General features: G+C 41.7%; 3 protein-coding genes, 3 long non-coding RNA genes, 1 other non-coding gene and 1 pseudogene across 12 annotated transcripts; 3 read left to right on the top strand and 5 right to left on the bottom strand.

The window, feature by feature from the left end:
* Window positions 1–11,976: 11,976 nt before the first annotated feature.
* LOC109549863 (tubulin alpha-1B chain) lies at window positions 11,977–16,015 on the bottom strand. The gene is made up of 4 exons (XM_019934490.3): window positions 15,858–16,015; window positions 14,020–14,242; window positions 13,729–13,877; window positions 11,977–13,141 (listed from the first exon to the last, which is right to left on the bottom strand). The coding sequence occupies exons 1-4, from the start codon at window positions 15,858–15,860 to the stop codon at window positions 12,161–12,163; spliced, it is 1,356 nt and encodes a 451-aa protein (XP_019790049.1). The 5' UTR covers window positions 15,861–16,015; the 3' UTR covers window positions 11,977–12,160.
* An 18,676-nt stretch (window positions 16,016–34,691) lies between these two features.
* LOC101321258 (kelch-like protein 8 pseudogene) lies at window positions 34,692–36,169 on the bottom strand (annotated as a pseudogene).
* A 17,352-nt stretch (window positions 36,170–53,521) lies between these two features.
* LOC117307516 (tubulin alpha-1A chain) lies at window positions 53,522–57,766 on the bottom strand. The gene is made up of 4 exons (XM_033866797.2): window positions 57,625–57,766; window positions 55,367–55,589; window positions 55,076–55,224; window positions 53,522–54,714 (listed from the first exon to the last, which is right to left on the bottom strand). The coding sequence occupies exons 1-4, from the start codon at window positions 57,625–57,627 to the stop codon at window positions 53,734–53,736; spliced, it is 1,356 nt and encodes a 451-aa protein (XP_033722688.1). The 5' UTR covers window positions 57,628–57,766; the 3' UTR covers window positions 53,522–53,733.
* On the top strand, window positions 57,743–110,120 carry LOC109549864 (uncharacterized). Of its 6 annotated transcripts, XR_012324419.1 has the most exons (7): window positions 57,743–57,874; window positions 62,714–62,767; window positions 66,008–66,106; window positions 66,535–66,654; window positions 79,602–79,697; window positions 97,523–97,676; window positions 107,561–110,120. It is a non-coding gene; the product is annotated as an uncharacterized lncRNA (long non-coding RNA). The 6 variants fall into 6 exon arrangements; XR_012324417.1 differs by lacking the exon at window positions 107,561–110,120 and having other exon boundaries at window positions 97,523–106,684; XR_012324418.1 differs by lacking the exons at window positions 97,523–97,676; window positions 107,561–110,120 and adding an exon at window positions 80,021–81,075 and having other exon boundaries at window positions 66,535–66,650.
* LOC117314261 (uncharacterized) lies at window positions 82,945–85,111 on the bottom strand. Its single transcript, XR_004528982.2, has 3 exons — window positions 84,862–85,111; window positions 84,428–84,625; window positions 82,945–84,166 (listed from the first exon to the last, which is right to left on the bottom strand). It is a non-coding gene; the product is annotated as an uncharacterized lncRNA (long non-coding RNA).
* On the bottom strand, window positions 89,453–120,793 carry LOC109549865 (uncharacterized). Its single transcript, XR_012324422.1, has 3 exons — window positions 120,734–120,793; window positions 94,441–96,565; window positions 89,453–91,514 (listed from the first exon to the last, which is right to left on the bottom strand). It is a non-coding gene; the product is annotated as an uncharacterized lncRNA (long non-coding RNA).
* LOC117314387 (U6 spliceosomal RNA) lies at window positions 120,148–120,254 on the top strand. The gene has a single exon (XR_004529134.1). It is a non-coding gene; the product is annotated as a U6 spliceosomal RNA (small nuclear RNA).
* A 72-nt stretch (window positions 120,794–120,865) lies between the features above and the next one.
* LOC101316459 (tubulin alpha-1C chain-like) lies at window positions 120,866–127,492 on the top strand. The gene is made up of 4 exons (XM_019934493.3): window positions 120,866–121,006; window positions 123,815–124,037; window positions 124,180–124,328; window positions 126,402–127,492. The coding sequence occupies exons 1-4, from the start codon at window positions 121,004–121,006 to the stop codon at window positions 127,374–127,376; spliced, it is 1,350 nt and encodes a 449-aa protein (XP_019790052.1). The 5' UTR covers window positions 120,866–121,003; the 3' UTR covers window positions 127,377–127,492.
* The last annotated feature ends 633 nt before the right edge of the window (window positions 127,493–128,125 follow it).

Here is a 128,125-nt window from a genome sequence, read left to right as displayed (position 1 = left end):
TCCCCTCCCGCTTTCCCCCCTTGGTGTCCATACGTTTGTTCTCTACATCTGTGTCTTTATTTTTGCCCTGAAAACAGGTTCATCTGTACCATTTTTCTAGGTTCCACATATATGCGTTAATACAGGATATTTGTTTTTCTCTTTCTGACTTACTTCACTCTGTATGACAGTCTCTAGATCCATCCACGTCTCTACAAATGACCCAATTTCGTTCCTTTTTATGGCTGAGTAATATTCCATTGCGTAGTAGCATTTTCTGAAAGTGTTTATTGTGGGGTGAGGAACCCACTGCCGCCAAGTTTTCACTCAGTCACTTTTGTGGGAGCCCTAGTGTGTGCTAGAACAAATACCAAAGAAAAGTGGATAAGAAACTACAGAAATATCCATCTGAAACTTTGTGAGGAAATGCCCACAGGGGATCATGGGCTGAGTCAAACATTAGCTGACCACCTACTATGTGCCACTCACTTTATAGATTTTATCTCATTTTACCCAGGGGAAGGTATGATTAGCATTTTAGAGATTAGAAAATGGTGAGATATTGTCACAAGGGATGCAAGTTACCTTCCTATGACCTTGATACATGTACTGTTTGGGAAGTCCCACCTTCATGGAGTTAAACCCTTCCTCTAAAATGGAGGGAGTAGTACAGGGAAACTTAAAAGAAGGGATGAGTTTTGCAAAACCCCCCACTGAAGAATAAGAGCGCAATTCTAAAGGACTAGACTGTGTCCCGTTACTATCTGAGCAAGAGTCAGGGGCCAGAATGAACAAATGAATTCTGTACTCTTGAAACAGGGCATGTACCTTTATCTCTATTCTGTTTCCCCAGTGATTTGAAGTAGAACCTTGAGAAATAAAAAGCATATACTTGTATATACCTACATATTTGTGTGTATGTTATATATAATATACTCCATATGTGTATGTATGTATGTATGTATGTATGTATATATATATGTCTTTGGTAGTAGCAAGATAATGAGAGGACGTGAATAGCTGATTTCCCTTTTAGCAACCAAGCTTGGAGTGAAGAGAATGCAATGAGGAGAGTGGGCAGAGATAGAAAGAGAAGATAGCTGGCTGGGTCCTTGGCTCTGTTGCAGGGAAGGAAAGGAGAGCACAGGGAGGTGGCTTGGGCCTATTGCGTGACCTTGGTGCTTAACTCTTATCTTTATCTCAAGCCAAAGTACTTTAACGATCTTGTTAAAACACAAATAAGATCTGCCCCTGCTCAAAATCCCTCAAAAGCAATCCATTTGCACTTAGAAATTCACCTGCCTTATAGTAAGAATACCAAGCCCTGGGAATTCCCTGGCGGTCCAAGTGGTTAGAACTTTCACTGCCGAGGGCCCAGATTCAATCCCTGGTCTGGAAACTAAGATTCCACAAGCCTCGAGGCGCTGCCAAAAAAAAAAAAAAAAAAAGGCCCTCAGGGGTTACCAAATGGTGGCCTCTGGGCTGCATTAGACATGCTGTGTTTTGTTTGGCTCACAGAATCTTTAATAAATTTGAACAAACATGCCCTTGTCAGCCCAGCTGTGCATTTGAGTTTGTGACCTGTGAGCTAGCACCTCTCTACTGCTTCAACTTGGCATCATCTTCACCCTGACCTTTGGTCAGTTCCTGGTGGACCCTGTGAAGCTCTTTTCTTCCCCAGGGCTCTGCACTTGCTGTTTCCTCTGCCTGGAAGAGCGCTCCCCTTCCCCCTGCTTCTTCCCAATACACTTTTGGTTGGCTCTGGTCTCCTTCAGGTTTGAGCTTAAATGTTACCCCACTGCCTTATCTAAAGCAACCTATTTTTGTAATTTCATTTATCACAAGTTGCCATAATTTAATTTGTTTGCATTTGTTTGTTTCCCCCGTATAGACTCCTAAAGGGAAATAATCATATTTGTTTTGAATGTGGTTATTTCCTTAGCTCTTAGCACCATGCCTAATTCATGTAGGTGCTCAAATATTGGTAAATGTAGTGAGAAAGATGGCAGGCATTGCTAATTATCAGAAGAGCTGGGTTCTGGTTCTAGCACTGTCATCCTGGGCTATGCTTGATCTCATTTGCAAAACTGGAAGACCCTTAAGATTACTTCCAAATCTATGAATCTAATGCTCACAGTCCTTTACAGTTTACAAGGTGCTGTGACATCACCCAAGTCACAGACTATTACAGCTGATTCTTTCAACAGCTGGCTAACATAAACTCTGCTTAGAGACTTATCATCATCCAGAATGTACAACTGAAGTGAACTTTAAGAGGCAAAATATCAATAAACAAATAAACTGGAGACCTCATAGTATACGACAAACTTGAGCTCAGAACTGAGAGAAAGAATCTAGAAGACTTCCCTTGAGAAAGTAGTTTTGAGCCCAGCAGCAATCTGATTTATTTGCCCACAGGTCCTTGAGTCCTTGTTTACAAATCCATGGGAAGCACAATAACTTTTTTCCATTGCCTATGTTTAGAATTGGTGAAAGCTTTTGTTTACTAAATTACCACTCAGAACACTATGCAAAAAGACACTACACATTCTCTTTTTAAACTTACCAAATCTCGTAAAGTTGCAGGATACAAAATTAATGCACAGAAATCTCTTGCATTCCTATACACTAACAATGAAAGATCAGAAAGAGAAATTAAGGAAACAATCCCATTCACCACTGCAACAAAAAGAATAAAATACCTAGGAAAAAACCTACCTAAGGAGGTAAAAGACCTGTACTCAGAAAACTATAAGACCCTGATGAAAGAAATCAAAGATGACACAAACAGATGGAGAGATATACCATGTTCTTGCATTGGAAGAATAGATATTGTGAAAATGACTATACTACCCAAAGCAATCTACAAATTCAATGCAATCCCTATCAAATGGCATTTTTTACAGAACTAGAACAAAAAAATCTTAAAATTTGTATGGAGACACAAAAGACCCCAAATAGCAAAAGCAATCTTGAGGGAAAAAAATGGAGCTGGAGGAATCAGACTCCCTGACTTCAGACTATACTACAAAGCTACAGTAATCAAGACAATATGGTACTGGCACAAAAACAGAAATATAGATCAATGGAACAGGATAGAAAGCCCAGAGATAAACCCACACACCTATGGTCAACTAATCTATGACAAAGGAGGCAAGGATATATGATGGAGAAAAGACAGTCTCTTCAATAAGTGGTGCTGGGAAAACTGGACAGCTACATGCGAAAGAATGAAATTAGAACACTCCCTAACACCATACACAAAAATAAACTCAAAATGGATTAAAGACCTAAGTGTAAGACTGGACACTATAAAACTCTTAGACGAAAACATAGGAAGAACACTCTTTGACATAAGTCACAGCAAGATCTTTTTTGACCCACCTCCTAGAGTAATGGAAATAAAAACAAAAATAAACAAATGGGACCTAATGAAACTTCAAAGCTTTTGCACAGCAAAGGAAACCATAAACAAGATGAAAAGACAACCCGAAGAATGGGAGAAAATATTTGCAAATGAATCAACGGACAAAGGATTAATCTCCAAAATATATAAACAGCTCATGCAGCTCAATATTAAAAAAAACAAACAACCCAATCCAAAAATGGGCAGAAGACCTAAATAGACATTTCTCCAAAGAAGACATACAGATGGCCAAGAGGCACATGAAAAGCTGCTCAACATCACTAATTATTAGAGAAATGCAAATCAAAACTACAATGAGGTATCACCTCACACCAGTTAGAATGGGCATCTTCAGAAAATCTACAAACAAAATGCTGGAGAGGGTGTGGAGAAAAGGGAACCCTCTTGCACTGTTGGTGGGAATGTAAATTGATACAGCCACTATGGAGAAGAGTATGGAGGTTCCTTAAAAAACTAAAAATAGAATTACCATATAATCCAGCAATCCCACTACTGGGCATATATCCAGAGAAAACCATAATTCAAAAAGACACATGCACCCCAATGTTCACTGCAGCACTATTTTCAATAGCCAGGTTATGGAAGCAACCTAAATGCCCATCAACAGATGAATGGATAAAGAAGATGTAGTACATATATATACAATGAAATATTACTCAGCCATAAAAAGGAACAAAATTGGGTCATTTGTAGAGATGTGGATGGACCTAGAGACTGTCATACAGAGTGCAGTAAGTCAGAAATAGAAAAACAAATATTGCATATTAACGCATATATGTGGAATCTAGAAAAACAGTACAGATGAACCGGTTTGCAAGGCAGAAATAGAGACACAGATGTAGAGAACAAACGTATGGACGTTAAGGGGGATGGTGGTGGTGGTGGTGGTAGTGGGATGAATTGGGAGATTGGGATTGACATGTATACACTAATATGTATAAAATAGGTAACTAATAACCTGCTGTATAAAAAATAAATAAAATTAAATTTCAAAAAAAGACAATCTGGTTAACAAAATAGATTGAAATCAATCTGAATAAGTAAATAATAATAATAAGAAACTTACCAAATCTCCCTTTGTCCAAATCCTATCTACTTCCAAGCCTCAACCCAAATACCTTTTCTTCCAACTTTTCTTGAAAGGATTTCCTCCTTATCTAAACTCCCAAAGCAACATCCAGTTGTATAGTTCAGTGACCAGTTAGACATATATGCACTGTCTCGGACCATTCATTACCTTGAGGTGTTATTTAAATCTTTTGTGTTGTTTAACTTTACCTCCATTTATGTGTTTTCTCCTTTCCTCTCCCCTTAGAGAGTTGGAAACCTGTATTTGGCATCTAATTCACCCCTTTCATTCCAACACCAGTTCTTAACCCAGTGCAGTTCTCCCAGTGAACACTTGAAAGAATGTTTGTGGATTTGATCTGTCCAGGAGATAAATTACCTATTCTTAGTAGGAAAGGGGCCATCTTGACTGTAGAGAGTAAATTTCAATGTCCTCAAGCAACACAGGGAAGGGAACTAATCCAGACTGAGCCTCCTCTAAGTGCTAAGCATTAACAGATACTTTACAAAGATTAGTTTATTTGGTGTCACAAGGATCCTACAAAATAGACTTTATTTTTTTTTTAATAGATGAGGAAACAGTTCAAAGAGATTAAGTATCTTGTACAAGGACCTACAATAGTAAGTGGTGTAACTGGGATTTGAACTTGGTCTCTCTGACTCCAAAGCCTCCTTTTTTCCCAGTATTCTGCAGTTGCCTCTTAGTAGATATACCCCCCTAGTTCTGTATTCCCTTCATTACTCTACTGCTTAGATATTTAGTGTAATAGAAGGCTAAAACTTGAACTTCAGTATCCTCAATAACCCTGGTACCTTCCATTTGTATCTAGAGGGCTCACTGTTCTGCTCCTTCCTGTGGGGCTACCTTTGAGCTTCCAAATGATGAAGACTTATTGCTGAACAGCACTTTGAGAGGAGCAGACAGAAGGCCCAGGGCCACCCATCCCACAGGTGACTGGGATGGGAGAGGGACAGAAAGGGGCATTAGGAAAAGTTGCTCTTTTCTTTAAATGAAAACTTCAAAAACTTTTCATTCAGATTATAGGTTATTTTCATTTTCTCTTTGCTTACCTACATGTCCTAATTTTCACACAGAAAACACAATAAATACGGAAAAATTCCTGCTCACTCTAAGAATACCATGGACTGAATATGTCCCCCCAAAATTTATATGTTAAAACTGTAACCCTCAATGTGATGTATTAGGAGGTGAGGCCTTTGGGAGGTAATCAGGTTTAGATGAGGTCAAGAGGTACAGCCCTCATGATGGGATTATCTTTTTTTGGGGGGGGCAGCCACTGCTGCAAGATCTCCCACCAGGGCTTGAACCCATGCCCCCTGCATTGGGAGTGTGGAGTCTTAACCACTGGATCATGAGGGAAGTCCTGGGATTATCATCTTTATAAGAAGAGGAAGGGAGTAAAGTTTTTTCTCTTCTCCACATGAGGACGCAGCAAGAAGACCGCCAGCCATCTGCAAGCCAGGAAGAGGGCTCTCACTTGACACTGAATCTGCTAGCACCTTGATCTTGGATTTACCAGTCTCCAAATCTTTGAGAAATAAATGTTTGTTGTTTACACTAGCTGATCTATGGTGTTTTGTTATAGCAGTCCAAACTAAGACAGGCTATAAACCTTCTTCCTTATCTCTGATGGAAATTGGACTAATTCCTAGAAATAGACCAGCAACTTTGGAATTGCCCTCTTGTCTAGGTTGCCAGGGAAGCCAGAAAACCAGAGGTTCCCATTGGGCAAGACCTCTCTGGGTCTGAGAACTTTTGCTGTTTTTGTTGTTGGCAGGGGTGAGGGAAAGGGTTTAAGAAACATGTTTTGAGAGATTCTGTTCCTTTGTTCCTACCTATCTCTGACTTCTCCAAAAATACTTGAGAAAATAGTCATAATTAAAGATTGGCTTGAGACACCAGGAAAATTTGTGAAATCTGAGACTCTGGGAATCTTAGAAGGATACTAGAAGTCTTCAGTTCTGCCTGTTTGTCCTTCATGACGTGGATGGCGCTGTGGTCCATTGTTGGGCCTAGCTAATTGTTACAAAGTGAGCTGCAACGTTCTTCCTCATCCTTTACTGTGCTTTCTGGGTTTTAAGGAATGAGTCTGCTGCCATTTCTGGACAACAGCTCTTCATGGGTTTCTCTTATAATCTAAACATCCTCATTTCTCTGAGTTGCTTTACCCAGTACCCCTTGCCATTCTACTTACCCCTTGGAGGAAACTCGCTTGTCTGTCCATATCCTTCTTGAGGTGCCCAGAACCGGGTAACAATTTGCATAGTAGGGTGACCAGTGAAGAGGATAGTGGGAACGCTCACTTGCCTAGCTTTACACAGTGTTGTATGGAAGGAATGTCTAAGGTGACATCAGCCTGTTCTGGCAGCTGGGTCACACCTTCACTCATGGTATACATGCATTTGATCAATGTGAGCCAGTAGCAGTTCCTGCATGCTAGTACCATGAGACATTAGAGCTGAGACCTTAAAGTTGGGCCAGAGACAGGCTGAAGAACTTTTTTTAAAAATATTTATTTGGCTGCCCTGGGTCTAGGTTGCGTCTTGTGGGATCTTTGTTGAAGCATGTGGGGTCTTTTAGTTGCGGCACACAAACTCTTATTTGTGGCATGTGGGATCTACTTCTCTGACCAGGGATCAAACCCGGGCCCCCTGCATTGGGAGCATGCTGTCTTAGCCACTGGACCACCAGGGAAGTCCCTGAAGGATATTATTTATGAAGAATCTTTAGAACAGAACAGCAGCTTTCCCTTCTACCTCCATTTGATATCACTGTCCACCCTATAGTGTCTTCCTGAGGCATCTTAAATCTTTGGGTCTGGGGAAAAAAGGAAGGTAGCATAGGGACAGTCACCTCTAGCTTTCAGAGTTAAAAGTATGAATCTGCTTTTGCTCAAAATTAATTCTTAGACTATGAAAATATATAATCGAGAATCTGACCTAGTCTTACCTAGCGTTCAAGGCCTTGAAGAGGAGACACTTGGGTTTTCATCATCAAAGGAAGAGAGTATGAGTTAGCTGGGCAAAAGTGGTGGGATCAGTTACGGTTGTAAAAGGTATTATAGGCAGAGAGAAGAGAAGAGTGTTCGAAGGCCCCAGGAATGAGGTGATGGGCTTAATTCCATCACTGCTGGACACAGTAACATACAGCAGGCTGTCAGTTGGGAGATGGGTTGGTCAGTTGAGGGATGGATGGGTGGGGTAGGGTATTTATTTTGGCAGAGAGGAAGAAGCTGGCCCCTGAAACACAGTGATATCAGTATCTACATGATGATGTCCACATCATCAGGTGGTTATTAATTTTGTATCAGTATTGAGTTCAGTTTGATCTGGCAACATGCTCCTCCATTATTACATGTTGACCCCAAGGCCATATTTTTAAACTCATTCCACCCTGGGAAGCACCCTAGAGGCAGGAGCTGAAGTCAAGAGCTCCAGCAGTGTGGGGATTCCTGTGGCTGACTGATTCACCGTGACCTAGCAGGAGGCTCAGCTGCCTCCAGGAATGGACAGAACAAAAAAGTGACAAGCCCTTGAATGCCAGGAATGCCAGGTCAGTCACTTCCTGTTTGTGGTGTATCTTTTAGGCTCAGCTCCAAAGTGACAGGGAGAGCAGAGTTCACAAATCTGAGCTTGACTTTTCTGGGCAGAGAACTCCTTGTCGGTGGTGCCATCTGCAGGGCATTAAGGAATTTGCCAGGAATTTGATGGGACTGGGAGGGGAAAATGGCATCTCTCTCCTCCCTCCCTCCAACTCTTAATCTGAGCATGTCCCTAAATCATAGCCCTGGTCCTCCACAGGGCTAAAAGACCCCTATTTCTTGTGACTTTTTGGCAGGCAATATTTAAGGAACCTGGTCCTACAAGGTAGGACCAGGGCTGTGGTATCACTTCCCTTCTTCCCCGCCAACTGAATCTGTCCTCTGTAAAAAACGAAGTGGGCTCCTCCCATTTTAAGGTCACCTCAGTGAGGTTGAGAATGGTGGGTTGCCTCATTATATTATGGTGTTAAAATTTTGTAAAATGTGGACTTCCCTGGTGGCACGGTGGTTAAGAATCTGCCTGCCAGTGCAGGCGACATGGGTTCGAGCCCTGGTCTGGGAAGATCCCACATGCCGTAGAGCAACTAAGCCTGTGCACCACACCTACTGAGCCTGTGCTCTAGAGCCTGCGAGCCACAACTACTGAGCCTGCATGCCACAACTACTGAAGCCCACGCGCCTAGAGCCTGTGCTCCGCAACGAGAAGCCACCGCAATAAGAAGCCCGCGTACCACAACGAAGAGCAGCCCCTGCTCGACACAACTAGGGAAAGCCCACACGTAGCTATGAAGACCCAATGCAACCAAAAATAAATAATTATAAGTTAATTAAAAAAACTTTTTAAATGTGGGTGGGTGTAAATTGAAGGTGTTGATGTTGTTAAGGTTAATAATCTTTATTATCAGTATCATCACCCTCACCACCTCTAAGTAAATCCTTCTTGGGCTTTATTTCTATTTCTTTTCTAAATAAATGGTTCATTCTTCCTTGGCAGTAGCTCTGGTGTCCTGCTGAGCAGAGCTGTCAGGTCCCGAGGTACCCCTGCCCCTCACTTCCCAAGCTTGGACACACAACTCTAAGCTTACAAGTCCTTCCAGACTTGATTGCCCTATTTGCCACCCCTCAACTCCCCACACACCTGGAGAAAGACAGGATGGAACTCTATAGTGCAAAAGGGGAAATAGGCCCAGAAGGTTCAGAGAGCCTGACTAGTGACAGAACAAGGAATCAAGTGTCTCAGTCAATCTGTTTCCAAGGCCTCTCTACCCTGAGGCTCAATTTCTCAGAGGGTGCTAAAAGACTTGGGCCTGGAAAGAAAGTGAATGTGTTTTACAAAACCCCAGTTTGCTGTTTATATTAAAGAGAGCAATAAAGAATCTGGCTTGAGTGAAATAAATAATCATTATTTATTTTTACTTCCATTACTCTGTGAGCCCTAAACCTTACCAGGCACTGCGATTGCTGCTGGGGCGACTCCCAATCCCCCCACCAAAGGAATGCTTGATGGCATTTCCTGGTTGCCTCAGCATTTCAATATAACCATTTCCCACCCCCATGTCCCACACTTAGTATCTCATATTACCAAAGGCTTTGACTACTAGTAACTGCTAGTTATCATCTTGACCTATAAGATTGGCAACAGAGGGGACAGAGGGAAATACTGAATTTGAGCAGCAAGTCAAATCAACAACCAAATAACTAGGGTATAAAGGGGACTGGATAGTTTCAGAGTGTAGGTAGGTGTCTGTTCTAAAAAACAAGCAAAGACACTGAAATTGGAGTTTGAATTGTAGAAAATGGAAAATCCCTTCCCTCTATAGGTTTCCTCTCTTTTAAAAAAATGAAATATTTCAAGCATACAGGAAAAAAGGATAATATAATTGGTATTCTATTTGATAGAAACATTAACCCTTAGGGTTTTGTATATAACTCCCATTGATCCTTGCCTCCTATCATTGTGTAGTTTCCTCCCACACTGAACAGGACTGACGTGTTACAAATAGGATATCGTAGAAATGAGTGTGACTTTCGAGGTCAGGTCATAAGACTTTGTGGTATTCAACTTACCTTCTCTTAGCTCACTCTGGGGGAACACTGCTCCCATGTCATGAGGACACTCAAGCAGTCCTATGGAGAGGTCCATGTGGTGAACTAAGGCGACCTGCCAACAACCAGCACCAACTTGCCCGGCATGTGAACCAAACCTCCAGCTCCAATCAAGCATTCAGATAACTGTACCCTCAGTCAACATCTTTACTGAAACCTTACGAGAAATCCTGAGTCACGACCATCCAGCTAAGCTGCTCCTGAATTCCTGACCCTCAGCAACTGCATGAAGTTTTATATAGTTTTTTCTTTTTTAAACATACATTAAGCCACAAGGTTTTGGGGCAATAGATAACGGCATTGAAAACACCTATGTACCTACCACCCAAGCAGTCATAACGCTTTATTTACTACAGATCTTTTCTTAAAAATACAAACACCCCTCCCCCCAAACAAAAACAAAGAAATAAAAATAAAACATTAGATATAGTTGAAACCCTGGCTTCTTCTCTATCCTGCCCCTGCCTTGCGCCTCAGAACTCCTAAAAAAAAAAAAGCACCATGGCACACTGGATACCTAGTGTGTGCTTTTCCTGAAAAGCTCTTCTCTGTAATTTCATTTCCCAGGCTCCAGCCTAGTTATCTTTCCTTCTTGTATTGCAGAAAAGAACAGAACGACTTCCCAAAGGTTCTCTAGTCATCTCTCAAGATGGTCTGAGAGTTTAACAACAACTCAAAATCCTAACCGCATTTGGTCACTAATTCCGTTAGGATTTCCCTCAGTGCTTTAAAGCCCTGGGATCTGCCGTATCTGGCTATATGGGTGTTGCTGTGCCACCCAACTGAGCTTTCTCTCTGAAATGTCCATAGACTGATTTTTTCAGTTGAGGACAGCTATTTTTAAGTCTATAGGATTTATGGACTAGGGAAAAAACTGATAAAATTTTGGTCTTCTCTACTCTTAAACCAAAACATCAATGTCTTCAGACCTTAATAATCCCTGTGCTTCCTGAATTTGAAATGTACATCTTCTTGGAGGCAAATGAGATGCAGAGGATTTAACCTATCTCTATAGTCAACGTTAGATGTAGCCAAACTATATACTGGAAAGAATGTAAACTATGCCAAGTGCTATAATTTGTAAACTTTTATCCTAACCTTTGCAAATGTTGCCATTTCATCCCTTGTAAAGCCCCCACTCAGCCGCTTTCCCACACGTGCACATAGCTTACTCCCTTTTTTCTACACTAGGATTTTTGATCACCAGCATTCTGATCCTGCAACTTTTCTTCTCCCATCCTCCCTACAGGCGGGAAACAGCTTTTACATCTTCCTGCTCAAATATTCTCCAGCCTGATGTTTACCTGTTCAAGGGTCACTAAGATTTTTTTGTTCCACTGATAGGTTAGCAGGCCTCTTTAAACAGCAGTATTTGTAGCATATTAAAAATTACTTCCCATACCTAACTTGTAATTACCCAGTAACTTCAAGATCTAGATTAGCAAAACCACTCTCATCTGAATTTACATCTTCCCAAGTCCCCTGACCTGGATTTCAACACTGGTTGATCCAAGAGTGGATGTATGTGTAAGTGATTCACTGTGCTATACACCTGAAACACAACATTGTAAATAAACTATACTCCAATAAAAATTTTTTTAAAAATTAGGTGTACATCTGAAAACAAAGAATCTTGGTTAAGGTGGTTAAGATGAAGTTAACAGACCAGTTTCAGAATCCAGCTCTTCTGTTTTTCCAGACCAATGTGCTCCTTCCCCCCATAGAGATTTCTAGAGTGAAATCCTTGATATTAACCACCCTGTTGCAGAGACTTTCAGGTGTAGCAGTGGTAGCACATCTTGAATTGGAGAAACCAATTTAGAAGAACAGAACTTTCTTTCTTAAAGCCTTTACTTTTCACACATGACAGAAAAATCTTACAGGTACACATGGAAAAGCAATACATGATCACAGCTGAAAGTTAAGACAATCTAGTCAGAAAGCTTTTACTTCCGTCAGCTAATGCTGAAGCTGAAGTTCTGCATATGACATGCTGCAGGGCTGAAAGCAACGGTAATTAGTATTCCTCTCCTTCTTCCTCTCCCTCTCCTTCAACAGAATCCACACCAACCTCCTCATAATCCTTCTCAAGGGCAGCCATGTCCTCACGGGCCTCAGAAAACTCTCCTTCCTCCATGCCCTCACCCACGTACCAGTGAACAAAGGCACGCTTGGCATACATCAGGTCAAACTTGTGGTCCAGGCGAGCCCAGGCCTCAGCGATGGCTGTGGTGTTGCTCAGCATGCACACAGCTCGCTGTACTTTGGCCAGGTCTCCACCAGGTACCACAGTGGGAGGCTGGTAATTAATGCCAACCTTGAAGCCAGTGGGGCACCAGTCCACAAACTGGATGCTGCGCTTGGTCTTGATGGTGGCAATGGCAGCATTGACATCTTTGGGAACCACATCGCCACGGTACAACAGGCAGCAAGCCATGTATTTACCATGGCGAGGGTCGCATTTCACCATCTGGTTGGCTGGCTCAAAGCAAGCATTGGTGATCTCTGCTACAGAAAGCTGTTCATGGTAGGCTTTCTCAGCAGAGATGACAGGGGCGTATGTGGCCAGAGGGAAGTGGATGCGAGGATAGGGCACCAGGTTGGTCTGGAATTCTGTCAGATCAACATTCAGGGCTCCATCAAATCGCAGGGAAGCGGTGATGGAGGACACAATCTGGCTAATAAGGCGGTTAAGATTTGTGTAGGTTGGGCGCTCAATATCGAGGTTTCTACGACAGATGTCATAGATGGCCTCGTTGTCTACCATGAAGGCACAATCAGAGTGCTCCAGGGTGGTGTGGGTGGTGAGGATGGAGTTGTAGGGCTCAACTACAGCTGTGGAAACCTGAGGGGCTGGGTAAATGGAGAACTCCAGCTTGGACTTCTTGCCATAATCGACAGAGAGACGTTCCATCAGCAGGGAGGTGAACCCGGAACCAGTTCCCCCGCCAAAGCTGTGGAAAACCAAGAAGCCCTGAAGACCTGTGCACTGGTCAGCCTGTTACAAAAGAAGAATAGAAAAAACGTAGTTATTGCTCTTTGTGATACCCTCACAGTAAACATAATAAGTATGTTCACTTTTCATATTAACTCCAAAGACTTAGGTTGTATTCTGACAAGAAACACTTTTTAAAAAATGTAGACCTTCCTTAAATTACTCAGCATTTCTTTATTAAAATATCTCCATTAATGTTTATAAAATGACATCAATAGTTCATATTTTGGGCTTCCCTGGTGGCGCAGTGGTTGAGAGTCCGCCTGCCGAGGCAGGGGACATGGGTTCGTGCCCCGGTCCGGGAAGATCCCACATGCCGTGGAGCGGCTGGGCCCGTGAGCCATGGCCGCTGAGCCTGCGCGTCCGGAGCCTGTGCTCCGCAATGGGAGAGGCCACACAGCAGTGAGAGGCCCGCGTACCACAAAAAAAAAAAAAAAAAAAAGTTCATATTTTAATTGAACTTAAAAAAAAACTTTAAAGGATTAACCTCACTCTTTCTTACATTTCAACTCTGTATTTGAAAAAAAGAGCACACTTCAAATATCTCCCTTAGATTCATTAATTTACTTTATTCTTGAGAATAAACATACCAATTTCCGAATTCGGTCCAAGACGAGGTCAATGATCTCCTTGCCAATGGTGTAGTGACCTCGGGCATAGTTATTGGCAGCATCTTCCTTGCCTGTGATGAGCTGCTCAGGGTGGAAGAGCTGGCGGTAGGTGCCAGTGCGAACTTCATCTGGAAAAGGAAAACGAAGCAGCCACCCATCACTAACAACCTGCACAAGTCTGCTCGACCCCAGGGCATCAAAGGAGCCCCCAGGACACACCTTCTGTCCCAGACCCCCAAGATCTCATTGGGGTTACTGAGGTTAACTCACCAATGACCGTGGGTTCCAGGTCTACAAACACTGCCCTGGGCACATGTTTGCCAGCGCCTGTCTCACTGAAGAAGGTGTTGAAGGAGTCATCTCCTCCCCCAATAGTCTTGTCACTTGGCATTTGGCCATCAGGCTGGATGCCGTGTTCCAGGCAGTAGAGCTCCCAGCAGGCATTGCCGATCTGGACACCAGCCTGGCCAACGTGGATGGAGATGCACTCACGCTGTGAGAGGGAGAAAAAAGAAACATTAAAAACCAATTTGTGGGGCTTCCCTGGTGGCGCAGTGGTTGAGAGTCCGCCTGCGATGCAGGGTACACGGGTTCGTATCCTGGTCCGGGAAGATCCCACATGCCGCGGAGCGGCTGGGCCCGTGAGCCATGGCCACTGACCCTGCGTGTCCGGAGCCTGTGCTCCGCAACGGGAGAGGCCACAACAGTGAGATCAGCGTACCGCACAAAACAAAACAAAACCCAATTAGTGGTGACTGTGAAGCAGAACAAAATGTTTATGGAAACAATCTTACAAATTTCCTTTCAAAACGAATTACAGTGTAATGCTTTTTTTCTTAATCTAGGGGAGAAGGACTATACTTTTTATCTCCATTAGTTTTAATTAATTTCCTCTTCCCCTCTAAATGGGGAAGGCCTCTTTCCAGACCAAGAACAGACCTTAGTCATTGCTTCCTCCTTTGGAGGATCAAGATACGGAGGAGGTCATCCATCTAGCGCTCAGGCCCCAGAATCCCATTTTAGAGTAGGTGGCCAGATTTCTGGGCAGCTCCCAACACGGGAAGCACGTGGCCAGAAGAGTGCAGAGGAAATGTCTGGCTGCAGAGACGAGGGGTGGGGCTCTGCGGCAAAGGATGAATGAGCAATTCCGGGTGCGCGCGCCCGCGCCCTCCCCCCCTCCCCGCCGCGGTTCCTGGAGCCGCGCAGCTGCAGAGCCTCTCAACAGCCACGTCTGCAGAGGCGCAGCCATGCCCAACCATCCTCTGCTTCCCGTAGGCATTGAGTTCCGTCCAGCACCTCCACATGTGTCAGGACGCAGCAGGGGATTATCGGCAGCCCAGATCTGGACCAAGATCCGATTTCCGTTCCCTCAAAACCCCTCACCGCTACCACCTGCTCCCACACGCATTCCTAACACAGCAGAGGGCAGGGAGGGACAGATGGCCTCTACAGGCTGTTGGGAGCTAGCTGCCCTAATACACTGGCGTAGCGCAGTACACCGATAAGGAGTCCTTCTCCACATTCATCTTACTGATTTTATTTTTTAAAAGAAAGAACTCTGGGTAACAGGAGACACGCCCTCCAGCCATAGACCTGCAGCGCGCGTGCGCACTGCAGTGGCGGGCTCCCGTCCACTCCCTGGCGGGAAGGTAACGGTCGCGCGTGCGCTTTTGTGTCCAGCTCCTTCCCGCCTCCGCTTTTCGCGCTGAGGAGGAAGTGAGGGCGGGGAGAGCCGCGCGCGCGCTCGCCAAAGGCTGGGGGGAAGAGGGGGATGGGAACGCGCGGGAAAAGAATGCAGGCTTCAGGGCACCACGCCCAGGAGTTAAGGGGTAAATGAGAGCCCCAACCACGGTGAAGGAGAGCTAGTGTCCCACCATCCCCTTCCAGAGTCCCAGAAAAAAAGGCGGTGAGCTCCCTCCGTTCCCTCTTCCCGGGCCCCACCCGTTCTCCACAAACGGGATCTATCTACTCTAATCCTCGGCCCTCGCCTTGCTCTTCGCCCTCCAAATGAACAGCGGTGGCGCCAGCCCTCTCTAGCTAGAGGCCCTCCGCGCTCCCCCGGGCTCGCTTTTCCCCGTTTTCCCGAGCGAGGCCGGCGGTCCACTCACCATGGTGGCTACGGGTCAGCAGGCGCAGGCAACAGGAGTAGACACCGGGTCCCGGTTACCGTCCTCGACAAGCTAAGAGTCGAGGTAAGTAACGCACTGAAGTGGGGGCGGTGCGGGAGCCACTTAAGTAACGGTCCGGGGAGGGGCTGGCGGGCACAGGCGGTGCCATGGCCGCAGGCCCCTCCCCTGGTCCGGCATACCCACTCGGCTCCCGGCTCGGCCGCCGCAGAGGCGGGCTCCTGGCCCCGAGCCCTTCCCCGCGCCGGGCGTGCGGGGCGGGGTCCGCCGCGCCTGCGGGCCGTGAGCTCCGGTGCTGCAGTCTTTGGCGCATGACCGCCAGGGCCGGGGCGGGGGCGGGGGTGGGGATGGGGGATGGGGCGCAGGTTCGGAAGAAACCAACATGGGAATGGGGGCTCGATTGCTTTAATTTGGACGAATCCTAAGATTGAAGAAGTCCACACAGTTTTAAAGATGAAGCACCATGAAATGGAGAAACTTCTGGTCCAGATAGCTCAGCTGGTTATTTTCACGTTGTCACCATTTGTCAATGAATTTTGTTTTTCTCTTCCCAGTTCCTTTAAAGGCAGTACAGAAAGCATTTACCTGATAATGTGGAGGAGCAAGGTTTAGAAAAAATAGTTCTATTTGGTTTACTTGTTATTTAAACTAAAGCTACCAAACAGTATTTCAGTCATTCAAAGGGTAAGCACCTAAGCACTGAACATCTAAGCTGTTAAAAGGGTAGGGTAGGCCCCATTTTTAGACCTAAACCAACCAACTTTATGAAACAGCTCTAGGGTCTTTTAGAAAGAGAGATTTAAAGACGCATTTCAAATTTGGTAGCTGAATTGAAGGAGTAAGGACAGAAACTTGGGGAGGGAGGAAACTGATCCTGAAGGATATTTAGGAAGTAGGGATTCCTTGTGCTATTTAGAGTTTTGTAAAACGTTTTTAAATTGAAGCATAATTGACAATGTTACATTACTTTCAAGTGTACAACATAGTGATTTTATATTTATATACATTGTTACCCTCAAAAATAAAGCAACCAGTTATTTTACCAGCAAGGTGGGTTTATTCAGGAATAGCAGAGAATCACAATTCGGGACAAGCAAGCAACGGGGAATCATAGGCAAATCCAGAGAACAAAGGAGAGTGACTTGCTTTTATTAGATTTTAGGAGGAAATTGCGGGGGGGGGGACCGTTTGAAGAAAAGTTCTCTGGAGAAGAATGAGAGTTCAAGATTGTGGCAGTTTCTCTCTGGCTGCAAGTGGTGGTTAGAGTGTTGTTGCTGGAGTGGGGAGGGATCTTCCTTCTTTTAAAAGCAGGAAGTGAAATTCCTATGTGAAAATGTCCTCCCTTGTACCAGAAGAAAAGTAACATTCTTATCTTCCTGCTGATTATGCAGACTGCAACTGGTGCTACCTGTATTGAGAGTCCCCCCTTTAGGGCTTCCTGACTCCATTTAAAATGAAGTTTCCTTTATTTATGTTCACATTTACCCCTTTTGATCAAGACCTTTCCTTAAACGGGGCTTCCCTGGTGGCGCAGTGGTTAAGAATCCGCCTGCCAATGCAGGGGACATAGGTTCAAGCCCTGGTCCAGGAAGATCCCACATGCCGCGGAGCGACTAAGCCCGTGTGCCACAACTACTGAGCCTGCGCTCTGGAGACTGCGATCCACAACTACTGAAGCCTGCGCGCCTAGAGCCCGTGCTCCGCAACAAGAAAAGCCACCGCAAAGAAAAACCCGTGCACCACAATGAAGAGCAGCCCCTGCTCGCCGCAACTAGAGAAAGCCCGCGCACAGCAAGGAAGACCCAACGCAGCCAAAAATAAATAAAATAAAAATTAAAAATAAATAAATTAAAAGAAAACCAACTCTAGGGCTTCCCTGGTGGCGCAGTGGTTGAGAGCCCACCTGCCGATGCAGGGGACACGGGTTCGTGCCCCGGTCCGGGAAGATCCCACATGCCGCGGAGCGGCTAGGCCCGTGAGCCGTGGCCGCTGAGCCTGCGCGTCCGGAGCCTGTGCTCCGCAACGGGAGAGGCCACAACAGTGAGAGGCCCGCGTACCGCAAAAAAACAAAACAAAACAAAAAAACTCTATATCTTACCAAGGTCTTAAGCATTGGAGATCATCTTGAAGTGTTGAGCTAAGTTGGGTAAGTTATTTCTATAAAGATTTAACAGGTAACAGGCACAAGGCTTAAAAATGATTATGTGAAGCATAATTTAAATTAATATAAGTTCAGTTTGTATGATGGTGCGAAGCCAGGAGCCCACACCTGAAGGTAATCAGCTAAATAGGTCAAAAGACCAGGCAAGGGCTGTCAGGTGGAAGTTGTAACCAATGGGCTTGTTCCCTGATTTTGTGTAACTGAGTTTCTGTTTTTCCAGAGGCACTTATCTATGCGCAACAGGTACTATTTGCTGTAGTACAAGTGCCTCCTTGCTCAGCAAGTTGATAATCAAAGGCCATGCAGTTATCCAGAGTTACTTTAGTCAACGAGTCAAGTGGTCATTGTTGGGTTGCTATTTCTTTGGCTGCGGAATCAGCTAGCACTCCTGATGTTCGGGAGAGATCTCTGATCATGCATTTCATTGGCACTTATTCTGACCCAAAGGAGAAAGTTTCTCCCTATGGAGGCATACTTGAAGTCATGTATGCCTCCTTGAAGTTCTTGTTTAAGGTGACCATGGAGGCTTAATGGGGTGGAACAATGGGAAGCTTCAAAAATCTTTATAGCTGTCATCAAGGAACACCAGGTGAAATTAGCAGTAGCACTTGGGAAAAGTGAAAAAAAATTCATTACAGTATGGACTAAAGGTTCACTATTGTGAACAGATCAAGGTTTCTGGTGGCAAACCCAACAATTAGATAAGTTTTCCCCTTTTGTAATAGACTGAGAAATACAGATAAGACCATTTCTTCCCAAGAAAAAGAGGGAAAGGATAAGGTAGGAAGTAACAGTGGGTAATGGTATACAGGCCTGGTCTGGTCATCTTGGGAAAGCTGTCCCCTTCAGCTGTCATTTGCTTCAGTTCCTGGTCGGTTTGATTCAGAGGTCTCCAGTGCTTGTACAGGACTGGATGTCAGTTGGAGCCTTCTTTAGCTGTGAAATGTGTACCCAAAGCTTGGGTCTCAAGTTCGGCCGTTCATCTGTGTAGTGAAGAGGACCTATTATAGTCCCTTCCAAGGAGATTTAAGGGCAATTGTTGTTTTTATTGATTTGAAATCAGAAGGGTGAGAGAAATTGGAAACGTTCATTTGGAGATTTGTAGTCAGATATGTGATGAAACTAGAAGAGTTTAGGATCCAGTCCAGCTCAGGTGTATAACCTTAAAGATAATTAGGAGGACAAGAATCTAGTATCTACAAAGGTGCAAACAATTTCTCTCTTCATAATCATCCTCCTTTTTGTCAAGGTAAGCATAGTAAAACTAATTTGGTTCTATTAAATTTGGCCTGATTATTTACATAAACACAGCGAGAATAGTGATTGATCATATAAGCTCTTTTTAAGCTTATCTTGTTGGAAGCTTGAAAGCAAGGTACTAGGCCAATTTTTACAAGTAGTTCCTTAAAACTGTCTGATTATTTCTGCGTCTATGTATATCTCTCTTGAGTATGATAAGCTAGTCAAAGCCTTGGTAAAATAGCCAATATTTCCAATTGTTTTCTGTTACAAGGAGAGTAGATTCTTACTGAACTTATGCAAATACATATATTGTGATTAACAATAAGAATAATATGAGTCTCTGAATTCTGGAGGGATCAGGAAGGGAAAAAAAAGGTATATATTTGATCTTTGCTTACAAAGATATCTTTTACCAAATTGCTGTAAGTCATAGATGCTTAAGAGAAAAAGTTTCCTTAAATCTGGAAAAATAAAACATTAGAGAAACAGCATAAGAAGTCAAAATTTATAATCATCCTCATAGGTTCATTCAGTCTCCTGTAATTAATTCTTGTTGATCTTGATCTTGGGTTAGCAACTTTATGAATCAATCAGTTTGCCATTAAAGTCTTAGAAATTTTTATCCAGTTCAGTGTTATGATCTTAAAGTTATCAGAAACCTGCATTCCAGGGACTTCCCTGGCGGTCCAGTGGTTAAGACTCGGCACTTCCACTTCAGGGGGCACGGGTTTGATCCCTAGATGGGGGAGCTATGCACGGCCAAAAACAAAACAACAAAACAAGAAACCCTGCATTCTAGAGTACTTGTCAAGTTCTTTCCCATGAATCTCCTTGAAGATGAAATTCCTTCAGGTTGTGGGAACATTTTTGCAAAGCATCAGAGTAAAACAATTACTATCTATAAATGACAAAAGACTTAAAAATAGCAAAAGTTAAAGATCTAAGAGTTCATTATAATGCAGTTGACAAGAGAATTTGGTTATTTCTGTGACATACAACATTTAAAAATAATAGCTGAAATTACAAATGATAATGTTATACCAGGACATATCAGATTCTCAGGAATGTCATATGAAACGTATACCTATACAGATATAATGTAAAGAAGACTTAGTATTATTTCTTTTTTTAAAAAATTTATTTATTTAATTTATTTATTTTTGGCTGAGTTGGATCTTCGCTGCTGCACGCGGGCTTTCTCTAGTTGCAGTGAGCAGGGGCTATTATTTCTTTTTTTAAAAAATTTATTTATTTAATTTATTTATTTTTGGCTGAGTTGGATCTTCGCTGCTGCACGCGGGCTTTCTCTAGTTGCAGTGAGCAGGGGCTACTCTTCGTTGTGGCACACGGGCTTTGTTGTTCTGTGGCATGTGGGATCTTCCTGGACCAGGGATCGAACCCGTGTCCCCTGCATTGGTAGGCGGACTCTCAACCACTGCGCCACCAGGGAAGCCTGCACTGGCTTATTTAAATCGAAACTTTTTGGTGAGATAGCCAGGAGGCGAAATATGAGGAGTATAAAAGAACTAAATTCTCAAATAATATGGTGAAAAGTAAATAGGTAATGTCTAAAATTGATAAATCAAGACATAGCTGCATAGACACATTATTTAGAAATAAGTAGGTTAATTCCAAGGGAAATGGTTAGATGAATTGCGGGTAATTGCCTCTGGTGAACAGGTCTAGAGTAGAGGAGGAATGATACAGGAAGACCATTGTTTTAAAATACCAGTACTAGATTTATGGTTTTCATAAGTTTTTTATTGAAATATATATGTAACAACCTACATACAGAAAAGGGTACAACTCATAAAAGTACAGCTTGATAAATTAACCTAAAGTGAACAAACCTGTGTAAATTAGCGACCAGATCAAGAATGTTTCATTTTTAAACCATGTACATATATTCTTTGACAGATATTTAAAATTAATAATACTAAAGAGTTAAGCTATCAGGAGAGATAAAGATGCTTTTGATAATACAGCTTTTGAAAATACTACTAAAATCTGGAGCAGTGCTGTTCAATGTGGTAACCTCTGACTACATGTGGCTATTGAACACCTGAAATGTGACTAGTCTGACTGAGGAACTGAATATTTTATTTTTGTAAATTTTAATTTATTTAATTTTTTTCAGTGTTCTTTCAATTTTTGTTTTATATTGGAATGTAGTTGATCTACAGTGTAGTGTTAGTTTCAGGTGTACAGCAAAGTGATTCAGTTATACATATACATATGTATTCTTTTTCAGATTCTCTTCCCATATAGGTTATTACAGAGTATTGAGTAGAGTTCCCTGTGCTATACAGTGGGTCCTTGTTGATTATCTATTTTATATATAGTAGTGTGTATACATTAATCCCAGCCTCTTAATTTATCCCTCCCTCCTACCTTTCCCCTTTGGTAACCATAAGTTTGTTTTCTACATCTGTGAGTCTGTTTCTGTTTTGTAAGTAAGTTCATTTGTGTCATTTTTTTAGATTCCACGTGTAAGTGATATCATGATATTTGTCTTTCTCTGTCTGACTTACTTCACTTAGTATGATAATCTCTAGGTCCATCCATGTTGCTGCAAATGGCATTATTTCATTCTTTCTTATGGCTGAGTAATATTCCATTGTATATATGTACCATATCTTCTTTATCCATCCATCTGTTGATGGACATTTAAGTTGCTTCCACGTCTTGGCTATTGTAAATAGTGCTGCAATGAACATTGGCGTGCATGTATCTTTCCGAATTATGGTTTTCCCTGGATATATGCCCAGGGGTGGGATTGCTAGATCATATGACAGCTCTATTTTTAGTTTTTTAAGGAACCTCCGTACTGTTCTCCATAGTGGCTGTACCAATTTACATTCCCACCAACAGTGTAGGAAGTTTCCCTTTTCTCCACACCCTTGCCAGCATTTATTATTGTTTGTAGACTTTTTGATGATGGCCGTTCTGACAGGCGTGAGGTGATACCTCATTGTAGTTTTGTTTTTATTGGGTTTTTTTTTGGGGTACGCGGGCCTCTCACTGTTGTGGCCTCTCCCGTTGCGGAGCACAGGCTCCAGACGCGCAGGCTCAGTGGCCATGGCTCATGGGCCTAGCCGCTCTGTGGCATGTGGGATCTTCCTGGACCGGGGCACGAACCCCTGTCCCCTGCATTGGCAGGTGGACTCTCAACCACTGCGCCACCAGGGAAGCCCCTCATTGTAGTTTTGATTTGAATTTCTCTAATAATTAGCAATGTTGAGCATCTTTTCATGTGCTTTTTGGCTATCTGTATGTCTTCTTTGGAGAAATGTCTATTTAGATCTTCTGCCCATTTTTTGTTGTTTTTTTAAAAATATTTATTTATTTATTTAGACTATGCTGGGTCTTAGTTGCAGCATGCGGGATCTTTGTTGCAGCGTGTTTAGTTGTGGCATATGGGCTTTTTCTTAGTTGCGGCGTGCGGACTTCTTAGTCACAGCATGCAGACTTCTTAGCTGCGGCATGCAGACTCCTAGTTGCTGCATGCATATGGGATCTAGTTCCCTGACCAGGGATTGAACCCAGGCCCCCTGCATTGGGAGCGTGGATTCTTACCCACTCACCCACCAGGGAAGTCCCCCTTTTTTTTTTGATATTGAGCTGCACGAGCTGTTGTATATTTTGGAGATTAATCCCTTGTTGGTCACATTGTTTGCAAATATTTTCTCCCATTCTGTGGGTTGTCTTTCTGTTTTGTTTATGGTTTCCTTTGCTGTGCAAAAGCTTTTAAGTTTAATTAGGTCCTACTTGTTTATTTTTTTTTTATTTTCATTACTCTAGGAGGTAGATCTAAAAAGATATTGCTGCGATTAGTGTCAAAGAGTGTTCTGCCTATGTTTTCCTCTAAGAGTTTTATAGTATCCACCCTTACATTTAGGTCTTTAATCCATTTTGAGTTTACTTTTGTGTGTGGTGTTAGAGAATGTTCTAATTTCATTCTTTTACATGTAGCTGTCCAGTTTTCCCAGAACCACTTATTGAAGAGACTGTCTTTCTCCATTGTATATTCTAATTAATTTAAATTTAAATAGTCACGTGTAGTGGCTACCATATTACACAGTGAACATCTAGAGACTTGAGTATTTAAAGTTTCTATACAGAGAAGAAAGGAAAGCTCAACTTCCTCAGATTAAATGAGAACTGGTGACAAGGCATTTTGAAAGTAATGAAAATAAAATACCAATAACAATTAAAGAGGATTAAGGAGAATAAGTAGAGATTAACCATGATATGAATTTATGTATATGAACTATAGTCTATAAGAAAGGAGTACAGATTCAGAAAATAATTTAAAAATTGAGAAAGCAAATTACTACAGTATTTACAAAGGAAATACTTTTTTTTTTTTTTTTTTGTCTGTGCAGTATGGCATGTGGGATCTTAGTTCCTAACCAGGGATCGAACCCATGCTCCCTGCAGTGGAAGCACGGAGCCCTAACCACTGGACTGCCAGGGAATTACCACAAAGGAAATACCTAATAGGCTGATGTTTACCCTGTGAAAAGAAAACGAAATCTCAATATTGACTGGTAAGATTTGTGGTGATTGAAAAAAACTTCCTTCTGCTTGTCTATATTTAGCAAAATTTCTTTAATCCAAATGCATTACTTTTTAAAATTTTTTTTATAAGTTTATTTATTTTTGGCTGCGTTGGGTCTTTGTTGCTGCGCACGGGCTTTCTCTAGTTCCAGTGAGCGGGGGCTACTCTTCGTTGCGGTGTGCAGGCTTCTCATTGTGGTGGCTTCTCTTGTTGCGGAGCACGGGCCTAGGTGTGTGAGCTTCAGTAGTTGTAGCACGTGGGCTCAGTAGTTGTGGCTAACGGGCTTAGTTGCTCTGTGGCATGTGGGATCTTCCCAGACCAGGGCTCGAACCCACGTCCCCTGCATTAGCACGTGGATTCTTAACCACTGAGCCACCAGGGAAGTCCAGTACAATTGATTTTTATTTATTGATTTTGTACCTAGCAACAACCTTGCTAAATTCTTAAATTCTAATAGCTTACGTGTGTAAGGTCGGATCTTAACAAACGGCACCACAAAACAGAGGAAAGCTTCAAGTGAGCTTTATTAGGGAGCACTCCCGGGCGAGGTTCACTGGTCCGAGAGCAAGGGGGCCAGAGAAGTCGTACCCGGGCGAGGGTTGGGCAAGATTTTATAGGGGAAGAAGGGAAAGGGGTGTGGTGAATCTGGGAGGGCGCAGGGTATCCCTTATTTGGTGGTCTTTTCGGGTATCCTGGGGGACCGTTAGTCCCGCCCCTCGAAAGGCGGGAAGGCTGGGCTGGGTTCAAAGTCCCCAGGTCAGTTCCTGGAACTGGGTGGTCCGGAATGTCTCCAGGGCAGTTTCTGGAACTGGGTGGTCGGGAGAATTTCGGTCTGATGCAACCTGTGAATCTGATTGTGTTCCCCTGCCTCGGGCCAGTTGGCCTTACAACGTGAACATTTTGGGGGGAATTTTTACATTACATAAGCATTCTGTAAGGTTTTTTCTGACACTAAATACATGGTGTTTTCCACATCAATTCTCTCTTTTTTTCTTTCTTTCACTCTTTTTTAGATTCTTTTCCCATACAGTCTATTACAGAGTATTGAGCAGAGTTCCCTGTGCGATACAGTAGGTCCTTATTAGTTATCTATTTTATATATAGTAGTGTATATATCCACATCAGTTCCCTAATTCTTTGACACCAACTGGAAGTTCAACAAGTCATTTCAATTCTGACACCAGCTATATGGAGTTCTTGCAGACTCCATTGGTTAAGGACTCAATCACACAGACTGTCATTACTTCAGGTGTCAGTCACAAGTCCCAGTTTGCCATCTGTACTTCTGACCCACAGGCTATGAATTCAGGGGTTTCCATGACCCTTTCTCTCAGGTTCAATAATTTGATAGAAGGATTCATGGAATTCAGGAAAACACTTTACTTATATTTGCCAGTTTATTATAAAGGATAACTTGGGAAGAGCCAGAGGAAGAGATACCTAGGGCAGGGTGTGGGGGGAGGCATGCCCTTTCCTGGTACACCACTCTCCCAGTACTTTGATGTATTCACCAGCCCAGAAGTTCTCCAAACCCTATCATTTAGTTTTTATGGAGATTTTATTACATAGGCATGATTGATTAAATCATTGTCCATTGGTGACTGACCTCAATAGCCAGTCCTTCTCCTCTCCCTGGAGGTGAGGTGTGACTGAAAGTTTCGGCCTCTAATCTTGGTTTGGTCTTTCAATGGACCAACCCCCATCCTAAAGCTATCTATTACCACCCCCCCGCCCATTATCTTATTAGCATACAAAAGACATTCTTCTTACTCAGGATATTCCAAGGACTTTAGGAGCTCTGTGCCAGGAAATGAGAGACAAAAACCAAATATTATTTTTTATTATACCACAACCATTTAATTTGCATTTACATTTATTCTTTTGCATTCCTTATTCCTCTTATTTGCTTTTCTTGATTTACTCACTGGGACCTTCATTAGAATGATCAAAGAAGTGGTGATAATGAGCATTCTTCCCATGTTCCTGCACTCAGAGGGAATGGTTTTAATGTTTCATCTTTAAGGATGATGTTTGCTGTAGTTTTTCTTATAGATGTCTTTTATCAGATTAAGGTTTCCTTAATTTGGTGAAAGTTTTATCATGAATGAATGTTGAAGTTTAGCGAATGCTTTTTCTGCATCTATTGAGATCCTCTGATTTTTCTCTTTTACTCTGTTACTGTGGCAAGTTATACCAATTTGTTTCCTAAAGTTAAAATGACCTAGAATTGCTGTGATGAGTCAGACTAGGTCACAATGTGTCATATTTCAGAACATATTACTAGATTCAGTTTGCTAATATTTGCATGGATATTTACATCAATGTTTATGTGTGAAATTGGGTGTAATTTTCCTTATATATTTTTATCTTTCAAATTTTGGTGTAAGAGTTTGATAGATTCATAAAGGAATGTGCCGTCTCTATTCTTTGGAAGAGTTGGTATAATATTGGAATATTTTTCCCTTAAAACTTGGTGCAGCTTTCTAGTGGAGCAGTCTGAACCTGGATGGTGCTGGTGGTATTGTTATGGGAAGATTTTTTTTAAACTTCTAATCAGTTTCTTTAGTGGTTATGTGATTATTCAGATTTTTAATTTCTTCTTGAAGTTTTTTTCTCAGTTCATCTTTAAATACAAATCTATTGGATTAAATCTTCATAATATCCTAGTTTATCTTTTTTTTTTTTTTTTTTTTTTTTTGCGGTTTGCGGGCCTCTCACTGTTGTGGCCTCTCCCGTTGCAGAGCACAGGCTCCGGACGCGCAGGCTCAGCGGCCATGGCTCACGGGCCCAGCCGCTCCGCGGCATGTGGGATCTTCCTGGACCGGGGCACGAACCCGTTTCCCCTGCATGGGCAGGCGGACTCTCAACCACTGCACCACCAGGGAAGCCCCTAGTTTATCTTTTTAATGTGTATGACTTCTGTGGTGACAGCTCCTTTTCTTTTTTTTTTTTTTAATTTTTTTTTTTGGCTGCACTGGGTCTTCGTTGCTGTGCGCAGGCTTTCTCCAGTTGCAGCGAGTGGGTGCTACTCTTCCTTGTGGTGCGCGGGCTTCTCATTGTGGTGGCTTCTCATGTTGCAGAGCATGGGCTCTAGGCACGTGGTCTTCAGTAGTTGCAGCACGTGGTCTCAGTAGTTGCCGCACATAGGCCCTAGAAGGCACGGGTTTCAGCAGTGCCGCTCGCGGGCTCTAGAGCACAGGCTCAGTGGTTGTGGCACACAGGCTTAGTTGCCCCGCAGCAGGTGGGATCTTCCCGGACCAGGGCTCAAATCTGTGTCCCCTGCATTGGCAGGTGGATTCTTAACCACTGCGCCACTAGGGAAGTCCCTACAGAAGGTGTCTTTTTTTTTTTTTTCAGAAGGTGTCTTAATGCTGTTCTCTACTGTAGCTGTAGAATAAAATATTCTACTTAATAAACCCAAGTAGGGAAAAATCCCTGCATCTTATCACAGATGTAAAAAGCCATCCCAGTGGAATGATCATATTGGATCCCTGATGAGTATAGAGACTATGTTGTGCAGCACAATAGTGTTCCTTCAGGGAACATTAATTGTAGCTAATACTTCTGTCTAACATTGGGTAATATTGCATTTAACATCATCAAATAACTATAAAACATTGTTGAAAGAAATTAAAGATGATCTAAATAAATGGAAAAATGTTTAAGTATCGGAAGACTTACTATTGTTAAGATGGCAACATTCCCCAAATTGATATACAGATACGATACAATCCCTATCAAAACTCCCAGCTGGCTTCTTTGCAGAAATTAACAAACTGATCCTAAAATGTATATGAAAATTCAAGGGACCAAGAATAGCAAAAAAAACTTGAAGGAAAACAAAGTTAGTGGACTCATATTCCCTGATTTCAAAACTTTCTACAAAGCTACAATAATCAAGACTGTGTGGGACTTCTCTGGTAGCACAGTGGTTAAGAATCTGCCTGCCAATGCAGGGGACACAGGTTCAAGCCCTGGTCCGGGAAGATCCCGCATGCCTCGCAGCAACTAAGCCCGTGTGCCACAGCTACTGAGCCTGTGCTTTAGAGCCCACGAGCCGCAACTACTGAAGCCCGAGTACCACAACTACTGAAGCCCAAGTGCCTAGAGCCCATGCTCTGCAACAAAAGAAGCCACCTCAATGAGAAGCCCATGCACCACAATGAAGAGTAGTCCCACTTGCAGCAACTAGAGAAAGCCCGCATGCAGCAACGAAGACCCAATGCAGCCAAAAATAAGTAAATTAATAATAAAAGACTGTGTGGTGCTGGCATAAGTATAGATATATGGAATAGAATTAAGAGTCCAGGAATAAACTTGCACACTTACAGTCAATTAATTTTTGAAAAGGTTTCAAGATAATTCAATGAGGAAAGAATAGTCTTTTCAACATATATTGCTGGGCTAACTAGATACCTATATGTAAGGGAATAAAGTTAGATCCCTTCCTCACACATACACAAACATGTATACACGCATTAACTCAAATGGCTCATATACCTAGTGTATGTAATAGATCAAACAATAAAGCTCTTAGAAGAAAATATAGATGTAAATCTTAATGACCCTGGATCAAAGCCTTCTTTGATATGACACCGCAAACATAGGCAATTAAAAACTTCTGTGTTTCAAAGGACTGTATCAGGAAATAGTATGGGGACTTCCCCGGTGGGCCAGTGATGAAGACTCTGTGCTCCCACTGCAGGGGTCGCAGGTTCTATCCCTGGTTGGGGAACTAAGATCCTACATGCTGTGTGGCCAAAAAAAAAAAAAATTATGTATATAATATTATCCATTTTATTCATTCTCACATAATGGGAGAAAATATTTGCAAATTATAAGATATTCATAACTAGAACATGTAAAGAATTCTTACAACTCAATATAAAAGACAAATAATCCAATTAAAAAATGGGTAAAGAATCTGAATATACATTTCTCCAAAGAAGATATACAAATGGCCAATGAGTACATGAAAAGGTGCTCAACATCATTAACCATCAGGGAAGTGTAAATCAAAATCCCAGTGAGATACCACTTCACACCCACTAGGATGGCTACAATCAAAAAGAAAGATAATGAGTCTTAGTGAGGGTATAGAAAAATTGGAACTCTCCTACACTACTGGTAGGAATGTAAATGGTGCAACCACTTTGGAAAATAGTTGGGCAGTTCCACAAAATATTAAGCATAGAGTTACCTATAAGCCAGAAATTCCACTTCTAGGATTATATCAAAGAGAAATGAAAACATATGGCCACACAGAAACTCATACACAAATGTTCACAGCAGCTGTAGGGGAGGAAAAAAATATTTTCCTTTTACTCTTCTAAGTTCTTGGCTGGAGTTCTGTAACAAAAGATTAGTAAGAGAAAAACAAATAGAAGTTTATTAACACGTATATCTCATATATACATGGGAGAAACTCAGGAATAGTAATTTAAAGGTTTGTTTAAAACTTGGACTTATATAGCATCTTAGCAAAGGAGCAAATTTTTAGAAAAGTGACAAAGAAAGGATCTTGAGTCTCTAGGGGTGGCAAATTTTGGGAAGGTAAATATGTGAAGAACTAATGGAAGATAAGGGCTCTCAGTAAAGTTTGCTGTAGAGAACCTCTGGTGCTGTCTCTGGGCTGATAAAGGTCTGGAGTTATCAGTGATTAACTTCTGTGCAAATTTATGTCTTGCCTGCTTTTAGGCAAATGGGGGAAAGCAGAGAGCTTTTTTGTATCTGCTTCTTCTTAGTTGCCTTCAGTTCAAAATAATCTTTATGACAAAGTGGCATGTTTTCGGTTGGCAAATTCTGCTATCTTTCACAGAATTATCGTAATAGCCAAAAATCGGAAACACTCCAAACACCCATCAACTGATGAAAGGATAAAGGAAATGTTGTATCTTTATACAATGGAATATTATTTGACAATAAAAAGAAATGAAGTACACACTACAACATAGATGAGCCTTGAAAACATCATGCTAAGTAAAAGAAGCCACATATTATATGATTCTGTTTACAGGAAATGTCCAGAATAAGCAAATCCATAGGTACAGGAAATAGATTAGTGTTTGCCATAGGCTAGGGGGAGGTTTGAATGGGGAGTGACTGCTAAGAGGTACAGAGTTTAGGGGTTTATTTGTAGTATATGAAATTGTTCTGGAATTAAACGGTGGTAATGTTTGCACAACCTGGTGAATATACTAAAAACAAATTGTACACTAAAATTGTACACTAATTAGTGAATTTTATGGTATGTGAAGTATATATTGATTAACAAGACAGAGAAATTGCTATATTTTAAAATTTTCTTGCCCTACTGGTGTTTCCTAACCCTATAACAGTCTGGAGTACTTTAAAAGAAATATTTCAAAAATATGTCTACTTGGGACTTCCCTGGTGGTCTGGTGGGTAAGACTGCATGCTCCCAATGCAGGGGGCTCAGGTTCGATCCCTGGTCAGGGAACTAGATCCCACATGCGTGCCGCAACTTAGAGCCTGCGTACCACAACTAAAGATCCTGAGTGCAGCAACGAAGATCCCACATGCTGCAATTAAGGCCCAGCACAGCCAAAATAAATAAATAAATAAATATTTAAAAGAAAAATGTCTACTTGACTTTTTTTTTAAAAAAGGAAGAAGCCAGTTACACCTACATATTGTGTACTCTATTTATTTCACTTATTTACTTATTTCTTTATTTATTTTCCCCCAGGACTTTATTCTGTGCACGTGGTGGGGAAAGGGAGGTGAGGGAAGGGAGAATGGGGCAAGGGAGACGCCCACCCGTGCTACACTGGTGGGTGGTAGCAAAGATTGTTGCCTTGGAGAGGAACATGGCAGGGGAGAGGACCTGTGGGTTGTTCTCTGCAGCCCCAGACGCCCAGAAGGGTGGAGAGAGGAGGAGGGTTCATGTCCATAAGGAACCGTTGGCTGTCCTGTCAGGTCAGGCACAGCACTGGGGGCTGTGTTTGGAGCTTGGGTCTTCTTTATGAGTTTACTAATGTTTACAGAACTGTGCAGCAGGAAAATGGAAGACTGGGGCAGGTGAAAATCGAAAGCTGGCCAGAAGGGCATGGGGAGCCCGTGATGGGAAGGTGTGCCTGTGGGCTTTCAGGACTCCATTATATGAAATTTCCAGAATAGGAAGCTGTAAAGAGACAGGAAGTGGATTAGTGGTTCTTTAGGGGTGGGGGTTGCCTAGGTTACAGAGTTTCTTTGCGTGGGGGGTGGGATGATGAAAATGCTCTAATATTGATTGTGGTGATGGTCGCACAACACTGAATATACTGAAAATCATTGAATTGTACACTTTAAATTGTATGACGTGAATTATATTTAAATAAAATTGTTATATTAGGGAAAAAAACCTACAAGGGATAAAGTGTGAGGGGCAGGCATTAACCTTGGGGTAGGGAGAATGGATGCTAGTCTACCACTGTGTACTCTGATTTTAATGTCTCAGGATACTTGAAATAGCTACCCAAAATGTCATCTGCTTTGCCTAAGACAGTGCTTAAAATTCTTCTCCTGGTGATTTTTTAAAAGTCAAACCTTTAGTTCCTAAAAATTCCCTGTTTAAATGCCAGTACTTTAGTAAAAGATGGTATTTTAATTAATCAGTTACTATTTTTATAGATACTAGTAGGCTGTTGATAGAAATTAAAGCTTTGGGTAAGAGAAACAGAATGGGGTATTAGAGTATGGGTAAGGGTTGAGTGTGGCCAGTACCAGAAAGTGAGGTGCTGAACAAGGATGTGAGACTCGTCAGAAGAAAACTTCATTTACATCAGAGTATTCCTAAAGTTGGTGCTACTATTTATGACTACATTGCTTAAATCCTATACTCTTTTGATAAAATTAAGATTTTTTGCTCTTTACCAAAAAAACTGAAAGAATGAGAATTGCTCAGGCTCAAGGTTGCAGGTGAGACATTTGCTTAACATCTTTTTAAAAAATATATTTTTAAGATATTTATTTATTTCATTTATTTATTGCTTTTTTGGCTGCATTGGGTCTTAGTTGTGGCGTGTGGGCTTCTCTCTAGTTGTGGCGTGTGGGCTCCAGAGCATATGGGCTCTGTAGTTGTGGCATGCGGGCTTAGCTGCCCTGTGGCAGTTCCCTGACCAGGGTTTGAACCAGCGTCCCCTGCATTGGAAGGCAGATTCTTAACCACTGGACCACCAGGGAAGTCCCATGATTAGCACCTCTAATGTGTTCTTTTAAGAAAATTACTTCCTAGTTCATTGCCACAAAGTGATTTATAAGATAATGATTTGGAGAGGTTTTTAACTGGGAGTGGCATCTAGAGCATGCTAGCCATCAGCTATAAATAGACTTGTAAAACTAAGAGAGTGCATCATTGAGAATACCCTGGATTTTTTTTTGACACCCAGCCTATATAGCCAATATAAACATTTTTTTAAGTTCATATCAGAAAAATTCCTTTCTTTTTAAACATTTCCTTTTTCCTTTGTTCTGTATACTCATTCTAGAAAATTCAGACAACTTAGAAAGTTATGATGAAAGTAAAATTTACGTGAAATCTTGTCATTCGTAAAAATACTGTAAGATTTGATAAAGATCCTTTAGGTATCTCTCTATGTATGTACATATATGTACATAATTTTATATAAATGGATTTATACATACTATATATTGTGGAAAAAGAAGACTTGGAATTGTATTTGGTTATGAATCTGTTAGAGGCATTTCTTTTCTTTATTTATAATTTGCAAGCTTGCCAAGAGAAAACTAGATCCAAGATCTGTGATTTTTCTAACTAGGGAATCTATACAGCATATATGGTTATTGGTTAATTAATATAAAGCTAGTAAGATCATCTTAATAGCTTATTTGATTAATGCTGGTACAATTTATAAACTAACAAAAATCTGTTATAGACATATTTGTGACTCTCTTTAACTCTCTAAATCATATTGTAAAATTTTGCTGTTAGCCCAAGTCTTGGAGTGAAGGGGCTACATTCCAGAATGGTAAAGATAGACTCTGTAGCATAACGGTTTGACATACACACACACACAAAATCCTTGTCTCTTTACATGATCTGTCAAGAAAATTGTTATAACAGAGAAAGTCTGAACACAGACAACAGAACATAGTCAAATTTAATCTTACCTAAGTCCTTCACCTTAGCCTGAATAGCCACATAAGAAGGATCTGTATTTAGCTTTCTGAGTAGTAAATAGTCTTATCCTTCAATTTTCTTACAGAGAAGGCAATTTATAGCATAGTGTCTAAATAAACATAGTGCCTGCATAACTGATATTTACCCAAGCCTTAGAAGGATGAGGAAGTCTGCTCTAGAAGAGCAGACCCCCTGAAAGCACTTTGTCTCATGATGCCACTATTCCCTGTGTTGTATGAAATGGTCCACAGGAACTTTTATTCATTCTGTATTAAAAAAAATCTGGTATGGTGCCATCTATGATATATGCTCTTTGTCAAGTGCATGCTTAGATGACATGTGCAAATGCACACATGGAACCTTTTGTGATTTTGATTGGAATTGCATTGAATCTATAGATTGATTTGAGAAGAACTCACATTTTATTAGGTGACTCTTCCAACTCACAGACTAAGTATATAATTCCATGTATTTAAGTGTGTTTTAGTGTTTTTCAATAAAGTTTTATTAAAATATGCCTTGCATATTTTGGGTAATTTTATCCCTAGGCACTTCATATGTCTTTTGATACTGTTATGAACAATATCCTTTGTAAAGTTAAAATTTCTAATCATTTTTGGTATATAAAAATGTAGTTGATTTTTGTATTTTTTTTGGTTTGTTTTTACAATATCTTTTATTGGTAATGATGGACTTGAGGTAATCAACAGTTCAACTACAGTCTATAAAGGGTTTTTTTAAAAATGCATTCATTTTCTGATAATAAATAAATCCAGATTCTGTACAGTTTAGAAAAACTATGATGGTGGCAAATAGAAAAATAGAAAGATAATAAATCTTGGGTTCAAAATGAAATGATTAAATCAAAGAAGAGAGTTAAACATATTTTTGGAGTCCCCTCTTTGGGGAGTCATGTAACAGACACCGTTCCCTCTCAAGGCTCTCGAGTGGGCACTAGAATAATGTTGACTTTAAAGCCTTCTCCTCTAATATCCCCTCTGGTTCAATTTTTGATTATGAAACAAATCCTTTCGGCATGAGATGAAAAAATAAAAGTGCAGATTCGTTCAGGTGGAATTAGTTCAGTTAGATCTTTTTGTGTCCTAACAATTCAAACTGAAATTAAGGGCTTCCTACAGCATTCCTATAAGCTTCTGAAAACACAGCCAAAGGGCACTCAGAAAGATGAAACATTTTTCCTATTTCTGTAAATATTCAAGGGATTGAAAAATCAACACCTAGAAAAAAACAAGGCAAAAATTCATCAGCACCAAGTAGAAAAGATCTTCAAATGGAGCAGGTCTGTTATGTGTCCTGATATCCTTGTGTTGATGAATAGGTTCACAATATCCCCCTAGGAAAAGTCTACTGCCTAAGGTTAACACCTTTAGGCAAAAGGTAAAGCTCAGCAAATGACTTCATTTTACATTTTGATTCATCCATAGTTTTTTAAAAAAAGGAAATTCAAGGTTTTGGCGGTTAGAGTGTCTTCCTTCCCTACTTCATTATTTGTTAAAGTGGGAAGTATCAACTTTATTACTAGTAGTTTCAGCTACAATTTCAAAAGTTGCACGTAGTCACAATACAACAGTTTACGTTTAAATGAGACTCTAGTAGTAGTTAAAACTGTTCAAAGGTGGCCATTACAAAATCCTGGTAGTCTTTCTTGCCTATCAGATATGACTAAATTGTTGGTGGCTAGAACTCAAGTCACATACAGTCAACCACATTATTGGATCCACGACCTACATCTCGAATTTGCCTAGTTAGGCACACACAGCTACACCTGCTCCAGCTCTGCGGTGAGACACAGATCCAACAAGCTCCCACCTATTCAGCACTGGATCAAATGCATCTACTGTATTTAAGTATGCATTGCCATTATGACCACCAACTGCAAAGATTTTGCCCATCACTGTTGCGATCCCCACTCCACCCCCGGGAGTGGTAAGGGCTGCTACATAATCCCACTTGTTGCTTCGAGGATCATACCGCTCAGCTGAACTCACAGGAGAATTATCATCAAAACCACCAACAACATGTAAACAACCATGGAGCTCACTAACTCCATTGCCTGCTCTTCACTGACCCATTTCTTTAACTTCTATCCATTTATCGAGATGTGGATCACACCTCTCCACACTAGATAGAGAAGCGACTCCATCCTTGCCACCTACTGCATAAACATGGTTCACAAGAGCCACAGAGCCAACTCCTCCACGGGAAGTATTCACTGGTGCCACTGTACTCCACTGATCAGATTCTATGTCATATCTCTCAACATCGTTGACGCAAGTGTTGTCATCTAACCTTCCAATTGCATAAATTGGGCCTCCCAAGGAGGCCAAGGCAATTCCTCGCCTCTTTGTGTTCACTGATGCCTTCATCATCCATTTAATAGTGAGACAATCAAACATCTCCATACTACCTAAATGTTCATTTCCATCATGTCCACCCACTGCATACACTTTACCTTCCACTGAGATTACACCCACACGTCGCCTTCGACTGTTCGTTTCTTGTCCAAAGAACCAGCTGTTTTTGTTGATAGAATAGCATTCGATACAGCAAAAGGGGTCACCTGATCCACCTCGACCACCTACACAAAATAGCACACCAGCAGTATGTTTCCTTGGGGTAGTCCGAAAGGAGTATTCAAAGTCAGGTACTGCCATGCTACTCAAGTGAAGGTGGTAATTTCTTGCTTCATCCAATAAATCTCTACATTTTAGGTTCTGTTTGACAATCTGTTCTTTTGTCACAGCACCCATAAGAAAATCAACTGGCAACAGCGGCAAACGAACAAAGTCTTCACACTCCACCACTTCAGGAAAATGCTCACAGGCATACTGATCTGCCATGTCCATTAAGTCTATACGATTGTGACTTTCTGCAAAGGCTCTTACTGCCAGACAACTGGAGGGATGAAAATGTAACTTCATGTATTCACAGCAAGCTCTAGCCACCAGTTCAACCTTCAATGTGATATCACAGAGTTCTCCATTTTCATAAAACTGAAGAAGAGAACCATGAAAATCTTTCCAAGTTTCATTGGCATCAGAGATAAAGGAGTCTTCTCCATCACCATCACCAAGTGAAGATCTGTTCTTTATTTGCTGGTGCTGTTGCCTTTTCCCCTTTGTGAAGCGATTCCTAGCTTGTTTTGCATTCATAGGTTCTGAAGCCATTTGTAACACTCTTCTTTTAATACAGCTCTCTTCTCAAACATCCCGTTAATCTTTTGTAAAGGATGGGGAAAAGGCAGAATGTAGATGCAGTTCACTAAACTTCAGACATTTTTCAAAACCTACTTAACTGCCATTGTCCAGTTAGCTCAGTCCTCGGCCCGTCCCGCCGCTCGGTTCCTCCCGGCCTCGCCAAGGCTGCAGCCGCGCTACCAGGTTCTCGCAGCCCTGAGCAGTGCCGTACCAGCCCCACGCGAGCACCCGATGGACGCGCGCTCTTTTGAGCCTTTGTATATTTTTGTATACAAAATATTTGCAATCTATAGTATTTTTTAAAGTTTTGCCATCTGTTGTTCTCTTTTCTCTTCTGGAACTGCCAGTATTTGCGTATTAGGTCTCCTGGATCTATCCTCTAAGTCTTGTATTTTCCATCATGATTTCTGTTTGTATTTAAGGTCTTTGCTTTGAGATAGTCCTTCTGCTTAATTTTCCAGCCACAATTCAGATCTGGACAGTAAACATTCTCTCCTTTAATTCATCTGCAAATTGTTCTCCTGGAAGATCATAGCTTTTCATTCCATAAATTCTTTATTTTTACCTGTTCTCACATATCCTTAAATGTCAGCTCAATATTCTTCAGGATTTACCTTCTTATTTACCCTTTTTATTGCTAAATTTCTTCTTGCTTATCTGTGCTTCCACTTAGGATTAGTTTCCTTTTATTTGAAGAATTCCCTTTAGTATTCCTTTAATTCAGGTCTGCCAGTGGCAATTTCTCTCAGTTTTTGTTTGTCTGAAAATGTTTTTAATTTGTCTTCTTCTCTTTTTCTTGTCTTTATTTTTGAAGGACATTTTTTATTGAGTATAGAATTCTAGCTTGGCAGTTATTATCTTGCAACACTTTGAATGTGTCATTCCATTATCTTTGGCTTTCCTCACTTTGTTGAGAAGCCAACTATTAGCCTTACTGTTGTTCCTTTGCGCAGCTTGCAGGATCTTAGTTCCCCAACCAGGTATTGAAGCCAGGCGCCCTGCAGTGGAAGCAAGGAGTCCTAACTGCTGGGCCACCAGGGAATTCCCGTTCTTTTTCTTTTTTATCTCTGTGAGCTTCAGTCTAGATGATTTTTCTGACCTGTCTTCTAGTTCACTAATTATCTTTTTATTTGTGTGCAGTGTGCTGTTAAGCACTGTTGAGTTCTTAAATGTGATTTTTTTTTCAGTTCTAGAATTTCCATTTCATATTTCATACAGTTTCCTCTATGGAATTTCTCCCTCTTGTCATTTAATTTCTCAAACCTATTCATTATGGTTATTTTAAAGTTCAAGTCTGATAATTCCAGTATCTGGTTCTTCTGTGGATCTGTTTCTCTTCTCTGATATCTCTTCAGTTTTTGTCACTTGATCTTGTCTGGAATACTAGTAATTTTTTGTTTAATACTGAAAATGGTTTATGAAAAATTAAAGAGATAATTTGAAGCCCTGAATGGTGTAGTCTTCTTCTTGCAAGGGTTTGTTTTTGCTTCTGACAGTCAGTTAGGGTAAGCTTAGACTCTCTTAATCAAGCCAGGGATTTTGTAATGAGAAGGTGAGCTTTAGTATTTATAGGAGCTGGTCTCTCCTTAGGTGTAGGCCTTTGAGGGTTTCAACTAAAAGTAAGGGGTGATTGCCAGGTTTCCTCTATCTTCTTAGGTCCTGAACCTCCAGGTTTTTTCCCCCCCACAAGTTCTGTAAGACTACAGGAAGACCAGTTTTGTTTTTCAGCCATTTAGCTACTGCTTTTTGCTCAGCTTCTCAAACTTCCGTTACTACTTTTGAATCAGTGATGCCTTAAGGGGAAAAGAAGCACTGAATGTCAGGCTTATCTCTTAGAACTCCTTTTCTGTCTGAGATTTTAGCCCCTCAAGTCCTTGCTGCCTTGGTACCTCTCTGATATCTACAAATAGGTTTTTTTTATTTTAAATTTTGTTCATATTTTCCAGTTGTTTTTTGCTGTAGTCTTGGTCTGCAAGAAACTCCACCATTACTGAGAGCAGAACTCCCTACGGAATAACTTTAAAAATAAGACAATCGAAACAAAGCAGTGATACTCAGCCTACCTTATGTTATCTGCCTTTATGTAAATATTGTGTCAGTGTCAGCAAAGATGATTTTCTATTTACCTTTGAGACGCCTTGACTTTCAAGGACATCAAGTGAATTTTTCTTGAAAAATCTCTCCTTTTATTGGTCTTATTTCTGCTATATCTGTTTTCTTTATTCTCTCCCCCACTACTTCCTTCATAATTCTGAGAGTCTTCTAATTTGACTTAGACAAGATGTGTCTAAATTGTCCCATTAAATTGTCTCTGCAGGTGATAAAATGATGGCTCACTCTCTCCCTTTAGCTCTAGAGAATAAGGCAATCATCAATGAGACTGAGTGAAAACATTCCTTAGCTTGATTTCCCAATACTAAATCTCAAGTAATCTTTTTAGGTTTATATATAGTTGTAATAATAGCTTGATAGTGTATCTTTGTTACAAATTTTCATGTGACTAACAAGCCTACAACAATTTCCTATTCTCTAGAAGTGTCTAAAAATAATAAAATGTATTACATGATCTTGCCCCATCTGGCCAAGGCTAACAGACCCAAAGGAGAAATTCTAACCCCAACTGGGCCAGTCAGATCATCACTGCCAGAAATTTGATATTTGTGACAATTAAATATAGGGATAGAGTTTTTAGATCTGAGTAATATGATACACAGCCTCTAAGATGGGGCCTCCATTGTACCCCTTCTTCTAGTATTCATGTCCTGTGTTCTCCCCTTGACAGTAGGTTGGGCCTAGTGAGTCACTTCTAACAGACTACAGCAAAAGTAATAAGATGTTGTTTCTGAGGTTAGTTTGGAAAAAGACTGTGGGTTCTGTTTTAAGGGCTCTCTTTTTCTCCCTTGCTCCCTTGCTCTGAGGGAAGCCAATTGCCAGGTTGTGCTGCCCTTTGAAGAGGCCCATGTGTCAAGGAACTGCATGCAGGAGGTCTCCAGCTAACAGGCAGCAAGGAACTGAGGCCCTCGATTGAACAGCTGTCCAGATACTAAATTCTGCCAACAACCATGGGAGTGAGCTTGGAATAGAATTCTCCCTCAGTTGAGTCTTCAGATTAGACTGCCGCCCTGGCCAACAGCATGACTGAAACCTCATGAGAGATCTCTTCTGGTAGAACCTATCTTGGCTGCACCCATATTCCTGACCCTCACTTCATCTCTTCAACTGCTTGTTGCTCTAATCTTTCCATCACGGCATTACAACTGATCAGCTTCCTTGGTTCTCACCTTGTTTTCTTGTGTTTCCTTCATCAAGGGTTTCCCCATGAGTTCCAGTATGTAACTCATTTGGTTTGCTTTCTTGTATATTGTCACTGGGCTGGGTCATTCCTTCTGTGATACGCTGCAGCAAGGATTTCTATGAATGCCACCCAGAGTCCTGGGTTTATCCTTCCTCTCTAGGTCAGACCTTGGATATCTTGGCCTTCAACATCCTGGACACTTAAAGGAACATTTAGCTGTTGTTTCCCTAAATAATGCCTAACATAGGAGCCAATCTGCCTAGCAGGCCTTGCCTGGGTCCCTGATGTATTCTCTTTGAACTATCTGGGTACCTCACCTGATCTCTTCAAGCTCCTTTTTCCAGGGTTAGCTTCTCTTTGCCGTACTACCTTGGACCCTTCTGATTCATTATGCCTGTTACTTGATAGGAACTAGTTGTCTACAGTATTATTATCCTTCCAACACTCTTCTCTACCCCACCCCATTTATCAGATGGAAGCCATGCCCTATGTCTCAGTCATTTTTTTTCCAGACTTTACCCAGGTAGATTGTAGCTCAGGTTCAAATCACACTCACTTCCCACCATGGGTGCACTATTTATGATTACAGTTGAATACATTCAGCTGGTTTATGTATGCAACTATATTTTTACGACATTTTATGGTGTAGAACTTTGGGGGTTTTTTTTGTTCATTCCTCTGCATATAATTTTTGTGTGTATACTTTCACATGTTCATATGTATATTTTTTTTGTGAAGAGTTTTGAAGAACCTTCAAATACTACGTAAACTTGCTTCAGAGTAGAGGAGGGATGGTCCAGTAAGTTTTCTCATTTTTCACCTTAGGTTGTCAGTTGCATTAGATTGCTAAAGCATATGACCTTTCATTCAATTGCCAAATTCAGTAGCTATAGTCTACTTACTTAGGGCAAAATATTATAATCTTAAGCACATTGTCGCTAATATCTATCAAAAACACTGAAAAAACAGAATAATTATCAGCTGTTTCCTAAGGAATATTCAGTATTTCATTCCTCTAGTGGTTTTAATTGTTTTGGAGGATCTAATGAAAACTGTAGGGACTTCCCTGGTGGTGCAGTGGTTAAGAATCCACCTGCCATTGCAGGGGACATGGGTTTGAGCCCTGGTCTGGGAAGATCCCACATGCCATGGAGCAGCTAAGCCTATGCACCACAACTACTGAGCCTGTGCTCTAGAGCCCACAAGCCACAACTACTGAGCCCACATGCCACAACTACTGAAGCCCGTGAGCCTAGAGCCCGTGCTCCACAACAAGAGAAGCCACCACAATGAGAAGCCCGTGCACCGCAACGAAGAGTAGGCCCCGCTTGCTGCAACTAAAGAAAGCCTGTGTGCAGCAACGAAGACCCAACACAGCCAAAAAAAATAAAAACAAACAAAAAAACTGTATATTTTCTCTCCAGATGTGTGGGTAAGCCCTGTATCAGATATCTATTGCTGTGTAACAAACTACCCCAAAACTTATTGACTTAAAACAACAATTATTTTTTTTTATGGTTACGTGGGTTATAGACAGTTCTGTACCATATGATGTCATCTGGTTAACTCATGTAATTGCATTCAGCTGGGATTTCAGCTGGTGCTGCAATGCCTAGGACAGTCACATTCCCATGTTTGGGGTCTTTGTGCTCGCTGTTGGATGGGGTGTCCTGGTTTTTTTCCACATGACCTCTCTGAATGAAAACAAGCTGCCAGACTTCTTAAGGGCTTGACCTAGATCTGGTGTAGCTTCTCTTCTGTCACATCCTATTAGTCAAAGCAGTCATAAGGCCAACTGAGTTTTAAGGAGAGAGGAATAGACTCCACCTCTTGATGGGAGACATAGCATGTACCTACAGGGATGAGAGAAACAGTTAGTGGCTATCTTTGGCGATGGTCTACCATGAGTGTATTCACACAGAATTTTGCATACAACATCAGGGAGTTCACCAACCCATGAGAATCCTTTATGAAGTACCTATGTTTTCTTTGTTCTTTTTTTTTTTTTTTTTGTGGTACGTGGGCCTCTCACTGTTGTGGCCTCTCCCATTGAGGAGCACAGGCTCCGGACACGCAGGCTCAGCGACCATGGCTCACAGGCCCAGCCGCTCCGCAGCATGTGGGATCCTCCAGGACCGGGGCACGAACCCGCGTCCCCCGCATCGGCAGGCGGACTCTCAACCACTGCACCACCAGGGAAGCCCCTGTTCGTTTGTTTTTTTGTTTCTAAAATATTTATTTATTTATTTGGCTGCAATGGGTCTTAGTTGTGACACACGGGATCTTCATTGCCGCGTGCAGAATCTTTAGTTGCGGCATGCGAACTCTTAGTTGAGGCATGTGGGATCTAGTTCCTTGACCAGGGATTGAACCCAGGCCCCCTGCATTGGGAGCACGGAGTCTTAGCCACAGGACCGTCAGGCAAGTCCCTAAAATATCTATGTTTTCCAGAGTCCTAGGTTAAGAATCTCAGCTTTAAAATATAAACCAAGGGCTTCCCTGGTGGTGCAGTGGTTGAGAGTCCGCCTGCCGATGCAGGGGACACGGGTTCATGCCCCGGTCCGGGAGGATCCCACATGCCGCGGAGCGGCTGGGCCCGTAAGCCATGGCCGCTGAGCCTGTGCGTCCGGAGCTTCTGCTCCACAGTGGGAGAGGCCATAACGGTGAGAGGCCCAGGTACGGGAAAAAAAAAAAAAAAAAAAAAAATATATATATATATATATATATATATATATATAAACCAAGTATAGTGTATCCCAGAAATGCAAGATTGGTTTCATATTCAAAAGGCAATGAACCCAGTTCACCATATTAGTAGGATAAAGGGAAAAAACCCATGTGATCATTTCAGAAAAAATTTTTGACAAAATCCAATATCTACTTATAAAAATAAAACTTCTCAGCAAATTAGGAATAGAAAGAAACTTTAACCTGATAAAGAGCATATATGAAAAACTGACAGCTAACTTCATGCCTAATAGTAAACATTCTCTAAGATTGGAAACAAGACAAGGATATCTGCTCTCACTACCTGTAGTCATTGAGAATGACCTCCTGCTTTAGATACTCTAAGTTCTAACTCTGAATTAAGCTAGGTTATCAAAGGCCTACTTACCTGGACTGCACAATATAGGCTTCTGGTGGAATTACATTTTTTTTTCCTGGAATGTACTCTAGTGTGATGTACAGTCTATATTGAAAAATACATAATATGACTCATATGGTTTTTTTTCTTCTTAGATTCTACTTTATTTGGCAAAACTCGGAAACTAATAACCAATTCACTTCCCCCTACCTCCTCTTTGAAGAAGGCAATTCTCCAGAGATAAAAATTCTGTGGCTTGGGGATTATCCACCATCTCCAGGCTTTAGACTCAGGCAGCTTATGGCCTGGTGGTCAGGCCTCCAGACCCAAAGCTCTCAGAGGCAATAGAAGAAAGTAAAAGGAAACTCTCATTTCAAAGACAGTGAAGCCTTCCCATTCCTCCTTCCCCCTGCCCACAACCTCCCACACTCCCAACCTAAATAGAAAGATAGTAGAGGACAATGTATGAGTGTGAGAGATACTCACACACAGACCTTCCTTTTAGCTAAAAAGCTGCAAAATCCCTCCCTGGAAGGAGGACAATTAGAAACACCAATCAAGGTTTGGTGGCACAAGGTGATAGTTGGAAACACGTGAGACTGGTAAAAATCCAGGGAGAAAATATTTCACCTTCAGCCCATTCTCAGGAATCTAGTGAACTTATATTAAAAATAATATAAAACTCCAAAACATTGCTGGTGGGAGTGAAAATTCACATCATCAGATAGAATCTGGTAGCACATTAGAAGAATGAATAATCACCATGACCAAGATTTTTGTATTGGAAATGCAGTGATGACTCAGCATTAGAAAAGCTTTTAGAATAATTCATTATAATGTGCTGAAGGAGAAAAATCATGTCAGCCTCCAAATATTACTGGAAACACATTTAATAAAATTCAATATCCATTCTGATAAAAATTCTTAACATTATATAAATAAGATAGAAATTCTTACATTGAGATATATCCTTTCCATACATTTGATTAAAAAAAGTACAAAACATATGTTGTCTCAAGGCCAAGAGTTACATTCCAATTAAAGATAGAGAAAAGGATAGGATGAGCACCATACTTTTTAATATGAAGAAATTGTTACATACAATATAATTATAAAATTTATATAATGGTCTCAAAATATTCTTTTGCTGTCAATTTTTTACATTTTGATTTTCTCAAGTTTATTATAACCTCATAGATTAAATAGCAAGATAAATGTGGTTTTTAAAAAATATTTATTTATCTATTTGGTTGCACTGCATCATGGGGGCTCCTTAGTTGCGGCTTGTGGGCTCCTTAGTTGTGGCATGCGAACTCTTAGTTGAGGCGTGCATGTGGGATCTAGTTCCCTGACCAGGGATCGAACCTGAGCCCCTTGCATTGGGAGCTCAGAGTCTTAACCACTGCACCATCAGGGAAGTCCCAAGATAAATGTGTGGTTTTTTTTTAAATTAATTAATTAATTAATTAATTAATTTTTGACTGTGTTGGGTCTTTGCTGCCGCACCAAGGCTTTCTGCAGTTGCAGTGAGTGGGGGCTACTCTTTGCTGTGGTGCGCGGGCTTCTCATTGCAGTGGCTTCTCTTGCTGTGGAGCACAGGGTCTAGGCATGTGGGCTTCAGTAGCTGTGGCATGCGGGCTCAGTAGTTGTGGCTCATGGGCTCTAGAGTGCAGGCTCAGTAATTGTGGCACACGGGCTTAGTTGCTCCACGACATGTGGGTATCTTCCCAGACTAGGGCTTGAACCTGTGTCCCTTGCATTGGCAGGTGGATTCTTAACCACTCTGCCACCAGGGAAGTCCCAATAAATGTGTTTTAATACTAACAACACAATTTAAGAGTGAGCAAAGGACTTGAATAGACATTTCTCCAAAGAAGATACCAAAATGGCCAATAAGTACATTAAGAGATGCTAAACATCAGTAATCATTTGGGAAATGCAAATCAAAACCACAGTGAGATACCACCTAACACCCACTAGAATGGCTACTGTAAAAAAAAAAAAAGAAAAACAAGGGGAGTTCTCTGGTGGTCTAGTGGTTAGGATTCCATACTTTCACTGCTGTGGCCCAGGTTCAATCCCTGGTCAGGGAACTGAGATTCTGCAAGCCGTGCAGTGCAACCAAAAAAAAAGAAAAGAAAAGAAAACAAAAACAAAATAGAAAATAACAAGTGTTAGCAAGGATACATATAGAAAATGGAAATTTTATACACTGTTGGTGGGAATGTAAAATGGTTTAGTCTCTATGGAAAATAGTGTGGCAATTCCTCAAAAAAAATTAAACATAGAATTACCATATATTATGATCCAGCAAATCCACTTCTGGGTATAAAACTCAAAAAATTGAAATCAGGGTCTGGAAGAGATATTATATACCCATTTCATGACAGCATTATTCACAATAGCCAAAATGTGGAAGCAACCCTAATGTCCATCAATGAATGAATGGATAAACAAAATGTAGTTTATACATATAATGGAATATTATTCAGCCTTAAAAAGGAAGGAAATTTTGAAAAGGAAGGAAATGTTGACTATATTATAACATGGACGAACCCTGAGGTTGTTATGCTAAGTGAAATAAGCTATTCACAAAAAGACAAATACTGTCTTATTCTATTATTTGAGGTACTTAGAATAGAAAAATTAAGAGACAGAAAGTGGAATAAATGGTGTTACTGAGTCTAAGCTTATACTACTTGCCATACCACAGGCCAATAAATCAAGAGACACTTTGGTGCAAGGAATAGCGACTTTATTCAGAAAGCCAGCAGACTGAGAAGATGGTGGACGAGTGTCCCAAAGAACCACTTTCCCCCAGTTAGAATTCAAGCTTCTTTTTTACTAAAAGGGGAGGGGGTGTGGTTGGTTGCTGCAAACTTCTCGGTGCCAGAATCCTTTGTTGTTGCAACTGTCCACATAGGTCTGGTCACAATTTTCCTATAAACCTCTGACAAGACAAATATTATTCCTCTGTTATGCAACTTTTTAATTGAAGTATAGGTGATTTACAATGTTGTGTTAGTTTCTGGTGTACAGCAAGTAATTCAGTTATATGTATATATTCTTTTTCATAATGGTTTATTATGGGATACTGAATATAGTTCCCTGTGCTATATAGAGTAGGACCTCGTTGTTTATCTATTTTATATGTAATAGTTTGTATCTGCCAACCCCAAACTCCTAATTTATCACTCCCCCACCTCCTTTCCCCTTTGGTAACCATCAGTTTGCTTTCTATGTCTGTGAATCTGTTTCTGTTTCATAACTTCATTTGTATCATATTTTAGATTCCACATATAAGTGACATCACATGGTTTTTGTGTTTCTCTTTTTTATTTTTTTTTCGCTTTTTTTTAAAACTGTTTTTATTTTTGGCCATGCCACGTGGCATGTGGGATCTTAGTTCCCTGACCAGGGATCAAACCTGGACCCTCGGCCGTGGAAGCACAGAGTCCTAACCAATGGACGGCCAGGGAATTCCCCTGTCTTTCTCTTTCTGACTTAACATCTCTTAGTATGATAATATCTAGGTCCATCCATGTTGCTGCAAATGACACTATTTCATTCTTTTTTTATGGCTGAGTAGTATTCCACTGTGTGTATATACACCATATCTTCTTTATCCATTCGTCTGTCAATGGACATTTAGCTTGCTTCCATGCCTTGGCTATTGTAAATAGTGTGGCTATGAACATTGCAGTGTGTGTGTCTTTTTGAATTAGAGTTTTCTCCAGATATATGCTCAGGAGTGGGATTGCTGGATTGTATGGCACCTCTATTTTTAGTTTTTTAAGGACCCTCCATACTGTTTTCCATAGTGACTGTACCAATTTACATTCCCACCAACAGCATAGGAGGGTTCCCTTTTCTTCACGCCCTCTCCAGCATTTGTTATTTGTAAACTTTTTTTTTTTTTTATTTGTAAACTTTTTAATGGTGGCCATTCTGACTGGTGTGAGGTGGTACCTCATTGTAGTTTTGACTTACATTTCTCTAATAATTAGTGATGTTGAGCATCTTTTCATGTGCCTATTGACCGTCTGTATGTCTTCTTTGGAGAAATGTCTATTTAGGTCTTCTGCCCATTTTTTGATTCGATTGTTTTTGATTTTTGTTATTGAGTTGTATGAACTATTTGTATATTTTGTTCTGAAACTTTTTATCTCTATAGGAATAGAAAAGATTTATACCTTTGAAAGTAAGAGCATTGAGAATGGGCTATCCTGTATATTTCAGGCTATAGGCAACATTCTTTTTTTTGTTTGTTTGTTTGTGGGATCTTAGTTCTCTGACTAGGGATCGAACCCATGCCCTTGGCAGTGAAAGTGCAGAGTCCTAACCACTGGACAGCCAGGGAAGTCCCGCAATATTTTTTTTTTTTTTGGCTGCGTTGGGTCTTTGTTGCTGCACATGGGCTTTTCTCTAGTTGCGGCGAGTGGGGTCTACTCTTCATTGTGGTGCGCAGGCTTCTCACTGGGTGGCTTCTCTTTTGCAGAGCACAGGCTCTAGGCGCGCGGGCTTCAGTAGTTGTGGCTTGCAGGCTCTACAGTGCAGGCTCAGTAGTTGTGGCACACAGGCTTAGTTGCTCCACGGCATGTGGGATCTTCCCAGACCAGGGATCGAACCCATGTCCCCTGCATTAGCAGGCGGATTCTTAACCACTGCGCCACCAGGGAAGCCCAACATTCTTAACTTATAGAAAAAATAATATAATACAAAGGATAAAGTAAAAGAAACAGATCCAATATGGAGTCAGGTTTGTTCTCTATTACAGTGGTTGCCAGAGGGTAGGGGAGGGTGGAGTGGGGAATTATTGTTCAATGGGTATAGAGTTTTAGTTTTTCAAGGTGAAAAGAATTCAGGAGATTGGTCGCACAACAATGTGAATGCACTTAACACTACTGAACTGTAAACTTAAATAATGGTTAAGATAGTAAATTTTATTCTATGCGTATTTTACCACAATTAAAAATAAAGTAAAACAGGGAATTCCCTGGTGGTTCAATCCTGGTTGGGGAAGTAAGATCCCACAAGCTGTGTGGCAAAAAATAAAATTAAATTAAACTTTTAAAAATAAAGTAAAATAAATGATATATTAAAAAAGTGTTTTACAGTTATTTAAATTCTAATCCTAAAAATATTTCCTTATAAATTTATAAAATTTATTTTAAATTTATTTGTAGCAGTGTATTTTATGTTGAAAGTAGTTTGTAATTGAGAAAATATAAAAGCCAAAAGTTTAAAATCTGGGCTTCCCTGGTGGCGCAGTGATTGAGAGTCCACCTGCCGATGCAGGGGACGCGGGTTTGTGCCCCGGTCCGGGAGGATCCCACATGCCGCAGAGCGGCTGGGCCCGTGAGCCATGGCCGCTGAGCCTGCGCGTCCGGAGCCTGTGCTCCGCAACGGGAGAGGCCACAACAGTGAGAGGCCCGCGTACCGCAAAAAAAAAAAAAAAAAAAAAAAAAAGTTTAAAATCTCATTCTTGAAAGTTTATAAACTGTTTAAAAATGCTGTGTCGGGCTTCCCTGGTGGCACAGTGGTTGAGAGGCCGCCTGCCGATGCAGGGGACATGGGTTCGTGCCCCAGTCTGGGAGGATCCCACATGCCGCGGAGCGGCTAGGCCCCTGAGCCATGGACGCTGAGCCTGCGCGTCCGGAGCCTGTGCTCCGCAACGGGAGGGGCCACAGCAGTGAGAGGCCCGCGTACGCAAAAAAAAAAAAAAAAAAAAAAAAAAAAAAATGCTGTGTCATCATCAATGTGCTCCTGCTTACGTTCTATTTAGTATCCATATATTTGTTCATTTTTTCCTCAGTTTTTGTTGTTCTGTGTTTCATTTTTTTCATTTTGGATACTTTTTTTGTTATGTCTTCAATTCATTAATCTTTTCTTCTGTGGTCTAATCTACTGTTCATCCCTTTTTTTTTCTTGCTTCACTGTGTGGCATGCGGGATCTTAGTTCCCCGACTCCCTGACCAGGGATCAAACCTGTGCCCCCTGCAGTGGAAGCATGGAGTCTTAACCATTGGACCGCCAAGGAAGTCCCCTGTTTATCCCATTGAGTATTTTTTTTTTAAACCTCAGATATATTTTTCATCTCTAGAATTTTGATTTGGATTGTTCCTCATATCTCTATCTTTCTTGAACATATATCATATAATTATAATAACTTTTAAGGTTTTTGTTTACTAATAACATTAATGAATTATTTCATTTATTCTAATATGTAATAGTTTCAAGATAACAATATCAGTATTATTAATAACTATATGATTACCGAAAACAGCTTGGATTTTTGGAGTTTCTTTTCTTCCTTAGGCTATATACTTACTATGGATATATAACCAAATTACTTTCTTTTTTTTTGGCTGCCCCCCCCCCCCACCTCCCACAGCTTGTGGGATTTCAGGTCACCGACTGGGGATCGAACCTGGGCCCTCAGCAGTGAAAGCACAGAGTCCCAACCACTGAACCTCCAGGGAATTCCCAAATTACTATGTTTTTAAGTCACTTGAAATAATTTTCCAGTTTGTAATTAAGCCACCAACTTCATATTTGGTTAGATTCACTGGTTTCATTTTGCTTTTAATTATTAGATATTTTTTCCACCGTGATTTAATTCTTTTGTATGATACATAATACAGTCACATGTTTCTACAGTCAAATGATACAACAAATACCAAAGAAGTCTGGTTAGACCATATTCCCTTCCCCTACAGGTAATTTTTTTTTTTTTTTTTTGCTGTATGCGGGCCTCTCACTGTTGTGACCTCTCCCGTTGCGGAGCACAGGCTCTGGACGCGCAGGCTCAGCGGCCATGGCTCACGGGCCCAACCGCTCCGCGGCATGTGGGATCTTTCACGGACCGGGGCACAAACCCGTGTCCCCTGCATCGGCAGGCGGACTCTCAACCACTGTGCCACCAGGGAAGTCCCTACCTACAGGTAATTAAAAACAATTTTTTTTGATTTATGCTTCCATTGTTTATTTGTTTAATTGTAGTAAGATATGCAAACATAAAATTTACCATTTTAACCTTTTTAAAAAACTGAAGTATAGTTGAATTTACAATATTATACAAGTTTCAAGTGTACAACATAGTGATTCAATATTTTTATAGATTATAATTCATTTAAAGTTATTACTATACTGTAAATTAATTATACTTAAAAAATAAAAATTAAAAAGTTATTACAGGGCTTCCCCGGTGGCACAGTGGTTAAGAATCCACCTGCCAATGCAGGAAACACGGGTTCGAGCCCTGGTCTGGGAAGATGCAACATGCCGCGGAGCAGCTAGGCCTGTGCGCCACAGCTACTGAGCCTGTGCTCTAGAGCCCGCGAGCCACAACTACTGAAGCCCGTGTGCCTAGAGCTCGTGCTCGGCAACAGGAGAAGCCACCACAATGAGCCTGCGCACCGCAGTGAAGACCCAACGCAGCCAAAAATAAAAATAAATAAATAATTTTAAAAAAAGTTATTACAAAATAATGGCTATATTTCCCTGTGCTGTAAAATATATCCCTGTTGCTTCCATTTTAACCCATTTTTTATTATCATCATTTTATTTATTTATTTAACATCTTTATTGGAGTATAATTGCTTTACATTGTTGTGTTAGTTTCTGCTGTATAACAAATTGAATCAGCTATACATATACATATATCCCCATATCCCCTCCCTCTTGTGTCTCCCTCCCACACTCCCTATCCCACCCCTCTAGGTGGTCACAAAGCACCGAGCTGATCTCCCTGTGCTATGCGGCTGCTTCCCACTAGCTATCTATTTTACATTTGGTAGTGTATATATGTCAGTGCCACTCTCTCACTTCATCCCAACTAATCCTTCGCCCTCCCCGTGTCCTCAGGTCCATTCTCTACATTCTGCGTCTTTATTCCTGTCTTGCCCCTAGGTTCAATTCAGTAGCATTAAGTACATTCACATCACTGTGCAACCATCACCACTATTCATCATTCCAAACAGATGAAACACTGTATCCAGTAAACAATAACTTCCCATTACGTGCTTCCCCCCAGCCCCTGGGAACTCCTATTCTATTTTCTGTCTCTATGAATTTGACTATTCTAGTTACCTCATAAGCGGAATGAGACACTATTTGTCCTTTTGTGTCTGGCTTATGAATGATGTCCTCAAAGTTCATCCATGTTATAGCATGTGTCAAAATTTCCTGCTTTAAGGCTGAATAATATTCCATTGTATGTATTACATTTTGTTTATTCATTCATCAATTGATGGACATTAGGGTTGCTTCCACCTTTTGGCTATTGTGAATAATGCTGCTATGAGCATAGGTGTACAAATATCTGAGTCCCTACTTTCAGTTCTTTTGGGTATTTACCCAGAAATGGAATTTCTGGATCATATGGTCATTCTATTTAATGTTTTTAGTAATTTTTACATTCTTTTTTTTTTGCGGTACGCGGGCCTCTCACTGTTGTGGTCTCTCCCGTTGCGGAGCACAGGCTCCGGATGTGCAGGCTCAGCGGCCATGGCTCACGGGCCCAGCCGCTCCGCGGCATGTGGGATCTTCCCAGACCAGGGCACGAACCCGTGTCCTCTGCATCGGCAGGCGGACTGTCAACCACTGCACCACCAGGGAAGCCCTACATTCTTTTTTAAACTAAACAAAGCCATTATGATCTCATGGATTTTAACAAATTTTGTATGGTTCAATATATTGCAGCCAGTATTGTTTTCAATACTTATATTGTACCATCAATGAGAGCCCCTTCAACCTGACTCCTGTGTCCCTTTGATTTGACTTTAGTCTTTTATATCCTCCTTGCTTTCTGGAATGAGAAAATACTTGGGCTGAACTTGTATATTTCCTGCTCCAGGCTTGGAATTAGTCATTTCTCTAAAATGTCCTGCTTCCTTTCAGTGAGAAATGATATTTAGTGACCACCATCTGAGTGCTGGGGATACTACTGTTACATTGGTTCTAGGCATTTTCAGTGGACAAAACTATAAAATGTTTTTTTTTTCTTTCATAATAGAGAATATATAACAAATTCACACTGATATTTACAATTGAGATTAGGATCATAGGACTTTTATTTAACTTCTGGTTTTTATATTTGTATTTCTTTTATCCTACGTTTTACTCATTCAACCAATAACCATTGTACATCTACCGTATCCCTTATATTTTGCTGTGTGCTGGGAATGTACATTAAAAAACTGACATTTTATCTAGTTGCCAAATTTGGGGGGGGACCGTACTGTGCAGCATGTGGAATCTTAGTTCCCCAACCAGGGATTGAACCCGTGCCCTCTGCAGTGCAAGCATGGAGTCTTACCCACTGGACCACCAGGGAAGTCCCTCCACATTGTTTTTTATCTGAATGAGCAAGACCTTTTACTTTTGTGCATCAGATCTGTTTGCATTAGCTTTAGTTAAAACTACTGAGAAATTCTGAATTGGCTTTCAAATTAGTTGATCTTTTTCTTTAAAAAATATTTATTTATTTGGTTGCACCTGGTCTTAGTTGCGGCAGGTGGGCTCCTTAGTTGCGGTTCGCCAGCTCCTTAGTTGTGGCATGTGAACTCTTAGTTGCAGCATGCATGTGGGAATTTAGTTCCCTGACCAGGGATCAAACCCAGGTTCCTGCATTAGGAGCATGGAGTCTTATCCACTGCACCACCAGGCAAGTTCCTCAAATTAGCTGATCTTGGCTTATTTCTTCTTCTTCATTATCTCCATTAATTTACATTAAACTCAGATTCCAGTACTACAATTCTATTACACCCCTTAGTTGGCAGTGCCAAGGAAAAAAAAATTAAATAGGCAGTTAATACCAAAAAAATCTTTTCATCATCACTGGATATTATCCCAGAACAAGGTAATGTGATGGCACAAAACAACTTGCAGTCCTTGGGTTCTTAGCCTTTTGGTCATTTGGACTGGCAGCTGAACTCTATTGTTGACACAACCCCTTGGTCCAAAACTGTTTCATTCACTGTGTTGGTTGTTGATGCCTACTATTACACTGTTAGAGTTTTGTTCTTTGAAGTTATTGGCCCATATTAAAATAAGAATATCCTTGGAGAGTTAAAGTTCAGACATATAACTAACACATTAGAGTGAATAAGTGTATCAGGCTTTTCCAGTGTGATATTCAGCTGAAAATAACTTTGGAGAGAAGAAAGTAAAAAACTAGGTCTAGCATAGTAGGAAATTGCTTGGAGAGAACAGACTACTTTTGAGAACCCAAGGCAGAGGAAGCATGATGGCACTAGACACTTGCCAAGGAGATGAGGGGCATGAAAATAAGCTTATAAGACCTGATGATGCATTTGGAATATTCACCATTTTATGTTAGTTGTATGAGACTCAGCAGTCAACCAGATTTTGGTTGTGCATTAGCCAATATCAATTCTCAAAGTACTAGCAATTTAAGTAACTATTATAATGGAGTCAAAACTTAAGAGTAGCATGGATGTTATGTAATGGTAATCTTTACCGCCTTTTTTTTTTTTTTTTTTCGTGGTACGTGGACCTCTCACTGCTGTGGCCTCTCCTGTTGCGGAGCACAGGCTTCGGACGCACAGGCTCAGCAGCCATGGCCCACGGGCCCAGCCGCTCTGCGGCACGTGGTATCCTCCCGGACCGGGGCACGAACCCGCGTCCCCTGCATCGGCAGGCAGACTCTCAACCACTGCGCCACCAGGGAAGCCCTACCGCCTTTTTTTTAATCGATTTTTAAAATTGAAGTACGGTTGATTTACATCTAATAGTAATCTTTAGATATGCATGTTATATTTTATAAATAAGTTTTATAATATACTAAGACAATTTAAAATTAAAAAATAAATCATTGCATAGAATATGTATAAACCACAGTCAATAGTTATTCTTTCTTCTCAATCTACTGAAGAGATGAAAATTTTCAGACACCCAAATAGAAAGCACAAGACTGAGCTCATTTAAGACAGGGAATACTTTATTCAAACCCATCAGAGAAATGGATAGCTTGGATCTATAACAAAGCGTCGTGTTTTAAAGCATAGGTCAGTAATTGTACATGAGAGTATACACTGCTACATACAAATTAACTGATCAGACCACAACTTTTCAATGTTTAAAACAGAATAAGCTTCCCTGTAAAAGCAGCACCTTTGTGACATTTTAACTTTAGTACTCCTCTCCTTCTTCCTCTCCCTCTCCTTCAACAGAATCCACACCAACCTCCTCATAATCCTTCTCAAGGGCAGCCATGTCCTCACGGGCCTCAGAAAACTCTCCTTCCTCCATGCCCTCACCCACGTACCAGTGAACAAAGGCACGCTTGGCATACATCAGGTCAAACTTGTGGTCCAGGCGAGCCCAGGCCTCAGCGATGGCTGTGGTGTTGCTCAGCATGCACACAGCTCGCTGTACTTTGGCCAGGTCTCCACCAGGTACCACAGTGGGAGGCTGGTAATTAATGCCAACCTTGAAGCCAGTGGGGCACCAGTCCACAAACTGGATGGTACGCTTGGTCTTGATGGTGGCAATGGCAGCATTGACATCTTTGGGAACCACATCGCCACGGTACAACAGGCAGCAAGCCATGTATTTACCATGGCGAGGGTCGCATTTCACCATCTGGTTGGCTGGCTCAAAGCAAGCATTGGTGATCTCTGCTACGGAAAGCTGTTCATGGTAGGCTTTCTCAGCAGAGATGACAGGGGCGTATGTGGCCAGAGGGAAGTGGATGCGGGGATAGGGCACCAGGTTGGTCTGGAATTCTGTCAGATCAACATTCAGGGCTCCATCAAATCGCAGGGAAGCGGTGATGGAGGACACAATTTGACCTATCAACCTATTCAGGTTAGTATATGTTGGGCGCTCAATATCGAGGTTTCTACGACAGATGTCATAGATGGCCTCGTTGTCTACCATGAAGGCACAATCAGAGTGCTCCAGGGTGGTGTGGGTGGTGAGAATGGAGTTGTAGGGCTCAACTACAGCTGTGGAAACCTGAGGGGCTGGGTAAATGGAGAACTCCAGCTTGGACTTCTTGCCATAATCGACAGAGAGACGTTCCATCAGCAGGGAGGTGAACCCGGAACCAGTTCCCCCGCCAAAGCTGTGGAAAACCAAGAAGCCCTGAAGACCTGTGCACTGGTCAGCCTGTTACAAAAGAAGAATAGAAAAAACATAGTTATTGCTCTTTGTGATACCCTCACAGTAAACATAATAAGTATTTTCACTTTTCATATTAACTCCAAAGACTTAGGTTGTATTCTGACAAGAAACACTTTTTAAAAAATGTAGACCTTCCTTAAATTACTCAGCATTACTTTATTAAAAACATCTCCATTAATATTTATAAAATGACATCAATAGTTCATATTTTAATTGAACTTTAAAAAATCTTTAAAGGAATAATTAACCTTACTATTACATTTCAATTCTGTGTGGAAAAAAAGAGCATATTCCAAATATCTCCCTTAGGTTCATTAATTTACTTTATTCTTGAGAATAAACATACCAGTTTCCGAATTCGGTCCAAGACGAGGTCAATGATCTCCTTGCCAATGGTGTAGTGACCTCGGGCATAGTTATTGGCAGCATCTTCCTTGCCTGTGATGAGCTGCTCAGGGTGGAAGAGCTGGCGGTAGGTGCCAGTGCGAACTTCATCTGGAAAAGGAAAATGAAGCAGCCACCCATCACTAACAACCTGCACAAGTCTGCTCGACCCCAGGGCATCAAAGGAGCCCCCAGGACACACCTTCTGTCCCAGACCCCCAAGATCTCATTGGGGTTACTGAGGTTAACTCACCAATGACCGTGGGTTCCAGGTCTACAAACACTGCCCTGGGCACATGTTTGCCAGCGCCTGTCTCACTGAAGAAGGTGTTGAAGGAGTCATCTCCTCCCCCAATAGTCTTGTCACTTGGCATTTGGCCATCAGGCTGGATGCCGTGTTCCAGGCAGTAGAGCTCCCAGCAGGCATTGCCGATCTGGACACCAGCCTGGCCAACGTGGATGGAGATGCACTCACGCTGTGGGAAGGAACAGAGAAAAACTGTAAAATTAGTTATATTAGCATTTTCAGTTTTCAGTAAATTTCTAAAACTAAGAAATATAGAAGTATTCTTCAAATTTATTTGAGGTCATATTCATAACACAATAGAAACAGTTAAGGAAAACCACCTGCTGTAAATGCTGCAGATGCGTGTGATCTGAATAATAATGTTGCACTGTTTAGCACATGGTGCAAGCCCATTGTTCCAAAAGCCGTGCTTGAATAGAAGATTTCTCATATTTAAAAAATATTCAAAGCACAGAATTTGTAAAATGAAGTAAATTCAATCAGTAATTAACTGTCATCAATATTACTGCCTCCTTTCCCTTTAAATAAAGATGAGCATTTCTGCTAAATAGGACTTGGTATTCCAACATGGACATCTGTACTGCAGCTGAGGCTGGAAGCCACACCCTTTTGCAGTCTTTCTGCAGAATCCATCAGTACTAGCGGATTAGAAGCTAAACAAGGAATGCCTTCTGCATTGCTGCATTGCTGCATTTGCTGTGCCTGGTGCCAGCCTGTACTGTCTGCTACATTATTTAACAGAGCAAGCTCTATTTCCAGCAACTGTGCCTACATGATCTCATTGTGCTATTCTGCCAGTTTTCCTCCTCTGACCCAGCCTGGGACCATATGCCTACATTGAAATGAATTAATTAAGATGCACTAGAACAAAAGACAGCTGCACAAGAGTATGTCTTCTTTGTCTGCAGCATTTTCATTTCTTAAAAAAAAAAAAAAAAGTTTTCCCAGAATCTTCTCCACTGCAAAAAAACTGAAAAAATTATTAGTATCTTTAAAACAACGGTTCCTAAATTACAAATAAATAGCACATGAGAAGCTACCAAACAAGGAAAAAAAGCCCAGTGAAAGGATAATGAAATATTATTTAAAACAACAAAATAGTATTTTCATTCTGAGATTCTGTAACCGTCACAGAATACAGAACATTCATACTCATTACATTCAACAGAGAGTGTCTTCTCAATGGCTTCTATGGCTACAGCTTCTTTTGTCTATCCGTTGTCTATTCACTGACAAATGGGGGCGGGGGGGCGGAGGGAAGGGCGTTTCCCTGGGTCCTCCGCAATACAGCACCCTGGCTCACAAAATCGGCTTTCTCTCTCGCTGAACGTGCGGCCAAGACGGACACACACGAGTCAGTCAGGGCTGGGCGGCCCCACACCAGACATTAAAGGGCTTGTCAAGTGAATTGTGATTTTGCTCCTCAAGAAAAAAAAAATTCATCTAAGTTTTAACAGTGAATGAAAAACCTTTTAACGCCTACGGTTCTGCAAAGATGAAAGGCTTATTAAAAGTCTTCTCTTGACAGAGGAGGCTTAGTGAGGGCGAACCCCGCCCTGTGGTTCCAAGGCCAGAGAAGCAAGAAACAAACAACTCCGCCCCTGCGCCGCCTTGACGCCGGCCGCCACGGGTTCCAACAGAAACTAACCATTTTCCCCGTTAATACATGGGTATCTTTCTAAAACGTCAACGAACTGGCGAGGGATCTTTTTATATTAAGCCGAAGCTCCGCTTTGTCCCTTTCCTTCTCTCCCCCTCTTCTTCCCAGCAACACCCACCGACCCCAGACTTTTTGGTCGACTCCTCCTCTCCCTGTCCCTGGGGAACAACGCGAGGAAGGGCTCTTCGAGTCGCACGAATACCGTGCGCACACATAGGGGCCGAACAGGCGACGCCAATACCGCCTTCCCTGCCCCGTGAGCTGCTTGCTGCAACGAAGGGCTCGGATAACAAAAACTCCCTCCGCGCCGCCTTTGTTCTCCCTCACTGTTCCGCTGCGCCCTGGACGCGGTTCTGGCTGGGCTCCTGCACCCCGCACTGCGGCGGCGGCCGGGCTCAAGGATTTGGGGCAAATCTCAACCTCGCAAATAAAGCGTAAAGCTACACTGATCCAAACGAGTTGTAAAGGAAGAAGATTTTCCAAGTAGACCCTGAGAGGCTGACCCCACCCAACGGTCACAAAGAGCCGGAGAAAACATTCTTACCATAGTTGCTGTTTTGTGGCTGCCGAGCAGATGGCGGAGAGGAGGAGGAGAGGTTGTTGCTTCTTACAGCGCGACTCTTAGGCGGTCGATGTAAGAGAACCTGCGGCACATGGGCGGATGCGGCTCCCTATATACAATTCGGTCACCATGGGGATGGGCTGGGGCCTTTTCCTGTTGGTCCAGACCCCTCAATCTGCCCAGAGAAGCCACGACAGAAGAGTGGTGATTGGTGCAAGCGACATGGGATGAGGTAATCTCTCACCCACCCCTTTTTCCCTAGCATCCATAGACTGTTTGCATCCTTCAGACAAAGAGACCGTGCAAAAACAGTCAGCCGAACATCCATTATGGGGTGGGGTTGGGAAGGGGTGAGGGGAGGGAAGAAAGAGAACTAGAGTTGGATGGTTTTATGTTGTTTAAACCTCAAACTACAGTTAAAATTACCAATGTAAGAGGTTTTTTCCCCAACATGTAATCGCAGAATTTGAGATGAGATATTTAATGGAAAATTATTCCCAGCCCCTCCCTCAAAGTATACTAAACTGCATTCGGTGAGGATTCAACATCTCTAATTGCTTTAAAAATAAAGTAGAAGAGAAGATGGGAATGTTGCTTAAAATGGCTTGGGTAAATGTAATTTTTTTTAATTTAAAAAAATTCAATAATAGGACCATCCAAAATGGTTTCTCAGGTTCAAGTAATTTATTTTCAGATCTTCTTTTGCAACCCTCTCCCTAATAGTTAAACAAAAACAGAAGATGGAAAGCATAATCATACTAAATACGGAAGCACACAAGTAGTTCTAACATGAAGATAATTAAGATCTAATGAACATACCATACTTAGTCTGCTAGAAATATTCCTTTACCAGAAGTCTATGTAATATATTTTATGTAGTGTATTGTTCCTTAAAATGAATCATATTGCCTAATATAGAATTGAGAAAATACAAAGAGAAAGAACTGAGTTCAGAAGCTAGTACTACCTGTGCATGCAGTTATATTCTTCATTGTTCTCTCTTCCGGAAAGAGAAAATTAAAAAGGAGGAGCGCTGTATAGTGTAAAAAAGAAAACCATTTTGTAATATTGTCTCCTTCCACAGACGACCGTGTAGATGTCAGCTCAATAACTGCATTTCTTTTTTATGTAGCTCTTATGCGAATTCAGTAAATTCTCCTTCTCTAAGATTAGGCTTTTAACTGTGGGAATTGTAGCCAGCCTCATACTGTTGCTATTCAACTAGAGACTCTGGTGGTTGCTCAATTGCCTCTTGGGACAAAAGGCTTTGCTTTCAGCCCTAGGAAATGGATTGCAGTAACATTCTTTTGCTATTTAGAAAGGTTCCATTACCAACAAGGATGTGGTATGCGGAATATGACTCTGACTGGGTACCATTTGACGTTGCTAATGAAATTTCATAGGTAAAGAAGGTTGTTATTGCCACCGAAGTTGAAAATTTGTATTTTGGCGGATAATTTTTCCTTTTGGTTTTTAGCAACAGATTTTCAGCGTCTGCAGCACCATTTATAGTGCTCTGCAGAGCCCATTCATTCCTGCTGGGCTGGCAGTCAGTGCTTGGGCGTGGGAGGGAGGGACTTGAGACAGCTGCTGCAGGTTGTGGTGTGACAGTGGCGACCATGGATTTTTCTAGCCTGAGAGCCACAGCTCTTGCTTTACTTGTTCAAATTTGCTGCGGTAGTCATCCCTAGAAAAAAATGAGACCCGACATACAAATAATTTTATCTACTTCTTTCATATTTTACAGGAAAAATAATTTTCATTATCTTGTCTCTATACCTTTAGCAAATAAAAGTATATTTCAGTAAAGAGACAGAAGGGTTAAGGATGACTTGAATACTTTTTACTGAACCAGAAAATACACTTAACAAAAGTAAGAATTAAATGGCATAGGGAAGTATAAGGATTAATAAGTAGCTCATTGAAAATACTTTTTTCAAAAGTTTAATAAAGAAATAAATTGCACACAACTGGACCATGGTAAAGTGTACACATCTCCTTTTTTGGAATAAGAGGCACAGTCTTGAATTTTATTTTCTTTACAATATGAAAGCAATATGTCATTTCCCCAATAGTCTCAGTTCTTTACTGCAATTTACAGAGGATTAAATAAAAGAGAGGAGGGCTCATGCAATTGATACTTTGTAATTCTATCTCAGAAGCATTCATGAAAATAGGGATTTTTTTCCCTCCCCTCGGACATAAGTAACAATAAGATCTAGGTCAGAAATAGACTATGTGAGCACTGTTAATCTTAAATATATAAATGGGAGAGGAGGGGAAATAATAATCTATTCTTTTTGTTCCTGATTATCTGACTTAATAGCATACAAGCTATGGGAAGCAAAAAAAAATTTTTTTAATAGATCATTTTTTAAAAAATTTTATTTAATTTTGGCTGCGTTGGGTCTTCGTTGCTGTGTGCAGGCTTTCTCTAGTTGCAGCGAGGAGGGGTTACTTTTCGTTGAGGTGCAAAGGATTCTCATTGCAGTGGCTTCTCTTGTTTCAGAGCATGGGCTATAGGCGGGTGAGCTTCAGTAGTTGTGGCTCGTGGGCTCTAGAGTGCAGGCTCAGTAGTTGTGGCACACGGGCTTAGTTGCTCTGTGGCCTGTGGGATCTTCCCGGACCAGGGATTGAACCTGTGTCCCCTGTATTGGCAGGCGGATTCTTAACCACTGCACCACCAGGGAAGTCCTACTAGATCATTTTTTTATATTTACTGCCAAATTCTTTAACTTACATCAGTATACGTGTATAAATATTCTACTAATGTATTCTTTCTTGTCCACAGTAAAATTAGGATAAAACATTTTTTCTTTCATAATATTTGTGGAATTTAAATTATTTATTTGGGTGTCTACATCTCCTCTTCATTAAAATGTGAATCCTGGGGCTTCCCTGGTGGCGCAGTGGTTGAGAGTCCGCCTGCCGATGCAGGGGACACGGGTTCGTGCCCCGGTCCGGGAAGATCCCACATGCCGCGGAGCGGCTGGGCCCGTGAGCCATGGCCGCTGAGCCTGCGCGTCCGGAGCCTGTGCTCCGCAACGGGAGAGGCCACAGCAGTGAGAGGCCCACGTACCGCAAAAAAATAAATAAATAAAAATATTTCAGCAAAGAAAAAGGGAAACGATGGTAGATAACAGATTGTGGCAAAAATCTTGATAGTTGTTGAGTTTTAATAATGAGTATATGGAGTTCATTATACTTTTTTCTCTATTTCTGAGTATGTTTGAAAATTTCTTAATAAAATTTTAAAGGATATAAAAAAAGAAATTGTGAATGCTGAAGACAAATTTTATCTACTTCACAATTTATTCTATACTGCCTTAAGTGAAAAGTTATAGAAATTTAAGAGGGAGGAAAAAGTCTTTATATTATAATCTATGGTTTATCGTGAAAACCTTTATTGGGAATGGTGGCTTTTAACTGAATGGGTTGGGAGTAGAGTGAGTACTTTATTATTTTATTTTAAAACTTTATTTATTTTTGGCTGCGTTGGGTCTTCGTTGCTGCGCACGGGCTTTCTCTAGTTGCGGTGAATGGGAGCTACTCTTCGTTGTGGTGTGTGGGCTTCTCATTGCGGTGGCTTCTCTTGCTGCGGAGCACGGGCTCTAGGTATGCGGGCTTCAGTAGTTGTGGCACGCAGGCTCAGCAGTTGTGGCTCGTGGGCTCTAGAGCACAGGCTCAGTAGTTGTGGCACACTGGCTTAGTTGCTCCATGGCATGTGGGATCTTCCCGGACCAGGGCTCAAACCCGTGTCCCCTGCATTGGCAGGTGGATTCTTAACCACTGCTCCACTAGGGAAGCCCAGAGTGAGTACTTTAAATAGGGAAAATAATATTAGCAAAGACATAGTATGATGATGATATGGTGCCTCTGTAAGGGAGGGCAAAGAAATTAACTTGATTAGCGCATGCAAGAGAATTGTGGGTGATGTGTTATATGAGGAGAGTGGAGCATTTTGAACCCCAGTCTGAAGAAGGAGTTTGGGCTGAGTTCACACACACAGACAGTGTGAAGCCTTTATATTCTTATAGAAAAGAGTGGAGGGAAAGGAATAGCATTTTTGTAAAATTAATCTGACAGGTAAGTGGAGTAGGGAAAGAGACTGGGGATAAGTGGATCAATAAGGAGGTTATGGTAATAATCTAAGCAGAAGGTGTCAAACCATTGTAATTACAGTAGGAATGGGTAGAAGGTAATAATAGAAGAGACCATCCAAAGGAAGAATCCCACTGGTGATTGGCTGGACATGAGGTAAAAAGGAAAGAGTCAAAATTAACCCTTAAAGTTTTGAGCCTGGAGAACTAAGAGAATGAAATGGTAGTGCTGCTTTTTACAGAAATAGGGAAGTTGAGAAGGGATAACGTCTAAGCAGGATACATGCGTTTGTGTGTGTGTTTTGGGGAGGGTGTTAAGGGCAGGACCCATCAGTCAATGTGATCTTGCAAGTTGAATGTTATACTGTTTGAGGTGATAGGTGGATTGGGTGGAGAAGTCGTAGAGGCCACTGGGAATCTGAGATTGGCACTGCTCAGAGAGAGGTCAGCATCAGAGGTGTGACAATGTATATTTGGAACCTAATGACAACAACATTATGTGCCAGTGGTGTGGTATAAGAATAGAGTTCTCCAAGTGTAACCCAGAATTTCAAGTTATGCTGTTGAATGGGCAACACAGGGACAGCTATGTTCACCAAGTGAAAAGCCTTTCTTTCTTTTTTATTCTTTATTTTGAAAACTTTTTATTGAAGGATAACGTACGTACATAAATTTTCACCAATCATAAATGTACAGTTTTGCAAACTTATGATTACTAGTGTAACCAGTATACAGATCAAGTAACAGAACTGTCTGAGAGGCCTCCCTCTGGTTCCCCTACCCTGTCACTATCTACTCTCAGTAATCCCCACTGACTTTTAGCACAATGGGTTTGTTTTGCCTGTTTTTGAAGTTTATATAAGTGGAATATACTCTTTTATATGTGAGTTCTTTTATTCAATGTTATGTTTGTGAAATTTACTCATACCACTGAATGCAATTGTAAATTGTTCTTATTTCTCTTTATTTAGAACCACTGGACCACCAGGGAAGTCCCATGACTTTAATTTTTTATTTACCCTATGGTATGAATATACTATAATTTATTTATCTATTTCCCAATGTTAATGGATATCTGCATTGTTTTTTGCTATTACAAATGGCATTGCTATTAGCATTCTTGTACATGTGTTTGGGTGAATATATTTACAAATTTCTGCTGTTTGCATTTCTGATGCTAGGAATTTCAATTCCTAGGAGTGGAACTGTAGGGTAATAAGGCATGTATATGTTCAGTTTAGTAGAAAAAAATGTTAATTTTTCCAGAGTGGTTGTGGTTATGTACACTCCCACTAGTAGTATGCGAGAGTTCTGGTCATTCCTCATCCTCCTTCACTGTAGCCATTAGGAGAGTTTATAGTATATCTATCACATTGTGACTTAAATTTTTTTTTAGTACTTATTTATTATTTTTTTGGCTGTTTTGGGTCTTAGTTGCGGCACACGGGCTCTTCGTCACGGTGCATGGGCTTCTCTCGAGTTGTGGCACGTGGGCTTAGTTGCTCCACGGCATGTGGTATCTTAGTTCCCCAACCAGGGATCGAACTGGCATCCCCTGCATTGCAAGATGTATTCTCAACCACTGGACCACCAGGGAAGTCCCATGACTTTAATTTTTAACTAATGAGGTTGACACCTTTTCATTTGTTTATTTATTTGTTTATCTGGATATCCTCTTTGCTGAAATGCCTGTTCAAGTCTTTCTCATGTTTTCTCATGGGTTGCCTGTTTTTACCAATCTTAAGCATTGGTAGGAATACATTATATATTATGAATAAGAGTCCTTTGTTGGATTTACAGATGGAAAAAGAAAATCTTTTCCCACTCTGTACCTTGTCTTTTCACTCTCTTAATGATGTCATGTGATGAGCAGACGTTCTCAATTTTAATGTAGTTCAATTTACCATTTTTTCTTTATTGTTAGCAATTTTTGAGTTATAATTAAGAAATCTTTGCCTACCCACAAGGTCATTAACATACTCTCCTGAAAGATTTATTGTTAAACCTTTTGTATAGTTCCACAATACACAGGGAAATTGATATTTTTGTGTGTATGGTGCAATGTAGGGATTAAGATTATTTTTTTCTCCATATGGTTATACGGTTGATCCAGCACTATTTATGTAGGAGACCATCCTTTTCCCACTGGACTGCAGTGACACCTTTGTCATAAATCAAGGTACCATATATATATGGAAAGCCTCCTTTCTTTCTAGCTTATACATATTCCAACTTAATCATTTTCTAAATTATTAAAATCTTTTTTTAACCCAAGTGATTAACTCATATGGATGAACAACCGTATAGGCTTCATATGTTGATTTATTTGTTTTCTTCCTGACAACATACTGATTGCCTTCTAAGGTGCTCATATTGGGCCAAGCATACTCTAGGGTATTAATAGGTGCTTGTTTGGCTAAGATTTAACTGGACATAATGCATTCTGATAAGTCCCAAGGAAGAGGCTTGGCATGATCCTGTGCAAAGAGATATGTATTACTTATAATCTCCAGATCTTTGGGGGGCGGTGTGGTGTAGAGGATGCAGGAAGGCTTCCTGGAAGAGGTGATACTTGGGGCTGTCTTGAAAAATGAATAAGAGTAGTAGGTACAAATGCGGAGGAGAGTCCACATGCAAATACACAGACAACTGGGTGAGTTTCAGAAACTGGAAGTGGTTTGTTATGGTTTGTTACATAAAGTATAAAGGGATTGGGGAGTACTAGTCTGGAGAATTATGCAAAGAACTGATTATGAAAGGACCTTATTCCAAACTCAGTGAGAGCCATTAAAGGAAAGAGGAATAATGAACTTTGCATTTCAGCAAGATCCTGACTGCTCTGTGGAGAGAGAATAGATAGAACAAAGTTGGGGATGGAGGAACACGAAGCAGGGAGACTGGTTAGAAGATGGCTGGTTAGTTGATGATAACACTGATTTAAGGAAGTGGTAGTGGCAATGGAAAACAGTGGATATATTTGGGAAATATATGGAAGGTTGAATCTAGAGGAGCTGCTGATATGTAGGAATGAGGAGCAGCAAGGAATGAAGGATGGGGCTGCTGCCTCCAGAGCAGGCAGCCTTGGGCTTAATTCTCCTTTTTGTCATAATTTAGACCAGATTAGAAAGACCATTATGGATTTAAAGAATGGATTGGAAGCGCTTGAGATGGAAGACAAGGAGACTAATTAGGAGGCTATTGCAATCATCCAGGCTTTATGATGAAAGTCATGGGGATAGAGGGAAAGAGAGTGGTTAGAAGGAAAGTGATGGATTTGGGGGATATTTGGGAGTTTGACTTACCTGATTTGGGAATAGACTTAGTAAATTAAAAACAGAAACTTTCCTGGTGATGCAGTAGTTAGGAATCCGCCTGCCAGTGCAGGGGACACGGGTTTGAGCCCTGGTCCGGGAAGATCCTACATGCTGTGGAGCAGCTAAGTAACTAAGTCTGTGCGCCACAACTACTGAGCCCGCAAGCCACAACTACTGAGCCCGAGCGCCTAGAGCCTGTGCTCCGCAACGTGAGAAGCCACCACAATGAGAAGCCCCCGCACCGCAACGAAGAGTAGCCCCCGCTCGCCGCAACTAGAGACAGCCTGCACGCAGCAACGAAGACCCAACGCAGCCAAAAAATTTAAATAAATAAATAAATAAATAAATAACAGTAAAGGACTTCAAGAGAAAGCAGTGTCAGAAAAGGGCACACAGATGCACTGGCCAAGGAGGAGAAAAAGCAGAAGACATTGATGTTGTAGAAACAAAGGAAGGACAGTGTCAGGATAGAGTGCTGAGTAACATCAAATACTGTAGAGGGGTTGTTAATAAGGACAGTAGAGTGTTCGTTGGATTTAGCTACAAGGAAATAAGTATACAGCAAGGGCTTGGCCAAAAGACATAAAACATGTTTTCTGGCCCAGAGGAGTTCAAGGTACCGAGAATGGAAACTGTGTTGAGTGCTGTGAGAGAGAGGTCAGCGCAGGAGCTTTCAGACACAAAGAACTGTGTCACATTTCCCCACTTCATCCCACTATGGTGTACACTGCCTCTGCATCCTTTTGAAATGACCATACCTGTCCACCTCATGCTGCCCTCCTCATGTAGGTTTGATTGTAAATGGATAAATTCAAACAACTAAGTTTCCCTTGAATTCCACAACAAAAACACACCTCAAATTCTAAATTTAAGCAAGGAGGTGAATATGATTATGCTGACATGCTGAATTTACATTTCTCTTTTTTTTTTCTACATTTATCTTTATTTTAGGGTTCAGCACTGATCAAGGTATTGAGTGAACTGGCTGGCTCTCACTAAGTATGGCCTTTAAAGACTATCTACTGCATTCCCCTTGGCAAAATTTCAATGGTAAGGTCTAGGTAAGAATATGACCCCACACCTGAATTCAGAGTTTTATTTAAAGCTTAACATTCACTTTTTCAACCTCTGGTCAACAAATGCACTATTACTAAATAATAGTTTTTTTCTGGATAATGGTGGTTAAGAATTATCTGTGGTGATTCTGGTACCTGAGTTTCATCTATTTTGGGAAGGACGTTTATATGTAGTATAGCAGAGACAAATATTAATGAATTTCTGTTCCAGAAGTAAGACTTATAAAATAACACATTAAACACGTGTACTCTGTAATATGAAAAATACGTCTCTGGTATTGTAGTGCAATGTTTTGAGGTCACTCATTGATGTTCAGTCATTTACTGAAACACTGTTTTTAACAAAATATTTATGTACTGAGATACACATTTTAATTTGTAATTTTGCTCTGGTACATTGAGGAGGTGCTTTACCCAAGTCTACTGATGGAATCTGACATTTGGAAAAAGGGGACAAAACTTGAAGAGGCTCAAAGGCATCCTGAGAAGAGAAGAAAGAGAAGGAAGTGTAAAAGACAGTAGGTAATCTCAGTTTTCCATGAAACACAATTTATAATTTAGTTGCATTTCATTAACCCAAATTACATACACTCACAAGAATGCACATTGAACTGCTTCAGTCCTGCCCCTCCTTTACCTCAAAGCAGATGGAAATTAGGTGGCAGACTGGGAAGGTTGCCATGGTGTACTGGCTACAGGGATTTAGTAGCAATCAAAAAAAGGCTCCAGAGTCCCTTCCCCCAACCATCCAAATGTGTGTTTCTCTTTTTTTCTCTCAAGTCCTTGTCTTAATTAATTCCATGTTATAGAGAAATCAGGGTGAGATTGATTTACTAGTGAGAAAAAATTTTTACTGCCTCCAAAATTGTTTATAGATGCATTGATATTGTTAGAAGTAAAATACTGATGAATTATAACTGGTCCATTTTTATGTAGAGCTAGCCACACAAAAAGTAAGAATTTATTTTTTAAAAGTCTTATACAACATGCCCCCCATCTTTGAGACTTATATTTCTTACTGGTTTTTATTCCCCTGGATGACCTGCCGGCATCTCAAATTCAATATATCTAAGTGAAATTAGTTATTTTTCTCCATTACCCTCCTGAGTATTCTATACTCTCAATTATTCTATTCTCAATATCAGTTCATTGTCACCATCTTTCTAGCCTATCAAGCTAGAGTAAAATAATAATAACTTCATATAATATTTACTATGTGTCAGGCGCTATTCTTAGCACTTTATATATATTATTAACTGATTTAAGTTAATCCCAATTAATCACTAAATTCTGTCAATTATATTTCAAAATTGTCGTAATAAATATTTGCAGGATGAACAAATGACTAATCATCTAAAGCTTGACCAATTTTATTAGCCAAAGGGCTTACTTAGCTCAAGGGGAGGATGTGGCAGAATATTTAGGAATTGCTCTTTGAGTTTCCTCTTTAAGCATTACATGTATAAATCCATGAGCCAAAATAGTAGAAGATAACCCTTTGTAACATATTGGAATCATCCACTACACCAGTGTTTCCTAAATGTGCTGAAGTAACTAGGGTGCTAGTTAAAAATACTGATTCCAGTTCCGGCATTGAAGAGTCTGATGCAGTAGGTCTAATTCAGTAAATAGTATTCTCTTAGAATTAATAATTTACTGCTTGGAACTAAAGAGTTTCAATGCTTTGGAGTAGTGTGATTCAGTTACTTCTAAATTCTGATAACCCCCAGATAAATTGACAGAGAATTACTCTCCAGACAGTCATAATTCTGAAAGACGCAACTCCCAGTGATGTCCAGCTGCAAAGGTTTTGGGAAACATTTCTCCATTTTCCTTTAGATTTAAAAATCAATTATGCATGTGCAGAAGAAAGGAAAGGCTGCTCAGCCTAAAGATCATTTCTCTATTCCCCTTAAACATTGATTGTGCATGTATTGAAGAGAAAGGATTAGAAAAGGCTGCGGTTTTTTTTCTTCATCTGCTTATAAGAACAGCAATGTGTTATTTAGTATACAGATTATAAGAGATGCAGAGGTTTACTCAAGGTAGCATGCCCTGAAATAAGTCCCTCCTCATGGTAAGATTGTCTCTGGATTTAGCATACTTTACTAAATAAGCTCAGTATTAATATTTTTAAATGATTTCAGTATTTTTAGGTATGTAAGAGAGACTTCACTCTCACCCTTCGTGTTACTAAGCAACGTATCATACAGTTGCCAGGAGACAGACTAGCAAGCTTGGGGGTAGTTCAGTTTTCCCTCATCACTTTGCATACCACATGACTGTACCCTAGAGAGTTTTACAGCCTTAGAGAAAAGAGAGAAAAGTTAATGGCCCATAGAAAGGATGGAAAAAGAGACGAGGATGAGGGAATAGAATAAGGAAAACAGCAAGGTATTTGAGAAGAGTGTGTGAGGTTGGATGAGGAAGGCTATTATGCAATTTCCTTAAATGAGTCATGAAAAAACCTTAAGTTGCCAGTGCTCTATTTCATATTCTGTATGCTTCTATCTTTTCTAAAAGCATATTAGACAGTAAACTTGGAGAAGAGCTTTCAGATAATATTCCTGAATATTTTCAGAAGGGTGGAAATCAATTGTAACTCTTACAGAAGACTGCCAATTACAAACACATTAAACAAGTCATACATTATTTAAAATTCCAAAGTCAGATATACAACACTATTTCCTTCCATTTCTCCCTGAAAATAGTAAAAAAAGATAGTTCTAAGAGGGAGGTTATAATATAAATGTTCTTGGACAAATTTAGAAAAAAGGTGGTTATATAGGCTCCTGGGCGGTATGTATTTCTGTACAAAATTTAACAAATCTAAATAAAGAAGGGAAAGAAGAAGCTATTGTGCTCTACCTAGAGGACTCTTGTATCTGAAATAAGAAACCAGGCTCTAGGTTTCATTGTGTGCATGTGAAAGGTTGAGTCTTTGTGTCTCTGTGGTATTTACTGTTGCTGGCAACCAGGAAGCTCCCTAGCGATTGTTGCTAGGTCCTCAGGGCCTCTGTTTGCCTGAAACCTTAATCAATGCCAGAAAGACCAGAGATAGAAATCGTTGCGCAAAATCCAGAGCCTGTTGTCCCCAATGGTCCTGCTGCAAACAGTCCATCTTGTGTTCAGTGAAAATCAGTGTAAAATGGAGACTTCACACAAAGAGTTCATCCTCAGCTTCCTCTTCACGAACGCCAGTGCTCTCAGTGCAGAGCACTAAGAGGACCCTGGGGGGATGCTTTAATAAAATAAGGTTTATATTCTGGTGTCACCAGCTTTGACTAAATACACAGTAAAGAGTCTGAGACAGGGAGCACAGACAAGAAAGATTTCGTTAGATTTAGATGACTTCCTATTCTGAGGTAGGGTGGCCCCCTTAATGTTTGCTGACAGCATGACACTGTAGTGACCACAGAAGCCATGGTGCAAATGATAGCGCCATTTCAAATAGGAATCCAGAAGATTCTGATAAAGATCCATGCCAGCCATATTCAGTATCTTGTAAGAATATATATATATATCGATCTGAATCACTTTGCTGTACAGCTGAAACATTGTAAGTCAACTATACTTCAATTAAAAAAAAGATCCATGTCAGCATCATCCCCAGAATAACGGACATTGTCTCTTGAGATTAAACATCAGCTCTTAGATGAACCTCACAATCAATACAGCCCACTTACTTAAGCCATCCTGTACAGATGCAGGCTTTAGATTTTGTTTCCTGTGTAACACCTGCCCAGTCATAGACAGTTTTAGCCCTGAATTTACCTGGAAACAATTATAAATCTGGGGTGAGATTTATTATAAAGCTAAGACATAATATCTACTTAAAACCAGGTATCTAGCCTCCAAAAGTAGGACTGAGAGTTACTTATTATTGTCATTATTACTAATTTTTGAGCACCTAATCAAGGCTAAGGAGTTTGTATGTATTATCTAACTTAATCCTTAAAATAATTCTAGGAGGTAGGTACAGTTATATTCACATTTTTCCTCAGTTGAGGAAACTGAGGTTCAGAGAAGTTAAATAATATTCCCAAGGTCTCTCACAGCTAATAAGTGGCAAAATGATAATTTAAACCTGGACCTATCCTGCTCCAGCTTTTGACTCTGAACTACTATTCTATGTATTCCATTTAATAGAGAATGCTTTTCATGTGGGAATAAATTGTGTAGTACATCATTGTGTCAAGGTGAAGAGTATAGGCTCTGATGTTCCTCTGTCCCCTTGTAGGGTAGTTGAAACTCAGAACGTCTGCTCTCTCTGTGGTTGGCTTTGCCACAGTGGCTCTACCAGGACAGTCCTCCAGAACCCTGCAATTCCCCATCCTTGCATTTCCCCAAATCTAGGTTATTCCATATGTAATAACACCTAGTGGAGTCTTTAGATGGATGGTTCAGATTGGGCTCTGCAGTCCCAGTCCAGTCAACCTGGCAGTTCTTTTTCAGTGTGAGGAAGGCTTGCCTCTAGAGCCTTCCTGTACTCACCTGATCTCTTCTTCTCATTTCCTTATCTAATAAGAACAGGAGATCATTTTTAGGGGCTGTTTAGTCTGAATTCTAATTTAGAAAAGAAAGCCTTTTAAAAGAACAATCTGGATAGCTGTAACATTTTACATTATCCAGAGTGGTTTAGTGCCTTGGAGCCACATTGTCTCAAACTCTTCATTCCAGGGACCTCCCTGGCAGTCTAGTGGGTAAGACTCTGTGCTCCCAATGCAGGGGGCATGGGTTCAATCCCTGGTCAGGGAACTAAGATCCCACATGCCACAAGGTGTGGCCAAAATTTTTTAAAATAAAAATAAAAGGAAAATATTTTTTAAAATCTTCATTCCAGAATAAATCTTGCCTTTCTCTTTGCATAACCAACTCCATTGAATTGATATTTCAAAGCAAAGAAATATTTGATGATTAAAAAATATTTTATTTAAAAAAGCTTTCATTCTTCCATACGCACTGGACAAAAAGCTTGAAATAGTTACATGCAGGTGGTGTGCGGTGGTCTGCTTGTAAGGGCTCGTGAGAATTGATTGTATGTACCTCTTCCCGGTTCTGTATTTAGTGATCAGAATCACATTGGTAGCTTGAAATTGGTCATGAGGGAAGAATTTACACCATGGAAATTGGCCAGTGCTACAAATCGGGGCTTTTTTCCCTCTCTGAGAGCTAGCTGTTAAACATTTACTAGAGAACCGCTAAGAGAGGAGTTCTCAAAAAGCAATGCATCAGCTGTTTAACTTCAGTGAAACGTAGTCAATCCTTGTGTTACTGGCATAATGTTGCTGAACTTCTCCTGTATTGTGTAAATGAAGTCCTCAGCTCAGTGATGTGTACTAGTACAAGTATTAAATGAGGGCATACAGCTTATACCCTTCAAGCATAAGACTTGGTAGAAATTATGTTCGATATTTGACATAGGGCAGGCTATGGTACGATACACATCTTGTCAGAATGTTGGGTATATCTGGGAATGTCTAAGAGTGAAAGTAAAAGCAGGTTGCAGGGACAGCATAATTTCTCATAACAGCATCTGTAGGTAGCTTTTGGATTCTGAGATGATAGCCCAAAGAGTCTTTATTGAAATCTATAGATAATAGGCCTAATCTATAGATGATGGGCCTATGTGTGAGAAGCCTATGACCCAACTTAGAATGGTAACTGTTAGAAAAATGGAATTTTCTATTGCTAAATGATGTGAGAATATTTATTTCTTAATTTATTACTATGTGCCAAATATGCACATTTTACAGATGACAAAATTGAGGCACAAAATGTTTATAAGTAAGTTTCTGAAAGATACCAAGTATATATTAGAGCCAGAGTTCAAACCCAAGAAGTCCAAGTTCTAATCCTTTATAGGCCTTCTGGTATATTTTTTTTATGTTAAATGTAGATCAAGATTAACATTTAGGTTTAACATAATATATAGAATACCACTAGTTCAGTGTTTTCAACCTTTGACCATCGACCCCTTGTAAAAAATACATTTTGCATTCATATTATATATCCGAAACAGAATAATACTCTTACTATGCATAATGTCATCTGGTATTTTCTACCTAAAATTCTATTCTATTTCACCTTTTAAATGCTGGCCACAATTCACTAAATTGATTTCTTGACCTACTAATGAGTAGTAAACCTACTGTTTGAAATTCACTGTACCAGATTTTTGTATATGTGGCTTCATGCCATGTCTCAGTTTACTACTGGTATCTTATTTTATTTATTTTTTTATTTTTTTATTTTTTGTGGTACGTGGGCCTCTCACTGTTGTGGCCTCTCCTGTTGCAGAGCACAGGCTCCGGACGCGCAGGCTCAGCGGCCATGGCTCACGTGCCCAGCCGCTCCACGGCATGTGGGATCTTCCCGGACCAGGGCACGAACCCATGTCCCCTGCATTGGCAGGTGGACTCTCAACCACTGCGCCACCAGGGAATACCTGGTATCTTATTTTAAAACAGAATTTCCAGTACTCTTATTTCCTTTCCAGTTACCCTATGGTCTAGTAGCAAAGTCCCTTGAAGATGGACATATGATCTGAAAGATCTAAGAGGTAATGAAACCTAAATGAGGCTGATGGCAGTGAAAATGGAGAGGAAGAATCCAACGTAAGAGATTTAGAAGCAGATTTTTCAGGATTTGGTAACTGATAGGACTTGAGTGTCTAGTGTCCCTCCCCAGATGGTCCAACTCATAATGTCCTAAGTGTCGAGGTGGGGCAGGGAGGTGAGATATAGGGTGTGGAGTCATGGGGCAATAGCCAGATGCAGTGACCCATCAAGTTTCCAGGCAAGTAGCTTAGGTTACTACATTCTAAAGCTGAATTGCTAAATCCAAATGGGTGAAACAAGAGGGGAGGCAAGACCTGAAACAAACAAGATGGAAACCCAGAAGAACCCCTGCCTGCAGAAATTCTAATAATCTGAGAAGACAACAGAAAAGTGAATACTGAGGAAAAAGCAAGCAGATGATTCCTATCTATGGGTCTGAGTGTTCCCTGAGAGTTTAAGTGAAGGAGAAGGTGGTAGGCTCAAGATGTGCTGGACACTGTCCGGGACTCAAAGATTAATACATGGTTTTACTCCTTTAGGAGCTCAAAGTCTAGTGCAGCATCTTATAAAGGAGCATCATTAAGGAAAAACTTTTACTTTTTTACCATCCCACAATGCTAGGAATAATGAATTTGTGTAGTGCCTTATAGTTTACAGAGAGCTTTCACAATTTATCTTATTTAATCCATTCAACAACCTTGTGAGATAGATATTCTCATTATCTTCATTTTATATACATAAGAAGGCAGAAACTTAGGTCTTGAGCTTAAGTATATCTAAATTTAGATTTCATTCTCTTTCTACTAATTCAGAGCTATTTATCAACAATAAACTGTAACCGTTAAATGAAATTTACCTGATAAACTTTCCTACCATAGAATATGTGTTGGGAAAAGAGCATAGTTGCTAGAAGATTCTATGATTAAAAATAAATGTCTGATACCATATCACACATATTAGGATGGCTATAATAAAAAATGCAGATAATAACAAGTGCTATTGAGGATGTGGAGAAATTGGAACCTCATACATTGCTGGTGGGATTGTAAAATGGTGCAGCCACTTTGGAAAACAGTTTTGCAGTTCCTCAAAATGTTAAACACAGAGTTACCATATAACCCAGCAGTTCCACTCCTAGCTATATACCCAAGAGAAAAGAAAACAAATGGCCACGCAAAAGCTAGTTCACAAATGTTCATAGCAGCATTATTTGAAATAGTGAAAAAGTGGAAACAACCCAAATGTTAATCAACTGATGAATGAACAAATAAATTGCAGTATATCCTTACCATGGAGTATTATTCAACAATAAAAAGGAATGAAGTACTTATACATGCTACAACATAGATGCACTTTGAAAACATTATGCTAAGTGAAAGAAACCAGACATAAAGAGCCACATATTGTGTGATTTCATTTGTATAAAATGTCCAGAATGGACAAATCCATACATACATAAAGCAGATTGATGGTTGCCTGGGACTGGTAGGGAGAGGGGGTATGGGAAGTGGTTAGGGGAAATGGAGAGTGACTTCTAATGAATACAGAATTTCTTTGCAGGGTGATGAAAATAATCTAAAATTGATGTGACAGTGGTTGCACAACTCTGTGAATATACTTAAAACCATTAAATTGTGCACTTTAAGTGGGTGAATTTTATGGGTTAGATATAATTGAATGGGTTGATTATATCTAAATAAAGCTTTTTTAAAAAGAAAGATGATAGCCATGAAAAAAATTATTTCCTGGTTCTCACTGAATAGGTCTAGAAATAATTACATGCTAGTAGCAAAGAGCTCCCTTAGCACCAAGATTGTAAGTTGGAAAAACTATTTCAGAACATTTAGGAGGTCAGAGAATCCTAGAATAGAATGTGATAAAGGGATCTAGCTGTATGACAAATGTATGAGCCAACCTCTCTGAAAAGCATGGGGAGAAAAGGTGCTGATCTAAGTAACTTTGGAAATGAGTGGAGCCTGTATGACTAAAAGTGAACGGAGTCATACATAAGTACTATACTCTAGTCAATAAAGTTGTTTCCCACAAAGGTACAGGTTAACAATTCCGAAACCAGTATACATCCATACTGGAACTGAACAATCAGGTAAATGGATGGGGAATGGTGAGAGCCAGATTTCTTCCTTAGTGCTGGAGTTGGAGGTTACAGACAAGCAAGAGGAGAAAAGTAAAATGATCCATGTGATAATGGATTAGAATTCAAAACATCAGTGTGAACCCATTTTTAGCTTGATATAGATACAATTGTTACATATAGAAATATTAATAAATATGTGTGTATATATACAGATTAGTATACATACATATATTTCCTTTCTCTGTCAGCTGAGAGTGCCTAGAAGCAATGACACACCCCAATATGAACAAGCACACCTATCTTGTATTTCTAATAACATTCTCTTGTAAAAGGAACCAGAGCTCCATGGAGAAATGGCTGATTCTAAGACTAGGATAGTAGGGCTTCCCTGGTGGTGCAGTGGTTAAGAATCCGCCTGCCAATGCAGGGGACACGGGTTCAAGCCCTGGTCCAGGAAGATCCCACATGCCGCAGAGCAGCTAAGGCCGTGTGCCACAGCTACTGAAGCCCACGCACCTAGAGCCCATGCTCCGCTGCAACAAGAGAAGCCTCTGCAATGAGAAGCCTGCGCACCGCAAGGAAGAGTAGCCCCCGCTCGCCGCAACCAGAGAAAGCCCATGCACAGCAACGAAGACCCAACACAGCCAAAAAAAAAGACTAGGGCAAGAAATATACAAGATGATCCTGGAGCATCTTGTAGTGCCAGAAAGTAATAAAGTGCTCAAGAAACCCCACAATGATGGGGTTATGTCAAAGGGACACAGGAGTGGACCGAAAGAGCCCAATGGCCAAAGCTGGAGCAATCTGAGCACAAATAAGTAAAGTAATATTGGATTAAAACCCAGGATATAAAATCAATATCTGATAATTGAATGAAGGAGAATAGACAAAATTCCTATGCAGAAGCATTCCAAAGAATTTATGTAGATACTCCTCCCTTAAGGAGATGGAATATACCTTACCACTCCTTAAGTGTGGGTTGTGCATAATAACTTCCTTCCAAAGAGTACAGTATGAAGAGGGAGGAGAGGAGTACCTTTACAGTGGAAAAACCTGACAAACATTACCTCAGCCTAGTGATCAACGTTAACATCATCGGTGATAAGTCATGTTGATAGCATGAACCTCTGTTACAATGTGATGAGAACTGCATTTTACCACTGTGGTCTCCTCTTCAAGCCCCACAGTCCCAGGGTAATCATGAGAAAAACATCAGACAAATCCCAATTGTTGCACAGTCTATAAATATCCGACCATAACTCCTCAAAACTGTCAAGGTCATCACAAAGAAAGTCTGAGAAACTGTCATAGCCAAGAAAAGTCTGAGGAGACATGTTGACTAAATGTAATGTGGTATCATGGATGGGATCCTGGAACAGAAAGAGACATTACGTAAAAGCTAAGAAAGTCTGAGTAATGTATGGACTTCAGTTAATAATAATGCAGCAATATTGGTTCATTAATTGTAACAAATATATCATACTAATGTAAGATGCTAATAATAGGGGAAACTGTATGGTGTATATGAGATTTTTCTTTATACTATCTCTACAATTTTTTCTGTAATCTAAAACTATTCCATAACAAAAAAGTTTATTTTAAAAAAATACAATTTCCTACTAAAAAGAAGCAGAGCTTTTTGGAGAAATGGCTAATTCCTTATCTGGGGAATAAAATGTACAGTATGAGCCTGAGATACCTTGTTATTCCAGAAAGCAAGTAAGTCCTCAAAAAATTAGTTGGATTGTGTCAAAAGGACACAGGAGCTAACACGAAGAGACTCTTCTTGGTAAAAAATCGGACACCATAAGCATTCAAAAGAACAATTACTGCAATTGATGGAAACACACTGGTCATATTTTTAAAATCACGATTTCATGAAGAGATTTTACAGAGAGAAAGTGAGAAACATTCATCGCTATATTCTGAAAATTGGCAATATAAAGGTAAAGAATTAAGCTTTATCCTATCTTTTCCATATAAACTATGTTTCAGGCAACCAAATAGCACTTCTTTACAAAATAATTTTAGCTGATAAATGTAGGGGAAAGTCCAGGATTAGAAAATCACTCTTGCAACTCACTGTCACATCATTGCTTCAGGCAAAGATCACCAAAGGATGATACAATTACAAGAAAGACTGATGGGGAATTTTACAATGGAGGGCTCAGATAGTCACAGCCTGAACCTACTGATGAGTCTTAGTGTCACTAACAGTTGAGTAACCAGAAATTGTGTGCTTTCTGATGTGGTGCGGTATGAAGCACACAGCACTACCTGTGATCTAAGCAAGCATTAGCACTGGCTTAAGATTTACAGGAAACATGGAGGATAGAGGGACAAGTTAAAAGAACCATTAAGAAGCAAATAAACAAGAATGGCCCACATTCTTTTAATTATTCAACAGGACAATGGCATGGAGATAAAGGGGAAAAGAAATGGCTTTAGATGAAAAGAAATGAGACATAACCAAAATAATGTGTTCCCCTTATTTGGATTCTAGTTGAAACATGCTGATTATAAAAATGAATTTTTTTAGATAATTAGGGAAATCTAAAAATGGACCAAGGAATTGTTATAAATTTATTAGGTATGAAAATGGCATTGAGGTTATGTAAGAAAATGTTCATATTTGTTAGAGATGGATATTGAAGTATGCAGGGGTGAAATGACATGAAGTCAACTTTAAAGTAATAAATCAAAAATGAGAAAGGGATAGATGAAGCAAGTGTTGCAAAATCTTGATAATTGAAGTATCTAGATGATGGGTATAGAGCAGTTAATTATACTATTCTCTCTACTTTGGAATTGTTTGAAAATAATCATTAACATTTTTGAAAAGCAAGTTGCAGAAGACCTACACCATATTCCATTTTTGTAGCCAGTGTGGTGGGCTCTATGATACACTGCCCAGATCTCCCTTTACTGAGGGCTTGTTGCCCCAGCTGCTGGGTGTGCTGTTGGCAGATGCCCTCAGCTGTCAGCCGCTTCAGAGACTGCCTCAGCTATAGAGAACTGCCTCGCCCAAAGTCATGCCACTTCCTGAGGTGGCTAGGTCCAATGACTGACTGATATGGCAGTATAAAGCCCTGACCATCTCAGCCCAACTTAGTACAACTCTGAAGGGCCATTCTTGCTCCAGAGAGCTCTGTGGGGTTGGCTAAGGCAGCTGTGGGGCCTGCATGACAACTTGACATCCCTCTGTCTAATCCTGCCTGCTTCCTTTCCCCCACTTCCCCAGATGTTGATCCCAAGGACAAGCCTCAATAAACACTGTGCATGCACTATTTACAATAGTCAAGACATGGAAGCAACCTAAATGTCCGTTGACAGATGAATGGATAAAAAAGATGTGGTATATGTATATACAATGGAATACTACTCAGCCGTAAAAAAAGAATGAAATAATGCCGTTTGCAGCAACATGGATGGACTTAGAGATTATCATACTAAGTGAAGTAAGACAGAGAAAGACAAATACGATATGATATCATTTATATGTGGAATCTAAAATACGACCCAAATGAACTTATCCATGAAACAGAAACAGACTCACAGACATAGAAAACAGAATTGTGGTTGTCAAAGGGGAGGAAGAGTGGAGGAGGGATGGACTGGGAGTTTGGGGTTAGCAGTTGCAAACTATTATATATAGAATGGATAAACAAGGTCCTACTGTATATAGTACGGGGAACTATATTCAATATCCTGTAATAAAGCGTAATGGAAAAGAATATGAAAAAGAATGTGTGTGTGTGTGTGTGTGTGTGTGTGTGTGTGTGTATAACTGAATCACTTTGCTGTACAGCAGAAACTAACACAACATTGTAAATCAACTATACTTCAATAAAATAAATTTAAAATTAAAAAACAGAAAAAACACTGTGCGTGCTAAATTCCATCTCAGAGTCTGCTTCCCTGGGAATCCTACTTGTGACAGTCTAATGGGTTGAACTGTATCCCCCCCTAAAATTCATATGTTGAAGTTCTAACCTCCAGTACCTCAGAAGGTGATCTTATTTAGAGATAGAGTCTCTAAGGAGGTAATCGAGTTAAGGTGAGGTCATTAGGGTGGGGCCTAATCCCCTGGTGTTTTTATAAAAAGGGAAACTTGGACATATCTGAATTGTGGGAACATGTGCAAAGTTCTCTTGCAGAGTTTGGCATTACAAGTGAGGGAAGTATGGAGGACTTCCCTGGCAGTCCAGCAATTAAGACTCTGTGCTTTCACTGCTGAGGGCGCAGGTTCAATCCCTGGTCCGGGAACTGGGGAACTAAAATCCCGCATGTCACACAGCGCGGGGGAAAGAAAAAAAAAAAAAGGATAATAACAAAAGAAGGAAGTATGCACAAGCACAGAAATCTATCTCCCTTCATAAGGACCAAAGTACAGATAGGAGACTTTCTTCGGTAACATTCACTTCTGGTTCTTCTGGGTTTGTTTCATGGCCAATGGAATGTGACAGAGGGGAAAAAAATCCCTGCTTCCATTTTTAATGCTTCAGGAAACATGTTGCTCATATGAACTCAATGGTGAATCACCTGAAATGACTCATTTATGTAGTTTTGAGAAGAGATTCAGATTTCTTTAATTCTAATGTTGACTGCAGTAGGAAACAATGTGTTTGACCTCATTCTACATCTTACCGGAAAATAAGATTAATGTTTACCTCAGAACAGTAATATGAGGCTTAATGTTTCAGAGGAGGTTTGTGACGAGTAGTGTTTAAGATATCCAACCTGTTTGGGCTGCAACTGCGTTTGCCTGTTTTCTTGTTTAGCTAAACAGGAACCCTATTTTGTTCTTCCTTTAGTACCAGCCTGGGTGCCTGGTGTTCCCCCAGAGGCCAACAGTCCTGGACCTCTCACCTTTTGAGGATGATAATTAGGGTTCCTGAAGCCGTAGCCAGGTAGGTCACTGCCTCTGCCCCTTGTGTGGTTGCATTACTGGAGGGTATGCCTTCCCTGCTGCTCAGGTGAAGAGCCCTTCTTCCACAACTAACACTTTTCATACCCAGGAGGATTGCTTAGGGCTGAGCAGCTTCAAAAAGGCAATTAACATAAAGTGGGAAAGCAGTCCAGTCTCAGAAACTTGGCAACCAGAGGGACTGCAACTCAAATTACACATCTAAATGTTGGGAGTAGGGAACAATGAAAAGCAACAATTGCTTAGTGGACATTTAAAACCTATTTTCCTAAAGCAACAATCATGTCTCTTTTTTTTTAACCCAAGGTAAAGGACACTGTTGAAGCTCTTCTCAGAAAACAGGTGGGATTGAGGAGATTTATTTATGACTTACTGGAAGCACAAACAGAAGCTTTTATTGTTGATAGCTAGGCTGGGTGGATGCCAGGAGACACATCCCAGAGGAGCTGTGCTGCCAAGCACTGACACAGAGAGAGCTGACCTAGTCCTTTTTTATGCTGACTGCCTACCCAGAAATTATATTAGAGAACAGTATTGGAAGACCCAGTCATTTAAAATAATTATGGAGACTTTAGAGCAATCCTAATTCTAAGGAACCATTTGAAGGGAAATAGAGAAGGAATATAATCATAGGCTTTATGTGGAACTACTGTTCGGCTTGTGTAGGGAAACTGCCTTGAGACAGCTCTACATGGCCAAGCATTCAGTATCATCATCCTTCCTGCTCCTTTGAAACTACAAATTTAAATTCAAGCTTTCAGCAACTGCCTCGTAGACACATCCAGGGGAAAACATTGTTGTAACCAATAATTTTAGGTTTGGGAATATTTTTCAGATTCTGAAGTGAAAGTCAGAAGGGGAAAGGGACAGTGTGTGCATGCTGGGAGGTTTGGGGGAGAAGGGAGAGGGAGGAGGAGGGGAGAGAGAAAGATCAACTTTTTAGGTAAATAGTAATTTACAATGCAGGATAATGCATAGATTTTCTCAGACTCAACAGAATCATAAAATGTCAGGGCTGGAAAGAGTTTTAGCGATGATTTTCCTGTCCCTCACTGGTCATCTTACTGATGAGGAAAAGTGGAGTGACCTGTCCAAAGAGGCAGAGCCAAGTGGTGGCAGAACTGAGCTGAAAGCCAGGTGTGCTCACTCTTCTCCTGGCATCCTGACCTCCCATCACATCTGCATTTGATTCCCACCTTGCCTGACAGCTCTGGCCCCTCAGCCATCAGAAGTTTTGGACAAAGGGAACAGTCAGCAGATGGGATTGTGATTCAGTGCAATTGCCTTCTAGCCTTGTCTTGTATCATCACATCCTAAAATAAATAAATCAATTCTGATTTTCAACCAGCTCTTATTTTTTTAATCTTTCATTTGGAAAATGTGACACTTAAGTGTAAAAGAAGAGGAATAGCCCCAAAGAATTTTTTTACAAAGCAATTCACATTCTATGATCTTTTTTAATGGTATGGATCACACACACATCCCACAACTGTCTAGGTAGTATCATCTGCTGCAGTCTCATATCCCCTCCCCCTCCAACAATAATTTTTTTCTCTGTAGCCACCTGAGTGCCAAGGATTTTACCAGGATGCAGTCCAGGGACGACATGGAACTTAAGGTGTTGGCTCTTCCAGATAAGCTGATTGAAGCCATTTAGCTTGTAGAATATTGGGGGGAGGGGCATGCATGGTAATTGGTATAATATAAAATATAATAATAGTGTGTGTCTAGAGCTCAGCCTTGGGTCTTTCATTACCTTCTTCTCACCTTTATTATTGTCTTGTACTCTACTAGACATACTGTCCCCTCAACTACCAACAGGCCAATACAGTAATTTATGTTTATTTCTTTGAGGTACACACAATCAAAAACAAAAAAACTACACAAATATGGACTCTTTAGTATGAATTCTTAGCAGGTGGCTGATACTTGGCACCCAGAATACTCCAAGCATCTGAGTTTTATCTTGTCATCTAATGCTCATTCCCTATTTCCTTATGAAGTGAGGGAGATAATCCTCTTGCTTTCCTCACCTGGTCTCCAGGACCCAGGTGAGAGCATATATGGGGGCAATGGTGAGATGCTCCTCAAAAATGGGGAAGTAAAATTTTCCAGATAAATGTTTAAAAATAATTAGTGTCTGTACAAATACACCCTTTTTGTCTTAATACAAGAGTTTCTGATTCTTTTAGGCATCTAAAAGAAATTTATATGTAACCTAATAGATCAGCAACAATTAATTTTTAGGCATCTACTCAGTGTTCACTGATATGCTGAGCAATGTGGAGGGTAATAGGAATAGCTAATGTTTATTGAGTTCTTACAACGTGCCAGCCATCTGCTGAACATTGTACATGAGCTGCCTTATTTAGCCTTATAGCCACTCCTATGAGATGGGTACTTTTACTATGTCCGTCTTAAATATTAGGAACTAAGGCACAGAGGAGTTAGCCATTTGCCCAATGTCATACAGCTGGCAAGTAGGAGAGCCAGGATTTGAGCATATTTTGATTCCAGAACTTATGATCTTAAGGAACTATAAATCATGGTTCCTACCCTAAGTAAATTTATAGTCTAGTTGGGAGAAACATGACTAATACACCAAAAATGTATACCACATGTGTATTGTGCCTTTGCCAAGACTGTTCCCTCCACTGAGGAGGCCAAATTGTGTGTTCAAGGCCTGGCTCATATATCATCTAAGGGCCTTTTGTCTCCACCACGCTGGAGGTGGTCTGCCTTCCAGGGTATAAGAGGTGACATTTTTTTTTTAGAAACAGACTTTTTTTTCTTTTCTTTTAATAGATTTATTTATTTTATTTGTTTATTTTTTATGTAGTAGTCAAAAATAAATACATTAAAAACAGAAACTTTCCTGGTGGTGCAGTGGTTAGGAATCCGCCTGCCAATGCAGGGGACATGGGTTCGAGCCCTGGTCCAGGAAGATTCCACATGCCGTGGAGCAGCTAAGCCCGTGCACCACAACTACTGAGTCCGCACTCTAGAGCCCACGAGCCGCAACTACTGAGCCCGCGTGCTGCAACTGCTGAAGCCCGCATGCCTAGAGCATGTGCTCCGCAACAGGAGAAGCCACCACAATGAGAAGCCCACGCACCGCAGCAAAGAGTAGCCCCCGCTCTCCACAACTAGAGAAAGCCCACGCGCAGCAACGAAAACCCAACACAGCCAAAAATAAATTAAAATTTTTAATAAAGTCTGTTTCTAAAAAAAAAAAATGTCACCTCTTATACCCTGGAAGGCAGACCACCTCCAGTGTGGTGGAGACAAAAGGCCTTTGAAGAGATGACATATGAGCCAGGTCTTGAAAACACAATTTGGCCTCCTCAGTGGAGGGAACAGTCTTGGCAAAGGCACAAAGTCTGGTGGCATGAAGGACAAAACTCCTAAATGTCAGACTAAGCTCTGGGAAGGCCAATCTGTTTGGGGGGTATAGGGCACTAGGAAATGCGCCTAAGTAGGGATAAACTACATTTAAGGATAAGACCCATTTGGAAACTATTATTTTAGAGATATGTTGAAGAATGAAGTAAGTAAAACTTTTAAATTATCTTTCAGAGTCCAGTGAGAAGTTAGTCCTAGACTTTTTTAAACAATCTTATTGGGATATAATTCATATACCATACAATTCATCTTTTGAAAGTGTACAATTCAATGGTTTTTATTTTTATATATTTTTATTTTTTTATACATTCATTTATTTATTTTGGCTGCGTTGGGTCCTCATTGGTGTGCGCGGGCTTTCTTTAGTTGCAGTGAACGGGGGCTACTCTTCGTTGTGGTGCGCGGTCTTCTCATTGCGGCAGCTTTTCTTGTTGCAGAGCACCAGCTCTAGGCATGGAGGCTCAGTAATTGTGGCACATGGGCTTAGTTGCTCCTCGGAATGTGGGATCTTCCCAGACCAGGGCTCAAACCCATGTCCCCTTCACTGGCAGGTGGATTCTTAACCACTGCACCACCAGGGAAGTCCCCTCAGTGGTTTTTAAATATTCACAGAGTTGTGCAACCATTACCACAATTAATTTTAGAACATTTCATCACCCCCCAAAAGAAACCCATACCCATTTCCACCCTTTGCCCCAGCTCCTGGTAATTTACTAATCTACTTCTATCTCTATGGTGTTGCCTATTCGGGACATTTCATATAAACGGAATCATATGATATGTGGTCTTTTGTGACTGGCTCCTTTCATAAATGCTAGATTTTGCAATTCTATGATTTGTCATTAAATAACCAATGGTTATACATTTTCAATTGTATTAGGAAGGAATAATAGTAAATATTCGGAAAACAGTCAGTGGGGCAGGATGGTAGTGTAAGAATAAAGACCCTGGGCCAGGAATCAGGAGCTTTGAGTTCTAGACTTGTTTCTGCTTTTAACCAGGTGTGTGATCTTGGGCAAGGCAGCACCTCTCTGGGCCCCAGGTCACCATCTGTAAAATAAGAGGAATGGGATTAGAACAGTGATTCTTAGCCTTTAATGTACAGCAGAATTACATGTGAAGCTTTTTGAAAAATATACAACCCTGGGACCTCATCCCAAGATGTTTCAAGAGTCCTGAGGTAAGTTTGTTGCTTGACAAAAGTTAAGAATTTCAGGGCTTACATGTTCTTTAGGTTTCCTTCTAGATCTGAAAATTTGTTTACCTGTGAGGTTAAATTTATTTACCAAAGCATTTTGCCTAGACCCATACCTGTGGCTTTTGGTCAAGTCCCTCAGTCTGTGGTCAGTAATTACATCAAATGGAGGGTGCTTATGATGATGCTCTGGATGCAGCAGTTGCTGGTGGCAGTGGTCCTGGGCACCTGACTTGAGCTCATTGTGAGTCATAGTAAAACTAAGAGCAGTTTGCCTTTCCGAATGCTTCCCACTTTACCACGGACAGAAATAACTGAAAATAAGGAACAAGCTATGTGAGTAAATAGCATACGTATAGTGTATTGCTAAGCACTGAAATCTGTGAATGTGAATGTGTGTGTGTGTGTGTGTGTGTGTGTGTGAGAGAGAGAGAGAGAGAGAGAGAGAGAGAGAGAGAGGGGCAGAGGCGGGGGGAGGGGAAAGAGAGAGAGAGAATGCTTGACATTTTAAAAGCCCATTTCCCGATAGACAGCTGGTCAAATTCCTAACCGGTGAGGCTGGGAAGAGATACTGAACACTCTTTTTTTTCGTTTGTTTTACGCGGGCCTCTCACTGTTGTGGCCTCTCCCGTTGTGGAGCACAAGCTCCGGACGCGCAGGCTCAGCGGCCATGGCTCACGGGCCCAGTCGCTCCGCGGCATGTGGGATCTTCCCGGACCGGGGCACGAATCCGTGCCCCCTGCATAGGCAGGCGTACTCTCAACCACTGCGCCACCAGGGAAGCCCCTGAACACTCTTAAGGGGAAGTCTTGAGTTCCCTATATTCTGTTTACATGAAAAATGTAGACATTTGACCTTCTCCTTGAGTATTAGCAATTTGTTGCTCCCGTTCTTTTTTATCTGTCTTCAGCTGCCAAACACCTTCTAAAGCAGAAGGGGAAGCTAAAATTACAAGCTTGGCCTCCACTTAAAAAATAGAGAAAGAAACTTCACAAATGTAAATGAATTAACACTCACTATTACCTAATATGCAGTGTTCAAATTAGCAGGGAGTTACTTGCTTCCTAATTTAGATTAGCTACAAAATCAACCTTCAGTGCATGTTTTTGTGGCCATCTTACATCCCTCCTCAAAGCTTCCTTTCACTAGGTATAAAATAGTTTTATTCTATAAACCTTATAACACTTTTCCTTTTGAGTTTACTATGTCTGATGATTTTCATGTCCTATTTCCCTTCATCCCATTTATCTCTATGCACAATTTTCTGCTGTATAGTTTTTCACATTTTTTTTTTTTTTGCGGTACGCGGGCCTCTCACTGCCGTGGCCTCTCCCGTTGCGGAGCACAGGCTCCGGACGCGCAGGCCCAGCGGCCATGGCTCATGGGCCCAGCCGCTCCGCGGCATGTGGGATCCTCCCAGACCGAGGCACGAACCCGCGTCCCCTGCATCGGCAGGCGGCCTCTCAACCACTGCGCCACCAGGGAAGCCCGTTTTTCACATTTTGATATCTCTGAAATCAGGAAGCATCTCACAACCAATGGTATCTGAAATTCAGTGAAATACCGTAAGTTCTTTCTGAGTGAGCTTTTCTACCTCCTACCAGCCACTGAATGATGTTCTTCCTTACAACCATTTGGTTCTAATTCATAAATTGTGTAAAAGTCTTGCCTTATTTTTGTGAAATGATTTGATATTAATATAATTCCAATAGCACTCTGATGTATATATTCATAAGAAGTGGCACATAAGTCTACCTTATTTTAATGACTATATGATATTCCATTATTTGAATATATCATAATTTTATTAGCCAGTCCCTACTGATATTATAAATAATGTTCAGATAAACATACTTTGTATACTTACCTAATTATTTCCCTAAGATACATTTCTAAAAGTAGAGAATTACTACTAGTATTAATAGTAATACGAGTGCAGCAAGCTTTCCTGACACTATGTTTTCATGTGTTAACTGGGCTATAAACCTTTATTTCTGGTCTAATGATGATCATTTCCTTTCTCTTATTCATTTTTTTAGTGTAGTAAAACATATAACATAAAGTTTACCATTTTAACTATCTTTAAGTATACAGTTCAGTGACATTAATTATATTCACATTGTTGTGCAAATATCACCATCACCCATCTCCAGAAGGATGATCTTCTTTAAGGCTATATATTGCCAAATTGCCCTGTAGAAGTAAATAACTGCTGTTCCTCACAACAACTTATTTATCTATTAACTACATTTGTTGAATAGTCTCATGTGTCGAGCAATGTACTAGATACCCATAAATATTATATTAGTTAAGATGGTTTTGTTGCAAATGACAGAAAATCCAACACAAACTGACAAGCAATAATTTTCTTTCCAAGTATGGCTGAATTCAGTTCTTTTTCCATCACCAGGACTCTGTTTCTCTCTCTCTCTCTCCTGGTTGTGTTCTCTCCAACTATTGCCTTCATTTTCAAATATATTTGTCTCTTGTGGTATGAAAATAGCCCTGCGCCTAATGACCATGTGCGGAAGAAAGAGAGAGAGAGAGAAGAATCCCTCTTCCAGTAACTGAAGACAGTCCTGAGATTTACTATGACTGGAAAGGCTTAGAGCACGTGGCTCACCTAAACCAGTGAGGCCACAGGAAATGGAACAATAACTGGCTGATTTAGGCCTGTGTCTTGTCCTCCACCCTGGGGCAAGGTGTTGGGGGAAGCCGCATCCAGATCACAAAGACCAAGAGCAGAGAATTCACAGAGAAAATCAGGCATGTTGCCAGAAGAACAGGAAGGGACACTGGTGACAAAAACAATGTCCACTTCCATTCAGGAGTAGAGTGAGGGTATCATATAAGAAACCATATCACACATCTATAAAAATGCAGTTAACGAAGAGAGGAAGTGAAGTTTTGTTCAATATATCTTTTTTTTTTTTAGGCATATATAGTGCCATGTACTGTACTAGGTACTGATGCTATAAATATGTTAAAAAAATTCAGCCATGGCCTTCAGGAAATTTATACTCTAATGAGGAAACAGACATATAAACAGATCTAATAGGCTGAGTGTCAGGAGAGATGGGGGTGCCGCAGAAGCCCAGACAAGGGCACCCACAGTCCAGCCTGAGAACACAGGAAAGGCTTCCTGGAACAGATGACACCTGAGCTGAATCTTACCGTGTGACATGAAGAAAGGTAGAAAGAGACTTCAAGGTAAAGAGAACTTCATGAAATGGTTGGAGGGGAATTAAAAATAGTTCAGTATCCAAAAACTAACATCTGTTGAATGCTACTATATGCTAGACACTACTATATGCCCTTTTCCTATAATATTGATGTTTCATATAATTAATATGTTCAGAGAAGAGTGAATACCTGGCATCCTGGAAGGAAGGTTCATGAAAAGGAAAACAAAATAAAACAAAACATAACAAAAACAAACAAATAAACCCAGAAAGATCAGGCTGATAAAAGCAGGTTGGAATCAGATTATGGAAGGGCTTTCAATATCTACATTATACCTAACTCAGTAGGTAGTAGGAGCTAATGAAAGTTTTAGGGCAAGGGTTTGACATGATCAAGGCTGTACTTTATAAATATTTTCCAAATTTGATACCTGCAAGATGGGAGAGAATGGAGAAAATTGTATTTGGAAGACTATTGAAGAGGTTGCTAAAATATTCCAGCCAGAGGACAAGAGTCCCTTTCTACCCTCCTGACTCTCAGACACTGCTGACCTTCTTGTAAACTCTCTCCACAATGCCCTCTGGAATCTTTGCTTCATTAGACCAACCTTATATTCTTAATCTCTATAGAGTATACCCTTCTCCTCCTTGCCCTAACTGAAACTTTTTTTTTTTCTCTCAGGAATTCACTTCTACTGAGCCCCCTTGAGCAGAGGTAATTGATCATCCCATTGGACCAGAGCTTGCCCATTTGCAAACCATTTCTAGCCACCTCGCTCCTTCTGTGAGGACCATCCAGCCCTCCCTCATCTTCCAGGCTTCACTTACTCTCCCCTCTTACGTTATACTCTACTGAAAGTTCTTTGGCAATTGTCATTTAGATGCTAAATCCAATGGGTTTCATATTTTAACTTGGGGTATTTGATTCTATTGACTATTGTTTCTTGACAGATTCTCTAGAAACTATTTTTTCCTGTTTCTCCTCATACCCGACTGGCCATTCTTCTTAATCTCTTTTGCAAGTTCTTCCTATCCCCACTTCTTAAATTTTATTTATTTATTTATGGCTGTGTTGGGTCTTCGTTTCTGTGCGAGGGCTTTCTCTAGTTATGGCAAGTGGGGGCCACTCTTCATCGCAGTGCGCAGGCCTCTCACTATCGTGGCCTCTCTTGTTGCGGAGCACAGGATCCAGAGGCGCAGGCTCAGTAATTGTGGCTCACGGGCCTAGTTGCTCCGCGGCATGTGGGATCTTCCCAGACCAGGGCTCGGACCCGTGTACCCTGCATTGGCAGGCAGATTCTCAACCACTGCACCACCAGGGAAGCCCCCTCTATCCCCACTTCTTAAGTGTAAGTGCACCTTGGGCTTCTTCCTCAGCCATCTTCCCTTCTCACCTGCCATGCTCCTCTAACAGTTTGAATCTCCACCCAAGTGTTGGTGAGCTGACATCTCACAAATCCACACCACCAGCCCCAGGCTCTCTCCTGAGCTTTAAAAATTTATGTGTCCAACTGCCTACTAAGCAGCACTAAGTCAATGTTTCACTGAAAGTCCAATTCCACATGCCTGAAAGAGTAAACTCTTTCCCGTCTCTCCAGGCACCCAAGCAAAACCTAGAAGTCACTTCAACTCTCCAATTTCACTAATCACTTATAATCAGTCACTGAGTATTGTTAATTCTGCCTTTTTACTGTCTCTCATAGCTCTCTTCTCTCCGTTTTCAGTATAACTTCTTATTTGTTTGTTTATTGGCTGCATCAGGGCTTAGTTGCGGCTCGCAGGATCTTCGTTAAGGCATGCGGGTTCTTCATTGTGGCATACGGGCCTCACTCTAGTTGCAGCACACGGGCTTCTCTAGTTGAGGCGTGCAAGCTCAGCAGTTGTGTTCTGCAGGCATAGTTACCCCACCTGCATGTGGGATCTTAGTTCCCTGAACAGGGATTGAACCCGAGTCCCCTGCATTGGAAGGAGGATTCTTTACCACTGGACCACCAGGAAGTCCCCGTTTTCAGTATAACTTCATTAATTTAGGATCTCATTATCCTTTGCCTAAAATGTTAGCTTTTTATTTTGAAGATTTTCAAATATACATAGAGTATAACAAACTCCTACATATCCATCATCTGGATTGAATAACTATTAACTTTTTGCCATAGCTACCTCATCTATTATTTCTACAATGTTTTAGAGCAAATCCAAACATCATGACAACTCACCCATAAACACTTCAGTATGCTGTTTTATTATGTTACCACAGTAGCATTTTCACACCTAACAATATTAGCAAGAATGCCTTAATATTATCTAATACTCTGTTTTTCTTCCAAATTTTCTCTTAACAGCTGGCCTGTTTGAATCAGGATCCAAACAAGGTCCACACATTTCATGTAGTTGAATCCTCTTAGAAAGTAAAACCATTCCCTCTCTTTGATCCTTCCCATTGAAATTTTTAAAATTTAATTAATTATTTGGCCACACTGTGCAGCTTGCAGGATCTTAGTTCCTCGACCAGGGATTGAACCCAGACCCCCTGTAGTGGAAGTGCAGTCTTAACCACTGGACCACCAGGGAATTCCCTCCACTGATTTTTTGAAGAGACTGAGTCAGCTGTCTTGTCTCACCTAAATTTTTGTATTGCCTACTTGCCTTGGGTCTTGCTTTTTCCTACCTCTTCCCCATTCTATCTTCTACACTGCCATTGGAGCCGTCTTTCAAAACTGCAGTTTGGATCACGTTACTTCCCTGCTTGAAACTCTTCAAAGGTTCCCATGAGCTGCCACAACAAAATCTAAACTTCTTCCTTTGTCATATAATGTTTCACATCATACTAACTTTCCAATTTAGTACGATGCTTCCTCATACGATGCAGACCAAAATTTTCTTTTTTTTCCCCTCAAACGCCAGGCTCACTCTCTGTCTGAATGCCATGTACTTGCCTCACTTCCACCTGGAAAATAACCTTCATTTCCCAAAGCTCAGCTCAAGTATCACCTCCTCTATGACATTTTCCTGATTCCTTAAATCCCAACCCAGGCAAATTGACCATCTCCTCCTTCCATCCTAGTCCCCACAGTGCTCTACTGCACATAAGTGTTTACACTGCTGGTTCCTTCTGAGGCTCCTTGATGCTGGGTCCTACTCCTTGTAGCAGTCTTATCAGCTCTCAGGGGCTTAGCAAAAAATGGGCTTTTATTAAGTGCTTGTGAGTAAGTGAATGAATGACAAATGAATGGGTTTACATTCCAACCTGGGAAACACTAGATCTGTTCAAAGAAGAAATTCCTAACAATCTCTACTGCTCACAGCTCTTGAGGCTGTGCGCGCACAGCCAGGCTTAAGTCAAAGACAGGCCCACTCACATTTGAGAGCAGACCCCAGACCTTCAGCCTGTTGAATTTCATCCTGTGTCCCTACGAGAAGCACGTGGCATTGGGTGACTCAGGTTCTATTACAAGACCATTGGATTCTTAGTAAAGGGAAACATTTCTGAAAACATAGTCCTTGGGTGAGGGGAATTCCTTCCTTGGAGAAAGAAAGTTGCTTTCCTGGCCAATAAGGCTTATTATCAAGCATAGGATAAACTAGGAAAAGGCACGTTAGTGACAAAGCTGATTAGCAAGCTGTTGTTCAGCATCGTGTGTTTAAAGTCTATGAACTAATTTCATAACACTGCATGTCACTTCCTTCTTTTGGCCTGTGTTTTTCAGTCTTCCAAACAAAGATACTGGACTAGGTGATCTCTAAGATCTTTTCCAGCTCTATAATTTTATTATCTAATTCTTACATAATACCAGTATAACATGTTTTTGATATGATAAAGGTTCAAGAATTATTGATGGAATTTCACAGACGGAAACTGAGGGCAGCGGGGCGAGGGATCTGCTTCAGAAACGTGCAGGCAGTGCCAGGGCCGGAATCCTTCCTGAGCTCTGTTTTATGAAGCAATCGATATTTCCTGCTGCTGGGTGGAACTGCAGTATCTTTCCCTTTAGAAAAGGTGATCTGTTTTTCCCCCCGGGGCCTGCAGAGAAAAAAAAAAAAGGTCAGAATATTACTATGAAAAATTTTACCATACGCTTATTCCACTCCCATAGCCTACTAGGGTTTGAATCTCACGGTATTGAAAGTAAGAAAAGTCAGTGGTGCTGAGACTGCCAGGGGTTAAGTAAGAAGGAGGCTGGAGGAGAAGGGGAACAGATTTGAGCTGCTGGGGATACCTTTCTGTGTTTGTGGACTAGGATGGGGGATGGGGCACTAATCCCAAAGGCATAAAGACAAGATCAGCCTCATCTCTTCTCTCTGTTCTTGGCAAGGGCCCGTCTAGCTAGAAAGAGCAATCTGTCAGGTCTAATTAGCATAGAAGAAAGTGAACAATGGGCCCCCAGCTCTAAAATGACAGCCCAGTTTAATGGTGTGGAGGAGCCTGGGAGGGATGTGTGCTTTGTGTGCTTGGAATTGGTTCCTTTAAATGAATCCTTTCTGAACTCAAACTGCAAAACAACTTAAACTGGATTCTTATTTAGTTGACCAGAAATCTTCAGGTCCCTGCGCCTTTTAACACAGGCACATCCAGCAAAAGCAGATGAGAACCCAGCTCTGTTTCAAAGGTGAGGCTGTAATTGGAAATAGTTACGTCATGCAGTGTGGACACGGTGCTGTGTGTAGGCAACTGATATATTTTTTTAATTTGTTCCTATTTCTCTTTTGTGTTTAATTATATTGGTGATAGTATTTCTCTTATTATTTTTGCAACCCTTTTTATTGTAAGGTTTATAATTAGATTCTCAAATTTCAGAACAGCCTGAAATTTTAGTAGGACCACAAATAAACACATTTTAAGGTGCAAAAGTATTTAATGCATTTTTGGCGTATACTTTAAATGGCCCCTCTGATTTGTATATTTCAGTTCTTGCATCAAAAGTAGGTTTTACAAGAAAAGAGTATATTTTATAAATAGAATCAAATAGATATATTCCTTAAAATAAATACATGAATACAGGTTATTGAAGCCTAAAAACTATGCATGTGCATAATCTAAAGCTTCAAATAATGAAGGCCCATCTATTATCAGCAAATATTGTACTGAAGACTAACGGCTTGTTAATTTAACTCTGCCTCATTGTGGGACATTCAGACATCTTAAAGGTGTGTAAATAAATAATTCTCTGAAGTGGAGGAGAGAGAATGGGAAGAGAGGAAACACAAACACAATTCATAAGTCTCAGTCTGCATGATTTTGCTGTTCTTTCCTGAGCATTATTTCGTTTAATGCTCAAAGCACCCTCTGAAGTATGTAACTATTATCTTGATAGTTAAGGAACCCTGAGAGATTAGCCCAAGGTTACAGAGAAATGCAGAGTCATGCCCTGAACCCAGGTTATCTGGCTCGAAGCCTAATGAACTTCACAGCTCTGTATTTCTGGTAGAGTCAGACATTACATGTTAAAAATCATCCAATTGATAATAATAATGCCAACATGAGGACTCTCTTCTAATCTCTCGGTCTCTTATGAACATGAATGTGGCAGTGGATTTTAGTTTGTGTATTTGTACCACTTGTTTTACTGCATATTGCTAACCTTTTATGTTCTAACACCATCACTTGTTTCTTTCCTGTCCTTTCTTTTTTTTTTTTTCTTACATACACGTTATTTGAATAAATTATCTCGTAGAAAGATAAAGTCTGCCAATGCTATGTACCTCACCCCGGACCCAATCCTCTCCCCAGAGAAATCGGTTATCAATTTGGGGTGTAACCAACTGTTTATATGTATGTTTGCATAGATGTGTGTGTTTGTATTATACTGGTTTGTATCTTTCCAAAACATAAATTGTACCATTGTTGTACTTTTTACTCTGCAACTTGCTTTTCTTTCTTTCTTTTTTTAACTTACTATGCCTTATGGAGATCTTTTCATGGCAGTACATTGAAATCTAATTCATTCTTTTTAATTGTTACATCACTTAGCATTCCATGCACTCTCACTTTTACTGTTTCCTCTCTACCTTGCCTCTGCTTTTGGTTTTTTTTTTTTGCGGTACGCGGGCCTCTCACTGTTGTGGCCTCTCCCGTTGCGGAGCACAGGCTCCGGACGCGCAGGCCCAGCAGCCATGGCTCACGGGCCCAGCCGCTCCGTGGCACGCGGGATCCTCCCGGACCGGGGCACGAACCCGCGTCCCCTGCATCAGCAGGTGGACTCCCAACCACTGCACCACCAGGGAAGCCCAGCTCTGCTTTTGAAATGGCTTAGTGGCATGGCAAGTCAACATTTAATCATATTTGTATGTAGAGACAAGCATAAGCTTTATGACTCACTGGAGTGTTAATAAGTAAGAAAGGAAGGAAACATAGGAAGTGCGTACCAACACTGAGCTAAGAGGCCTAGGGTAGGCACAGTGTTAGAAGATTTGTTGCCTCTCAGCTTCTGAATTTTAGCATTTACTTTTTTAAAAGACCCACCCATTCTCCAGAAATCTATTCCTTATATATAAGAGATAACAGTAACATACTTGACAGCATGCTGTGAGGATTAAATATATATGTATATATATATGTATATATATGTATATGTATAATGTATATATATTTTTTAAGCAAGTATTCCCTGAGCACCTACTGCATGTCTAATACCCTGCTGGGTATGGTGTGAAGCATAAGGGAAGTTCAAGACAGGGCTCTTGCCCTCAAAGTTCTTGTTAGTTATTAAACCGAAGTACCTTAATGTATGAGGTTAACACTGGAAAGAACTTTGAACCTGTCAGATGAAAGGCATTCCGTAATATGCTCTCCGGGTAACAGATAATAACATAAACACAGGGTAGTATTATGACTATACACGCCCAGTGCTATTTTGTCAAAATTTTCTGTTAATGACAAAGGTATATATAACCTTTAACACCTGCTTATTCGTTTCTTGTCTAGCCTCAGAATCATTTTAGAAGCTTACCTGTAGGACGTGAGCCATCAGATCATACACTTGTGCTGGGTGGTTTCCTGGCTGGGGGTTGCTCTCACTTCCTCTTGAAAGTGCTGGAAAGAATGAGGTCCCCAGGAGCTGGTAGAGAAGAGCTGCTCTCCACAGGACCCAAGGCTAGGCTGAGTACAAATGTGCAGATATTGTGTTACTCTGGACAACATAGCTGATATTAGTGGGCAGATAAAATCCCCAAAGAGTCAGAATTGTCTTAAAGAGCCTGAGGATGGCACTTGAAGGGACTGAAGGGACTTTATTTTGGGGGGTGAATTCCCAGGAAATGAACCTACAGTATTTCCAAAATGTCAGCCTAGTCTTTAGCCCAGTAAGCTTTCTCTGACCAACAGAGCCCATTTTCTGTTGTGTGTGCAAACCCATTCCAGCCGGCCCAAATTGAAATTCCAACTGGATATAAAAGGTCACCCCAGCTGTCAAGCACAGAAGCCACGTGTGGCTTTTGGTTTAAGAATCAGTCCGGGGAGCAGATGCTCTGAGTGCTTGGGGAGCGGCAGGCCTATTCCTGACACAAGAACAAATACCCTTTGTCTTGATTCCACATGTAAGTCAGGGATAGAAATTTTGAATGTGTTTACCTTTAAAGGAGCTAGAGTAAATCATTCTTATGAGGAAAAAATCACTTGTAGTGTAAAAAAGTGTGGTTTCTCAGAGAGCCGTTTTACTGCTGAAGGGATTTCCTAGCAGACAAAAGAGTATGCTCATTAAATCATACACCTCTGCGAGGAAGAGATTCTTAAGAGTAAAGGTGCAAGACATCTATTATTAGGTTAAGAAGGATTCAAAACACTGTCTCTACCACCCCTTTCTGAAGGTGATCTTTTTATTTTTATTTGATAAAGAGAGGCACCTTTCTGAAATTTTTGCCTAGAAACCCAGAATAAAACTTACAGCATGTTAGAATTCTAAAAACAGTTTGTGCATTTCACAGAGTTCAGGGCTCCAAAATATGCTGTCCACATCTTTATTGGGAATTAACTTCTTTTGCCCTCCTCTGAGAGATGTAAGCAGCTGTTGTATTAGACTTGAGAGAGAGCCCATTTTCCAAGGAAGAACAAAGAGAAAGCGGGCACCCCTCCCCCTCGGAAAAGCCACTTTGCTTTGTCTGAGCCGACTCCCTCTGAGGACTGCAGCAGGGGAGGTTCAGAGCTGCGTCCCTGCCGATTAGTTTAATAACACTTGGTTCAGCAGTCCTGGGGATGTGGGGAGATGTGTGCTTGCCTGCACAGCATTAATGTTATCAGCTGCCCTGTTCATGTGTCCTCTCCCGGGAGGACACTTTTATAACACAGTAACACTTAGGGAGACATTCCCCTCCTTTACTTCTGTTTCTCTGCAGATAAACAAATGTCAGGTATGTCTTGGATCCTGTCCCTAACTCAGTCAAGTTACTATGTATCCATTACTCTTTGTCCTCCAAACACTGAGCTCTCAGTGTTCATCTGATTGGGTCCAGATTGTGAAGGCTAGAGTAGTCGTGAACAGGACTTGGGGGCCCAACTTTCCTTCTCCAGGACCCTCAAGAAGCTTCTCTTCCAGTTGGGTTCCTAATTTCTGGTGCTGCTGCTCAAAAGAGACGGCATGCTTTGAACTAGAGCCTATAATTAATGCCTACAGCTATGCCTTGATGGGAGACTGGAATTTTCATGTCAGAGAACAGGGACCTGATAAACAGCATGACTAGTCCAAATGAAACCGTCCATCCTTGGGCCTTCACTACCTTACAAGAAGAAAAATGGAAATGTACAATTCTTCTGCTTAAGGCACTGAATCTCTGCAAGTGGAAGGAACAAGAAGGTTATTAGCGCATCATTCTGGGGAACGTGAAGGACAGGGCTCTGTAGGAGAAAGCATCAGCTTAATGAAGGGCAACATAAAGCTCTACACCGCATAAAAAGGGGGAAGCTGCGCTTTGGCATCATCTTGCAGGTTTCAGTTCCCAGCAATCACGCTGGCTCAAGAGCAGAAGCACAACCGTCATCTTCTTTCTGTGGGATTCAGCCATAGGTGGAGAAAGGTGGTACCACAATTCTCTCCCAGTGGATGATGATGACGTTTTCTAGGCAGATGATTGCGGAGGCTCCTGTCAAATGAGTGAAGAGAAAAAGGAAGTGGGGAGAGGAGGAGGGACTCTAGAAATGGAACTGCAACAACCCTGGAATAAAAATGAGGGGCCATAATAAGAAATGATAAGCACAATCACCTTGAAATTCAACCCTCTGCCCTTTTTTTCCCAACTTGCTTCTGATAACCTCTTTTACTATTTTGTAAATAACTTAAAGCAGGATGGGAAAAACGAAAGAGAGCCCCTATCAGGTTCTATTTTTCACTCTCCTTTATGATTGCTTTAAATAACAATTATACCATGAAAATCAAATCCACCCTTTTTAGCTTTAGGAAGGTATTAACAACAGCTAAGCCCTTTGAAACACTGTATCCCCAAACCACGACGGGCCTCTAAGGTGTCTCTTCTCGACAGAAAGACTACTCTGGTTGTGCGCATTACTTTCGGTTTTGTTGGGTAAAGGGCATAACGTGCAGCAACTTGAGTGCAAACGTGTTTGAAATGTCTGTCGGGACCAAGTGTCGGGGGAGCCATGCCGCAGCCTCCGACGAGATCCGCGCTTTCTCCCTTTCGACCAGCAGGCGACGCTGTTTTCCGGGCGCCCAAGGCCGCCGCCCCGCCCGCTTCTAAGGTCACTTCCGCTGCGGCCCCGCGAGGCTCTACCGTGCTACGCCTTGTTGGTCTTTTTCGAGCCAGTCTTTCTTCACCCAGCGCTGCCTACTGATGTTTCTGAACCACTGTACTCTTGTGACAGTTTATGCTACTTGAAAACTTGCTTCTTGAGTCCTTTGAGACAGTGGAAATTCTTTAAAAAAACATGTATTTGGGATTGCGTAATCACTGATTTTTTTTTAAACGTCTCAAATACATTTCAACTTGGCTAAGTAAAAAGAGCTTCTGACCCGACAAAGAAAGCAATATATGTTGGAAATTGGAGTGGTTAAAAAAACAAATTCCTCTTCCTGTTTATTCCAGACTCTTCTGCAGGTTTAGAGAGAGGGTCGCGAAAATTCAGCTGCGGCGCCATCTGCTGGAAGCGCCGCGACCCTGCAAGACCGTGCCGGGGAAGGAGAAAACGGGTTGCAGGTGAAGGTGTGGACTTTTGCCCAGGAAAGCCTCTGCCACCAAGGTAGCATTTCCATGCAGTCCCCTTATCTAAAAAGAGACTAAAATGACCCTACAAGAAAATGGCCTCGGTCTTGAGGAGCCTTCCGGCCTGACATATGACATATGACAAATGAACTGACATATGTTATATGGGTGTTCTCGGGAAAACCTGGGGCTTTAGGAGAAAAGGAGGCTTAACTCATTTCATTACTCCCGCACGATTCTCAGGTGCAAAGCTGAAAACTAAAACTCTATTTTCCACCAGTGCACACAGAGAAGTATCAGGCATAGAAGTCACAATGTATTTGTTCTCTTGAATGGAACCGATTTTGCTGAATGGAAGGAAATTTAAAAGCTGAAGAGGGTGACAGAAATAAAATTAATCTAGGAGTGGGGAGGTGTTAAAATGTGGCCTTGGCCGTGGTTTGATATAAGGTCACTAAACCCTGCTACCATTTTCCAGACTCTTAAGTCAGTTCTGATTTACTTGATGATTTTTCTGTTTAGGAAGCTTCAGGCTCTTTCCACACAAGGGTCTAAACCCATTTTCAAACACATTTATATTCATACTTCAAAACAAATCTCAATTCACCATTGCTGGAAACTTTGTTAAAGGCCATAATTAGAAAACTCATGGGGAACTGGAAGAAAGCAAGATTTAGAGCAGAATTACAGTTGGCCCACCCATCTGGAAAAATATGGTATCACAATAGGAAACATTTGTAATGGAAAAATGTTATCAAACTGACCCTCCAGAGCTTGATAATAACATTCTAACAAAAATGAGTTTTTGTTTTCTGGGATGAGCTTATAATGGTTTTCCTGAAAAAGATGAAGTAGCTTTACCAACAATATAACCTTTTGGAACCTAACTGGTTATATAGTTCTTCGGGTCCATGTCATGTGACTTCCATATACAGTCAGTGTTTTATAAAGACATCCTTTGGTGCTTCGATAACTAAGCCCTCATGGATGAGACCTACCTGATTCTACTGCCACAGTGAATACTTTTATAGAGAAAATGTTAACCCTCCATATGGATGCTTGAAGAAAATAAACTAGGAAAACAGGATGAGAAATAAGAATCCATTGTGATGATGCATGGATGGACTGTATCAGAGAACTAGAAGATTGAGTATATTTTCTATTTTGAATGAGCAAAGAGTTATTGGGTACCAAATTGTTACCAGTAGAGAAAATATTTTTTAATTAATTTATTTATTTTTGGCTGCATTGGGTCTTCGTTGCTGTACAGGCTTTCTCTTCGTTGCGGTGTGTGGGCTTCTCATTGCAGTGGCTTCTTTTGTTGCAGAGCACAGGCTCTAGGCGTGCAGGCTTCGGTAGTTGTGACACACAGGCTCAGTAGTTGTGGCATGCAGGCACAGTAGTTGTGGTGCATGGACTTAGTTGTTCCGCGGCATGTGGGATCTTCCCGGACCAGGGATGGAACCCTGCGTTGGCAGGCAGATTCTTAACCACTGCGCCACCAGGGTAGCCCAAGTAGAGGAAATATTTGATGGCTGATGCCACATCTGTCGTACCTCTCTTCTACCAATGTATTTGTGAGGAGTGTCTCTCATAGAAATAAATAGCTTGATAACAAATCAGCAGTGTGAGTGGTGGCATGCAGTGGAATTGAGCATCCCTTGGTGAAGGGACTTTCAGGGTCTCTGGTTTAGGACAGTGCAGGAAGGGATCAGAGGTGGAGCAGTGAGAGCCAGACAACTTAAGCCCTTGTGATCTCTTCAAAATTCAGAAACTGAATTTTTCTCTTCTATGGTTCTTATTGTTTCATTAGCTTATTTGTTTAGAGGGTGCCTGCACCCTCAGAACAGAGCCCCACGTACAAACTTCCTGTGACTTTCTTCACAGATGTCTCAAGAGTATTCACTGAGCACTATTTCTGGTGAACCCAATATAAAAAGTCTACACATTCCCCCAGCAATTGAGCTTGGGGTTCAAATATTTTGTGTTTGGCAAAACGCAAGGGAAATTTTTTCTAGAGATGACCTCTCCCTTGACTTTCAGCCTGTTCTAAATTGGGCTTTAGAGAGAAATGTGACCATTCTTTCAAAAACATGAAACAGATTGAACTTGGTAGACGTTTCTATCTGGACCCTAGAATTAGGTAAGTGTGTCTCTCATGGTCAAAATCCTGACTTCACAGAGGACTCGCCTTAACAATGTCAATTCAACTCACTTTTGTTCTCTCAGCACCAGTCAGTCCTCTTCTCCTCACTCCCTGCAAAATGTCAAGCTAACTCTTGCTCCTCAGTGGGTCTTGGCTTTCTGGACACTTCCTCCAAGACTTCCTTGACCTTTCCAGGTGAAGGGAGGGTGTCTCTGCTGAGTTCCCAACACGTTGTGGTTCCCCATCATAGCTCTGTCATACCATATTCCATTGCTTATCTGTCTCCCATACTAGACTCTTAAATCCTGCGAAGACATGCTAAGGCTATTATTATGTTCATTTAGCATCCTCAGTGCCTAATTAGTGCTTCAGTCCAAGCAGATATTAAGTTTTCAACATACAGAGATGGGAAGAAAGGGTATTTCTGATGGAGGAACTGACATGAGCACACACACAGGTATAGACTTGGAAGAATGCCCAGGAGCATGAGTATGGTTTGGCTGAAGCCTGAAAGGGCCTGACAGGAGATAAGATGGGAAAGAGTCTGGGGTGGTTATGAATATTGTGAATGTTAGTTTAAGGCAGTGGTCATCAGAAGTTGAAATAGTTGCAAATGGTGACATTTTTGGTGTGTTGTATATCGGACGAGTACTTTGCATATATTTTCATTAACAAGGCGGAGGCACAGATCTAGCCCATTTCACTTAAGGAAAATATCACTGAATTGGCAAAACTGGTGTACATGGTCAAACTGGGCAGTTAAATAGAATTATTTTCTATCAGAAAAAGGTTAGCTCCATTTTTAAATTAAAAACACCATATAACGGGACTTCCCTGGTGGTCCAGTGGTTAAGAATCCGCCTACCAATGCAGGGGACATGGGTTCAATCCCTGGTTGGGGAACTAAGATCCCACATGCCGCGGGGCAACTAAGCCTGCAAGCCACAACTACTGAGCCCGTGTGCCGCAACTACTGAGGCTGCATGCTCTAGAGCCCGAGCGCCACAACTAGAGAGAAGCCTGTGCGCTGCAACAAAAGATTCCGCATGCCTCAACGAAGATCCCACGTGCCGCAGCTAAGACCCGACACAGCCAAATAAATAAATAAATATTTTAAAAATTAAAAAAAAAAAAGAACCCAGTGTATTACTTCAAAGTCTTCCACCACCTCACTTGTGACTTCTAATTCTAAGATAGTCACTGTGCAAGGCACAGAGGCTTGCCAGGAATTTGTTCAGGGGATGAAGAAGCTGCTGCTCTGTCAGTGTTTCTTACTTGGCTCTCAAGAGATTCTCCCTCAGGCATAATGCATTCTCAAATCATCCCTTGCTTTGGGGAAAAAACACAGTTCAGGATGGCTGAGGAGTTTCTGTTGTGAAGGGTCAGAGCAATTGGAAAGGGGAGGCTGGAAAAGAGAAATCAGCTCAACGTCAGCCATTTCTTGGCAGATCACTTTCAGGAAAGGAAACATTTGGTACTTCAGAATCTGGAAATTGAACCTCTTAATACTATCTATGCTATGTACCCTTAAGTTACCTAGATCCCAGTTTGAAGACTGTGGTTTTAAAAAACCTGGATCTTGGACTTCCCTGGTGGCGCAGTGGTTAAGAATCCGCCTGCCAATACAGGAGACACGGGTTCGATTCCTGGTGTGGGAAGATCCCACATGCCGCGGAGCAACTAAGCCCGTGTGTCACAACGACTGAGCCCACACTCCAGAGCCCGCGCGCCACAACTACTGAAGCCCACGCTCTTTAGGGCCCATGTGCCACAACTACTGAGCTCGCATGCTGCAACTACTGAAGCCCGCGTGCCTAGAGCCTATGCTCCGCAGCAAGAGAAGCCACCGCAATGAGAAGCCCGCGCACCGCAACGAAGAGTAGCCCCCGCTCGCCGTAACGAGAAAGCCTGCGTGCAGCAACGAAGACCCGACGAAGCCAAAAAAAAAAAAACCAAAAAACTGAAACCTGCATTTTATCCTACAGAACAGTGGTCTCCAGAGTGGAATATACACGAGGTACAGAAAGGAAATATTACAAATTCTGTTTATACTTTTTAAATGTCATCCTCCTAAACTTTCTATGTTGGTAGATGTTTACAATTTATATAAAATGAGCATAATTGTTGACTGCAGGTGAGAGCAAGGAATAGTGCCAGGCATCAGGGAAGATACAAAGAGGTATTCCCTGCCTTCAGAGAGCTGGCAGCCTAGCTGACACATGAAAAAGCAAGTAACAATAGTGAATGCTTGGCTAACTAAAGGGAGGATAAAAGGGAAAAAATTTAAAAGAATGTGGAAAGAGCAATTGTTTTTTATTCTGTTTTTAAACATGCATTTCCTGCAGAAAGAGCTGAATTTTCAGTAAGGCCCTAAAATGGTGATAGTCTTGCCACACTATTTTCATTTCAAATTCCAAGCATTCTATTTGGTCATGTTTCTTTTTCTCCATCTTTAACCACCAAATTGCTGTTTTATTTCTGAGTCAGGGGACCATGCCTTTCAGTTCTTAGAAGAAGAAATACCTAAAAATGTGAGATTAAAAAGGATTTATCCATAGTCCTGGTCTTTCAGAAGATATCAACATAATGGTTAAAATGTCCAGGGAAAAAGGAAGTTAGGGGAGTAATTTCAGTAGCTTCCCTATTTTTAGAAATTCTGCTATGATCAAAATTTCCCAGGGAGAGGGATTTTTAAGTTCCCAAAGAACATCATAAGGCATAATGATACATTATAGTTGTGTATAGTAGATCCACTCTCAAAGGAGTTTCATGATCTTATCCTTGCATTCCCACCATTTATGTCTCTATTGAGTGTAAGGGTGATAAAAGAGGTCAAGAGGCATCCCAGACTCAGTCTGAACAGAAGCTCAGGCCTCCTGACAAAAACTGTGTTGGAAAAGAACCCTGAGGTGTCCATCCAGGTGCTTACTCAGACCCCACCCTCCTCACAATAACTCCATAGGCATTGTTTTAGCCATTTAACAGAATAAAAGAAAAGGAAAAAAAAAAAAAAAAAAAGACTTGGAGAAGATAAGTATACTTGCCGAATACACAATTGCTAAGTGGCAGAGCTGGAATTCAACCAATGTCTGCTTTATTCAAAGCCTGTTTTACTTCCTGGGAGGCAACTGATAATTTTTGATGGGACAGTCTCAAAAATGTGGTAGAGGTAGAAGACAGATAACACAGGGTTTAGTCACTTATTATTCATCAAATATTTATTGACGAGGGTGGGACTTCCAGGTGTGGCAGAGTGAAGAGGTGGGCAAATCAACTCCCCCCCAAAAGCAACTTACAAACCTGGAAAAAATTGGTGAGAACCACCATTTTAGCACCTTGAAAATCGACCAAAGGCATAGAATAATCTGAGAAGTGTTTGTGCTTGAACAACTGCTGAAATTCAGTAATAACAGTGGGACTCTGTGGCATCCTTGCTTGAGGATGCTTCCATTTTCCAACCCTCTCCCCAGCCCGGTCAGCATGGAGATTTTGCCGGGATGGGGGGATGCTGTGAGGACTGGCACAGTCAAAGAGGGCTCACTTGAATTGGAGCAGGAGAGGGCCAATGGTACTACCAACCTGAGGTTGCAGTTGTGGCTGGGGAAAGAGTATTCCTGGCTGAGGTTGTGTACATTTGCAGCTGAGAACAGAGGATCTAAGACAGCCACATACTCCTGTCTGACTTTGAGGATTTGAGCATGGAGGAGCTGTGAAAGGGCCCAATGAAAAGTAAAAGTAAAAGGCCAAGTAGAATTGAAAACAGCCTGAACTTTAAATTTGTTCCCCTGCCCACACACCCATTACTAGAGGACAGAAGCCAGTTTCTGTCCCAACACTGGCTAACCTTTAGGCTACTTAGACACAGGAGTGACCCCTAGGAAGCCAGACTTAAAAATAAAAACAAGAAAAAATCAACTGAGCAGAGATATCGACAGCCACACCCTTCAGAGGAGACAGATTTCATAGATTTAACCAAGGCATGTTACTAAACACACAAACACAAAAGACAGCCTTAAGGGAGAACTCAGAATCCAGAGTTGCTACAATATAGTATTTAAAAATCTAGCTTTCAAATAAAATATGCAAAGAGATAGGAAAGTATGACTCATTCTGAGGGAAAGAAAAAATCAATAGACTCTGTCTCCAAGAAGTTGGATTTATCAGGCAAAGACATCAAAGCAGTTGTTATAAATATGTTCAAAGAACTAAAAGAAATCAATGTTTAAAGAATCAAAAGAAATTAGGGCAATAATATATTAACAAATAAAGATGCTCAATAAGGAAACACATAACTTAAAATTTTAAAAATGTAATTTCTAGAGGTAGAAATAAGCAATACTTGAAACAAAAAATTCACTAGAGGGGCTGAAAGGAAGATTCAAGTTAGCAGAGAAAAAGAATCAGTGAACTTGAACCGAAGAGATCAACTGAAATTATCTACTGAAGAATAGAAAGAATGAAAATGGAAGAAAAGTGAAGAGAGCCTCAGAGACTTGTGGGACAACAGACCAACATATGTGTAATGGGAGAGGGAAGAAGAGGTCAGAAAAAAAAAATAATGTCTGAAAACTTCACAAATTTGATTAAAAACATTAATCTACACATCCAAGTAGCTCAACCAACCCAACTAGGATAACTACAAAGAGATCCACACCTAAACACAGCATACAAATTGTTAAAAACCAGCAATGGAAAGAAAATCTTTAAAGCAACAAAAGAAAACCACCATGATGGGACTTCCCTTGTGGCACAGTGGTTAAGAATCTGCCTGCCAATGCAGGGGACACAGGTTTGATCCCTGGTCCGGGAAGATCCCACATGCCGCAGAGCAACTAAGCCCGTGCACCTCAACTACTGAGCCTGCGCTCTAGAGCCTGTGCTCTAGAGCCTGCGATCCACAACTACTGAAGCCCATGCACCTAGAGCCCGTGTTCCACATCAAGAGAAGCCGCTGCAATGAGAAGCCTGCGCAGCGCAACGAAGACCCGATGCAGCCAAAAATAAACAAATAAATAAATACATTTTAAAAAGAGCTTAAAAAAAACTCTCTATTGATGGGTTATAACATGTACATGTGAGGTATATAATAACACTTAATGTATTATTATGTAATACAGATATAACTATATGATAAATAATATTAAGTGTTAATACAAGGATATATTTGAGATATATATTATAGCACAAAGGAGGGTCTGGGATAGAGTTATATTGGAGCAAAGTTTCTCTATTTTACTGAAATTAAGTTAGTATTAATCTGCAATAGATAGTAGTGAATTAAGATGTATATTATCCCTATAGTAACCATTAAGAAAATAATTTTGAAATATATGGTAGGGACTTCCCTGGTGGCGCAGTGGTTAAGAATCTGCCTGCCAGTGCAGGGGACATGAGTTCGAGCCTTGGTCCAGGAAGATCCCAACATGCCGCCGAGCAACTAAGCCCGTGTGCCACAACTACTGAGCCTGCACTCTGGAGCCTGCAAGCGACAACTACTGAGCCCACGAGCCACAACTACTGAAGCCTGTGCGCCCAGGGCCTGTGCTCCACAACAAAGAGTAGCCCCTGCTCGCCTCAACTAGAGAAAAGCCCACAAGCAGCAACGAAGACCCAATGCAGTCAAAAATAAAATAAAATAAAATAAATAGTTGGCTTAAAAATAAAATACCAATATTTGGAAATAAAAAGGAGACATCAATGTTTACCCTACAAGAATTAAAATACTGGGACTTCCTGGTGGTCCACTGGTTAAGAATCTGCCTGCCAATGCAGGGAACATGGGTTTGATTCCTGGTCCAGGAAGATCCCACACGCCGCGGAGCAACTAAGCCTGCGCACCGCAACTACTACTGAGCCTCCACGCCACAACTAGGGATATGCCCTCGCACTGCGTTGAAGCTCCTGCATACAGCAACTAAGACCCGATGCAGCCAAATTTTAAAAATTTAAAAAGAGTCTAGGAGGGACTTCCCTGGTGGTTCAGCGGTTAAGATTCCATGCTTCCACTGCAAGGGGCACAGTTTCGATCCTTGGTCAGGGAACTAAAATTCCACATGCCACGTGGTGCAGCCAAAATAATAATAATAAAAATAAATTGTTATAAGAGTTTAGGAGACCAAGGAGGAAACAACAATGGCAACTGAGAAAGAGCAGCCAGGAGGAAAACCAGAAGGGTCCCGGAAACCTAGTGAAGAAAGTGCTAAGTGAAGTGTTTCACAGTGTCAAATGATGTTGATAGATTAAATAAAATGAGAACTGGGAGTGACCATTGGATTTGGTAATGTGGACGTCATGGGTGACTTTTGGAAAAGTGGTGAGGGTTAAAGTCTGATTCCAGCGGGTTCAAAGAGTAGTAGGAGGAAACTGGAGGTACTGGTGGTAGATAATTCTTTGCTATAAAGATGAGGAGAGAAATGGGATAGTAGCCACAGGCAGAAGTGAAATCAAGAGAGGTTGTTTTGGAGATGGAAGAGCATATCTTAATGCTAAAAGTAAACGTAGAATAGAGGGGGGAAATTGATGCAGGAGACAGAAAAGAGAATCACTAGAGTAATATCCTCGAGTAGGCAAAAGTGGATGGGATATAATATACAAGTGGAAAGGTTGGCCTTGAATAAGGGCATGGGCAGTTTATTGTCAGTAGCTAGAAGACAGGCAGAAGTGCATGGGGACAGTCACAAATAGGTAGAGTGTTAAGAAAAATCACCCCAAATTTGGAAATAGGCTAACAGGATTACTGGGTATCTTTTTAGTGAAGAGCTGTGCTCCATCCAGCAGGCCCTCTGGGGATTATCTCATTTTCTAAGGGCCACTACCTTTGCTTGACTTTCTACTTATTATTGATTAGGATATTTAACAATTCTGTTTCTTTTCTTTAATAAACTTATTTATTTATTTAATTTTGTTTGCGTTGGGTCTTTGTTGCTGCACATGGGCTTTCTCTAGTTGCAGAGAGCGGGGGCTACTGTTGTGGTGCGTGGGCTCCTCACTGCGGTGGCTTCTCTTTTTGCGGAGCACGGGCTCTAGGCGTGTGGGCTTCAGTAGTTGTGGGGCCAGGGCTCAGTAGTTGTGGCTCGCGGGCTCTAGGCGTACGGACTTCAGTAGTTGTGGCGCACGGGCTTAAGTGTTCTGCGACATGTGGGATCTTCCTGGACCAGGGCTCGAATCCCTGTCCCCTGCCAATCAGGCGGATTCTTAACCACTGCGCCACCAGGGAGGTCCAACAATTCTGTTTCTTATAGCAAACTTATAGCAATGCAAATGGTTCTTGTCTGAGAGAAATACAAATGATTTCTATCCTATGGAAAAGATAACCTCACAGGTTAAGATTTTTTTGTTTTCTCTTGTAGGGCATTAACCAGTTTTGTTTCTACCTAGCAATCTTTTTTTTTTTTTTTTTTTTTTTTTTTGACTGCGTCAGTTCTTCGTTGCAGTGCACGGACTTCTCTAGTTGTGGTGTGTGGGTTTTCTCTTCTCCAGTTGCGGTGCGTGGGCTCCAGGGCACGTGGGCTCTGTAGTTTGCGGCACGCGAGCTCAGTAGTTGTGGTGTACAGGCTTAGTTGCCTCACGGCATGTGGGATCTTAGTTCCCCAACCAGGGACGGAACTCACATCCCCTGCATTGGAAGGCAGATTCTTTACCACTGGACCACCAGGGAAGTCCCTCTTCCTAGCAATCTTATTCTAATATTTTTAAAGCACCTTTCCTGATGAAATATATCAACTCCTATTCCTCAAATGCTATTTTTTTTTTTTTTTTTTTTTTTTTTTTTGCAGTACGCGGGCCTCCCACTGTTGTGGCCTCTCCCGTTGCGGAGCACAGGCTCCGGACGCGCAGGCTCAGTGGCCATGGCTCACGGGCCCAGCCACTCCGCGGCATGTGGGATCTTCCCGGACCGGGGCACGAACCCGTGTCCCCTGCATCGGCAGGCGGACTCTCAACCACTGCACCACCAGGGAAGCCCCCTCAAATGCTCTTTGCACCAGCTTTATCATTTTACTGGTTCCTTAGTCAATAAATCTTGGGCACATGTTTTCTTCTATATTTATATGAGTCATAATTTTAACTTTTTTTAAAAATATAAATTTATTTATTTATGGGTGCGTTGGATCTTCGTTACTGCTCGGGGGCTTGCTCTCGTTGCGGCGAGCGGGGGTTACTGTTCGTTGCGGTGCGCGGGCTTCACATTGCGGTGGCTTCTCTTGTTGCAGAGCACGTGCTCTAGGTATGCGGGCTGCAGCAGCTGCAGCACACAGGTTCAGTAGTTGTGGCACACGGGCTTAGCTGCTCCGCGGCACGTGGGATCTTTCTGGACCAGAGCTCGAAGCCGTGTCCCCTGCACTGGCAGGCAGATTGTTAACCACTGAGGCACCAGGGAAGCCCGATTTTAACTTTTTGAAAATTATATTCTAACAAGGAAGGCACAGTACTAGTTGGAGCTGTGGACAGTCTCTTCTGATGGCTTCTGTTTTCTCAGTGAATAAAGATGCAAAGTTATGAACTGAGTGAGAATGGAGGAAATTTGGAGGGTTTGAGGGTCCTGAAGAAGATATAAAAAAATTTTAGGAGAGTAGGAAAGTGAAGAGATTAAGGGAAATATAGTATTACTGCTGAGCAATGGAAGGCCCACTGGAGGTTAGTGGTCATGAATTTTAAGTGGATCTGTAAGCATGCCACAGCCATGCCTGCAGGCATGGGGTGGGTAGGGTTAGATTTAATCAGGTTTGAAGTTTTGCTAAGTGAGCACAACAAGGAAAATGGAACTAGGGAGTTGCAGGTGTAAGCAAGAGTGTAATTATAGTGATGGACTATGGAAGGAGAGATGTGAGGACATAAGGGGGTAAAGGACAGTAAAAAGGTGGTAGGATCAATGGCTGTCAGTCTTACTAAGCAGAAGGGTTGTTGGATTGCTTTTCTCTTACTGGAAAGGTGGAGGTGGTGGTTGGATAGTGGGATGCTTAAAACTGAAAACTTGAAGTGATGGGGTCAGTGGGGTGGGGATACTTATTAGAGCTAAGAAGTAAATGGGAGTATGAAAAGAAAAGCCATAAGTGTGAATAAAAGGGGAGAGATACAGGATAGTAACTCAGGCAGGAAATGACACTATGGTGGTTTAGTAGTAATTTGTGTAGACAAAGAGAATTAAGGGTCAAGCCAAGGGGTTAATAAATAAAGCAAGTTTTCAGAGGCTGTGAGCAGGAATAAAAACTAGGGCACAAGTGGATGGGATTAGTATTAATAAAATTGGAGGGGACCCTAATGAGATAAGAGGGAGGATAATATCAGGTACAAGAAAGAAAAACATTTTGTGGAGGATAGGATGAAAGCTATTGGAGCTCAGGTTAAATCCTTTAATCCTGTCACTAAATTAGGAATCTAGGTTATCTGCTAGGAGTGAACAGGTAAATGTAGATTAGGAGCTTGAAGGATAGAGAAGCAATTGAGCATTTCATTTCTTGGGAAATGAGTAAAAGAGGTGGATGAAAGAGTCATACAGTAGTGTGGGGTGAAGAAAATTATGAGAAGTTCAAGTCTTTGAGGAAGGTGATAGATTAGTTTAACTTCCTGTGTCTCTCTGTAAAAGTGGAAAACACAATGAGCTACTTATGTGGGTTAATTAATATAATTTACACAGGTTACATGTTTGTCATGTTTGTCGTGATAAGCATCACAACAATGGGTACTTTAAATCCTTCTTGAGCTCCAGATCCAGATCCCCTTACTTACTAGACCTACTTGTGTGTACTGGTGGTGTCCAAAACTCTCTACTGGAAGGCCAAACACAATCTCACTTCAGCCTCACATCAAAAAATAAATAAATAAACAGAAGTAACCCCCGCCCTCACCTCCTCTGGTATTTCCTATCATGATTACCAGCCCAGGCGCCAGAGGTAGAAAATTCAGAGTCTTGTCATGTCCCTCACTCTCCAATCCAATTAGACACCAATTTCTACAGATTTCTACATTGTACACACCTCTCAAATCTTGACCCTCCTATTAGGATTGCTCACAGACTGTTGTGAAATAAAATTCATATTTTATGACAAGACAAGAAAAATTTAAACAAAAAAGTTCTTCCCTGCCCTTTGGCCTCCCCTCTCCCCACTGTGCATTGTGTATCTGCATCATGTGTTGACTAAACCTCCCCCATCAGGCAGGAATACCTGCTCAACCATAAAGAGAAACATTCTCCTAGCATCAGCAAGACAACTCCATAAAAGATAACATTCCTGGGCTTCCCTGGTGGCGCAGTGGTTGAGAGTCCGCCTGCCGATGCAGGGGACGCGGGTTCGTGCCCCGGTCCGGGAAGATCCCACATGCCGCGGAGCGGCTGGGCCCGTGAGCCATGGCCGCTGAGCCTGCGCGTGCGGAGACTGTGCTCCGCGGCGGGAGAGGCCACAGCGGTGAGAGGCCCGCGTACCGCAAAAAAAAAAAAAAAAAAAAGATAACCTTCCTTCTTGATCTTGCAAGGGGTCACATGACCCACCACAATGACACCTAGATATAGATTATGTAAACTGTCAATAATCCTTCATTTGATGCATAGCCCTCTGTCTCAAAAAACTTATATAACTGTGCCTTGACTTCTAATGGGCAGAACAGTTCTCAGAGCTTTCTGAGATGCTCTTCCTGGGTTATAATCCTCAGATTTGGCTTGAATAAAATTTTCCATTTCTTTCTTAGATCAACTGATTAATTTTTCATCGACATTGTCCAAAATCTTAGGAGGTTTACATATTCCAAATTGGGGCATAAGGGAGTGAGGCAGATTGGTTGTGTTCTAATTCCAGGCATAGTGGGAACTAGCTCTCCCAGGTCAAATTCTCACACACTCTTGGATCGCTAGGCTCTAATGGGCTTATAGTCTCCAGTTCCGATTTGCACAGGAGCACAATCTGTGGTATCATATCAATACTTGGGGCCTTGTCTTAAAATGCATCTTTAGCCTAGACTTCTTTCCTCAAGATGATTTCATTTTGGGTCTCAGTGTCCTTTTCTGCCACTGGGTTATTGTCAAGCACTCCTAGCTCTACCCAGACTGGATTCCCTCATGTAGACATTTGAGGATCTGGGTTGGAAGTTCTGGTCCCTTCCCACCCTAGGATCCTTATGCCTGTTGGTTCATTTCCTACTTCACTTCTCCACTTGGATGCCTAATGGGCATCTCATCTTTAACATGTCCAAAGCAAACCCTGACGGCCCTGCTCCTTACAACCCTTAAAACTGCTCCTTCCAAAGCTTTCCTCATCTTAGTATCAACTCCATTTTTCCAGTTGTTCAGGCCCAAACCCTTGGAGTCATTCTTTTGTTTTTTAATAAATTTATTTATTTATTTTTGGCTGTGTTGGGTCTTCGTTGCTGCATGGGGGCTTTCTCTAGTGGCAGCGAGCCAGGACTACTCTTCTGTGGTGGCTTCTCTTTGTTGCGGAGCACAGGCTCTAGGCGTGCAGCTTCAGTTGTGGCACTCAGTAGCTGTGGCTCACGGGCTCTAGAGCGCAGGCTCAGTAGTTGTGCCTCACGGGCTTAGTTGCTCCGCGGCATGTGGGATCTTCCTGGACCAGGGCTTGAACCCGTGTCCCTGCATTGGCAGTCAGATTCTTAACCACTGTGCCACCAGGGAAGTCCCCCCTTGGAGTCATTCTTGATTGGTCTTTTTCTTACTACCCAAATCCAATCCATCAAAAACTCCTATCCAGAATCTGGCCACTTCTCATCATCTCCTCTGTAACTACCCTGGGTTCCTGCTCAGATTATTACAGTAGCTGCTTAACTGGTCGCTTGCTTCCATTCTTACCTCCCTACGGTCTATTCTAAGGATAGAGGCCAGAGTGACTCTGTTAAAACAAAAGTCTAATTTTTGTCATGACTTTACTCCAATGACTTCCAATCTCATTCTGAGAAAAAGCCAAATTCCTTATGGTGGCCTCTAAGGACCTACGCAGTCCGGACCCCACTCTCTCTAACCTTGTCTTCTACTGCTTTTTCCCTCACTCACACTCTCCAGCCATTCCCTCTGCCTGGAATGCTCTTCCCCCAGACACTCACATGGCTCAGCTCTTCCTTCAGATCAGAGACGCCTTCTTTGCCACATTAGGTAAAACAGCACTCATTACTCTCCAGCGTTCTCACTCGGTTTTATTTTTCTTCCTACATCGTTTCTCTTCCCCAAATGCAGTATGAACTCCTTGAGAAGCTTTGTCTTGTCCTTAGTTCCTTGTACAGTGCCCAGTACACACTAAGGGCCAGATAAATATTTGTTGAATAAAACAAAGAATAATGTAATTTTGCATTTCTAGACAATCTTAACGTTTTCAGGGCACTATATGAAGTAACTAAATTGTATAAGGAAGCTTAGAAGCTATATTTTATTGTACAAATGATGAAACTAAAATCCACTCAGTCAGTTGTGCTAGAACTAGAATCCAGATCTCACAAATCCCAGTCTAAGGATCTACTTCCGAGGCTGTTTTAAAGCAGGTATTATCCTGCAGATGGGGAAACTCCGATGCAATACAGCTGGAAACCTTGCCAAAGCTCATGTTATCTACTCACACTAGAAACCAGAATCCCCAGTTCCTAGTACTTATAAAGGCTCTGAGAGTTTACATTCTTGTCACTGAGGAGTCAATAAAGTCATTACTTCAATATTTTGTTATCCTAATCTTTGCTTCCCCTACCCACAATTGTCTTTCCCTTTGTGTTTTATTCCATCCTTGTCTCTAGAGATCAGAATGATTATGCTTGCTAAGTAAGTAACCACTACTTTTTTTTTTTTTTTTTTTTTTTTTTGCGGTACGCGGGCCTGTCACTGTTGTGGCCTCTCCCGCTGCGGAGCACAGGCTCCGGACGCGCAGGCCCAGCGGCCATGGCTTACGGGCCTAGCCGCTCCGCGGCACGTGGGATCCTCCCAGACCGGGGCACGAACCCGCGTCCCCTGCATCGGCAGGCGGACTCTCAACCACTGCGCCACCAGGGAAGCCCCCCACTACTTTTTCTGATATCCGGACTTTGTCTTCTTCAGCTTCCATAACAACATGCTTGGGGTTAGGCTGTGTCTCCATTCAGGCTGCTATAACAAAATCCCATAAACAGAGTGGCTTATTAACAACAGAAATTTATTTCTCACAGTTCTGGAGGCTGGAAATCCAAGTTCAGGGTGCCCGCATGGTCAAATTCCAGCGAGGACCTTCTTCCGGGTTGCAGACTGCCATTTTATTGTTATATCCTCAAATGGCAAGAGAGCTCTCTGGGGTCCCTTTTATAAGGGCACTAATTCCATTTATGAGAGCTCCACCTCATGACCAAGTTACTCCCCCAAAGCCCCACTTCCAAATACAATCACAGTGAAGGTTATGATTTCAACTTATGAATTTGGGAGGATACATTCAGTCCATTGCAGGCTCCCTGGGCCCTGACCAGAGGCCATGAAACCCCTCAATTCAATCAAGCAAACCTGCATCAAGGAAACAGGTTTCATAACTTGTTAGGTGACCTACATTCCAGGGTTTTTTCCCTCTTTGAAACAACTTTGTTTTACTATCAGTCATTTCAGGCACAATAAAGGAGAAGAGCAGCCTGAATGTAAAATTTGTTTCTTTGTTTTAAAGACAAAGAATTCCCTCCTTCTCCTTTTCTTTTTCCCACAGTATGTGAACCTGGCTCTTTCCCTTGGGTTCAGTACAAATAAATGGAGCTGCTGAGGGAACAGTGTAAGCAAGTTGATTTTTGTAGTTACAGGCTGTTCCACATAACCCATTTACAAGGTCAGTAGGGACCACAGCTTACCAAAACAAAGAAGTATGTAATTTTAAGGGAGGAACTCTTGATCGATCAGGAACAAGCAAAGACCTTCCAGGGTTTCTAAATGGTTTATATTCCTGACTATATTGTGAACAAAATATGCTGGAGAGTAAGGAAAAAAGAACACAGACTAGAGGATCAAAATATTAAAGTGCTACAAAAATAGAGTTCTATGAGTACAGCCCATGTCTGTTAGAGCTCTGTGCCAGCCTCTTTCCTTCACTGTCTTACAACTGAATGTGATCATTACAGGTTTGAATGATTTGGGGAAATAAACATGTAATTAAAGTTGTAGACATAAAAGTGGTTTCATATTAATGTTTTTGGAGAGAAGACAGTGGTTAAGAAATGGGAGCCTTAAAACCAGACTCCAGAGGAAAGGGGTGAGGATCCCAGAGAGGAAGGCTGGACTACAGGCAGCATGGGCTGGCATGTGCCTTTAGATAAGTTACTTAACCCCACAAACCTCAATTTCCTCTTCTGTAAAATGGAGGTAACAGTAGTTTCTACCTCATAGAGTTATTGTGGAGAGTAAACAAGTGAAAGCATGTAAACTCTTCTCTCTGGGGGTGAAATCCCAGAGTGGTGACACTGGTACTAGAGGTGGAGATGCTGGGGTGGAAGGGTGGGTAGTAAAGGAGTTGGGGGCTTTTATAATCCAAGAAATAAAAGGACTGGAAAAGAAGGCATTGATTGGGAGTGGAGGGGCTAGGAGGTAACCCTTTTATAGCCCTGAAAGCCTGAACTGGGAGGAGAAGCCAAGCTGGGCTTTGGGGCTTTGGTTGGCTGTGAGGAGAGGATTGATCCAGAAGCCAGGGAATGAATCAAGCTCTGAGATTAAAAAAAAAAAAAAAAAAAATTCCTTTTTATGCCAGAACTAAAGAACTAAGAGAAATGTCCTGACTTAGATCAGTGTGGAAGTAGGGGCAATGGTAAATGTTTAACAACCAGCTGAGAGTGCAGGTGAGAGCCTAATGTGTACTATTCACCAATTTCCATGGTGGAAATACATCCATCATTGTTGATTTCAAGCTACCAACGTGATATCCAGCTGGCTCACAAAATTCCTAAAAATCTAACAGTTGGCTCTAGCAGGCTCTAACACGCCAATGAGTAGGAGGACTAGAACAAAAGAATCATAAAGGGTTCAGATTAGGGAGCAGCCCACTGACTTGTAGCAGGAGAAACAGACACTGGAAAAGACCAAATGCTTTCAGCCAAATTAAACTAACTTCCTGAGTAAAACGAGACTGTTTTCATCTCTAAATTTCCTAACTGTGTATAATTTATGCAGTGATATTCCCTCGTATTGAGGTACTATTGGACTAATTAGGTAGGAAAAAACAAATACTTAGTGTACTTGAAAATGGCTGGTTCTGTGTCCTGGGAGGAGGGGGAGGGGCAGTTAAAGACATACCAGGAAAAGTGAAATGGGAAAGATTATCCTGAGATTCACAGTCTCTAACTAAATCCCCCACCATCTCAGCTGCTGGCAAGAAGTTATAGTCACAGGGAAAGACGACTCTCAGGCCCTTCCACTTTGGTCTGCCTGGGTGCTTTTTAGGTACATGATAAATAAAAGTATTAAATAAGCTATAAATAGAAAAGATTTCCGGACTCCAGGATACGGTCTACTTACTGGAATAATAATGTAGATGATTGAGGAATGTGAGTAGCTCTTTTTAATTTTCTTCAAGAGTATTTTACCTGTCTATCCTAAAGGGATAGGGGAGGAGAATCAAGGGAATGGTTATTAATTACAGGAGAGATTAGAAAGAGCTTAGGGTAAGAAGGATTGGCTGTAGAATATAAAGAGGGAATACAGGGGAAACACAACCTACTCAGTTGCTTCATTTGGTCACTGTGAGGAAACGATCCCCAAATATTGTATTTTTAGGGACTATAAGGCAGATGAGAACAAACCAAGTGATATCTCAGTGGAAAAAAGATGTGAAATTTCAGAGATGAAAGCCGGTCCTCGCTGGTAATCTCCTAGAATGGAGCTCACATTTCACCTAAAGAGTCTTGATGGAAGAGAAGGCCGAAATACTGCTCCAGTCATGGGGGAGGAGAACTTCGAAAGAGTGTGTAAGCAAGTTATAAAGGTTGCAAATATTTGCAGAAAAAGAGCAATAAATGAAAGTTAAAGGATCTAAGGATTTTTCCCATAAGAGAAAATAACATATTACCTAGAAGATAATGTCCTGCTCTTCTGTATTTACAAGACGAAGAAGAAGAAGAGGAAGAGGAAGAAGAGGAAGAGGAAGAAGGAGAAGGAGGAGGAGGAGGAGGAGGAGGAGGAGGAGGAGGAGGAGGTGGAGGAGGAGGAGGAGGAGGAGGAGGAGGAGGAGGAGGAGGAGGAGGAGGAGGAGGAGGAGGAGGAGGAGGAGGAGGAGGAGGAGGAGGAGGAGGAGGAGGAGGAGGAGGAGGAGGAGGAGGAGGAGGAGGAGGAGGAGGAGGAGGAGGAGGAGGAGGAGGAGGAGGAGGAGGAGGAGGAGGAGGAGGAGGAGGAGGAGGAGGAGGAGGAGGAGGAGGAGGAGGAGGAGGAGGAGGAGGAGGAGGAGGAGGAGGAGGAGGAGGAGAAGGAGAAGAAGAAGAAGAAGAAGAAGAAGAAGAAGAAGAAGAAGAAGAAGAAGAAGGAGAAGAAGAAGAAGAAGAAAACTGCTTGAAAATATACACGTTTTTAAATGCTTGTCATAAAGAAGGTGGCTGACTCTAACTGCAATAAGGAGTCCTAGCTGCCCTTTGGCGGTCTTGAAAGTAGGACAAATTCCCTTTTTTCTTGTCATGTTAGCCTGCCTTAAGAAAAATTCAACAAGTGGCTTTTCTAGGACATCCTTTCCTTGTGAACTAGAGCCAGTAGCAGGCTAATGTAGGGCCAAGAAGTAAAAGAGGCAACTGCCATAGTAGGCGTTTGTTCTGGGTTCCACCTCTGTGGTTCAAGGTAAATTATTTCAAGTCTCAGGACCTTATTTCCCACAGTTCCAAATAAATACACTTGTTAAAAACTTATTTTTGAAAACTCTTTCAAGGCACTATTGGAATAGAAAATATTTTGTTCTAAATTGCTATATGAGCACAAAATATCCCCATGCCATTATTATTTGTAACATGTAATTTGTAACTGGACCAAGATAAATTCTTCAGTATTACTGGAATCCTAGCATAGCAATCAGAAGTTAGACTGAAGAAAACCTAAGGTTTGGTTATATCTATATTCTTTTCTCTTTACTAATGTTGTGGACATCCTATATGCAGTGATTTAAAGCCCAAGCTCTGCGTGCCTAGAGCCTGTGCTCCGCAACAAGAGAAGCCACCGCAATGAGAAGCCCACACACCGCAACGAAGAGTAGCCCCCGCTCGCCGCAACTGGAGAAAGTACGCACGCAGCAAGGAAGACCCAACGCAGCCAAAAATAAATAAATAAAATAAATAAATAAAATTTAAAGCCCAAGCTCCCCTGGGCCAGAGTAGATATGCAACACTTCTTTCCCTAAAGCATTGTAAGACTCCAACAAAAGCCCCATGTATAAGTATGTATCTAATGTACTGGTAATTCTTAGAAGACCCGGACTGAATGAAGCATGTTTTTGACTTTGCTCATTTTTGTACAGCTCACATGTACAGCAGAAGTCTCAAGTCACAGTATTACAGAATATTAGGGCTGGAAGAGGCCTTAGAGATGACCCTGTCCATTCTCCTCATATTGCACACACAAAGCCTGGGGTCCAAGGAGGAGAAATGCCTGTCCAAAGTTATATTGCCAAAAATGGCAGAGCACTGGCTCTGTTACTAACTCAACATGTTTGTGGTGAATTCTGAAAACTGTCAACTAGAAAGTAAGCCTCTCCTCACTTAGTAATTTTTAGACCCATAAAGACCTGTTTACGTAGAGGTTAAAGTTTTAACTGTCCACCCAGGAAAAAGATTCCCCACCCGCCCCAAAAAAAAACCTAGCAGGGGGAAGAAAACTTAAATATGGATCCCAATGTTTAAAATGATTTTTAAATTAATTAATTAATTAATTTATGGCTGCGTTGGGTCTTCGTTGCTGTACGTGGGCTTTCTCTAGTTGTGGTGAGCGCGGGCTGCTCTTCGTCGGGGTGCGTGGGCTTCTCATTGCGGTGGCTTCCCTTGTTGCAGAGCACAGGCTCTATGTGCGTGGGCTTCAGTAGTTGTGGCACGAGGGCTCAGTAGTTGTGGCTGGCGGGCTCTAGAGTGCAGGCTCAGTAGTTGTGGCGCATGGGCTTGGTTGCTCCGCGGCATGTGGGATCTTCCCGGACCAGGGCTCGAATCCGCACTGGCAGGCTGATTCTTGACCACTGCACCACCAGGGAAGTCCTTAAAATGATTTTAAAATGCAAGAGGATGAATAGTCATCTCTAATTTTGTCTACCACCACCACCTTAGTACCACTTAGTCCTTTACTACGTGTATGTATTCCGTATTATGTATCTCATTTAGCCCTCACAACAGTGTATCCACCTATGAATTATATATTATCCCCATTTTATAAGGGAGGAGATTTAGAGACATTAAGAAATTTGCTCAAGGACCCACAGCTAGAAAACAAAACCAAAAAAAGCCAACATTTTGCATCTGTTGATGGCAAAACCATCTTACTCAACCAGGCATCTGTTGATGCAACATTTTGCATCTGTTGATGGCAAAACCATCTTACTCAACCAGGCTAAAATCCTGGAGTAATCCTTGGCTTCTCTTTCCCTCACATGTGAGCCTTCAGGAAATCTTTCTGGCCCTATCTTCAGAATGTAGCCAGCTCTAACCACTCTTCGCCACTTCCTCTGCTACCACTCTGGTCTGAGTCCCCATCATCTCTCAGAAGGATTACTGCAGTGAGTTATCATCCTGCTTCTACCTGTGCCCTCCTATAATCTATTCTCAACACAACACCAGAGGGATATTAAAAAAAAAAAGAAGGTAGTCAGGTCATGTCCCTACAATGTTTTGAACCCTACATAGGCTCCCCGTGTCAGGGTTAAAACCACAGGACTTTGTAGTGGTTTACATGAAGCTACAAGATCTGGCTCCCATTGCCTCTCCAACCCTCATCTCCTACTATTCATCTCTTCCAGCCAAGCTGGCATCCCTGCTCTTCCTTCCAGGAACACTCTTGCCTGGGGGCCTTTGGTGCAGCTGCTCCATGTTCTGGGACCACTCTTCTCCCAGGTAGCTACTTTGGCTAGCCCCTCAGGACCTTCAAGTCTTTGTTCAAATCTCACTTATCATTAAGGCTAACCTTGACCATCTTGTTTACATAGCAACCTCCTCCCACATTCTCCCTTCCCAACACTCTCATTCCACTTTACTTTGCGCTGTTTTTCTATAGCACTCGTCACCTTCTAACAAATTATATAGTTTACTTATTATGTTCATTGTTTATCTTTCTTCCCTATCCTCCTCTAGAACATTCACTCCATGAGGCAGAGATCTGTCAGTTTTGTTCACAAACTTTTTTCCAAGCACCTAGAAACTGTGCTAAATATATATTTGTGGAATGAATTAAAAAGTTGGAAAGCACTAATTAGACTAAAATATCTAGCAACAGACTAAGATGCTAGTTATTCCAGATTTCAGAATATCCTGCCACACAATAGGTGCTCAGTGAGCACTTGATGAATGAACTATGTACTGTAATTTGAAAAGGAATCTCTGCACATATTTCCACAGCCTCCGTTTTGTGTGGATGAGTTGGAGTGTATCTTGACTTCTGCCTATTCAGTATCCAAAACCTATTTTGCCTTTTTCTTCTTCAGGAAAAAGCCCTGTAACATATTCTACTATTCAGTCACTTTTGTTATCTTCCTCTCTTTTCTTTCTTTCTTTTTAATTAAAGTATAGTTGATTTACAATGTTGTGTTTCAGGTGTACAGCAAAGTGATTCAGTTATACATACATATACATCTAATTTTTTTTTTCAGATTCTTTTCCCTTACCAGGGAATTCCCTCCAACAGTCTGTAAACGCCCTTGCCTGGAAGCAATTGGGTAGTTCTGGTCTTTCGAGCACCAGCCATCTGTTGTTGCTTAGCCCTTGTAATAAATCTACCTGTGCTCCAAACTCCCATGTTCTAGTTTGTTTGGCCTCAGTGTGCCTGGGACACAGGAACTTGGGTTCCATAACAAGAGTGGTATATTTAGGATGAGGTAGTACAAGGTAGTGAGGGCCCAAGGGCCAAGAGCCCCACCACTCCAGCTGTGTGATCTTCAACTAGTTTAATTCCTCTAAGCCCTAGTTTCCTCATCTGTAAAATGGGGATAACTCACAGGGTTTGTCCAATGGATGAAATGTGATTAATATAGTCTGAAAAACAAGCAACTCTGAATAGTACGCAATCGAAGAATAAAAGCTAATATTATAATGAACTGAAAAACAAAACAACAACAAACCTGCTTTTGCACCAAGTGGAAGGAGGTTGCTGTTAGGAACCACAAGGTTCATTTAAAAGAAGGTAGGTAAATAAATAAATAAATGAATGAATAAATAAATAAATAAAAAGGTAGGAAAATGAATAAAGAAAAGCAACAAAAAAAGGTGATTAGTGCTCGCTTCGGCAGCACATATACTAAAATTGGAACGATACAGAGAAGATTAGCATGGCCCCTGCGCAAGGATGACACGCAAATTCGTGAAGCGTTCCATATTTTTATAACAAGAAAAATTTAAAAAAAAAATGGTGAGAAAAAGGGCTTCGGGCCGGTTCATGGTAATTAGGACCTGGAATGGGGAGCCAGCCCTTCTCTTGGAAGTCCCTCAGCTGCGAGGGGAGCGGGCGCCGGAGCTCCGCGTAGGCCGGGCCCGCTGGGGAGCTGTTTTGCCGGGCCGCCCCTCCAGGGTCCGGGGTCTGGGGCCCCGGGGTCGGAGCAGGCAGCGGGAGGAGCCACGCTCCTGGGGCTCCCGCCGGGGCTCCCTTTAACTCGGTGCCTTTTTTCGCTTAGGCGTTGCCCCCTGACGCCTCCCGCACCTACTGAGGACTGTGCAGACGCTTCGCCTCCCTTCTCCTTCCAGTCACCGTGTCCACCCTCCTTCCCACCCCACCGGCCCGTTCTCCGGCCCCAGGATGCCCCCTCCCCTTCCGGGTTCTTCTGGCTTGTTCCGTAGAGTTCGTTTCGAACTTTTGAACCTACCAATCAGCGCCACGCGCCCCTCCTCTCTCCGCGGGCAGGGTAAAATCGGGCATCCGGCCGGGGACCTTGGGCTCGGAGGCGGGGCCGCGGAGGCCAGGGCGGGTCCGGTGCCCGCCCTTCCGACACGTGGCCAGGAGTATATAGGATCCCTCGGGGCCGCCTTCCCTCTCACTATTTCTCCCCCGGACTCCTTGGTAGTCTGTCAGTGGGAGAGCTTCGTGGACGTTCCCTCGCCTCCTCCAGCCCCGCAGAACCCTACAAGTCTCAGTCATGGTGAGTGGGGTCCCCGGGTGGTGGCGTTGGGGGGAGAGTGCGGAGTCCGAAGGGGCGTCGGGACCCCAGTCCACGTGGGGCCACGTTCCGGACGCCTCCAGGCAAACTGGCCTCTGGTGGCCTTGCGGAAAGCCGAGTTCACCCGGGAGACCCCTCTACCGGCTCGAAGACACGGCCTGGGCACTGCCCTCGGTGGAAGTGGAAAGCCCATTTATTTGATCCTAGATAGAGGGCACCCATCCCCCCCAGGGCCCGCTACCGCCCCAGGAAGGCCAGGGAGCCTTCACACTGGCTCCCAATGACTTATGAAACCTGAAAATCCCTCCCATTTCCCCCAATGATCTCACTTTCGCACTGGAGCATCTCGTGTGCTGGAGCATCTCGTGTGCTCCCGCATGGTAGGCGTTGCCTTTCCAGCGCCCTATGACTCGCTGCTGAGTCATCTGTGGCCAGACTCTGGCGAGAGCTTTCAATTGCACCATCCTCACCTGTTGTCGGGCTCTGGGGAGCGCTTCCGTTCGCACCCATCCTCACCTGTGGCCGGGCCGGGGTGGGGTGCGGTGGGGGGAGCGCTTCCGTTCGCACCAATCCACCTGGAGGGATGTAGGCAGGCTCCTCCTTTGAAGGGAATTACTGTCACGTTGTTTAATCCTGCATTTCTCGTGTTAATTTAGTGGGGTGTTTATAGCTGAAGCTTTCTACTTACAGGTTTAAAAAAAAAAAAGTCCATAAAGAGAGATTTTCTTATAAAGTCACAGAGTAAACTAGTACTGACAAAGTATTCTCAGTTTTAAAGAAACTTCAAATTACACACAACTTGAGTATTTTCTATATAGCTTCCAGAGGTATTGGAAACAAGTATCTGAGGAAATATCTGTTGGAAGTCTACCTAAAGTAGGCCGTGTGTATCAGATGTTTCAAAATAATATCTTTTTAAAAAGCAATGCAGTGAATAAATAGTTACCTCTTTAGGGATTACCACAGTTATCAAACGTATGTATGACTGTAACAACTTGCTTGAGTGCTTTTTACCAGGCAAGACCAAAAAGATACTGGTAAAAACATGTTTCAGAAAGTAGTGGGGTAAAACAACTATACCCCAATAAAAAAGAAGAAAAAAAAAAAAAGAACGTAAGAAGTGGGACTGTTTAAAGGGCAGGAGAGCAGCGGTAGCAGCAGACCTATTTAGGCATATACTGGTTAGATTAATAGTTTTTTTGTTTTTAAACAAGGGACAGGGGCTGCTTATCCAGTTAAGGCTAGACTAAATGATTCCATCACCGGTGTCTCACTTCATCTCCCGAGTGGCCAGGGGAGAGTGGAGGGCAAGCAGTGGCCACAGTCTAAACCATACCGTTGCACAATGAAAGAAACTCAGAAGGCTTCAGTAGAAGTGCTTCATTAGAATGACAGGATCATCTCAGATACTTTATCTCCCTGGGGCCTGGGGCTGTCATGGACAGATCTCTGGTTCTCTCCTTTCTAGGGCTGTGGAATGTCCAAAGTCCAGTTAAAGGTAAACATGATGCAGTTTTAAATAGTCATGGGTTCATTAGAACAAACAACTCCCCTTTCTCCCACGGCCCTAGAGCTGGGCAAGTAGAGGCAGGTAACAGTGAACTTGCTGATGAGGCCAGCAGACCATGATTGTTTTATGGGGGGTGTAGGTGAGAAGGAGGGGACCATAAATCAAAGATTGTGAGTGATTGGGGGTTTTATCTTGGGTTATGAAGCTAGGCCCTTTGAGATCTTAGGTGGTGTTGAATTTTCTTTAACTAGATTCCTATTAGCAGTTTTTAAAAACTTGAAACCCTCTTATTTGGAGAGAATGTAATGGGAGATATTTGGTGTTGATATGTGAAAGACCTCTGTCTCCAAAACCGCTAATCTGATTTATGATGGAAATACAATAAAAATCCTTTTTTTGTTTTTTCTCTTAAGTCTGTGGGTGTAGATTCTGTGTTCACTGCCTTATTTTACTAAGCAGAAATGAGTTTGGTAACATCCTAACATCGTTACAATTGTGAAATTTTAAGACTTTTCCCCCACGTTGCCAGAGATATATGTACATTCTACTAGAAGACAGCTAATTTCTTAAACTATTAATAAAGTCTTGGTGACACTTCTAGCTTTTATTACCATGTGTCTCCGTCCCCCTCCCACCTTCCCCACCACTCTCCCCTCAAGATGCATTGATAGTGAAGGAAAATGTTTTTCCTTAAGATTAAATTCTTCCACAGGGTTAAAAGGCTGCCTCTGACCACAGTTTTTAAAATACAGGTAACTGCTGCTTATCTGGTGTTTTCTCCACGAGTCATATGGCTGTAGTTTGCTGGTTTAAGCTGGTTTTAAAGGGAGAGGCGGAAGCTCTTCTCTTTAAAGAATAGGATTAAAGAGGGACCAGAATGAGCTCTAGTTACACAGTCATACGGAGAATGAATCAGCTGGAAGGAGGAATTTTGCATGCCTTTAAGGAATCAGAAGGCACATTTCCCAGGAGTTGGGGAAAATCTATTGCTAGAGCAGCTTGTATCATTCTGAAGGTAGAAACCTGACCTTGAACATCTAATGTGGCTACAAAGCGAAGGTCTGGTCTCTGGTCTTGCCTAGTAGTTCATTAACATATCTGTGGTTTTCCAAAGCATTTTCTCTGAGTTAGGCTGTTGCTTGTGAAATAGTCCCTGGGCAGGAGTGGCCTCCAGAAAGGTGCTGATCTCTTCTGAAGGTTAATAGTCATTTACAGTGAATCATTACTAAATGTCCCATCTGATGTGTCATGTTCTGACATTTCCTTTCTTCCTCTCACAGCGTGAGTGCATCTCCATCCACGTTGGCCAGGCTGGTGTCCAGATCGGCAATGCCTGCTGGGAGCTCTACTGCCTGGAACACGGCATCCAGCCTAATGGCCAGATGCCAAGTGACAAGACTATTGGGGGAGGAGATGACTCCTTCAACACCTTCTTCAGTGAGACAGGCGCTGGCAAACATGTGCCCAGGGCAGTGTTTGTAGACCTGGAACCCACGGTCATTGGTGAGTTGACCTCAGTAACCCCAATGAGATCCCGGGGGTCCGGAACAGGAGGTGTATCCTGGGGGCTCCACTGATGCCCTGGGGTCAAGCAGACTTGTGCAGGTTGTTACTGATGGGTGGCTGCTTCATTTTCCTTTTCCAGATGAAGTTCGCACTGGCACCTACCGCCAGCTCTTCCACCCCGAGCAGCTCATCACAGGCAAGGAAGATGCTGCCAATAACTATGCCCGAGGTCACTACACCATTGGCAAGGAGGTCATTGACCTCGTCTTGGACCGAGTTCGGAAACTGGTAAACACAGTACTTTATTTAAAGTAGATGAGAGTTTTCTCTTACAATTTTGAGAGACCAAACTGCAAGAATCACTCTTTGCACACTAAAATGAACTTTACACTGCCCACTAAATAACTGGACTTCTGAACCAGATGGTCCTGAGCTATGGGACAACTATGTGGGGTGGGGATAGTCTTCTTTTGCCTCTTTCTGTGTCTTACAAGGCAGATTTGGGCAATTGCTCATTCAGTGAGGGCAGTTTACCTGAAGTCAAGGTGAGTACCAGGACACCTTAACCGTTTTACTGACATTTAAGACCATTAAATATCCTTGTTCATATTAATCAGGCAGCTTCCCAGCTTCAGGCCGAGACATCCCTTTTTAGGTCATCCTAGTCACAGTGAGTAGGTGGCTGACTGACATGTAACTCGTTGATCAAATTCATAAAAATTGGACTGCTGACATGTCATTACAGAAAGTTCACAGCAAAAGAAGCCAGTGTAACACTGACTAGAAATAGCTGACACTGGAAAATTCCATCAACACTGAAAGTGGAGTCAATGGAGCTCCCTTGTTACAGAAGCAAGTATGAGTCATTGGAACTTTGAAAGTATTAAGATAATAATCACAAAAAAGCAGTACCCTCGTTTTTCTACTAGAGATCAGGGCAGTGTGGACTGGCCCTGTGGCAGAAAAATCTAAGGCAACTATTCACATCGGTAAAGTTGCTAAGTGTTCTGTTCGCATCATTTTAATTAAGAGTCTGGCAATCAGATGACTCTGCTCCTTAGGCATGTGGGCAGCTTGTAAGTAATTAAAAATCAAGAATGAAGGCCTGGGTGGAATAGCTTGTCGGGAAAGTCACATTATGCTAAGCCCAGCAACAACTGGTCTATTTTGAAAAGAATGGCCTTACATCATTCATGGCTTCATACTTTTTCAGATGTTTATCATCGTCTTCCCAGCAGAACTGGGCTAATGGTTCCTATGTTTGCAAATCAAGCTTCAGCTACAAGTACTGACTTGGAAATCAGGACCTGCCTTTAGGGACAGGTAAACGTAGTAAAAGCCATTGAGGGTTCTGGAGTGAAGTTCATTAACTACCAAAACAATTGCATTTGTCCTTGGTGTTATTACTGTGTCCACATGAGGCTTAATGGGTGAAATTGGTAGACTAGGGCCTGCCCTGGCATTGATCTCATTCAGAGTATGGACCCACAGGAGAAGTGAACTGGGGGCTCAGTAGAGAATGTCCACAAATCTCTGGGCACCTTGAGAAGTGAAGATTGTCAACAGAATACTTTGTTTGAAATGACAAAATCATCCTTTCATACAATAGTCAGAATAGCTCAGTTAAGTGGCGGAAAGCCCCAATGACACAGGAACATGGAATTGTGACAGTAAATGGCCTTTCCCAGAATGAATAGACTTTCTGATAACGAGTGCTTGCTGTGCTGAGCACTGTTCCGGATACTCATTTAATTCCCAACAACCCGAAGTAGGTTACTATTCTCCTCATTTAATAAATGAGAAAACTGAGATTAAGAAATGAATTTGGTCAAAGTCACACGGCAAGGAACGGGTAGAGCCAGATCCAGACCCGGCCTTACTCCAGCACCAGGGCATTGGATCTTGGCTATTCTGTTGTGTTCCAGCTCAGAAGGCAGCTGCCGAAATCTGTCAGACATCCATTGTACGGGGCTGGTGGTCCCAGGCCTGCTGTTGGTAGCTCTCCAACTGATAAGAGGTTGCCTTTGTTCTGCGGTCACAGCAAGGGCACCAGAGGTTGCCCTCCCAGTCACCAAAACTTGAGCCCTGCATCCATTTCAGACCTCATGATTCCTCTGCCTGCAGAAGTGAAAACAGTTCATTTAAAATAGCCTTTTAACAGATCCCCTCCCTCCAGCTCCCAAGAGTTGATTGTGAAAAGTTTCTCTGAATCACTTAGCACTTAGAAGCTCTTTAGGACTGCTTTCTTAGCAGTATTGTTCAGAAGATTTTTTTAAAGATCTCAGTCGATGTGATTATGGAATTCAAAGAAGTCATTGCACCTTTCACCAAGGCTAAAATTAAAACTCCTTTCTTTCTTAGGCTGACCAGTGCACAGGCCTTCAGGGCTTCTTGGTTTTCCGCAGCTTTGGTGGGGGAACTGGTTCTGGGTTCACCTCCCTGCTGATGGAACGTCTCTCTGTCGATTATGGCAAGAAGTCCAAGCTGGAGTTCTCCGTTTACCCAGCCCCTCAGATTTCCACAGCTGTAGTTGAGCCCTACAACTCCATCCTCACCACCCACACCACCCTGGAGCACTCTGATTGTGCCTTCATGGTAGACAACGAGGCCATCTATGACATCTGTCGTAGAAACCTCGACATTGAGCGCCCATCATACACGAATCTTAACCGCCTTATGAGCCAGATTGTGTCCTCCATCACCGCTTCCCTGCGATTTGATGGAGCCCTGAATGTTGATCTGACAGAATTCCAGACCAACCTGGTGCCCTATCCCCGCATCCACTTCCCTCTGGCCACATACGCCCCTGTCATCTCTGCTGAGAAAGCCTACCATGAACAGCTTTCTGTAGCAGAGATCACCAATGCTTGCTTTGAGCCAGCCAACCAGATGGTGAAATGCGACCCTCGCCATGGTAAATACATGGCTTGCTGCCTGTTGTACCGTGGCGATGTGGTTCCCAAAGATGTCAATGCTGCCATTGCCACCATCAAGACCAAGCGCAGCATCCAGTTTGTGGACTGGTGCCCCACTGGCTTCAAGGTTGGCATTAATTACCAGCCTCCCACTGTGGTACCTGGTGGAGACCTGGCCAAAGTACAGCGAGCTGTGTGCATGCTGAGCAACACCACAGCCATCGCTGAGGCCTGGGCTCGCCTGGACCACAAGTTTGACCTGATGTATGCCAAGCGTGCCTTTGTTCACTGGTACGTGGGTGAGGGCATGGAGGAAGGAGAGTTTTCTGAGGCCCGTGAGGACATGGCTGCCCTTGAGAAGGATTATGAGGAGGTTGGAGCTGATAGTGTTGAGGGAGAAGAGGAGGATGAAGAATATTAACCTGTCTGCTGTAATTTTACACTCTTGTCTTGGGACTGTCTTATTTGTGTTCTGTGGAGCTGCCCATTATGGCCCTATCTTGTCAATAAAAGTGATATTTCTGTTTTCAGTGTCAAGCTGTATCATAGTAAATATTTGCTCTGCTTATTCAAGGCCAGTGTGGGATGCAGGAGGCTGGCAGTTTCCATCTTATCATTTGCTCAGTGTTTCAAGTGGCTTCTGTGTACTGTGCCAAGGGGTTTGTCTATTTCACTCAGACCTGAATTGATGACTGGTTATAAAATCATTTTGTGAGGCAGCGGGCTCACGTTGGGCCAGTGTTTTTCAAACTTCAATGTGGATGTGAATCTCCTGCAGATCTGAATCTGTAGGTCTGAGGTGAAGCTTCAGATACTGCCTTTATTCTGTTTTTTTTTTTTTTTAAAGCTCCCAGGTGTTCTTGGTCGGCTGAGACCATATGTGGAGTATCACGGGGGTAGGTAACATAGCTAATAAATGGTGGAGCCAAAATTCAAGTCACCAGCCAGGCTGCCAGAACTATTGCCGTCATTATTCATAAAATATTGGAGTCATATGGGAAGGGCTTGGAATTGTGCTGATTTATCCCATACTTAGCCAAAACCTACAGTGGCAGATAAGATTGTGCTTTAAGAAGTTACTGCTTGGGGACTTACCTGGTGGTCCAGTGGCTAAGACTCCGTGCTCCCAACACAGGGGGCATGGGTTCGATCCCTGGTCAGGGAACTAGA

Source organism: Tursiops truncatus, chromosome 11 (assembly GCF_011762595.2).
Source record: "Tursiops truncatus isolate mTurTru1 chromosome 11, mTurTru1.mat.Y, whole genome shotgun sequence".
NCBI lineage: Eukaryota > Metazoa > Chordata > Mammalia > Artiodactyla > Delphinidae > Tursiops > Tursiops truncatus.
Note: the sequence above shows the minus strand (reverse complement) of the source record. Positions and strands in the feature narration are given on the sequence as shown.

Excerpts from the sequence above, each read along its gene's own strand:
- LOC117307516 (XM_033866797.2), bottom strand. Across the intron at positions 55,225-55,366 it reads CCTGGAACCCACGGTCATTG|ATGAAGTTCGCACTGGCACC; the intron begins GTGAGTTAACCT and ends TTCCTTTTCCAG. Across the intron at positions 54,715-55,075 it reads TGGACCGAATTCGGAAACTG|GCTGACCAGTGCACAGGTCT; the intron begins GTATGTTTATTC and ends CTTTTGTAACAG.
- LOC109549863 (XM_019934490.3), bottom strand. Across the intron at positions 13,878-14,019 it reads CCTGGAACCCACGGTCATTG|ATGAAGTTCGCACTGGCACC; the intron begins GTGAGTTAACCT and ends TTCCTTTTCCAG. Across the intron at positions 13,142-13,728 it reads TGGACCGAATTCGGAAATTG|GCTGACCAGTGCACAGGTCT; the intron begins GTATGTTTATTC and ends CTTTTGTAACAG.
- LOC101316459 (XM_019934493.3), top strand. Across the intron at positions 124,038-124,179 it reads CCTGGAACCCACGGTCATTG|ATGAAGTTCGCACTGGCACC; the intron begins GTGAGTTGACCT and ends TTCCTTTTCCAG. Across the intron at positions 124,329-126,401 it reads TGGACCGAGTTCGGAAACTG|GCTGACCAGTGCACAGGCCT; the intron begins GTAAACACAGTA and ends TTTCTTTCTTAG.